This window comes from Somniosus microcephalus, unplaced genomic scaffold (genome assembly GCF_052327205.1).
Source record: "Somniosus microcephalus isolate GS21.2 unplaced genomic scaffold, FLI_Smic_1.0 unresolved_chr7, whole genome shotgun sequence".
Taxonomy (NCBI): domain Eukaryota; kingdom Metazoa; phylum Chordata; class Chondrichthyes; order Squaliformes; family Somniosidae; genus Somniosus; species Somniosus microcephalus.
The window spans coordinates 15277373-15420418 of record NW_028225185.1 but is presented as its reverse complement, the minus strand read 5'-3'; the positions used below and the strand labels follow the sequence as shown (position 1 = coordinate 15420418).

General features: G+C 51.3%; 3 protein-coding genes across 9 annotated transcripts in view; all 3 read left to right on the top strand.

The window, feature by feature from the left end:
- The window catches only part of LOC147086574 (pre-B-cell leukemia transcription factor-interacting protein 1-like), a 45430-nt gene extending 30456 nt beyond the window's left edge, over positions 1-14974 (top strand). For all 4 annotated transcript variants that reach the window (XM_085978711.1, XM_085978709.1, XM_085978712.1 and 1 more), the window contains 4 exons: positions 2450-2550; positions 3736-3861; positions 6308-7887; positions 14576-14974. In XM_085978711.1, the coding sequence (XP_085834837.1) occupies positions 2450-2550; positions 3736-3861; positions 6308-7887; positions 14576-14732 (1964 nt within the window). In that variant the 3' untranslated portion in view covers positions 14733-14974. The remainder of the gene's footprint in view (positions 1-2449; positions 2551-3735; positions 3862-6307; positions 7888-14575) is intronic.
- Positions 14975-52278: 37304 nt separating this feature from the next.
- On the top strand, positions 52279-88564 carry LOC147086573 (aquaporin-3-like). Its single transcript, XM_085978708.1, has 6 exons — positions 52279-52619; positions 71563-71689; positions 76674-76811; positions 80430-80548; positions 82529-82746; positions 88195-88564. The coding sequence occupies exons 1-6, from the start codon at positions 52512-52514 to the stop codon at positions 88436-88438; spliced, it is 954 nt and encodes a 317-aa protein (XP_085834834.1). The 5' UTR covers positions 52279-52511; the 3' UTR covers positions 88439-88564.
- A 14884-nt stretch (positions 88565-103448) lies between these two features.
- LOC147086572 (aquaporin-10-like) lies at positions 103449-137945 on the top strand. 4 transcript variants are annotated; one of them, XM_085978704.1, is made up of 7 exons: positions 103451-103729; positions 104940-105095; positions 115298-115424; positions 125827-125964; positions 128612-128730; positions 132415-132632; positions 137010-137945. In XM_085978704.1, the coding sequence occupies exons 1-7, from the start codon at positions 103721-103723 to the stop codon at positions 137188-137190; spliced, it is 948 nt and encodes a 315-aa protein (XP_085834830.1). In that variant the 5' UTR covers positions 103451-103720; the 3' UTR covers positions 137191-137945. The 4 variants fall into 4 exon arrangements, with proteins under 4 accessions (XP_085834833.1, XP_085834830.1, XP_085834832.1 ...); XM_085978706.1 differs by having other exon boundaries at positions 103714-103789; XM_085978705.1 differs by lacking the exon at positions 103451-103729 and adding an exon at positions 103802-103943.
- The last annotated feature ends 5101 nt before the right edge of the window (positions 137946-143046 follow it).

Here is a 143046-nt window from a genome sequence, read left to right as displayed (position 1 = left end):
CTCTTTCCCGGTCTCTCGCTCGCTCGCTCTTTCCCGGTCTCTCGCTCGCTCGCTCTTTCCCGGTCTCTCGCTCGCTCGCTCTTTCCCGGTCTCTCGCTCGCTCGCTCTTTCCCGGTCTCTCGCTCGCTCGCTCTTTCCCGGTCTCTCGCTCGCTCGCTCTTTCCCGGTCTCTCGCTCGCTCGCTCTTTCCCGGTCTCTCGCTCGCTCGCTCTTTCCCGGTCTCTCGCTCGCTCGCTCTTTCCCAGTCTCTCGCTCGCTCGCTCTTTCCCGGTCTCTCGCTCGCTCGCTCTTTCCCGGTCTCTCGCTCGCTCGCTCTTTCCCGGTCTCTCGCTCGCTCGCTCTTTCCCGGTCTCTCGCTCGCTCGCTCTTTCCCGGTCTCTCGCTCGCTCGCTCTTTCCCGGTCGCTCGCTCGCTCTTTCCCGGTCTCTCGCTCGCTCGCTCTTTCCCGGTCTCTCGCTCGCTCGCTCTTTCCCGGTCTCTCGCTCGCTCGCTCTTTCCCGGTCGCTCGCTCGCTCGCTCTTTCCCGGTCGCTCGCTCGCTCGCTCTTTCCCGGTCGCTCGCTCGCTCTTTCCCGGTCTCTCGCTCGCTCGCTCTTTCCCGGTCTCTCGCTCGCTCGCTCTTTCCCGGTCTCTCGCTCGCTCGCTCTTTCCCGGTCTCTCGCTCGCTCGCTCTTTCCCGGTCTCTCGCTCGCTCGCTCTTTCCCGGTCTCTCGCTCGCTCGCTCTTTCCCGGTCTCTCGCTCGCTCGCTCTTTCCCGGTCTCTCGCTCGCTCGCTCTTTCCCGGTCTCTCGCTCGCTCGCTCTTTCCCGGTCTCTCGCTCGCTCGCTCTTTCCCGGTCTCTCGCTCGCTCGCTCTTTCCCGGTCTCTCGCTCGCTCGCTCTTTCCCGGTCTCTCGCTCGCTCGCTCTTTCCCGGTCTCTCGCTCGCTCGCTCTTTCCCGGTCTCTCGCTCGCTCGCTCTTTCCCGGTCTCTCGCTCGCTCGCTCTTTCCCGGTCTCTCGCTCGCTCGCTCTTTCCCGGTCTCTCGCTCGCTCGCCCTTTCCCGGTCTCTCGCTCGCTCGCCCTTTCCCGGTCTCTCGCTCGCTCGCCCTTTCCCGGTCTCTCGCTCGCTCGCCCTTTCCCGGTCTCTCGCTCGCTCGCCCTTTCCCGGTCTCTCGCTCGCTCGCCCTTTCCCGGTCTCTCGCTCGCTCGCCCTTTCCCGGTCTCTCGCTCGCTCGCCCTTTCCCGGTCTCTCGCTCGCTCGCCCTTTCCCGGTCTCTCGCTCGCTCGCCCTTTCCCCGTCTCTCGCTCGCTCGCCCTTTCCCCGTCTCTCGCTCGCTCGCCCTTTCCCCGTCTCTCGCTCGCTCTTTCCCCGTCTCTCTCTCTCGCTCGCTCGCTCTTTCCCGGTCTCTCGCTCGCCCTTTCCCGGTCTCTCGCTCGCCCTTTCCCCGTCTCTCGCTCGCCCTTTCCCGGCCTCTCGCTCGCCCTTTCCCGGCCTCTCGCTCGCCCTTTCCCGGCCTCTCGCTCGCCCTTTCCCGGCCCCTCGCTCGCCCTTTCCCGGCCCCTCGCTCGCCCTTTCCCGGCCCCTCGCTCGCCCGTTCCCGGCCCCTCGCTCGCCCGTTCCCGGCCCCTCGCTCGCCCGTTCCCGGCCCCTCGCTCGCCCGTTCCCGGCCGCTCGCTCGCCCTTTCCCGGTCGCTCGCGCACCCCCTCCCTACCTCGCCACTGAGTCAGAAGGTCGTGGGTTCAAGTCCCACTCCAGAGACTTGAGCCCATAATCTAGGCCGACACTCCCAGTGCCAGTACTGAGGGAGCGCCGCACTGTCGGAGGGGCAGTACTGAGGGAGCGCCGCACTGTCGGAGGGGCAGTACTGAGGGAGCGCCGCACTGTCGGAGGGGCAGTACTGAGGGAGCGCCGCACTGTCGGAGGGGCAGTACTGAGGGAGCGCCGCACTGTCGGAGGGGCAGTACTGAGGGAGCGCCGCACTGTCGGAGGGGCAGTACTGAGGGAGCGCCGCACTGTCGGAGGGGCGGTACTGAGGGAGCGCCGCACTGTCGGAGGGGCGGTACTGAGGGAGCGCCGCACTGTCGGAGGGGCGGTACTGAGGGAGCGCCGCACTGTCGGAGGGGCAGTACTGAGGGAGCGCCGCACTGTCGGAGGGGCAGTACTGAGGGAGCGCCGCACTGTCGGAAGTGCCGTCTTTCGGACGAGACGTTAAACCGAGGCCCCGTCTGCCCTCTCAGGTGGATGTAAAAGACCCCACGGCCACTATTGGAAGAAGAGCAGGGGGGGAGTTCTCCCTGGTGTCAATATTTATCCCTCAACCAATCTCACTGAACTCCATCACCAGATCATTTGTTTGATTGTGCGGTGTTCATGGTGGAGGTCGGTATTTACCGTTGCCTACGTAGCAGCAGTCACTGCCCTACAAGCAGTGCGTCTTTGTCTAAACGTAGGGCTTCTTTATTGCCTAGAACCTGAAGGTGTGGAGCATCCACCAGAGTCTGAGCGGCTTTACAAGAGAGTGATGGATGGACATCTGCACAGTGACCTGGAGACCCCACTCGGCCACCAGGTGAGTGTGCGCGGGACTACCTGGGCCGTTGTGAATGTATCACACTTGGGCTGAGGGATGGATGGAACCTGCCCAGCCGTAGACCCTGGTCAGGTATTAACCTGTTGGTGTAGAGGGCACTAGGGAGTACTAATCGCCCCTTGAGAAGGTGGTGGTGAGCCGCCTTCTTGAACCGCTGCAGTCCGTGTGGTGAAGGTACTCCCACAGTGCTGTTAGGGAGGGAGTTCCAGGATTTTGACCCAGCGACGATGAAGGAATGGCCCGATATATTTCCAAGTCAGGATGGGGTGTGTGACTTGGAGGGGAACTTGGAGGTGGTGGTGTTCCCGTGCGCCTGCTGCCCTTGTCCTTCTAGGTGGAAGAGGTCGCGGGTTTGGGAGGTGCTGCCGAAGAAGCCTTGGCGAGTTGCTGCAGTGCATCTTGTAGATGGTGCACACTGCAGCCAGTGAATGCGAAGGGGTTTGGGTCCATTGGGATTCTGTACAACGGGAGTGAATGGGAAGGGGTTGGGTCCATTGGGATCCTGTACAATGGGAGTGAATGGAAAGGGGTTTGGTCCATTGGGATACCATACGATGGGAGTGAGAGGGAAGGAGTTTGGTCCATTGGGATATCATACGATGGGAGTGAGAGGGAAGGGGTTTGGTCCATTGGGATATCATACGATGGGAGTGAAAGGGAAGAGGTTTGGTCCATTGGGATTCTGTACGATGGGAGTGAGAGGGAAGGGGTTTGGTCTATTGGAATTCTATACAACGGGAGTGAGAGGGAAGGAGTTTGGTCCATTGGGATATCATACGATGGGAGTGAAAGGGAAGAGGTTTCGTCTATTGGGATTCTGTACAACGGGAGTGAGAGGGAAGGGGTTTGGTCCATTGGGATATCATACGATGAGAGGGAAGGGGTTTGTTCCATTGGGATACCATACGATGGGAGTGAGAGGGAAGGACTTTGGTCCATTGGGATATCATACGATGGGAGTGAAAGGGAAGAGGTTTGGTCCATTGGGATTCTGTACAGTGGGAGTGAGAGGGGGAAGGGGTTTGGTCCAGTGGGAGTGAGAGGTTTGATCTGTTGCAGTTCTGTGCCTGGATCAGCCATACCACCGTCAGTAGTTGATCGGAAAGTTGCGACGAACTCTCCATGTAATGCCACACCTTCTGTGCTTTGTGCCTTCTTGTCCAGGCATGGATTGAACCCTACCCAGACAATGCTGAAGGAGATCCGTCCACCGTGATATCTCTGAGCGCACTGCTCGATAAACTGGCCAACGAGAACCAGCAGATCCGGATGATGCATGTGGAACTGCGGGTAATGTCTTTAGGTTTTGGCAGGGGGGGTTTAACTTTGCAAGGCTCCTCCAGTGACCTCCCTAGTGGTGAGAGCGGTGATGGAAATGGGGCTACAACCTTGTTGCGGCTTGCGAGGCTCAAGAGACCCCCAGTGTAGGTTTTCAAATTCTCACCCTCCTTTTTAAATCCCTCCATGGTCTCTTTTTCCCGCTCCCCCCCAATCTATGTAACCTCCTCCGGCCCTACAACCCTCCGCGATCTCTACGCTCCTCCAATTCTGGCCTCTTGATCTTCCCCAATTACCATCGCCCCACCATTGGCGGCCGTGCCTTCAGCTGTCGAGCGCCTAAACTCTGGAATTCCCTCCCTAAAGGGTTGTGAACCTTTGGAATTCTCTACCCCAGAGGGCTGTGGATGCTGAATCGTTGAGTTTATTCAAGACTGTGTTTGATAGATTTTTGGGATACAAAGAGATTTGGGGATCAGGTGGGAAGGTGGCGTTGAGGTAGAAGGTCAGCCATGATCTTATTGAATGGCGGAGCAGGCTCGAGGGGCCGAATGGCCGACTCCTGCTCCCATTTCTTAATGTTCTTTTGTAAATCTCTCCACCTCTTGCTCCTCCTTTTTAAGATGCTCCTTAAAAACTACCTCTTTGACCAAGCTTTTGGTCACCTGTCCTAATATCTCCTTATGTGGCTCGGTGTCAAATCTTTTGTCTTCTAATATCCCTGCAGCGCCTTGGGACGTTTACTATGTTAAAGGCGCTATATAAGTACAAATTGTTGTTTTAACATAGAAACATAGAAGATAGGAGCGGGAGTAGGCCATTCGGCCCCTCGAGCCTGCTCCGCCATTCAATGAGATCATGGCTGATCATCCAAATTCAGTACCCGGTCCCTGCCTTCTCCCCATATCCCTTGATCCCTTTAGCCTTAAGAAATATATCCAACTCCTTCTTGAATATATTTAATAAATTGGCCTCTACTGCCTTCTGTGGTAGAGAATTCCACAGGTTCACCACTCTCTGGGTGAAGAAATTCCTCCTCATCTCTGTCCTAAATGGCTTACCCCTTATCCTTAGACTGTGACCCTTGGTTCTGGACTCCCCGACCATCGGGAACATCCTTCCTGCATCTACTCTGTCTAGTCCTGTTAGAATTTTATAAGTCTCAATGAGATCCCCTCTCATTCTTCTAAACTCCAGCGAGTACAAGCCCAATCAACCCAATCTCTCCTCATACGTCATTCCTGCCATCCCAGGTATCAGCCTGGTAAATCTTCGCTGAACTCCTTCCATGGCAAGAACATGCTTCCTCAAATAAGGCGACCAAAACTGCACACAATACTCAAGATGTGGTCTCACCAAGGCCCTGTACAACTGCAGCAAGACATCCTTGTTCCTGTACTCAAAGCCTCTTGCTACGAAGGCCAACATACCATTTGCCTTCTTAACCGCCTGCTGCACCTGCATGCTTACCTTCAACGACTGGTGCACAAGGATACCCAGGTCTCGTTGCACTTCCCCTTCGCCCAATCTATTGCCGTTCAGATAATCTGCCTTCCTGTTTTTGCCACCAAAGTGGATAACCTCGCATTTATCCACATTATACTGCATCTGCCATGCTTCTGCCCAATCACCCAACCTGTCCAAATCATACTGAAGTTTCTCGGCATCCTCCTCACAGCACACACGCCCACCCAGCTTTGTGTCGTCTGCAAATTTGGAGATATTACATCTAGTTTTCCGGTCCCTCGATATCCATGGTATAATAGGGAGACCAGAACTGTGCGCAGTACTCCAAGTGTGGTCTAACCAAGGCTCTGCACAAGTTTAACACAACTTCACTATCAATTATTAATTGATAATAAACCATGCAAGACTCGCAATAAAGAAAAGACAGTTTTCTAACCCACTGAACCTTACAGGGATGAGGAGAGGGTGCGGAGGAGATTGACCGGAATGGCCCCAGGGGATGAGGGACTTCAGTTATGTAGAGAGACTGGAGAAGCTGGGGTTCTCCTTAGAGCAGAGAAGGTTAAGGAGAGATAGACCGGAATGGTCCCAGGGGATGAGGGACTTCAGTTACAAGGAGAGACTGGAGAAGCTGGGGTTGTTCTCCTTCGAGCAGAGAAGGTTAAGGGGAGATTTAATCGAGGCGTTCAAAATCATGAGGGGTTTTGATAATGTAAATAAGGAGAAACTGTTTCCAGTGGCAGGAGGGTCGGTAACCAGACACAGATTTAAGATAATCAGCAAAAGAACACGAGGGGGAGATGAGGAAACATTTTTTTCACATGAGGGAGAAAGGATTAGAAGGATATGTTGACGGGGTGAGATGAAGAGGGGCGGGAGGAGGCTGGTGTGGAGCAGAAACACCGGCACGGAGCTGTTGGGCTGAATGGCCTGTTTTGGTGCTGTAAATACCGTGAAATAACGGAACTGCATTGTCTCTCTGAATATTCAGGCTCAGAAGGATGAGTTGGAAGGTCTGTTGAAGGCGGGAGGAGAAAGACTTCCTCCAGAATCCCAGGAGAACCTAAACCAACTAACCCAACAGCTGGCCGAGCACCTCTTGCGCGAAGAAACCACCCTCTCTGCCTTGCAGGAGGAACTGCGGGACCTGCGGCAGAAGATCTCCACCACGGAGGGAGGTAGCGCCAAGCCCACCGGCGCGGCCCTCGGCGGCGCGGAGCCGAGAGCGGAGAGCTTCTTGGCTCAGAAGGAGAACCTGGTTGCCGAGGCCCTAATGCTTCGGCGGGAGCTGGACAAGCAGAGGACCATCACCATTTCCATGAGGCAGGCCCTGCAGAGCTTAATTGAACGCGTGGGCACCTTCGGCGAGGCCGTGGAGGCCCCGAAGATACTGGAGGGGCTGGAGGACATGGAGCGCCAGCTGGCCTTCGAACTCGGCCGCTCCGAAATCTGGGAGAAGGTCTACGGGACGTCCAAGGACGAGAGGAAGAAAAAGAAGGAAGCCAAGCACGGCGCGAAGGATGGGGGCGAAGAAGATCGGCAAGAGTTTGAAGACCACGTCAGCAGCTCGAGAGACGAGACCTCTGACCCTGCATCAAATGCCACAGTGGAGACCAGCGCGAGTGACCTTCCATTAAAGGCCACCGAGCAGGCAGAAGACAAAAGTTGGAGTGACCCGCCGTTGAACGCCACGCAGGAGGCAGGAGACGGAAACGCCCGCGAAAAGTTGGAAACCCTCTCGGCGTCGGTCAAATCCACGTTTGCTCAGTTGAGTGGCGCGGCCAAAGTCCTCTTCCGAGGCGCCCAGCAGGAGCCCGCGAAGGACGAGAAGCGGAAAGGCAAAACCCCCGGCGGGAAGCCCGAGGCGCGGGACGGGCGCAAGGAATGGAAGAAAACGGACGAGCGGAAAGATAAATTGTGGGAGGACAAAAGCTGGGAAGGGTGGAAGGGCAAACCTCACAAAGAATGGAAGGACGGTCCCACCGGGAAGAGAGACCACAAGGACCATCGCCACGACCACCAGAAGAAGCCAGAAGGCCGCAAGTATCCGGAGAAGGACCAGAAGTACAAAGAGCACAAGAGACAGAAAGAGGCCGAGAAGCACGGGAAGAAACCCGGCGAGGAAAAGCAGAATGACGAAGTCAAGCATAGGCACCATGAGCACAACAAGTTTTGGAAAAAAGATCAGGAGCTGAAATACCAGAAGCGTCGCTACAGTGCCCCAGTGGGCTGCACGGACGTTGGTAGTTGTGCTCACAAAGAAGGCATGGACCTCTTCAATGCAGCCCTTGAGCCGGTCAGGGCAGATGAGTTCCATTCACTGCTTAAAGACTACGTTCAGAAGTCCAACCTAGGAAGCGACTGGGGCGGCGAGCTGGAGGCAATGGTCGCCACGTTCTTCAAGGACGGGGTGTTCGTCCACGACCAGATGAGGTTCAGCGACTTTCTCGACGACCTGGATGACTACATAGAGGAGATCGCGGAAAAGCTGTACGGGGACGACGATGCTGTCGAAGACTTTGAAGACTATGCCTTCGAGCGTTTGTTTGGTGAAGTTACTGAAAAAAACAGGTAGGTGAAGATCGACTGGTGTCAATGTGTGAGAAGGAGGCGCCAATGATGGTCCTAGTCTGGTGTCGGCCGTGGATCAGTGGACGGCACTCTCTCTCTCTCCTCTCCCGCCTCCGAGTCAGAAGGTCATGGGTTCAAGTCCCACTCCAGAGACTTGAGCCCATAATCCAGGCCGACACTCCCAGTGCAGTACTGAGGGAGCGCCGCACTGTCGGAGGGGCAGTACTGAGGGAGCACCGCACTGTCAGAGGGGCAGTACTGAGGGAGTGCCGCACTGTCGGAGGGGCGGTACTGAGGGAGCGCCGCACTGTCGGAGGGGCAGTACTGAGGGAGCGCCACACGGTCGGAGGGGCAGTACTGAGGGAGCGCTGCACTGTCGGAGGGGCGGTACTGAGGGAACACCGCACTGTCGGAGGGGCAGTACTGAGGGAGCGCCGCACTGTCAGAGGGGCAGTACTGAGGGAGTGCCGCACTGTCGGAGGGGCGGTACTGAGGGAGCGCCACACGGTCGGAGGGGCAGTACTGAGGGAGCGCTGCACTGTCGGAGGGGCGGTACTGAGGGAGCACCGCACTGTCGGAGGGGCAGTACTGAGGGAGCGCCGCACTGTCGGGGGGGCAGTACTGAGGGAGCGCCGCACTGTCGGAGGGGCAGTACTGAGGGAGCACCGCACTGTCGGAGGGGCAGTACTGAGGGAGCGCCGCACTGTCGGGGGGGCAGTACTGAGGGAGCGCCGCACGGTCGGAGGGGCAGTACTGAGGGAGCGCCGCACTGTCGGCGGGGCAGTACTGAGGGAGCGCCGCACTGTCGGAGGGGCGGTACTGAGGGAGTGCCGCACTGTCGGAGGGGCAGTACTGAAGGAGCGCCGCACTGTCAGAGGTGCTGTCTTTCAGATGAGACGTTAAACCAAATCCCGATCTGCCCTAACAGGTGGATGTAAAAGATCCCACGACACTATTGGAGCAAGAGCTTGCGGGGGGAGTTCTCCCCGGTGTCCTGGGCCCAAACAGATCAGTAGAAACCAGATTATCTGGTCATTTATCTCATTGCTTTTCTACCGCGCCTTTCGTGACCTCAGGACGTCCCAAAGCACTTTACAGCCAATGAAGTACTTTTTTTGAAGTGTGGTCACTGTTGTGATGTTGGAAATGTGGCAGCCAAATTGCGCACAGCAAGCTCCCACAAACAGCAATATGATAATGACCGGATCATCTGTTTTTAGTGATGTTGGTTGAGGGATAAATATTGGCCCCAGGACACCGGGGAGAACTCCCCCTGCTCTTCTTCCAATAGTGGCCGTGGGATCTTTTACGTCCACCCGAGAGGGCAGGCGGGGCCTCGGAAACTAGGTGGCCCCCTCTCCTGCCCCGCCTGCCCTCAACCAACAAGAAGGCACGAATATCCCGGGATGAGTGCACTCGTACGCTTCCTACCAAGTAGTCCGATGGGAGCAGGACAGGTAGATAAGGTGGTTCAGAAGGCATATGGAATACTTGCCTTCATTAGCCGAGGCATAGAATATAAGAGCAGGGAGGTTATGATGGAGCTGTACAAAACGCTAGTTAGGCCACAGCTGGAATACTGTGTGCAGTTCTGGTCGCCACACTATAGGAAGGATGTGATTGCGTTGGAGAGGGTGCAGAGGAGATTCACCAGGATGTTACCTGGGCTGGAGCGCTTCAGCTATGAAGAAAGACTGGACAGGCTGGGGTTGTTTTCCTTAGAGCAGAGAAGGCTGAGGGGGGACCTGATTGAGGTGTACAAAATTATGAGGGGCATAGATAGGGTAGATAGAAAGGAACTTTTCCCCTTAGTAGAGGGGTCAATAACCAGGGGGCATAGTTCCAGGGTAAGGGGGCAGGAGGTTTGGAGGGGATTTGAGGAAAAACTTTTTCACCCAGAGGGTGGTTGGAATCTGGAACTCACTGCCTGAAAGGGTGGTCGAGGCAGGAACCCTCACAACATTCAAGAAGCATTTGGATGAGCACTTGAAACGCCATAGCATACAAGGCTACGGACCAAGTGCTGGAAAATGGGATTAGAATAGACGGGGCTTGATGGCCGGCGCGGACACGATGGGCCGAAGGGCCTCTTTCTGTGCTGTATAACTCTATGACTATGACTTGACCTCCTCCTGCATTTGAGCAGCAGTCGGAATAGTGTAGCGCCAGGATTGAGGGACAATCTGGTTGCCCCAGTCGCCAATGCGCTGACCAGTGCGGTACTGAGCCACAATGCAAGATTATTATTTATTAATTCATTTCTTTTTGTCCCTATATTTGCACTGCAGCAGTGACTGCACTTCAAAAGTACTTCATTCGGTGTAAAAGCCCTCTGGGACATCCTGAAAGGCTCGATAGAAATGCAAGTTCTTAACTTGTGGAAGCAACCTTATTATAACTTCGAGCCGTGAGTGGAAATAGCCAGCACTGTCACTTGTATGGAGATTACGAAGCACTTTATTCACTTGCCAAGCAACAGATCTAGGTCATTTTTTTTTAGTCGCTTATGGGATGTGGGCGTCGCTGGCAAGGTCGACATTTATTGCCCATCCCTAGTTGCCCCTTGAGAAGGTGGTGGTGAGCCGCCTTCTTGAACCGCTGCAGTCCGTGTGGTGAAGGTGCTCCCACAGTGCTGTTAGGGAGGGAGTTTCAGGATTTTGACCCAGCGACGATGAAGGAACGGCCGATATATTTCCAAGTCAGGATGGTGTGTGTGACTCGGAGGGGAACTTGGAGCTGGTGGTGTTCCCACGCGCCTGCTGCCCTTGTCCTTCTAGGTGGAAGAGGTGGCGGGTTTGGGAGGTGCTGCCGAAGAAGCCTTGGCGAGTTGCTGCAGTGCTGCGGCCTGACTTTTGTACAGTTCAAGCATAACCCCCCCTGCTCTTGCATTCTATGCCTTGGCTAATAAAGGCAAGTATCCCATACGCCTTCTTAACCACCTTATCTATCTATCCTGCTACCTTCAGGGATCTGTGGACATGCACTCCAAGGTCCCTCTGATCCCCTGCACTTCTCAGTGTCCGACCATTTAATGTGTATTCCCTTGCCTTGTTAGCCCTCCCCAATGCATTACCTCACACTTCTCCGGATTGAATTCCATTTGCCACTGTTCTGCCCACCTGACCAGTCCATTGATATCTTCCTGCAGTCTGCAGCTTTCTTCCTCACTATCAACCACACGGCCAATTTTTGTATCATCTGCAAACTTCTTAATCATACCTCCCACATTCAAGTCCAAATCATTGATGCATACCACAAAAAGCAAAGGACCCAGTACTGAGCCCTGCGGAACCCCACTGGAAACAGCCTTCCGGTCACAAACGCACCCTTCGACCATATTTAGCCTGAAGTTGCACGCCTTACCGTCCCTCCTCTGGCCGGTATGAATCTTGCCGATGTTTCCACTACTGATGCTCTCTTCGTGGGAGACGCTCACTGGTTCTCCCAGAACCAGATGCCTGATCCCCCCCCACCCGAATGCTTGTATTGGCCCTCCCGTTTAAATGTGTTCTCCTCCCCCCCCGCCCCGTCCGTTGGTGGAAGGAAGGGGTAGAGTGGCATACAGTACGGATGGGCAGGGGCTGCTGGGGAACCAGTCGAGAGTGCCCCGTCCCTTTCTTGGTTCACTTTCTCAAACCGTCGCAACTGGGTCGCGAGACCTTCCTGGTCTCGTCTCGCGCTTTGGGGCTGCCTTCGAGTTCTGCGGCTTGCGTTTTACTTTTCCCCAGGCGAGCCTTCGCGATCTACTTTATTCTCCCCATCGGCTCCTTGGCGCCATTGTGCCCTCAGAGACTGGTGTGCTTTGTCGCCCGCTCTTGTACCGTTAGGCGATCCAGTCCACATCCAAGGTCGTCCCTTCCTCTGTCGTCGAATTACAGTATGCAGACGACGCTTGCGTCTGCGCTCACTCGGAGGTCGAACTCCAAACCATCGTCAGCACCTTCACCGAAGCGTACGAGAGCATGGGCCTTACACTAAACATCCGTAAGACAAAGGTCCTCTACCAACCTGCCCCCGCCACATCGTACTGCCCCCTGATTATCAAAATCCACGACAAGGCCTTGGACAACGTGGACCACTTTCCATACCTCGGGAGCCTACTGTCAACAAGGGCAGACGTCGACGACAAAGTCCAACACCGCCTTCAGTGTGCCAGTGCAGCCTTCGGTCGCCTGAGGAAGAGAGTGTTTGAAGACCAGGACCTCAAACCCAGCACCAAGCTCATGGTCTACAGAGCAGCAGTGATACCCGCCCTGCTGTATGCCTCGGAGTCATGGACCATGTACAGCAGGCACCTCAAAGCACTGGAGAGGTACCACTAACGCTGCCTCTGCAAATCCATTGGCAGGATAGGCACACCAACGTCAGTGTTCTCGCTCAGGCCAACATCCCCAGCATCGAAGCTTTGACCGCGCTCGATCAGCTCCAATGGACGGGTCACATTGTCCGCATGCCCAACACGAGACTCCCAAAACAAGCGCTCTACTTGGAACTCCAACACTGCAAGAGAGCCCCAGGTGGGCAGAGGAAACGCTTCAAGGACACCCTCAAAGCCTCCTTGAAAAAGTGCAACATCCCCACCGACACCTGGGAATCCCTGGCCCAAGTCCGCACAAAGTGGAGGAGAAGCATCCGGGAAGGCGCCCAACACCTCGAGTCTCTTCGCCGGGAGCAAGCGGAAGCCAAGCGCAAGCAGCGGAAGGAGCGCACGTCAACCCAATCACCCCACCCACCCGCCCCTTCAACCACCGTCTGCCCCACCTGTGACAGAGACTGTAGGTCCCGCATTGGACTCATCAGTCACCTGAGAACTCATTTTTAACATGGAAGCAAGTCATCCTCGGTTCCGAGGGACTGCCTAAGAAGAGGTGATCCACAAACTGGCCACCCGCACCCTCGATTTCTGTCATAGGACTAAAGATGCCCAGGATGTGGCTGGCCACTATCATTGGCTCCCTGTGTCGTTGAGGTGCAAAAGGAGTCATAGTTCCCTGGCACTCATTTCCAGTCTACGCTGTCTCCATTGCCACTCTCTAGGGCCACTTTTACAAATTGTACCTGGTGTAAGAAAACTACTAGGCACTTGGTCTAAGCGTTAAACAAAGCTTTAATCAACTGTTTTACAACATGGAGGTCTAGTTGTGTCCTTCACTAGTTCCTGTTAAGAATGTCCTGCGCAAGCTGGGCCCGTGCCCGAGTATTTATACTCTCCCTGGACAGCGCCACCCGCAGGCCGCTCAGTTGACTCATGTCAGTACCAATCCTTTCCAATTGTTTGTGGCGCTGTTGTATCTCTTTTAGGTTGAAGTGGAGTATTTGAAATAAACACTCGACACCAGGGCTGCGTTTGAAGATTCAGGCAGTCTTTATTTGCACCGGCGGGGAGACAACCTGCTATCGGTCTAGCCAGGCTTCTCTCCGCTGATACAAAGTTTCAGGCAGTCTTTTATACAAAATATAGGTGCGTGATTCGCTTCGTGCACGACCCATCTTAACAATCTGATTGGGTTGCGCCCCGCGTGCACATTCACTGATTGGTTGCCCATGCCGCGTTACATTACGGTACCGCCTTTATGACCGGAAAAGCATATGTCCGTTATCACCGCAAGCTGTTGTTGCAACTATGACCTTTGCTTATGCCGGGTGGGGTTTCACCGACGTTGTACTTCTGACTCGTTGTCCTCCTTTCCTGCCTCTCTAGGCCTTTTTACTTCCCACTCATTGTTTTACATTCCTGCCAGAACAGAACTTGCATCCTCTAGGCCTCTTATGGTTCAACGTCCAACTATTTCCAATTGTCTCCAAGTTACACAGCTTGCAGTCGTTAATCATTCCAACACCACTGCAAAAATCAACATGTCATTCTTAGGTTATCTCAAGTGCCAGTTCAGCAACTTAGAAAAAGCTTACTACTGCAAAGGTCTATTGGCTGATTCGATTCCCATTCTTAACCCTTTAATTCTAGTAGAGCTCGAAAGCCTCACTTCAAGATACAGAGTAAAGCTCCCTCTACACTGTCCCCATCAAACACTCCCAGGGCAGGTACAGCACGGGTTAGATACAGAGTAAAGCTCCCTCTACACTGTCCCATCAAACACTCCCAGGGCAGGTACAGCATGGGTTAGATACAGAGTAAAGCTCCCTCTACACTGTCCCATCAAACACTCCCAGGGCAGGTACAGCACGGGTTAGATACAGAGTAAAGCTCCCTCTACACTGTCCCATCAAACACTCCCAGGGCAGGTACAGCACGGGTTAGATACAGAGTAAAGCTCCCTCTACACTGTCCCATCAAACACTCCCAGGGCTGGTACAGCACGGGTTAGATACAGAGTAAAGCTCCCTCTACACTGTCCCATCAAACACTCCCAGGGCAGGTACAGCACGGGTTAGATACAGAGTAAAGCTCCCTCTACACTGTCCCATCAAACACTCCCAGGGCAGGTACAGCACGGGTTAGATACAGAGTAAAGCTGCCTCTACACTGTCCCATCAAACACTCCCAGGCCCTGTGTGGATCACAAGTGTCCCAGGGACTATGTTAAAGTGGATAGTAATGTAAGTGGTGGGGTGGCGTGGGGAGGCGGGGAGGGTGCATGGAGCAGGCAGCGTTCAGCTCACCAGAAGCGAAAGGCTTGCGCACAACGTGAGCTCCGTGGCATTAATCCCCGAAATGTTTCCTTTCCAGAAACGCCAAGAGAGACAAGCACAGGAGCGCGGAACATCATCACAAGGGCCACGAAGGTCACAGGTCGGCGAGGGATGGACGTCAACATCGCCGCAAAGACTGGGACAGCAAATGGCGGCCAACTGAGAGCGAGGACAAGCGACAGATGGCGCCTTAACGTCCAGAATAATTTGGTGCATGATCTCCACGTGTGTGTGTGTGTTTCCCGTTTAATATGTCGGGTGGGAATAGCGTGTGACAGCGATTCTCCAACCTCCCTCTCTTTCTCTCTTTGTCTCTTTGTCTCTGTCTCTCTCTGGCTTTATTCTGTATCTAACCCGTGCTGTACCTGCCCTGGGAGTGTTTGATGGGACAGTGTAGAGGGAGCTTTACTCTGTATCTAACCCGTGCTGTACCTGCCCTGGGAGTGTTTGATGGGACAGTGTAGAGGGAGCTTTACTCTGTATCTAACCCGTGCTGTACCTGCCCTGGGAGTGTTTGATGGGACAGTGTAGAGGGAGCTTTACTCTGTATCTAACCCGTGCTGTACCTGCCCTGGAAGTGTTTGATGGGGACGGTGTAGAGGGAGCTTTACTCTGTATCTAACCCGTGCTGTACCTGCCCTGGGAGTGTTTGATGGGACAGTGTAGAGGGAGCTTCACTCTGTATCTAACCCGTGCTGTCCCTGCCCTGGGTGTGTTTGATGTCACCAAGTGCCTGGCATGGAAAATTATAGAAATCCCTCATTTTATTATGTATAAAATTACCCCAGAAAATGCACTGTATTAATAAGCTGTAACTAGTTGATTGAGATAACTGGTTGGACCTCTTGTAGAATCTGTAGCGATAATCGCTATTTTTGAATACTTGTGGCATTCGGCTTTAACTATGCTAAGTTATTTTTTAAAAATTGCTTCCAATACTTGAAGACTTTTTTGGTTGAAGAATTGAAGTTTAAATACTCAGTGTCCCCAGTGAGTGTGAGGAAACCGGCCGGGGCGATGATGAAGATTCAGTGTTTCGGGAGCGGCGACTTTCTGTCAATCTAAGGTTTTGGTGCAATGTTTCACACCTCACTCTCCCCTCCCCGCTTTCTGTTACTCTCTCTATTTGTCTCCCGTCCCCCCTCCTCCGGGAGAGGGGAATGCCGTGAAGCCCTGTGCTGGGAGTCGGAGAGCGGAATTAGCTGCTGTCGCTGGGAAATTCTCTCCCTCTCTTTGCCAAGTATTGGCTTTCTTTGGCATTGGGGATTCCAGAAACCTTTGGACTCTGAACCAAAAGTTCAACATTCACTAAAAATCTTTTATATCATTTTCTGTCCTCTTTTTTTTCTCCCCTCCCTTCCCGCCCTTCTTCCCTCTCTCCCCTCCTTCCCTCTCTCCCCTCCTTCCCTCTCTCCCCTCCTTCCCTCTCTCCCCTCCCTCCCTCTCTCTCCCCTCTCTTCCTCCCTCTCCCCTCTCTTCCTCCCTCTCCCCTCTCTTCCTCCCTCTTTCCTTCCCTCTCTCCCCTCCTTCCCTCTTCCCTCTTTCCTCTCTCTCTCTCTCTCTCTCTCTCTCTCTCTCTCTCTCTCTCTCTCTCTCGCTCTCTCCCCCCCCTCACTCTCCCTCTCTCCCCTCCCTTCCTCCCTCTCTCCCTCTTTCCCTCTTTCCCTCTTTCCCTCTCTCCCTCTCTCCCTCTCTCCCTCTCTCCCTCTCTCCCTCCTTCCCTCTCGCCCCTCTCTCCCCTCCCTCTTTCTATTTCCACCTCCCCCTCTCTTTCTAGCCTCTGTGTCTCTCTTTCTCCTTCTCGTCCCCTCGCTCTGTCCCTCTCTCTCTTCGCTGCCTGCCCCCCTCCCCCCTCCCATTCCCCTTCTACAACCCACGATGTACAGACGTCCATTATTGAGGCGGGCCGGTGAATTCTCGCTGGCGACAAGTTGCACCTCCGATCTCGAGGCCTCGCCTTGACTCTGTCCCCCTCGCCCCGACTCTCGCACGCTGAAACAACTGAAGGCAGCTCTGGGTGAAATTATAATCCCTGCCTTCTAAATAAATAAAGTTGGGTTTTGAATTGGGAACTGTCTGGCTCTCTGTCATTTTAGCTTGCGTGCATCTGGTGGAGAGTTACATTGAATGGCGGAGCAGGCTCGAAGGGCCGAATGGCCTACTCCTGCTCCTGTTTTTCTATGTTTCTATGAACTTTTCGTTCCTGTCTCTCTACAAATTGTGAAGGAAAGCTCAATTTCTTTATAGGTCTCTAGTCACGCACACTGTCCCAGATGATTCATTATGGCCTGGCAAGTGTTAATGTGAACAAGACGCCCCAGAAATGACAACGTTTTTACAAAACTTCCAGATGCCCACTTGTTTACCATCCTGAGTCCCATTATCCCACTTTCTATCTCAAAGAAGAAAGACTTGCATTTCTCCCGCACCTTTCACAACCTCAGGACGTCCCAAAGCGTTTTAGTCAATGAAGTACTTTTGAAGTGTGGCCACTGTTGTAATGTAGGAAATGTGGAAGCCAAATGAGCAAGCTCCCACAAACAGCAATGTGATAATGACCGGATCATCTGTTTTTAGTGATACAACAACATCCTGTATTTATCTAGCGCCTTTAACATAGTAAAACGTCCCAGGGCCCTTCACAGGAGTATTGTAAGACAAAAAAAATTGACACCGAGCCACATAAGGAGAAATTAGGTCAGGTGACCAAAAGCTTGGTCAAAGAGGTCGGTTTTAAGGAGCGTCTTAAAGGAGGAGAGAGAGGCGGAGAGGTTTAGGGAGGGAATTCCAGAGCTCGGGGCCCAGGCGGCTGAAGGCACGGCCGCCAATGGTGGAGCGATGGAAATCGGGGGATGCGCGAGAGGCCGGAATTGGAGGAGCGCAGAGATCTCGGAGGGTTGTAGGGGCTGGAGGAGGTCACAGAGATAGGGAGGAGGCCATGAAGGCATTTGAAAACAAGGATGAGAATTTTGAAATCGAGGTATGGCCGGTCAGCGAGCACAGGGGGTGATGGGTGAACGGGACTTGGTGCGAGTTAGGACACGGGCAGCCGAGTTTTGGATGACCTTTTGGGTAGAAAGTGGGAGGCCAGCCAGGAGTGCGTTGGAATAGTCAAGTCTAGAGGTAACAAAAGCATGGATGAGGGTTTCAGCAGCGGATGAGCTGAGGCAAGGGCGGAGACGGGCGATGTTACGGAGGTGGAAATAGGCGGTCTTAGTTATGCTGCGGGGAAGCTCATTTCAGGGTCAAATATGACACCAAGGTTGCGAACAGTGGTTCAGCCTCAAACAGATGTTAGGGAGAGGGATGGAGTCAGTAGCTGATCGTGGGATAAATCGTGGTCAGGACACCAGGGAGAACTTACCTGCTCTTCTTCAAAATAGTGGCCGTGGGATCTTTTACATCCACCTGAGAGAGCAGACAGGGTCACTGTTTAACATCTCATCTAAAAGACAGCACCTCCGACAGTGCTACATTCCCTCAGTACTGCCCCTCCGACAATGCAGCGCTCCCTCAGTACCGCCCCTCTGACAGTGCGGCGCTCCCTCAGTACTGCCCCTCCGACAGTGCGGCGCTCCCTCAGTACTGCCCCTCCGACAGTGGGGCGCTCCCTCCGTACTGCCCCTCCGACAGTGCGACACTCCCTCGGTACCACCCCTCCGACAGTGCGGCGCTCCCTCAGTACCGCCCCTCCGACAGTGCGGCGCTCCCTCAGTACCGCCCCTCCGACAGGGCGGCGCTCTCTCAGTACCGCCCCTCCGACAGTGCAGCGCTCCCTCTGTACCGGCTCTCTGACAGTGCGGCGCTCCCTCAGTACCGGCTCTCTGACAGTGCGGCGCTCCCTCAGTACTGCCCCTCCGACAGTGCGGCGCTCCCTCAGTACTGCCCGTCCGACAGTGCGGCGCTCCCTTAGTACTGCCCCTCCGACAGTGCGGCGCTCCCTCAGTACTGCCCCTCCGACAGTGCGGGGCTCCCTCTGTACCGCCCCTCCGACAGTGCGGCGCTCCCTCTGTACCAGCCCTTTGACAGTGCAGCGCTCCCTCTGTACTGCCCCTCCGACAGTGCGGCACTCCCTCAGTACTGCCCCTCCGACAGTGCGGCGCTCCCTCAGTACTGCTCGTCCGACAGTGCGGCGCTCCCTCAGTACTGCCCCTCCGACAGTGCGGCGCTCCCTCAGTACCGCCCGTCCGACAGTGCCGCGCTCCCTCAGTACTGGCACCGGGAGTGTCGGCCTGGATTATGGGCTCAAGTCTCTGGAGTGGGGGCTCGAACCCATGACTTCCTGACTGTGAGGCGAGGGTGCTACCCACTGAGCCATGGCTGACAAGACTGCCTTGGTGATCTTGTTTCACGATGTGGCCACAGAAAGACGTCAAGAGGCATGAATTGCACATCCTGCGTATCAGCAGATGCTGCAAGGTGGCCTGACACCTGTAATGTTATCAGCAAATAGTGATGTTATTTGCCTGTTCAATTATGATGCCTACCAGCATGATTGCATGTATTGATTGCTTGTGCCTGACCAGCAGAGGTCATGTGACCAAGACAAGCAAGGCAGTCCAGTTTAGTTTCAGTTTCATTCTAGATGCATCACTAGCATCGTGTCTCCTGTAAAAGCTGTATAGAAGAGTTGAACAAAGCTTTAGATTAAAAGACATTCTCTTTCATAAATGTCTCCTCATTGAACCCACAAAGAAATCAATACATGGTGTCAGAAGTGGCTGAAAGAGATGAAGAGAAAAACTCTGAAGTTAAATCAGCTCTCCACAGATTAGCAAGCCAAAAGAGAACATCGTTACTTACCATTAGAGAATAGCTAACGAAGTGAAAAATGGAAGGTTTACTCCCACCGGCGACGCTTCAGTTGACAGGTAATGTGGCTGAAAATTGGAGGAGGTTCAAACAACGTGTGGGCTTGTATTTATCAGCAATTGGAGCTGACGAGAAAAGTAATGAAAGGAAATCGTCACTGTTCTTACATGTCGTGGGTGATGAAGCGCTGGAGGTGTATAATAACTTCACATTCGCTGCTAATGGAGACAAAATGAAACTAGATAAAATAATGGAACAGTTTGAGGCCTACTGTATACCTAAACGTAATGTGACGTTTGAGAGGCACAGATTTTTCACGTGTACAGAAAACGGGTGAGACTATTGATCAGTATGTGACTCAACTGAGAAACAGAAGCAAATTGTGTGAATTTGGGGGACTGACAGACTCGCTGATAAAAGACAGACTGGTGTGTGGTATTCCAGATAATGGTCTAAGGGAAAGACTGCTAAGAGAGCAAAATCTAGACCTGGGAAAAGCCATAGCACTGTGTAGGGCTACAGAGACTGTGAAGTTGCAGGCAAAGGAGCTGTTCAGTGACAATAGCTGCAACGTGGATGCAGTGAGAATGAACGGACATAAACCGCTAAACAAAAAGAGCGCCAATGTGAAAAAAGAGGCGTGGCCAGCGAACGAAAATGAAAGGGACAATCGAAAGTCATGTAGTTGATGCGGTACACAGCATCCACCAAGAAAGTGTCCAGCATATGGTAAAACATGCAATAGTTGCAACAAGAACAACCATTATGCCCGTTGCTGTAAGAACCAAGCGCAACGAAGCAAGGTCCATACAGTAGATGAAAGCGAGATAGAGGAGTTCAATGTAGATGTTGTGTCTGAAAGCAAAGAAGAAGAAAGAGACTGGATGTTGACACTAAAAGTGAATGACATACACATTCCATTTAAATTGGGTACTGGAGCACAAGTTAATGTGATATCAGAGACTGATTTTAAGAAAATTAGACCCAGACCAAAGATACATGGAATCAAAGTGAAAGTGACAGGATACTCAGGTACTGAAATACCAGTGAAAGGAAGATGCATTGTCAAAGTAACACACAAGGACAGAGAGCACACGCTAGCATTAATCGTGGTGCCAAAGGATGTGCAAGCCATACTAGGTTTAAAAGCCTGTGAGAGACTGAACCTGGTAAAGAGAGTCCTCGTTGTGGAAAGCGTAAGAGAGACAGTCTATGATGAACTGAATGTTGCGTACACACCGGGTAAGCTGACGTATACAGCAGACACGTTGTCCAGAGCTGTTGACCCAGGAGAGCCCGCAAACACAGTGAAAAGACTGAAGTACAAGGCAAAAGACAGTGGAACTGACTTCTACCAGAGCATGCTTGTATACCGCACAACGCCGCTCGAGTGTGGTATATCACCAGCCCAACTCCTTATGGGATGTCGGCTAAGGTCAAACCTACCCATCCCGGAGAACCTCCTGAAAACAAAAGAGGGGGAGAAAGTGAGGAAGTTCAAAGAACAACAGAAAGAAAAGCAAAAGTACTACTATGACAGAGGAACACAAAACCTACCTGAACTCCACACTGGTGACCAAGTAAGGTTGAAAGACAAAACAAACACATGAACTCAGAAGGGAACTGTCCTGAGTGAAGTTCAACCAAGATCATACACCATTCAGACAGATGAGGGTGCTGTTCTGAGAAGAAATCGTCGAGATCTTCTCATGGGACCAGCCACAGCAGGTCAAGAGACTGATACTGTTGAACAACCTGATCACACAGCTGAGAACCAATCATCTGAGGCAACAACTCAGATTCAAGGACAATCAATCAGAAAATCCTCAAGACACGTGAAGCCTCCTGAGAGACTCATTGAGCAAATTTAAGGACTATTGTTATAGAAGGAAGTAATGTTATCTTATTCTTTCTTCAAGTTCTAGTGTAGTTACATATTTCATGTGAACACACAAAGCAAGGTTAAAAAACCTTGATCATGATAATGATAATGTAAGTTCATTAAGTGTTACAGTTAAAATGCAGATTAATACAAAGAAAACATGTTGTTAGTTAAAAGTAAAATACTTTTGTTTTAAGAAAAGGAGATGTAATGATATCAGCAAATAGTGATGTTATTTGCCTGTTCGATTATGATGCCTACCAGCATGATTGCATGTATTGATTGCTTGTGCCTGACCAGCAGAGGTCATGTGACCGAGACAAGCAAGGCAGTCCAGTTTAGTTTCAGTTTCGTTCTAGATGCATCACAGCATCGTGTCTCCTGTAAAAGCTGTATAAAAGAGTTGAACAGACTTTAGATTAAAACTCATTCTCTTTCATAAATGTCTCGTCATTGAACCCACAAAGAAATCAATACAACACCTTGAAGCATCCTGGGAATGAACAACTTTAACCATGTCATTATTTCTAGTTACAGTACAAATCCACAAGCCAGCCAATCATGCGAGATTAATCCAAATCCTAACCCTACGTATATATGTACGTGCAACTAAGCCATCTTACAATCTTGCCTCCTTGCAGAGTATGTTATGCGCTCCCTTCTCCCAACCCAATTGTCTTTGGCATAAGTATTAGGAGCAGGAGTCGGCCATGCGGCCCCTCGTGCCTGCTCTGCCATTCAATAAGATCATGGCTGCTCATCGACCTCAACTCCACTTTCCAGCCCGATCCCTTGATTCCCTTAATATCCCAAAATCTATCGATCTCAGCCTTGAATATACTCAACGACTGAGCCTCCACAGCCCTCTGGGGCAGAGAATTCCAAAGATTCACTGCCCTCTGAGTGAAGAAATTCCTCCTCATCTCAGTCCTCAATGGCCGACCCCTTATCCTGAGACTGTGACCCCTGGTTCTAGACTCTCCAGCCAGGGGGAAACAACCTCTCAGCATCTACCCTGTCAATCCCACTCAGAATCGTATATGTTTTAATGAGATCACCTCTCATTCTTCTAAACTCCAAGACTACAGGCCCATTCTACTCAATCTCTCGAACAGTCTGACATTCAGATAGCGAAACAAGAGCCAAGAAACGGTGCCAGGCATAAGGAGATAAAGCATGTTATGAAAGACTATTACTTGCGGATCTCCCCAGGTTGGGTCCAACGGGTAAATTCGGTGCTCCCAGTACTGAATTTAGAAATATAGTAAAATAGGAGCAGGAGTTGGCCATTCGGCCCCTCGAGCCCGCTCCGCCGTTCAATATGATCATGGCTGATCCTCTATCTCGATACCATATTCCCGCTCTCTCCCCATTCCCCTTGATGCCTTTTGTGTCTAGGAATCTATCGATCTCCTTCTTAAATATATTCAGTGACTTGGCCTCCACAGCCTTCTGTGGTAGAGAATTCCACAGGTTCACCACCCTCTGAGTGAAGAAATTTCTCCTCATCTCAGTCCTAAATGTCCTACCCCGTATCCTGAGACTGTGACCCCTCGTTCTAGACCCCCCCAGCCAGGGGAAACATCCTCTCTGCATCCAGCCTGTCTAGCCCTGTCAGAATTTTATACGTTTCAATGAGATCCCCTCTCATTCTTCTAAACTCTAGTGAATACAGGCCTAGTCGACCCAATCTCTCCTCATACGACAGTCCTGCCATCCCAGGAATTAGTCTGGTGAACCTTCACTGCACTCCCTCTACGGCAAGTATATCCTTTCTTAGGTAAGGAGACCAAAGCTGCACCTAAATTTTATCGCGCTCTCTCTGAGCAATGCTCCACGGATGCACAGATCCGGGCTGGGAACGCTGAATTTACACCAGGATCGCATCCTACTAGCTCCAGGATCCGGATCCCATTCCAGCCTACAAGAACAGTTTGCATTTATATAGCGCCTTTAACTTGATGAAACATCCCACCTCCCATCCACCCATCAGCCCCTGTGCTCGCTGACAGCCATTGGCCCCCGCTCCTCGAATTTAAAACTCTCACCCCCCCGCGTTCCAATCCCTCCACGGCCATCGCTCCCCACACCACCTCCTTATAGCTCTGTGACCTCCTCCAGCCCTGCAAACCCTCCGAGATCTCTGCGCTCCTCCAATCCCGGCCTCTTGTCCATCCGCCACCCACCGCACCCCCCCCCGCCCCGTAATTCCTTTGCCCCCACCCCACTGGCGGCCATGTTGGATTCCCAGTCGGAAGTGATCCTGAGGGGGCCCACCAGCATCTGGAGTCAATTTGAGAAACCCAAAGTGATCCAGAAAAGTCAAAGCTTGAGGGGCCTTGGATTATTATGACTGAGCTAAGTTACCCTTGAGGTGGCTTATCTTCCCTGGAGGGGGGGGCAGGGCCATAGGCGTGCAGGAGAGGGGGGGTCCCTGGCCAACTGGGGTTGGAGACTTGCAGTGACAGACCCTGGGGGGGCTGGAGCAGTGAGCAGAAGATGCAGCCAATTTGCGCACAGCAATCTCCCACAAACAGCAATCATGACCAGATCCATCTGTTTTAGTGATGTTGATTGAGGGATAGATATTGGCCCCAGGACACCGGGGAGAACTCCCCCTGCTCTTCTTCCAATAGTGGCCGTGGGATCTTTTACATCCACCTGAGATGTGACAGATTAACTGTCGGAGGGGCAGAACTGAGGGAGCGCCGCACTGTCGGAGGGGCAGAACTGAGGGAGCGCCGCACTGTCGGAGGGGCGGTACTGAGGGAGCGCCGCACTGTCAGAGGGGCAGTACTGAGGGAGCGCTGCACTGTCGGAGGGGCAGTACTGAGGGAGCGCCGCACTGTCGGAGTGGCAGTACTGAGGGAGCACCGCACTGTCGGAGGGGCAGTACTGAGGGAGCGCCGCACTGTCGGAGGGGGCAGTACTGAGGGAACGCCGCACTGTCGGAGGGGCAGTACTGAGGGAGCGCCGCACTGTCGGAGGGGCGGTACTGAGGGAGTGCCGCACTGTCGGGGGGGCAGTACTGAGGGAGCGCCGCACTGTCGGAGGGGCAGTACTGAGGGATCCCAAGGCCACCATTGGAAGAAGAGCAGGGGGAGTTCTCCCCGGTGTCCTCGACCCAATATTTATCCCTCAACAAACATCACTAAAACAGATGATCCGGTCATTATCACATTGCTGTTTGTGGGAGCTTGCTGTGCGCAAATTGGCTGCCGCGTTTCCTACATTACAACAGTGACCACACTTCAAAAAAAGTACTTCATTGGCTGTAAAGCGCTTTGGGACGTCCGGAGGTGGTGAATGGCGTGGGAGAAATGGGAGTCTTCACTTACGACGTTGATGGAGTTCTGCCCTCATAATAGTGTAATTAGCAGGCGGCCCTCATTCTAATTAAATTAGCATGTGCCCGCCCCAATAGGGGTGCGGGCATTGTAGGCCAATAGGATCCAACCCCACCAGCAAACGAGGAGCGCGACCCCCCACCGAGCGAGACGCGGGCGGTGAGGACCGGTTGGAAACCAAGCCCGCATCTGTCTTGTATCTCGATTTTCCTCGATCGAACAGGCCCGGACTGGAGAGCGAGTGCTGGTTTACCTCTTCGTTGCTGCTGACTCGGGATATTTGCCAACCTCGCCCTTCTCACCTGGGCGGCCTCCAGGTACGTGCGGGAAAAAAAAGGAATCTGCTTTTTTAATCTGCTGTTCGATCTCACCACCGCAGCCTCGGCCAAATACCATGGGATGAGTGATGGGTAGAAGGGGGCCCTGATGCCTGATTGCCTCAGAGATACTGTAACTGTCACAGTAAAATAATTAGCTCCTCTGACTTGTTTATCTCGATCCAATGGCTTGTTTTTCCCAGACTCTCACTTTAACTCACTCTGTGGGCTCCGAGACACACAATCTGAGGCCCTTTAATAAGCGACTTGACTAGGATTAGGGCCACACCAGGGCAGGTACAGCACGGGTTAGTTACACAGTAAAGCTCCCTCTACACTGTCCCATCAAACACTCCCAGGGCAGGTACAGCACGGGTTAGATACAGAGTAAAGCTCCCTCTACACTGTCCCATCAAACACTCCCAGGGCAGGTACAGCACGGGTTAGATATAGAGTAAAACTCCCTCTACACTGTCCCATCAAACACTCCCAGGGCAGGTACAGCACGGGTTAGATACAGAGTAAAGCTCCCTCTACACTGTCCCATCAAACACTCCCAGGGCAGGTACAGCACGGGTTAGATACAGAGTAAAGCTCCCTCTACACTGTCCCATCAAACACTCCCAGGGCAGGTACAGCACGGGTTAGATACAGAGTAAAGCTCCCACTACACTGTCCCATCAAGCACTCCCAGGGCAGGTACAGCCCTGGTTAGATACAGAGTAAAGCTCCCTCTACACTGTCCCATCAAACACTCCCAGGGCAGGTACAGCACGGGTTAGATACAGAGTAAAGCTCCCTCTACACTGTTCTATCAAACACACCCAGGGCAGGTACAGCACGGGTTAGATAAAGAGTAAAGCTCCCTCTACACTGTCCCATCAAACACTCCCAGGGCAGGTACAGCACAGGGTTAGATACAGAGTAAAGCTCCCTCTACACTGTCCCCATCAAACACTCCCAGGGCAGGTACAGTACGGGTTAGATACAGAGTAAAGCTCCCTCTACACTGTCCCATCAAACACTCCCAGGGCAGGTACAGCACGGGTTAGATACAGAGGAAAGCTCCCTCTACACTGTCCCATCTTACACACCCAGGGCAGGTACAGCACGGGTTAGATACAGAGTAAAGCTCCCACTACACTGTCCCATCAAACACTCCCAGGGCAGGTACAGCACGGGTTAGATACAGAATAAAGCTCCCTCTTCACTGTCCCATCAAACACTCCCAGGGCAGGTACAGCACGGGTTAGATATGTGATGTAGGACAGTCTGCAGCCAATTTGCGCACAGTAAGCTCCCGCAAACAGCAATGTGATAATGACCAGACATTCTGTATTAGTGATGTCGATTGAGGGAGAACTATTGACGCAGGACACCAGGGAGAACTCCCCCTGCTCTTCTTCCAATAGTGGCCGTGGGATCTTTTACGTCCACCTGAGGTGGCAGACGGGGTCTCAGTTTAACATCCCATCTGAAGGACGGTACCTCTGACAGTGCGGTGTTCCCTCAGTACTGCCCCTCTGACAGTGCGTCGCTCCCTCAGTACTGCCCCTCCGACAGTGCGGCGCTCCCTCAGTACCGCCCCTCCGACAGTGCGGCGCTCCCTCAGTACTGCCCCTCCGACAGTGCGGCACTCCCTCAGTACTGCCCCTCCGACAGCGCGGCGCTCCCTCAGTACTGCCCCTCCGACAGTGCGGCGCTCCCTCAGTACTGCCCCTCCGACAGTGCGGCGCTCCCTCAGTACCGCCCCTCTGACAGTGCGGCGCTCCCTCAGTACTGCCCCTCCGACAGTGCGGCACTCCCTCAGTACTGCCCCTCCGACAGTGCGGCGCTCCCTCAGTGCCGCCCCTCCGACAGTGCGGCGCTCCCTCAGTACCGCCCCTCCGACAGTGCGGCGCTCCCTCAGTACCGCCCCTCCGACAGTGCGGCGCTCCCTCAGTACCGCCCCTCCGACAGTGCGGCACTCCATCAGTACCGCCCCTCCGACAGTGCGGCGCTCCCTCAGTACTGCCCCTCCGACAGTGCGGCGCTCCCTCAGTACCGCCCCTCCGACCGTGCGGTGCTCCCTCAGTACTGCCCCAACGACAGTGCGGCGCTCCCTCAATACCGCCCCTCCGACAGTGCGGCGCTCCCTCAGTACCGCCCCTCCGACAGTGCGGCGCTCCCTCAGTACCGCCGCTCCGACAGTGCGGCGCTCCCTCAGTACTGCCCCTCCGACAGTGCGGCGCTCCCTCAGTACCGCCCCTCCGACAGTGCAGTGCTCCCTCAGTACCTGCTATGGGAGTGTCGGCCTGGATTATGGGCTCAAGTCTCTGGAGTGGGGTCTCAAACCCACCACCTTGTGACTGAGAGGCGAGAGAGCAAGTGCCACCCACTGAGCCACGGCTGTGACCTAACACATCAAGATCCCACAATCGGCAATGAGATGAACGGCCAGTTAATGTGTTTTCTTGCCACTGTTGGTTGAGGGAGGATTGTTGGCCAGGAGATCAGGGAGAACTCCCTTGCTCCTCTTCCAATAGCGCCGTGAGATCTTTTGCATCCACCTGAAAAGGCAGACAGTTCGTGGCTTCCTATGAAGGGTATCACCATCACCATAGAAACATATAAACATAGAAGATAGGAGCAGGAGTCGGCCATTCGGCCCCTCGAGCCTGTTCCGGCATTCAATGTGATCGTGGCTGATCATCCAAATTCAGTACCCTGTCCCTGCCTTCTCCCCATATCCCTTGATCCCTTTAGCCTTAAGAAATATATCCAACTCCTTCTTGAATATATTTAATAAATTGGCCTCAACTGCCTTCTGTGGTAGAGAATTCCACAGGTTCACCACTCTCTGGGTGAAGAAATTCCTCATCTCAGTCCTAAATGGCTTACCCCTTATCCTTAGACTGTGACCCCTGGTTCTGGACTCCCCCGCCATCGAGAACATCCTTCCTGCATCTAGTCTGTCTAGTCCTGTTAGAATTTTATAAGTTTCAATGAGATCCCCTCTCATTCTTCTAAACTCCAGCGAATATAAGCCCAATCGACCCAATCTCTCCTCATATGTCATTCCTGCCAGCCCAGGTATCAGTCTGGTGAATCTTCGCTGCACTCCCTCCATGGCAAGAACATCCTTCCTCAGCTAAGGCGACCAAAACTGCACACAATACTCAAGATGTGGTCTCACCAAGTCCCTGTACAACTGCAGCAAGACATCCTTGTTCCTGTACTCGAACCCTCTCGCTACGAAGGCCAACATACCATTTGCCTTCTTAACCGCCTGCTGCACCTGCATGCTTACCATCAGCGACTGGTGCACAAGGACACCCAGGTCTCGTTGCACTTCCCCTTTTCCCAATCTATTGACATTCAGATAATAATCTGCCTTCCTGTTTTTGCATTTTCATCATCATCATCATCATCACCATCATCATCCTACGAACATACGAACAATGATGGACAGGTAAAGACCATCTGGTCCATCCAGCCTGTCCCACAATATGTACACTCTCCACCCCATCCGAAAGCAGGTGATCTCCAGGGAGAAGCAAAAACCCGATAAAAAACCCAGGCCAGTTTGGGGATATAAATCTGGGAAGTTTCTCACCGACCCATCTAGAGGATCAGAACTAGTCCAGGAGATCACTCTGGCCCAGATTGCCCCGCAGTAACCTACCTTCTGTAAGAGGTGATCTCCGCCCCAGCCAGAAACAAATCCAGCTCTCGCTTGAAGGAATTCAGCGAGTCCGCATCCACTCCACGAGGCGGCCGTCTGTTTCTGAGGTCCACTATTCTCTGGAAAAGAACCACCTCCTGACAACAAACCTAGATCTAGCCTTATACGATTTAAAGTTGTGATTTATAGTTTCTAAGGTCTCTCTGGTGTAGCGGGGACTGTTGGTAAACCAGTTAACTGTAGTGTAATTAGTGGGATTGATTGATTTAATTTAAATTCAATTAATTAAAGGGTAAGTCATGGCAGAACAGCCCGGCCACGTGGTATGCTCCTCCTGCGATATGTGGGAACTCAGGGACACTTCCTGTGTCCCTGACAACTACATGTGCAGGAAGTGCATCCAGCTGCAGCTACTGACAGACCACATTGCGGCACTGAAGCTGCGATTGGATGCGTACTGGAGCGTTCACGATGCTCAGGACATCGTGAATAGCACGTTTACGGAGTTGGACACACCGCAGGTAGAGGTTAGACAGGAAGAAAGGGAACGGGTGACCAACAGGCAGAGTACTAGGTGCAGGCAGGTAGTGCAGGGGTCCCCTGTGGCCATCCCCCTCTCCAACAGATACACCACTTTGAGTACTGTCGGGGGGGATGGCTTATCAGAGGAAAGCAGCAGCAGCCAACTTCCTGGCACCAGGGGTGGCTCTGCTGCACAGAATGGGAGGAAAAAGAAGGGTAGAGCTATAGTAATAGGGGATTCAACTGTAAGGGGAATAGATAGGCGTTTCTGCGGCCGCAAGCGAGACTCCAGGATGGTGTGTTGCCTCCCTGGTGCAAGGGTCAAGGATGGCTCCGAGCGGCTGCAGAACATCTTGGAAGGGGAGGGTGAACAGCCAGTTGTCGTGGTGCATATAGGCACCAACGATATAGGTAAAAAGCGGGATGAGGTCCTAAAAGCGGAATATAGGGAGTTAGGAGATAAATTTAAAAACAGGACCTCAAAGGTAGTAATCTTAGGATTGCTACCAGTGCCACATGCTAGTCAGAGTAGAAATAGAAGGATGCTTCAGATGAATACGTGGCTAGAGGAATGGTGCCAGGGGGAGGGATTCAAGTTCCTGGGACATTGGAACCGGTCCTGGGGGAGGTGGGACCAGTTCAAACCGGACGGTTTGCACCTGGGCAGGGCTGGAACTGATGTCCTAGGGGGAGTGTTTGCTCGTGCTGTGGGGGAGGGTTTAAACTAAAATGGCAGGGGGTTGGGAACCTGAGCAGGGAGACAGAGGAAAGGGAAACAAGGATAAAAGCAAAAGATAGGAAGGAGAAAAACAAAAGTGGCAATCAGAGAAATCAACGGTTTAAATCAAACATGGCCACAGTAAATAATAATTCTAATAGGTCTAAGAGCGTTAAAAAAACAAGCCTGAAGGCTTTGTGTCTTAATGTGAGGAGCATTTGTAATAAGGTGGATGAATTGGCTGCGCAAATAGAGGTAAACGAATACGATTTGGTTGGGATTACGGAAATGTGGCTCAAGGATGGCCAAGACTGGGAACTCAACATCCAGGGGTATTCGATATTCAGGAAAGATAGGCAAAAAGGAAAGGGAGGTGGGTTAGCATTACTGGTTAAAGAAGGGATTAACACAATTGTAATGAAGGATATTAGCTCTGATGAGGTGGAATCTGTATGGGTAGAATTGAGAAATACTAAGGGGAAAAAAACGTTAGTGGGGGTGGTATATAGACCTCCAAACAGTAAGGCGGAGGTTGGGGATGGCATTAAAAGGGAAATTAAAGAAGCGTGCAACAATGGCACAGCAGTCATCATGGGTGACTTTAATCTACATATAGATTGGGCCAACCAAATTAGTAACAATACTGTGGAGGAGGAATTCCTGGAGTGTTTACGGGATGGTTTCCTGGACCAATATGTCGAGGAACCAACCAGAGATCAGGCCATTTAGACTGGGTATTATGTAACGAGAAAGGATTAATTAACAATCTTGTTGTACGAGGCCCCTTGGGTCGGAGCGATCATAATATGATCGAATTCTTCATTAAGATGGAGAATGAAGTAGTTGACTCAGAGACTAGGGTCCTCAATTTAAATAAAGGAAACTACGATGGTCTGAGGAGCGAGTTGGGTAGGATTGATTGGGGAATGGCACTCAAAGGGTTGACAGTGGATAGGCAATGGCAAACATTCAAAGACCGAATGGATGAGCTACAGAATTTGTTCATCCCAGTTTGGCATAAAAATAAAACAAAAAAGGTGACTCAACCGTGGCTAACAAGGGAAATTAGGGATAGCATAAGATCCAAGGAGAGGACATATAAATTGGCCAGAAAAAGCAATAATCCTGAGGATTGGGAGCAGTTTAGGATTCAACAAAGGAGGACAAAGGGATTAATTAAGAAAGGGAAAATAGAATATGAGAGTAAGCTTGCAGGGAACATAAAAACTGACTGTAAAAGCTTTTATAGATATGTGAAGAGAAAAAGATTGGTGAAGTCAAGCGTAGGTCCCTTGCAGTCAGAATCAGGGGAATTTATAATGGGGAACAAAGAAATGGCAGACCAACTAAATACATATTTTGGTTCTGTCTTCACAAAGGAGGACACAAATAACCTCCCAGAGATGCCGGGGAACATAGGGTCTGATGAAAGGGTGGAACTGAAAGAAATCAGTATAAAGAAATCAGTATTTGTAGGGAAATGGTGTTAGGAAAATTGATGGGACTGAAGGCCGATAAATCCCCAGGGCCTGATAATCTACATCCCAGGGTACTTAAGGAAGTGGCCCTAGAAATAGTAGATGCATTGCTGGTCATCTTCCAGAACTCGATAGACTCTGGAACAGTACCCATGGATTGGAGGGTAGCTAATGTTACCCCACTATTCAAAAAGGTGGTAGAGAAAAAGCGGGGAATTATAGACCGGTAAGCCTGACATCGGTAGTGGGGAAAATGCTAGAGTCCATTATAAAAGATGTAATAGCAGAGCACTTGGAAAGCAGTGACAGGATCGGACAAAGTCAACATGGATTTACAAAAGGTAAATCATGCTTGACTAATCTACTGGAATTTTTTGAGGATGTAACTGGTAAAATAGATAAGGGAGAACCAGTGGATGTGGTGTATTTGGACTTTCAGAAGGCTTTCGATAAGGTCCCACATAAGAGATTAGCGTGCAAAATTAAGGCACATGGGATTGGGGGCAAGGTATTGACTTGGATAGAGAACTGGTTGGCGGACAGAAAGCAAAGAGTTGGAATAAACGGGTCGTTTTCCAAGTGGCAGGCAGTGACTAGTGGGATACCGCAAGGATCGGTCCTAGGACCCCAGCTGTTCACAATATATATTAATGATCTGGACGAGGGAATTGTATGTAATATCTCCAAATATGCAGATGACACAAAGCTGGGTGGGAGGGTATGCTGTGAGGAGGGTGTCGTGAAACTCCAGTATGATTTGGACAGATTGGGTGATTGGGCAGAAACATGACAAATGCACTATAATGTGGACAAATGTGAGGTTATCCACTTTGGTGGCAAAAACAGGAAGGCAGATTATTATTTGAATGGCAATAGATTGGGAGAAGGGGAAGTGCAAAGAGACCTGGGTGTTCTTGTGCACCAGTCGCTGAAGGTAAGCATGCAGGTAAGCATGCAGGTGCAGCAGGCGGTTAAGAAGGCAAATGGTATGTTGGCCTTCGTAGCAAGAGGGTTCGAGTACAGGAACAAGGATGTCTTGCTACAGTTGTACAGGGCCTTGGTGAGACCGCACCTTGAGTATTGTGTGCAGTTTTGGTCGCCTTACCTGAGGAAGGACGTTCTTGCCATGGAAGGAGCGCAGCGAAGATTCACCAGGCTGATACCTGGGATGGCAGGAATGACGCATGAGGAGAGATTGTGTCGATTGGGCTTATACTCACTGGAGTTTAGAAGATTGAGAGGGGATCTCATCAAAACCTATAAAATTCTGTCAGGCCTGGACAGACTAGATGCAGGAAGGATGTTCCCGATGGCCGGGGAGTCCAGAACCAGGGGTCACAGTCTGAGGATAAGGGGTAAGCCATTTAGGACTGAAATGAGGAGGAATTTCTTCACCCAGAGAGTGGTGAACCTGTGGAATTCTCTGCCACAGAGGGCGGTGGAGGCCAGTTCATTAAATATATTCAAGAAAGAGTTGGATATATTTCTTAAGGCTAAAGGGATCAAGGGATATGGGGAGAAGGCAGGGACAGGGTACTGAATTTGGATGATCAGCCATGATCTCATTGAATGGCGGAGCAGGCTCGAGGGGCCGAATGGCCGACTCCTGCTCCTATCTTCTATGTTTCTATGTTTCTGTGTGACCCCTGGTCCTCCCTAACCTGTTTAATTGAAATAAACTGTCAGCTGGATCGCAATCTATTCCCTTCATTATCTTATAAACCTCAATCAGACCCCCCCGCCCTAAGTCTACACTTCTCTAAGATGTAGAGTCCCAGCTCTGTTAGCCTATCTTGAAAACTAAGATGCTTTAGACTGGGAATTAGTCCAGTGCCTCCTCCTCTGCACCCTCTCCAAAGTCTCAATATCACCCACCATGTGAGGAGACCAAAACTGGACACAGTATTCCAAGTGCGGCCTGACTAAGGTCTTGTACAAAGACAGAACAGTATTGTTTTTAATTCGTTTTTGGGATGTGGGCGTCGCTGGCAAGGCCGGCATTTATTGCCCATCCCTAATTGCCCCTTGAGAAGGTGGTGGTGAGCCGCCTTCTTGAACCGCTGCAGTCCCGTGTGGTGAAGGTGCTCCCACAGTGCTGTTAGGGAGGGAGTTCCAGGATTTTGACCCAGCGATGAAGGAACGGTCGATATATTTCTAAGTCAGGATGGTGTGTGACTCGGAGGGGAACTTGGAGGTGGCGGTGTTCCCATGCGCCTGCTGCCCTTGTCCTTCTAGGTGGAAGAGGTGGCGGGTTTGGGAGGTGCTGCCAAAGAAGCCTTGGCGAGTTGCTGCAGTGCATCTTGTAGATGGCACACACTGCAGCCACGGTGCGCCGGTGGTGGAGGGAGTGAATGTTTAAGGTGGTGGATGGGGTGCCAATCAAGCGGGATGCTTTGTCCTGGAATGTGCCTCATCTTATATTCAATTGTCCTATGGATACACCCCAACACTGGATTTGCTCTAGCTATTGCTACAGGCATTGCTCACGTACCTTTAAGGATGCATGCACTAGAATGCCCAAATCTCTTTCTATCTCTACTTATACAGCACCTTAAACATAGTGAAACGTCCCAGGGCGCTTCACAGGAGCATTATCAAAAGAATTTGACCTCGAGCCACATAAGGAGATATCAGGACAGGTGAACAAAAGCTGGGTCAAAGAGGTCGGTTTTAAGGAGTGTCTTAAAGGAGGAGAGAGAGGCGGAGAGGTTTAGGGAGGGAATTCCAGAGCTCAGGGCCCCAGGCGGCTGAAGGCACGGCCGCCAATGGTGGAGCTGTAGGAATGTCTAGTTCCTATCAAAAGACTGAGGTCCACTCAGGCGATCAAATAAACGAGGCTTAATGAAAACTGACAGAGTTTAACAGGAGAACATCGAATATAGGTCTAGTCAGTTCGGAGGCTCCATGAGGACTGCTTGGGCGGTCCCGTGGCTGACGTCATGACGTCATCACGTTTCTCCCGACGGTGGGGGATCACGTGATGAACGGCGTGACGTCATCGCGTTTACCTGCGCTATTAAAGTGATCGCGCTCTGTACATGTAAACAGTGAAAACAAAGTTACAGACTCAGGCTGCAGCTAACATATTATTAAAGGGAATTATATACAATTGATCGGAGTCCCTTAGTGGCTCCGCCACAGAGCGATGTAAATTGGGGGATGCGCGAGAGGGCAGAATTGGAGGAGCGCAGAGATCTCGGAGGGTTGTAGGGCCGGAGGAGGTTGCAGAGATAGGGAGGAGGGTGCGAGGGCCATGGAGGGATTTGAACACAAGGATGAGAATTTTAAAATCGAGGCGTTGCCGGACCGGGAGCAGGTAGGACAAACCTCGGACAGGGCAGTTCTCCCTCCTCCTGCCTGGATTACACACTCAGGTCCTTGAGAAGGGCTTGAACCCATAACCTCCTGACCCAGAGGTGAGCTCTGTTAACCTCAGGACCTAGGGCAAGGCCTAGTTTCCCTCTTTGTTTCTCATGTTGACATAAACACTTCAGTCTGTTTTTGCCTTTGGGATGATTTCAATTACAAAGAGGTTCAGTTTGGGGCCAGGAGGTCACTCACTATGCACAAGTAGTGTGTCACCAGGTCATTCAGTAATAATCCCTGGGACTGCCGACAGCTGAACTCCAAAGCAGAGATACTGTCAAGTGAAACCCTTCACTTTGGGTGGATTGTAAGCTGTTCAGCTAATTGAGTGTTGTACAGTTGATTAACCCTTTAATCAACCGTCGGAGTCAGAAGGTTGTGGGTTCGTAGTCCCCGCTCCGGAGACTTGGGCACAAAATCCAGGCCGACACTCCCAGTGCCACTGCTGAGGGAGCGCCACACTGTCGGAGGGGCGGTACTGAGGGAGCGCCGCACTGTCGGAGGGGCGGTACTGAGGGAGCGCCGCACTGTCGGAGGGGGGGTACTGAGGGAGCGCCGCACTGTCGGAGGGGGGGTACTGAGGGAGCGCCGCACTGTCGGAGGGGCGGTACTGAGGGAGCGCCACACTGTCGGAGGGGCGGTACTGAGGGAGCGCCGCACTGTCGGAGGGGCGGTACTGAGGGAGCGCCACACTGTCGGAGGGGCGGTACTGAGGGAGCGCCACACTGTCGGAGGGGCGGTACTGAGGGAGCGCCGCACTGTCGGAGGGGGGGTACTGAGGGAGCGCCGCACTGTCGGAGGGGCAAGACTGAGGGAGTGCCGCACTGTCGGAGGGGCAGTACTGAGGGAGCGCCGCACTGTCGGAGGGGCAGTACTGAGGGAGCGCCGCACTGTCGGAGGGGCAGTACTGAGGGAGCGCCGCACTGTCGGAGGGGCAGTACTGAGGGAGCGCCGCACTGTCGGAGGGGCGGTACTGAGGGAGCACCGCACTGTCGGAGGGGCGGTACTGAGGGAGCGCCGCACTGTCGGAGGGGCAGTACTGAGGGAGATTATTTGTAATTTGCTGGTGTGCTGTTTGTGGGATCTTTCTGTTTGCAAATCGGCTGCATTCAGCCGCCTGGGCCCCGAGCTCTGGAATTCCCTCCCTAAACCTCTCCGCCTCTCTCTCCTCCTTTAAGACGCTCCTTAAAACCGACCTCTTTGGCCAAGCTCTTGGTCACCTGTCCTAATATCTCCTGATGTGGCTCGGTGTCAAATTTTATTTCATAATCGCTCCTCTGAAGCACCTTGGGACGTTTTACTGAAAAGAAAAAGAAAGACTCGCATTTCTCGAGCGCCTTTCATGACCACCGGCCGTCCCAATGCGCTTTACAGCCAATGAAGTACTTTTTTTGAAGTGTGGTGACTGTTGTAATGTGGGTACTACATTGAAGGCGCTAAATAAAGACAAGTTGTTGTTGTTATCTTGGGATCTTTTACATCCACCTGAGAGGGCAGACGGGGCATCGGTTTAACGTCTCATCCAAAAGACGGCACCTCCGACAGTGCGGCGCTCCCTCAGCACCGCCCCTCCGACAGTGTGGCGCTCCCTCAGTACTGCCCCTCCGACAGTGCGGCGCTCCCTCAGTACTGCCCCTCCGACAGTGCGGCGCTCCCTCAGTATCGCCCCTCCGACAGTGCGGCGCTCCCTCAGTACCGCCCCTCCGACAGTGCGGCGCTCCCTCAGTACCGCCCCTCCGACAGTGCGGCGCTCCCTCAGTATCGCCCCTCCGACAGTGCGGCGCTCCCTCAGTACCGCCCCTCCGACAGTGCGGCGCTCCCTCAGTACTGCCCCTCCGACAGTGCGGCGCTCCCTCAGTACTGCCCCTCCGACAGTGCGGCGCTCCCTCAGTACCGCCCCTCCGACAGTGTGGCGCTCCCTCAGTACCGCCCCTCCGACATTGCAGCGCACCCTCAGTACTGCCCCTCCGACAGTGCGGCGCTCCCTCAGTATCGCCCCTCCGACAGTGCGGCGCTCCCTCAGTACCGCCCCTCCGACAGTGCGGCGCTCCCTCAGTACCGCCCCTCCGACAGTGCGGCGCTCCCTCAGTATCGCCCCTCCGACAGTGCGGCGCTCCCTCAGTACCGCCCCTCCGACAGTGCGGCGCTCCCTCAGTACTGCCCCTCCGACAGTGCGGCGCTCCCTCAGTACTGCCCCTCCGACAGTGCGGCGCTCCCTCAGTACTGCCCCTCCGACAGTGCGGCGCTCCCTCAGTACTGCCCCTCCGACAGTGCGGCGCTCCCTCAGTACTGCCCCTCCGACAGTGCGGCGCTCCCTCAGTACTGCCCCTCCGACAGTGTGGCGCTCCCTCAGTACTGCCCCTCCGACAGTGCGGCGCTCCCTCAGTACTGCCCCTCCGACAGTGTGGCGCTCCCTCAGTACTGCCCCTCCGACAGTGTGGCGCTCCCTCAGTACTGCCCCTCCGACAGTGTGGCGCTCCCTCAGTACTGCCCCTCCGACAGTGTGGCGCTCCCTCAGTACTGCCCCTCCGACAGTGCGGCGCTCACTCAGTACCGCCCCCTCCGACAGTGCGGCGCTCCCTCAGTACCGCCCCTCCGACATTGCAGCGCACCCTCAGTACTGCCCCTCCGACAGTGCGGCGCTCCCTCATCACCAGGAGGGTCGGCCTGGATTATGGGACTCAAGAGTCTGGAGGCGGGGACTCGAACCCGCGTCCTTTTGACTCGGGTAAGAGTGACAACAACCAACTGAGCCAAGCTGCCAGAGTAAAGCACCACCTCCTGTTGTCAAGGGGCGGAATCTGTGTAAAACTAGTGAGGATTGAATCAACAAGTGGATTAAGGCTGATTAGGCTAAGCCTCCTAATGGGCCTTTACAGTGTTTACAACCACTGCTGATTGACCCTTCGAGCTTTAATCATTTGTTTACTGTGGCTCCTGTATCTGAGGCCCTCCCTCAATAATTAGAGGAGACGCAAAAGTCAGCTAGATCTCAACAGAGGTCAATCTTCAGTTGGTAGCAGCCTCGCCTCTGAGTCAGAAGGTTGTGGGATCAAGTCCCAACTCCAGAGACTTGAGCACGTAAAGCTAAGCCGACACTCCCAGTGCGGTACTGAGGGAGCGCCGCACTGTCGGAGGGGCGGTACTGAGGGAGCGCCGCACTGTCGGAGGGGCGGTACTGAGGGAGCGCCGCACTGTCGGAGGGGCAGTACTGAGGGAGCGCCACACTGTCGGAGGGGCAGTACTGAGGGAGCGCCGCACTGTCGGAGGGGCGGTACTGAGGGAGCGCCGCACTGTCGGAGGGGCAGTACTGAGGGAGCGCCGCACTGTCGGAGGGGCGGTACTGAGGGAGCGCCGCACTGTCGGAGGGGCGGTACTGAGGGACGCCGCACTGTCGGAGGGGCAGTACTGAGGGAGCGCCGCACTGTGGGAGGGGCAGTACTGAGGGAGCGCCGCACTGTATGAGGGGCAGTACTGAGGGAGAGCCGCACTGTCGGAGGAGCAGTGCTGAGGGAGCGCCGCACTGTCGGAGGGCACTATTTCGAAGAAGAGCAGGGGGAGTTCTCCCCGGTGTCCTGGGGCCAATATTTATCCCTCAACCAACATCACTAAAAACAGATGATCTGGTCATTATCACATTGCTGTTTGTGGGAGCTTGCTGTGCGCAAATTGGCTGCCGCGTTTCCCACAATACAACAGTGACCACACTTCAAAAAAGGTACTTCACTGACTGTAAAGCGCTTTGAGACGTCTGGTGGTCGTGAAAGGCGCTATAGAAATGCAATTTGCAGTTGATTGCAGGCGAGACCACATCTTGAGTATTGTGTGCAGCTTTGGTCGCCTTATCTGAGGAAGGATGTTCTTGCCATGGAGGGAGTGCAGCGAAGATTCACCAGGCTGATACCTGGGATGGCAGGAATGACGTATGAGGAGAGATTGGGTCGATTGGGCTTATACTTGCTGGAGTTTAGAAGAATGAGAGGGGATCTCATTGAAACTTATAAAATTCTAACAGGACTAGACAGACTAGATGCAGGAAGGATGTTCCCGATGGTCGGGGAGTCCAGAACCAGGGGTCACAGTTTAAGGATAAGGGGTAAGCCATTTAGGACAGAGATGAGGAGGAATTTCTTCACCCAGAGAGTGGTGAACCTGTGGAATTCTCTATCACAGAGGGCGGTGGAGGCCTATTCATTAAATATATTCAAGAAGGAGTCGGATATATTTCTTAAGGCTAAAGGGATCAAGGGATATGGGGAGAAAGCAGGGACAGGGTACTGAATTTGGATGATCAGCCATGATCTCATTGAATGGCGGAGCAGGCTCGAGGGGCCGAATGGCCTACTCCTGCTCCTATCTTCTATGTTTCTAGGTTTCTATGATTTATTGACTTCAGAACTTAGGCCATGGTTGGGATTAGATCCCGTGACCCTCGCACCCCCCCGCGCCCCCAGGGGTCAATACGTCAGTACTGTGACCACCACGGCCCCTTGGCCCCTTCGTGGTGTGGACCTTCGGAGAGGCCGGCGGACGAAGCCGGTCTCGACAGGCTGCTTATCAGCTCCCACAGGAGCTGCTTGGAGCCGGTTGGAGCGGATTGGGATCCAGTTGCCTCCCGTTGTAGTCGCAGCCGGTTGCGACAGCACGCTACCCAGTTCCTATGTCAGCTGCAACCAGCCTGAGCAGCCTCACGAACCGGCGCCAGTACCAACTGCGAGAGCCTGCATAGCACCACTACCTGTTGGACAGGAACACCCTGTCCCCTGCGATCCCCTGCATGCCTACCTGCCCACTGACCATGTCCAAAGAACACGATGCAATGCAGGTCCCGCATGCTTCAGTCACTGGGTTGCCGGGGGCGATGGAGGGGGGGGGTGGTGGAGGGGGGAGGCCTCATTCTTGCTGAGACAGCATTCAGCTCCTTCCCAACAAAGGGTGGGGGCCCAGGGAGGACACTGGGCGATTGAACCCTCTCCCTGTTCCCTCGGGCCGCGGCTTTTGACGTCCCAGTCGCCAGGCGCTGAGCTCAAAGCCTCACTCTAGGGCCTCCCCAAGCCCTTCAATCTCGGCTGACCGCTCTGGCGCAGGACTGAGGGAGTGCCACACTGTCAGAGGTGCCATCTTCAACCCAAGGCCCTTTCTGCCTGTTCAGTTGACATTCGGAATCCCAAGGCACGATTGGAAGGAGACATAGAAACATAGAAGATAGGAGCAGGAGTAGGCCATTCGGCCCTTCGAGCCTGATCCGCCATTCAATGAGATCATGGCTGATCATCCAAATTCAGTACACTGTCCCTGCCTTCTCCCCATATCCCTTGATCCCTTTAGCCTTAAGAAATATATCTAACTCCTTCTTGAATATATTTAATGAATTGGCCTCAACTGCCTTCTGTGGTAGAGAATTCCACAGGTTCACCACTCTCTGGGTGAAGAAATTCCTCCTCATCTCAGTCCTAAATGGCTTACCCCTTATCCTTAGACTGTGACCCCTGGTTCTGGACTCCCCCGCCATCGGGAACATCCTTCCTGCATCTAGTCTGTCCAGTACTGTTAGAATTTTATAAGTTTCAATAAGACCAGGGAGATGGTCCACTGGCCTGCGGACCAACAATTTGATCAGGTTCTTTACCGGTCCTATTACCATCTCCTCTCGCCTTGAATATCTCTAAATGTCTCTTCACCTCTCACTGACCTTCCCTTTGGTTCTTTCATCCCCTCCCCCATTTCCCAGCCCCCAAACTGGCCTTTTTAATCTGTTTCATTTCCTGCTTTTTTCTCAGTTCTGACGAAGGGTCAAATTTACCTGTGTGCAGTTTTGGTCGCCTTACCTGAGGAAGGATGTTCTTGCCATGGAGGGAGTGCAGCGAAGATTCACCAGACTGATACCTGGGATGGCAGGAATGACATATGAGGAGAGATTGGGTCGATTGGGCTTGTACTCGCTGGAGTTTAGAAGAATGAGAGGGGATCTCATTGAAACTTATAAAATTCTAACAGGACTAGACAGACTAGATGCAGGAAGGATGTTCCCGATGGTCGGGGAGTCCAGAACCAGGGGTCACAGTCTCAGGATAAGGGGTAAGCCATTTAGGACTGAGATGAGGAGGAATTTCTTCACCCAGAGAGTGGTGAACCTGTGGAATTCTCTACCACAGAAGGCAGTGGAGGCCAATTCAGCACGGTGGCATAGTGGTTAGCACTGTTGCCTCACAGCGCTAGGGACCCGGGTTCGAATCCGGCCTCGGGTGACTGTCTGTGTGGAGTTTGCACATTCTCCCCGTGTTTGCGTGGGTTTTCTCCGGGTGCTCCGGTTTCCTCCCACAGTCCAAAGATGTGCGGGTTAGGATGATTGGCTATGATAAATTGACCCTTAGTGTTAGGGGGATTAAATACGTGGGGTTACGGGGATCGGGTGGGATATGTGTCGGTGCATGCTCGATGGGCCGAAATGGCCTCTATCTGCACTGTGGGGTTTCTGTGATTAAATATATTCAAGAAGGAGTTAGATATATTTCTTAAGGCTAAAGGGATCAAGGGATATGGGGAGAAAGCAGGGACAGGGTACTGAATTTGGATGATCAGCCATGATCTCGTTGAATGGCGGAGCAGGCTCGAGGGGCCGAATGGCCGACTCCTGCTCCTATCTTCTATGTTTCTATGTCTCTATGTATCGACCTGAAACGTTAACTCTGATTCTCTCTCCACAGATGCTGCCTGACCTGCTGAGTATTTCCAACATTTTCTGATTTTATTTGGTCATGTTACTTGCTCAACACTTTGATGAACTAATCCGTGTTTACCTGGTTAACATTTTGATGAACAAGTAATCACAGAATCATAGAAATTTACAGCACAGAAGGAGGCCATTCGGCCCATCGTGTCCGCGCCGGCCGACAAAGAGCCATCCAGCCTAATCCCACTTCCCAGCTCTTGGTCCGTAGCCCTGGAGGTTACGGCACTTCAAGTGCATATCCAAGTACTTTTTAAATGTGATGAGGGTTTCTGCCTCGACCACCCTTTCAGGCAGTGAGTTCCAGACCCCCACCACCCTCTGGGTGAAAAAAATTCCCCTCAACTCCCCTCGAATCCTTCTCCCAATTACTTTCAATCTCTGCCCCCCTGGTTATTGACCTCTCTGCTAAGGGAAATCGGTCCTTCCTGTCCACTCTATCCAGGCCCCTCGTAATTTTATACACCTCAATTAAATCTCCCCTCAGCCTCCTCTGTTCCAAAGAAAACAACCCCAGCCTCTCCAATCTTTCCTCATCGCTAAAATTCCCCAGCCCTGGGGGGCAACATCCTGGTAAATCTCCTCTGCACCCTCTCTAGTGCGATCACACCCTTCCTGTAATGTGGTGACCAGAACTGCACGCAGTACTCTAGCTGCGGCCTAACTAATGTTTTATACAATTCAAGCACAACCTCCCTGCTCTTATATTCTGTGCCTCGGCTAATAAAAGATAGTATCGCGTATGCCTTTTTAACCACCTTATCTACCTGTCCTGCTACTTTCAGGGATCTGTGTACATGCACTCCAAGGTCCCTCTGTTCCTCTACACTTCTCAGTGTCCTACCATTTAATGTGTATTTCCTTGCCTTGCTAGCCCTCCCCAAATGCTTTACCTCACACTTCTCCGGATTGAATTCTATTTGCCACTGTTCTGCCCACCTGACCAATTTATTGATATCTTCCTGCAGTCTACAGCTTTCTTCCTCAATATCAACCACACGGCCAACTTTATATATCTGCAAACTTTTTAATCATACTTCCTACATTCAAGTCCAAATCATTGATCTATGCCACAAAAAGCAAAGGACCCAGTACTGAGCCCTGCGGAACCCCGCTGGAAACAGCCTTCCGGTCACAAAAACACCCTTCGACCATTACTCTTTGTTTCCTGCCTCTGAGCCAATTTTGGATCCAACTTGACACTTTGCCTTGCATCACACGGGCTTTTACAGCGTCGCACTGTCGGAGGGGCAGGACTGAGGGAGCGCCGCACTGTCAGAGGGGCAGTACTGAGGGTGCGTCGCACTGTCGGCGGGGCAGTACTGAGGGAGCGCAGCACTGTCGGAGGGGCAGTACTGAGGGAGCGCCGCACTGTCAGAGGGGCAGTACTGAGGGAGCGCCGCACTGTCGGAGGGGCAGTACTGAGGGAGCGCCGCACTGTCAGAGGGGCAGTACTGAGGGAGCGTCGCACTGTCGGAGGGGCGGTACTGAGGGAGCGCCGCACAGTCGGAGGGGCAGTACTGAGGGAGCGCCGCACTGTCGGAGGGGCAGTACTGAGGGAGCGTTGCACTGTCGGAGGGGCAGTACTGAGGGAGCTCTGCACTGTCGGAGGGACAGTACTGAGGGAGCGCCGCACTGTCGGAGGGGCAGTACTGAGGGAGCGCCGCACTGTCGGAGGGGCAGTACTGAGGGAGCTCTGCACTGTCGGAGGGACAGTACTGAGGGAGCACCGCACTGTCGGAAGGGCAGTACTGAGGGAGCGCCGCACTGTCGGAGGGTCAGTACTGAGGGAGCGCCGCACTGTCGGAGGGTCAGTACTGGGGGAGCACCGCACTGTCGGAGGGGCAGTACTGAGGGAGCGCCGCACTGTCGGAGGGTCAGTACTGAGGGAGCGCCGCACTGTCGGAGGGTCAGTACTGAGGGAGCGCCGCACTGTCGGAGTGGCAGTACTGAGGGAGCGCCGCACTGTCGGAGGGGCAGTACTGAGGGAGCACCGCACTGTCGGAGGGGCAGTACTGAGGGAGCACCGCACTGTCGGAGGGGCGGTACTGAGGGAGCGCCGCACTGTCGGAGGGGCAGTACTGAGGGAGCGCCGCACTGTCGGGGGGACAGTCCTGAGGGAGCACTGCACTGTCAGGGGGGCAGTACTGAGGGAGCGCCGCACTGTCGGGGGGACAGTCCTGAGGGAGCACTGCACTGTCGGAGGGGCGGTACTGAGGGAGCGTCGCACTGTCGGAGGGGCAGTACTAAGGGAGCACCGCACTGTCGGAAGGGCAGTACTGAGGGAGCGCCGCACTGTCGAAGGGGCAGCACTGAGGAAGCGCCGTACTGTCAGAGGGGCAGTGCTGAGGGAGTGCCGCACTGTTGGAGGTGCCGTCTTTTGGATGAGACGTTAAACCGAGGCCCCGTCTGCCCTCTCAGGTGGATGTAAAAGATCCCACGGCCACTATTGGAAGAAGAGCAGGGGGAGTTTTCCCTGGGCCAATATTTATCCTTCCAAAAACAGATGATCTGGACATTATCACATTGCTGTTTGTGGGAGCTTGCTGTGCGCAAATTGGCTGCTGCGTTTCCTACATTACGACAGTGACCACACTTCGAAAAGTACTTCATTGGCTGTAAAGCGCTTTGAGACGAAAGGTGCTATATAAATGCAAGTCTTTCTTTTTTTTATATAAGTGATTCATTGTATGGGAGGTGCTTTAAAACTTTTGCGAGACTGGAGATGCTGGGGTTGTTCACCTTAGAGCAGAGAAGGTTAAGGGGAGATTAAATCGAGGCGTTCCAAATTACGAGGGGTTTTGATCGAGTAGATCGGGAGAAACTGTTTCCACTGGCAGGAGGGTCGGTAACCAGAGGACACAGATTGAAGATAATCGGCAAAAGGACCAGAGGGGGAGATGAGGAGAATGTTTTTTACGCAGCGAGTTGTTGTGATCTGGAATGCGCTGCCTGAAAGGGCGGTGGAAGCAGATTCAATAGTGACTTTCAAAAGGGAATTGGAGAAATACTTGAAGGGGAAAAATTCACAGGGCTGGGGGGAAAGAGCAGGGGGGAGTGGGACTAATTGGAGAGCTCGTTCAAAGAGCCGGCACAGGCACGATGGGCCGAATGGCCTCCCTTCTGTGCTGTCAGATTCTACGATAGACGTGATAAGATAATGTGAGTCTTTTCCCACAAAGTTACGTTGCTGGTTTTGGAGGTTTTTATTTGGACTCGTAACCGGCGTGAAAAGCTTCTCGCTTTCTCAAACTGCCCGCGTAGCTCTCAAGGGTCACAGGTGCACGCAAGCCGCCCCTCCATGTCAAGGCCCATCTCCCTGGATCCACCACAGAGGGGGGGGTTAAATAAACGGTGGGGCGGGTGGGGGGACGGCGGGGAGTCACCCAGACCTTGGAATGCTCCTGTTCTCCTTGTGGGGTGTGGGGGCGGGTGGAGTTAGAGAAAGAAAGGCTCCCATTTCTCCAGCGCCTTTCAGCACCTCAGGATGTCCCAAAGCGCTTTACATCCAATGAAGTACTTTTTTTGAAGTGTGGTCACTGTTGTAATGTGGGAAACGCGGCAGCTAATTTGCGCACAGCAAGCTCCCACAAACAGCAATGTGATAATGACCGGATCATCTGTTTTTTAGTGATGTTGGTTGAGGGATAAATATTGGCCCCAGGACACCGGGGAGAACTCCCCCTGCTCTTCTTCCAATAGTGGCCGTGGGATCTTTTACGTCCACCTGAGAGGGCAGACGGGGCCTCGGTTTAACGTCTCATCCGAAAGACGGCACCTCCGACAGTGCAGCGCTCCCTCAGTACTGCCCCTCTAACAGTGCGGCGCTCCCTCAGTACTGCCCCTCCGACAGTGCGGCGCTCCCTCAGTACTGCCTCCGACAGTGCGGCGCTCCCTCAGTACTGCCTCCGACAGTGCAGCGCTCCCTCAGTACTGCCCCTCCCACAGTGCGGCACTCCCTCAATACTGCCTCCGACAGTGCGGTGCTCCCTCAGTACCGCCCCTCCGACAGTGCGGCGCTTCCTCAGTACTGCTTCCGACAGTGCGGCGCTCCCTCAGTACTGCTCCTCCGACAGTGCAGCGCTCCCTCAGTATTGTCCCTCCGATAGTGCGGCGCTCCCTCAGTACTGCCTCCGACAGTGCGGCGCGCCCTCAGTACTGCCCCTCCAACAGTGCAGCACTCCCTCAGTACTACCCCTCCGACAGTGCGGCGCTCCCTCGGTACTGCCCCTCCGACAGTGCGGCGCTCCCTCAGTACTACCCCTCCGACAGTGCGGCGCTCCCTCAGTACTGCCCCTCCGACAGTGCGGCGCTCCCTCAGTACTGCCCCTCCGACAGTGCGGCGCTCCCTCAGTACTGCCCCTCCGACAGTGCGCTGCTCCCTCAGTACTGCCCCTCCGACAGTGCGGCGCTCCCTCAGTACTGCCCCTCCGACAGTGCGGCGCTCCCTCAGTACTGCCCCTCCAACAGTGCGGTGCTCCCTCAGTACTGCCCCTCCGATAGTGCGGAGCTCCCTCAGTACCGCCCCTCCGACAGTGCAGCGCTCCCTCAGTACTGTCCCTCCAACAGTGCGGCGCTCACTCAGAAGCTTCAGGCTTGAGCGACGTGCCTCTCGATTTGTTTTGGGCTGACAATGTGCTCGTTCCTACAGGCATCAAAAGAGCGCCATCGTCAAACACCACAGCATGGCCGCCGGGCCTTTCAAAGGCCCCAGTTGAACCCCTTCGGTGGCCGAGCTCAGCTTCTGATACGAGTTGCCCGAAGGGCTGGGGACCACCCCATGATGGGTCGCTCAGCAGACAACTGCAAGGAGTCCTGCCTCTGCCGTTGACCAGTTCACCTTAGGCGCAACTTGTTTGGAAAGCCAAGGACAATGCAGTAGATGCAAATTCTGCAAGAACAATGTGGTCTCTCAGAACATACAATACGACCTGCACAAAAACACTGGGAGGGGACAACCCCCACACACAACGTCATTACCATCGCTGAATCCCCCACCATCAACATCCTGGGGGTCACCATTGACCAGAAACTTAACTGGACCAGCCACATAAATACTGTGGCAACAAGAGCAGGTCAGAGGCTGGGTATTCTGCGGCGAGTGTCTCACCTCCTGACTCCCCAAAGCCTTTCCACCATCTACAAGGCACAAGTCAGGAGTGTGATGGAATACTCTCCACTTGCCTGGATGAGTGCAGCTCCAACAACACTCAAGAAGCTCGACACCATCCAGGACAAAGCAGCCCGCTTGATCGGCACCCCATCCACTGCCTTAAACATTCACTCCCTCCACCACCGGCGCACCGTGGTTGCAGTGTGTACCATCTACAAGATGCACTGCAGCAACTCGCCAAGGCTTCTTCGGCAGCACCTCCCAAACCCGCGGCCTCTTCCACCTAGAAGGACAAGGGCAGCAGGCGCATGGGAACACCACCACCTCCAAGTTCCCCTCCAAGTCACACACCATCCTGACTTGGAAATATATCGGCCGATCCTTCATCATCGCTGGGTCAAAATCCTGGAACTCCCTCCCTAACAGCACTGTGGGAGCACCTTCACCACACGGACTGCAGCGGTTCAAGAAGGCGGCTCACCACCACCTTCTCAAGGGCAACTAGGGGATGGGCAATAAATGCTGGCCTTGCCAGCGATACCCACATCCCATAAAAACGAATTAAAAAAAACACTGAGAAACTAAAGGGAGACCAGATTACAACATACTTGTCTCCTAACTGTGGTGATACGTGCTGGGAGCTAATGGACATTCTTTGATCCAGGCACCACACTTTAGGAAGGATGACAAGACCTTGGAGAGGGTGCGGAGGAGATTTACCAGAACGGTACAGGGGGGATGAGGGACTTCAGTGACGTGGAGAGACTGGAGAGAAGCTGGGATTGTTCTCCTTAGAGCAGAGAAGGTTAAGGGGAGGTTTAATCGAGGCGTTCAAAATAATGAGGGGTTGTGGCTAGAGAGAGGGAAAGAAAGATTGGATTAAGAGAGAGCGAGAGAGAAAAGACACCGTAAATAAAATAACAAAAAATTAAAATTTTTAATTGATCAAAGTTGTACAGTTTTGGTCTCCTTACCTAAGGAAGGATATATTTGCCATAGAGGGAGTGCAGCGAAGGTTCACCAGACTGGTTCCTGGGGGGATTGTCCTGTGAGGAGCGATTGAGTAGAATGGGCCTATATTTCCTAGAGTTTAGAAGAATGAGAGGTGATGTCATTGAAACATATAAGATTCTGAGGGGTGAGGTAATAAAACTCACTACCCACTTGGTTTGAGTATAAAGCAAGGCTTTAATCAGCTTGTTTCAAAACATGGAGGTTTGTTGTACTTCACTAGTTCCTTGTCTTACAAAATGTCCCTGGGCAAGCTGGGCCGACGCCCGAGTATTTATACTCCTTGGACGGCGCCACCAGCTGGCCGTCCAGTGTTATTTCATGAGTCTTTCTTCATGGCTCATAAGATTCATAACAAGGGGGATTGACAGGGTAGATGCTGTCAGGGCAGCACGGTGGCATAGTGGTTAGCACTGTTGCCTCACAGCGCCAGGGACCCGGGTTCAAATCCGGCCTCGGGTGACTGCCTGTGTGGAGTTTGCACATTCTCCCCGTGTTTGCGTGGGTTTTCTCCGGGTGCTCCAGTTTCCTCCCACAGTCCAAAGATGTGCGGGTTAGGTTGATTGGCCATGATAAAAATTGGCCCTTAGTGTTAGGGGGGATTAAATACGTGGGGTTACGGGGATAGGGCTTGGGTGGGATGGCTGTCGGTGTAGGGACCGGGTGCTAGGGTTTGGATGATCAGCCATGATCTCGTTGAATGGCGGAGCAGGCTCGAAGGGCCGACTGGCCTACTCCTGCTCCTATCTTCTATGTTTCTATGCTGAGAGATTGTTTCCCCTGGCTGGAGAGTCTAGAACCAGGGGTCACAGTCTCAGGATAAGGGGTCGGCCATTGAGGACTGAGCTGAGGAGGAATTTCTTCACTCAGAGGGCGGTGAATCTTTGGAATTCTCTGCCCCAGAGGGCAGTGGATGCTCAGTCATTGAGGATATTCAAGGCTGAGATCGATAGATTTTTGGACTCTAGGGGAATCAAGGGTTAGAGCGGGAAAGTGGAGTTGAGGTAGAAGATCAGCCATGATCTTATTGAATGGCGGAGGAGGCTCGAGGGGCCGTATGGCCGACTCCTGCTCCTATTTCTTATGCTCTTATATTCCTAAATCTCTAACAACTAATTACTGCCTGTCGGAGTGAGAGCCCTCATTTTTAGTTGTTCCCTTTCTGGGCCGGAGAGGTCGAGTGGTGTCGCAGGAACACAAACCTCCTCAGTAAAAGGGTCCTTACGCTGTTAGGTTCCAGCCCTAACTTGCCGCGCCGGGTTTTAACGGACGATCAACTCGCGAACCGCGGCACTTCCGTGAAACTCATGGGGAGGGACGAGGGCAAGCCGCCGTTTGCCACGAGGCTAACGGGCGGAGCGGGCGCGAGCCATCCAACAGCTCGCGCCGTATCTCTCCCTCGCCGCCAATTACCGAACGATTTATGCATTAATGGCGGCGAGCGCCGTCAAACCCGACGAGCAATCGGCTCGAGTCAGGGGTGTGACGTTAACAAGAGGAGGTGTGGCTCTGGGTTGAACCCCCCCCCCCCGAGTTCCCGCATGAAGGGCACCGTCGGAGATAAGGATCCCGAGTTAGTAAAGGCATCCTCCTCGCACGAAAATAATTCATTTAGATTAAGTACAACTAGACCTCCATGTTCTGAAACAAGTTGATTAAAGCCTTGCTTTATGCTCAAACCAAGTGCGTAGTGAGTTTTATTATGTCATATTGTGTATCAGTAAAACTGGTTTATTGAGCATTAAACATCCAGGACAAAGAAGTGATACTTAACAAGGAGATAGTCACAGTCTTGTTCATTTGAGCCTCGGCGTTCCTTCCGAGCGACTGTGGCGCAGTCTCTTTATCCTCTCGCTGTGTTCTGTTGACTGAAGCTTGCTTCTCTGGTTTCTTGCTGTGTTCTGTTGACTGAAGCTTCTTCAACTGTGGTTCGCGCTGCCTTCAGTGTTCAAAATCCGTAACTTTATACACTTTTTTCCCCCTCTTCCTACGTGACTGCAAACAGCTATCTGACACCTGGTACATGTTTTACGACCTTGTTGATCCCACTCGGACTCGCTTTGTGCATATCAAAGGGCCCCTTTATCTTTAGATGTTCTCTTTCCAAAGACCATTTCCCAAGATGTTGTCTGAACAGTCTGTCCATTTTATAGTGGTATCACAGAGGGGCGCTTCTCTTATCTCTCTCTCTTCTCCAACTCTTATCTCTTTTCTGTCACATTACTGAATACCACCTCCCTGATAGTCCCCATAAACTGAGCATTACATTCCATTACTTCAGTAATTGAAAACAGAGCGAGTTTCAGTCAGGTTGGCACAATTTCCCATCCTGCTCTTCTCTCAGCCATTCGCCATTTTATACAGGCTTTTAACATACAATTTCACATATTATAGTTGTACAAAAATGTTTTACTAAATCATACAAATACACCCTATCCTACACATGTTTGTATAAACCTCAATGGATGAAAACCTAACATCGGAACCGGAGGAGGCCACTCAGCCCCTCGAGCCTGTTCCACCATTCAATCAGATCGCGGTTGATCCGTATCTCAACTCCGTCTACCCGCCTTGGTTCCGTAACCCTTAATCCCCTCACCCAACAAAAATCAATCCATCTCAGGCTTGAAAGCTCCAATTGACCCCCAGCCTCAGCAGCTTATTGGGGGGAAGAGTTCCAGATTTCCACCAGCCTTTGTGTGAAGAAGTGCTTCCTGACATCACCCCTGAATGGCCTGGCTCTAATTTTAAGGTGACGCCCCCCCCTTGTTCTGGACTCCCCCCACCAGAGGAAATAGTTTCTCTCTCTCTCTCTCTACCCGATCAACTCATTTAATCATCTTCAACGCCTCGATTAGATCACCCCTTAATCTTCTAAACTCGAGGGAATACAAGCCCAGTCTGTGCAACCATTTGGTAATGGGTGTGGTCACCGGAATAGTATCAGAATAATGTATTTTAAAAAATTAATTCTTGCGATGTGCGTGTGTGAGTGTGTCAGTGTGAGTGTGTCAGTGTGAGTGTGTCAGTGTGAGTGTGTGTGAATGTGTCAGTGTGAGTGTGTCAGTGTGAGTGTGTCAATGTGTGTGTCAGTGTGTCAGTGTGCGTGTGTCAGTGTGAGTGTGTGTAAATGTGTCAGTGTGAGTGTGTCAGTGTGAGTGTGTCAATGTGTGTGTGAGTGTGTCAGTGTGCGTGTGTCAGTGTGCGTGTGTGTAAATGTGCCAGTGTGAGTGTGTCAGTGTGAGTGTGTCAATGTGTGTGTGAGTGTGTCAGTGTGAGTGTGTCAGTGTGAGTGTGTGTAAATGTGTCAGTGAGAGTGTGTCAGTGTGAGTGTGTCAGTGTGTGTCAGCGTGAGTGTGTGAGAGTGCGAATGTGTGAGTGTGAGTGAGTGTGAGTGTGAGTGAGTGTGAGTGTGTGTGAGTGAGTGTGTGTGAGTGAGTGTGTGTGTGCGTGAGTGTGTGTGTGAGTGAGTGTGAGTGAGTGTGAGTGTGAGTGAGTGTGAGTGAGTGTGTGTGTGTGTGTGCGTGAGTGTGTGTGAGTGAGTGTGAGTGAGTGTGAGTGAGTGTGTGAGTGAGTGAGTGTGAGTGTGTGTGAGTGAGTGTGTGTGTGTGAGTGTGAGTGCGAGTGAGTGTGAGTGTGTGTGAGTGAGTGTGTGTGAGTGAGTGCGTGAGTGTGTGAGTGAGTGTGTGTGAGTGAGTGTGAGTGAGTGTGTGAGTGAGTGTGTGTGTGAGTGAGTGTGTGTGAGTGTGTGTGAGTGAGTGTGTGTGAGTGAGTGTGTGTGTGTGCGTGAGTGTGTGAGTGAGTGAGTGTGAGTGTGAGTGAGTGTGAGTGAGTGTGTGTGTGTGTGAGTGTGTGTGAGTGAGTGTGTGTGAGTGAGTGAGTGTGTGTGAGTGAGTGTGTGTGTGTGCGTGAGTGTGTGTGTGAGTGAGTGTGAGTGTGTGAGTGAGTGTGTGCGTGAGTGTGTGTGTGAGTGAGTGTGAGTATGTGTGAGTGAGTGTGTGTGTGTGAGTGCGAGTGAGTGTGTGTGTGAGTGAGTGTGTGTGTGTGCGTGAGTGTGTGTGTGAGTGAGTGTGTGTGTGAGTGAGTGTGTGAGTGTGAGTGAGTGTGTGAGTGAGTGTGAGTGTGTGTGTGAGTGTGTGTGTGAGTGAGTGTGTGAGTGTGAGTGAGTGTGTGAGTGAGTGTGAGTGTGTGTGTGAGTGTGTGTGTGAGTGAGTGTGAGTGTGTGTGCCAGTGTGAGGGTGTGTGTGAGTGAGTGTGTGTGAGTGAGTGTGAGTGAGTGTGAGTGTGTGTGCCAGTGTGAGGGTGTGTGTGAGTGAGTGTGTGTGAGTGAGTGTGAGTGAGTGTGAGTGTGTGTGCCAGTGTGAGGGTGTGTGTTGCGGAATCCCACATCAGATGCCCGTTCAGCTTAAGCCTGAACTCCTGGGATGTGTTACCGGAGTGGGAGGGTGCAGTGAAGGGGGCAGGTGCAGAACAGGCTGTGAATCCAGAGCTTCCTAAATTAAAAAAAAAACAGCCAGTCTACTTGGGAGACCAGCCCCTGACATTGTTCAGCAGGGACCAGGGTCACCGTCTGATAAGATGAAACTCAGCAAAGGGGAACAAAACACAACAGTTAAAAGAACAAAAGTATCCTGTTCTGACAAGGGGGCGGGACGATGAGCCCAGTGCAAGGTTTCATAGGCTTGGGTCGCGGTCTACCCTCATCTCTGGCGCTGCCCTTTGGAGGTGGGCGAGAATTTATAAGCCGAAGGACTGAAACTGACAACAACAGAAGGGAGTGTCAATTTCCAAAATAGTGCAACTGACCAGATCGAGCGCATTTCAGATCAGTGCCTTGCAGGTTAGGGCAGAGACCGAGAGGACCCATTCTTCAGACAACACACTTTGCAAAAAAAAAACCCAAATTAATATTTGGCTTTTAAAATATTATTTTTGCTTCCTCCCGCCCAGTCCCCCAGAAAGTATAATTGAGGAGATAAAATTGCAAAGAGTCTTTGCACAGACCAAGATACCATGAGAAGAGCCGAAACATTCATCAACAAGCTGAAAGGTGTCTTGCAGCTGAAGAACCGCCTCTTCAGGGAATGTCTAGCCGAGTTTCTAGGAGTCTGCATGCTGATTGTAAGTAGTGAGGTGCTTTATTACTGAACTCCTCTCCCTGTTGCGTCAATGTCTATTGTCTGTTATACAGGGTACTGGTGAGGCCACACCTGGAATACTGCGTGCAGTTTTGGTTTCCATATTTAAGAAACGATATACTTGCTCTCGAGGCAGTTCAGAGAAGGTTCACTCGGTTGATTCCGGAGATGAGGGGGTTGACTTATGAGGAAAGGTTGAGTAGGTTGGGCCTCTACTCATTGGAATTCAGAAGAATGAGAGGCGATCTTATCGAAACATGTAAGATTGTGAGGGGGCTTGATCGGGTGGATGCGGGGAGGATGTTTCCACTGATGGGTGAGACTAGAACTAGGGGGCATAATCTAAGAATAAGGGGCTGCCCTTTCAAAACTGAGATGAGGAGAAACTTCTTCACTCAGAGGGTAGTAAATCTATGGAATTTGCTACCCCAGAGAGCTGTGGAAGCTGCGACATTAAATCAATTTAAAACGGAGATAGACAGTTTCCTAGCAGATAAGGGAATTAGGGGTTACGGGGAGCGGGCAGGGAAGTGGACGGGAGTCTAGGTTCGGATCAGCCATGATCCTATTGAATGGCGGAGCAGGCCCGAGGGGCCGTATGGCCTACTCCTGCTCCTACTTCTTATGTTCTTATGTCAACCCCTTCCAACTACCCCCCACCCGACCCCTGCACTTTCCCTCGCTTTCTGCTCCCCACCCTCAGTGAGAACTTGGTAGCACTCTCTCGTCCCTGGGCCAGACTCCAGAGATTCGATAGGTTGGCACTCCCCGGGTGCAGTGCTGAGGTGCAAACGTCTCATTTGAGAGATGGCACCTCCGACAGTGCAGCACTGGGAGTGGGACTCGGGGCTTCATAAAATAGCGGCGTAGAGCACAAAAGCAAGGAAGTGATGATGAACCTGTATAAAACACTGGTTCGGCCTCAACTGGAGTATTGTGTCCAATTCTGGGCACTGTACTTTAGGAAGGATGTGAAGGCCTTAGAGAGGGTGCAGAAAAGATTGACGAGAATGATTCCAGGGATGAGGGACTTCAGTGACGTGGATAGACTGGAGAAGCTGGGGTTGTTCTCCTCGGAGCAGAGAAGGTTGAGAGGAGATTTGATCGAGGTGTTCAAAATCATGAGGGGTCTGGACAGAGTAGATAGAAACTGTTCCCATTGGCGGAAGGGTCGAGAACCAGAGGACACAGATTTAAGGTGATTGGCAGAAGAACCAAAGGCGACGTGAGGAAAAACTTTTTTACTCAGCGAGTGGTTAGGATCTGGAATGCGCTGCCTGAAAGGGTGGTGGAGGCAGATTCAATCGTGGCTTTCAAAAGGGAATTGGATAAGTACCTGAAGGAAGACAATTTGCAGGGCTACGGGGAAAGGGCGGGGGGAGCGGGACTAGCTGAAGCGCTCTTGCAGAGAGCCGGCACGGGCTCGACGGGCCGAATGGTCTTCTTCCGTGCGGTAACCATTCTCTGAACCTACGACCTTCTGTCTCAGAGTGCTGCTGTAAAAATCCATTTCAGATTCCCACCAGCTAACACGGACGAGATGTAATAAGCATTATTCGTTGTAGCTTGGAGTTGATGCTTTTAAAAGGGAAGAAAGGGGCTTGCTTGAGCAAATATTAAAAATGCCGACTCCAACAAGCCTTGTTAGTAAAGTGACAGTCAGTCTGTGAGAAACGCTGAGAGAATTAATGCAATTCCAGAGACTGAAATAAGAGGCAGGGACGGTAAGACGGTTACGAATTACACGTTAGTTGGTTTTTGGAATAATTGCTTTACTATCTTATAACCATTAATATCTTATAATCATCAGTAACAGATCTATAATCGCGTGTCAGGATTAGGAATACTTGCTTTACTATCTTATAACCATTAATATCTTATAATCATCAGTAACAGATCTATAATCGCGTGTCAGGATTAATTGTAGAAGTTTGTAACCATCAACTGCTTGCAAGTACAACCTGAATTATGTAGAACGTGCAACCATTTCTCTTGTGCTTAGAAGTCTGTGAGTGAGCTGTAACCAGACAACCCTGGGGTGAGAAAGAGACTGTCACGTTCGAAAATGTGAGATTACATTTTGGTCGGAAGAATAGGGAGGTCACTTATCGCTTGGAGGGTGCGAGTCTAGGTGGGGTAGAGGAACAAAGGGATCTCCGAGTACAAATACACAAATCACTGAAAGTTGCGACACAGGTTAGCAAGACCATAAAAAAAGCAAACCAAACACTAGGGTTTATTTCTAGAGGGATAGAATTGAAAAGTAGGGAAGTTATGCTAAACCTGTATCGAACCTTGGTTAGACCACACTTGGAGTGATGCGGACAGTTCTGGTTGCCATATTATATAAAGGATATAGAGGCACTGGAGAGGGTGCAGAGAAGATTTACAAGGATGATACCAGAAATGCGAGCGTATACCTATCAGGAAAGGATGAACAGGCTGGGTCTCTTTACTCTTGAAAAAAGAAGGCTGAGGGGTGACCTAATAGAGGTCTTTAAAATGATGAAAGGTTTTGATAGAGTGGATACAGAGAGAGTGTTTCCACTTGTGGGGAAGAGCAAAACTAGAGGCCATCAATATAAGAGAGTCACCAAGAAATCCAATCGAGAATTCAGGAGAAACTCCTTTACCCAGAGAGTGGTGAGAATGTGGAACTCGCTCCCACAGGGAGTGGTTGAGGCGAATAGTATCGATGCATTTAAGGGGAGGTTGGATAAACACATGAGGGAGAAGGGAATAGAGGGTTACGCTGATAGAGTTAGATGAGGAAAGACGGGAGGAGGCTCGAGTGGAGCATAAACGCCGGCACGGACTGGTTGGGCCGAATGGCCTGTTTCTGTGCCGTATATCCGATGTAATCCTATGAATAGACTGCAGTTAGCCTGGGAACCAAGGTTAGGCGCAGTTGCCACTGTGTTGGAATGTTATAATGTCAGTGAATTCTTCTTCTTAGGCAGTCCCTCGGAACCGAGGATGACTTGCTTCCACACTAAAAATGGGTTCTCAGGTGACTGATGAGTCCGATGCGGGACCTACAGTCTCTGTCACAGGTGGTGCAGACGGTGGTTGAAGGGGCGGGTGGGTGGGGTGCTTGGGTTGACGTGCGCTCCTTGCGCTGTTTGCGCTTGGCTTCCCGCTTGCTCCCGGCGAAGAGACTCGAGGTGCTCGGCGCCTTCCCGGATGCTTCTCCTCCACTTTGTGCGGTCTTGGGCCAGGGATTCCCAGGTGTCGGTGGGGATGTTACACTTTTTCAAGGAGGCTTTGAGGGTGTCCTTGAAGCGTTTCCTCTGCTCACCTGGGGCTCTCTTGCCGTGTCGGAGCTCCAAGTAGAGCGCTTGTTTTGGGAGTCTCGTATCGGGCATGCGGACGATGTGACCCGTCCATCGGAGCTGAAAGTAAGGTTGAAGGGATAATTACTAGTCCTAGCCCTTTTCGGGCTACCCCAGATCAGGCGTATTCCCCAGACGTTCAACTTCAACTAAAGTTAGAGATAGCCGAATTCTATAAGACACTTAAATGGGTCTAAAGCTTCAGGCTATCTCTCCCTGAAGGAAAGGAACGACTGAAGATGTTACCATCCTCCAGATAGCACTTTTAATAAGTTTAACTAGACTGTAACTTTCCGGATATTATGAGGATCCGGAATACCCCCCAGAATCTGCAACTCCTTACAAAAGAGTGTACAGAAATTGGGTTCGCGAGTTTATACAGAAATACTCTTTGTGACAATTCTAAAAATATATAACGATAGCAAAATACTGCGGATGTTGGAAATCCGAAATAACAACAGACAATGCTGGAAAAACTCAGCAGGTCAGGCAACATCCGTGGACAGAAATTTGAGTTGACGTTTCGGGTCGAACCCTTCTTCAAAACTGGAAAGAAAAGATGGATCGGAGGCAGGGCTGCGATCGGACAAAAGAATAAAAGAAACAAAAGAAGTAAAAAAGAGACAATGAAAGGTGTTAGAAGCTAGACGAGATGGTAATAGGCTGAGATTGGGTGTAAAGTGTACTGGCAGGGCAAGGGATAGCTGCCAGGTGTGAGAGCAAAACAAAAGGAAAGGGGGGGGGGGGAAAGGAGTGGAAAAATTACAAGAAAAAATGAAATGGGGCTGAGGTTATGATCTGAAATTGTTGAACTCGATATTGAGTCCGGAAGGCTGCAGACTGCCTAATCGGAAGATGAGGTGCTGTTCCTCGAGTTTACGTTGAGCTTCCGTGGAACAATACAAGAGGCCAAGGACAGTGAGGTCCGAGTGGGAATGGAGCGGTGAATTAAAGTGACAGGCGACCGGAAGCTCAGGGTCACCCTTACGGACTGAACGGAGGTGTTCCGCAAAGCGGTCACCCAATCTGCGTTTGGTCTCCCCAATGTAGAGGAGACCACATCGTGAGCAGCGAATACAGTATACTAGATTGCAAGAAGTACAAGTAAATCGCTGTTTCACCTGGAAGGGGTGTTTGGGGCCCTGGACAGTGGGAACGGGGGAGGTATAGGGGCAGGTGTTACATCTCCTCCGCTTGCACGGGAAGGTGCCAGGCGAAGGGGAAGGGCTGTTTGGGGTGATAGAGGAGTGGACTAGGGTGTCTCGGAGGGAGCGGTCCCTGCGGAATGCTGAAAGGGGAGGGGAGGGGAAGATACGTTTGGTGGTGGGATCACTTTGGAGGTAGCGGAAATGCCGGAGGATGATCCGTTGAATGTGGAGGCTGGTGGGGTGAAAGGTGAGGACAAGGGGAACCCTATCGTGGTTCCGGGAGGGAGGGGCAGGGGTGAGGGCAGAAGTGCGGGAGATAGAACTGACACGGTCGAGGGCAGTGTCAATCACAGTAGAGGGGAATCCTCGGTTGTGGAAAAAGGAAGACATGTCTGAAGCACTGGTGTGGAAGGTGGCATCATCGGAGCAGATACGGCGGAGACGGAGAAACTGGGAGAATGGAATAGAGTCCTTACAGGAGGCGGGGTGGGAGGAAGTGTAGTCCAGGTAGCTGTGGGAGTCAGTGGGCTTGTAGTGAATATTGGTCGATAACCTATCCCCAGAGATGGAGACGGAGAAGTCGAGGAAGGGAAGGGAAGAGTCAGAGATGGACCATGTGAAGGTGAGGGAAGGGTGGAAATTGGAGGCAAAGTGAATGAAATTGTCAAGTTCGGGAGGAGAGCAGGAAACGGCACCGATACAGTCATCAATGTATCGGAAAAAGAGGTGAGGGAGGGGACCCGAGTAGGACTGGAACAAAGAGTGTTCCACATAGCCCACGAAAAGGCAGGCATAGCTAGGACCCATGCGGGTACCCATGGCAACACCTTTGATTTGGAGGAAATGAGTGGAGTTAAAGGAGAAGTTGTTCAATGTGAGAACAAGTTCAGCCAGGCGGAGGAGGGTGGTGGTGGATGGGGACTGGTCGGGTCTCTCTTCTCACATTGAACAACTTCTCCTTTGACTCGTCTCATTTCCTCCAAATCAAAGGTGTTGCCATGGGTACCCGCATGGGTCCTAGCTATGCCTGCCTTTTCGTGGGCTATGTGGAACACTCTTTGTTCCAGTCCTACTCGGGTCCCCTCCCTCACCTCTTTTTCCGATACATTGATGACTGTATCAGTGCCGTTTCCTGCTCTCGTCCCGAACTTGACAATTTCATTCACTTTGCCTCCAATTTCCACCCTTCCCTCACCTTCACATGGTCCATCTCTGACTCTTCCCTTCCCTTCCTCGACTTCTCCGTCTCCATCTCTGGGGATAGGTTATCGACCAATATTCACTACAAGCCCACTGACTCCCACAGCTACCTGGGCTACACTTCCTCCCACCCCGCCTCCTGTAAGGACTCTATTCCATTCTCCCAGTTTCTCTGTCTCCGCCGTATCTGCTCCGACGATGCCTCCTTCCACACCAGTGCTTCAGACATGTCTTCCTTTTTCCACAACCGAGGATTCCCCTCTACTGTGATTGACACTGCCCTCGACCGTGTCAGTTCTATCTCCCGCACTTCTGCCCTCACCCCTGCCCCTCCCTCCCGGAACCACAATAGGGTTCCCCTTGTCCTCACCTTTCACCCCACCAGCCTCCACATTCAACGGATCATCCTCCGGCATTTCCGCTACCTCCAAAGTGATCCCACCACCAAACGTATCTTCCCCTCCCCTCCCCTTTCAGCATTCCGCAGGGACCGCTCCCTCCGAGGCACCCTAGTCCACTCCTCTATCACCCCAAACAGCCCTTCCCCTTCGCCTGGCACCTTCCCGTGCAAGCGGAGGAGATGTAACACCTGCCCCTATACCTCCCCCGTTCCCACTGTCCAGGGCCCCAAACACCCCTTCCAGGTGAAACAGCGATTTACTTGTACTTCTCGCAATCTAGTATACTGTATTTGCTGCTCACGATGCGGTCTCCTCTACATTGGGGAGACTGTGATAAAAATGATAACATCCGGGAAGTTATGTCATCACTTCCTGTGAACTATGAACTATGAACTGTGTACATACCTCACTTCCTGTAAATGTCACTTCCTGTTGGACTGGTATAAATACTGGTCTGTTCAGTATTGTAAGAGGCTTCTACCAGAGGCATGGTAAAGACCTCTCTTGTATATAGTGTGTTTATAAGTTACTTAAAGCTTACTTTAAAGTTACTTGATGGTAAGTCTCCTTTTTCTTACATCAATTTAAGTAACTTAGTATTTACACTGACAAATACTAGACCTTCAGACAAACTCGGAAGTTAAGGATCCAGGGAACCACCCATCATGGAGAAAATCCTTAGACCTATTCGTCTGGACTTGGACCCGAATACACCAGCAGCTGGCAGGGTATGGAAGCATTGGTATCGTACTTTTGAGAATTTTCTGGATGAATGTAAAGTGGATGCTCCTGCTAAATTGAAGATACTTGTCAATTATGTGACCCCAAAAGTGTTCGAATATGTTGATGACTGGGATAGTTACGAAGAGGTGATTCGGGCACTTAAGAAACTGTATGCGAAGACCCCAAATGAGGTCTATGCTAGACATCTACTGGCCACAGCCCGACAAGGGCCAGGGGAATCAATTGACGAATTCCTGCAAGAACTTCGCAGGCTCAGCGTAGATTGTAACTTTCAGGCAGCCTCAGCTGAACTGTACCGCCAAGAAATGATTCGTGATGCTTTCATCTGCGGGATTGCCTCTCCATTTATACGCCAGCGTCTACTAGAAAGTAAAACACTTGAGCTACAAAAAGCTTTTGACCTAGCTTGTTCACTGGATTTGGCAAAGAGAAATGCAGACCTCTATCAGCTGCCCAGATCTCGATCTGCTGCTGTAGCTGCAACCAGACAATTCAAGCGGTCTCAGGTGAACCCTATCATGGGGGAATCTAATTCTGATAATTCTGATGAAGAAGAGGAGGACGACCCCACTTTAGCAGCCTCTTGGCAATCTAGGAAGGAATGCTTCTTTTGTGGAGATGCTTTTCACCCTAGGAAAACCTGCCCTGCTCGCAATGCAATCTGCAGTTATTGCGGGAAAAAAGGACACTTTGCTAAAGTTTGCCTATCAAGGGCCTCTACGAGGGCCAATCCAGCTAAGGCCTACCGAACTGCCCCAATTAGGGCCTATCAAGATGCTCCAGCTAGGACCTATCAAGCTTCCTCTCGAGCTCTCTCCCGAAGAAGCACACCGAGAGTTTTAGCCACTCTCTGTGCAACGACACCAATTACAGCTGCTTGCCCACAGAACCTGTCTCAGGCAGCCACAAAAATTTCAATTAAAGGGCATACCTTAGATGCCTTAATTGACTCAGGAAGTACTGATAGTTTCATTAAGGAACAGATTGTTGCGAAATTGAAACTACATGTCTTCCCATCGGACCAGGCAATTGCGATGGCCCAGTCATCACTTAATACCAGAATCTCCGGCTTTTGTGTTGTTGATATGACACTTCATGGTCGTATGTATCCCTCCACCCGACTTTCGGTGCTCAAAGACTTATGTAGTGATCTCCTCTTAGGGCTGGACTTCCAAAAACAGCATAAGAAACTCACCATTGAGTTTGGTGGATCCAAACCCGGACTTACTATTTCTAATATACCATCTAAATTACCATTTTGTGCATTATCAGCAGCTTCACTTAATGAACCCTCATTATTTGCCAGTATTCCGCCTCAATGCCAACCGATAATAACGAAATCGCGGCGCTTTAATCAGGAAGACCAATCTTTTATTGCGGCTGAAATCTCTCGACTTCTAGCAGAGGATATCATTGAACCATGTTCGTCGCCCTGGCGGGCTCAAGTCGTCATTGTCAAGAACCCTCTAAAACCTCACAAACAGCGACTATGCATCGATTATTCGCAAACCATCAATCAATATACCGACTTGGACGCCTACCCATTGCCACGCATTGATGATATGGTTAATAAACTGGCCGAATACAAAGTGTTCTCAACTTACGATTTAAAAAGTGCCTATCATCAGTTACCCTTGAAGGTCTCAGATAAGCAGTACACAGCCTTTGAGGCTAATGGACGGCTGTACCAATTTCGTCGCCTCCCATTCGGGGTTACTAATGGAGTGGCTGTCTTTCAACGGGCAATGGATGGCCTGGTTAAGCAGGAAAACCTAAGGGACACTTTTCCCTATCTTGATAACATTACCATTGCAGGTCACGATCAACAGGAACACGACTCCAACCTCCAAAAATTTCGGGATGCCCTCCATCGCCGTAATTTGACCCTGAATGAATCCAAATCTGTTGAGTCGCAACCGACCATCAACATCCTTGGCTACTGCGTAGGCAATGGTATCATTAAGCCAGACCCAGAAAGACTTCGCCCGCTCCAAGAGCTCCCGTCACCTAAGAATCCGGCTTCTTTACGTCGGGCTCTCGGTCTGTTTGCATACTACGCTAAATGGATTCCTCATTTTTCGGACGAAATCCAACCCTTGCTGCATGCTAGATCATTTCCACTGGGAACAGCGGCTGTTGCAGCCTTTAACCTTCTCAAAAAACAGTTGGAGAAAGCGGCTCTTCACTCCATTGATGAGAATCTCCCTTTCGTGGTTGAATGTGATGCCTCGGAGGTGGCGATCTCGGCTACTCTGAATCAGGAAGGTCGTCCTGTAGCATTTATGTCCAGGACCTTACAAGGTGCCGAGCTACATTATCCTCCGGTTGAGAAAGAAGCCACAGCCATCATAGAGGCAGTACGGAAGTGGAACCATTTTCTAGCTCGCCAGCACTTTACGTTGATCACGGACCAACGATCAGTCGCCTTCATGCTCGATAATCGAAAACGAACCAAAATTAAGAATAATAAAATACAACTTTGGAGGATGGAACTGGCCTCTTTTGGTTATACCATTCTCTATCGGCCTGGCAAGGAGAATGTGGCCCCGGACACCCTCACACGGGCATTCTGCTCCACTATGTCATCCTCCACTCTCATGGATGTCCACAATGGTTTGTGTCATCCTGGCGTTACGCGCATGCTACATTTCGTACGATCACGGAATCTCCCTTTTTCCACTGGAGATGTAAAGAAAATATGCTCAGAATGCCGGCTTTGTGCGGAATTAAAACCTCAGTTCTTCCGCCCCTCAGATGGTATACTCATACATGCAACCCAACCGATGCAACGACTTAGCATCGATTTTAAGGGCCCAGTGCCCTCTTCAACTCGGAACACATATTTGCTCACCATGATCGACGAATATTCACGTTTTCCGTTTGCCTTCCCCTGCTCCAATATGCTGGCGTCCACAGTAATCTGCTGCCTTGAGCAGGTATTTTCTCTCTGTGGCATGCCGGCTTATATTCACTCAGATCGGGGTCCATCCTTTATGTCAAGGGAACTCAAGGACTACCTCTCAGAACGGGGAATTGCTACAAGCAAAACAACACCATACCATCCCATCGGAAATGGGCAGGTAGAGAGGTATAACGGTATCATCTGGAATTCCGTACGTCTCGCTTTAAGATCTCGGGGCCTACCAGACCAGCAATGGGAAACAGTGCTTCCGGATGCATTGCACTCTATACGGTCCCTGCTTTCTACAGCCACAAATACTACACCTCATGAGCGGTTCTTTGGATTCCAGCGTCGCTCATCTCATGGGACATCACTCCCGTCATGGTTAACTACTCCTGGACCTGTATTACTCCGAAGATACGTTCGGACGTCTAAAAATGACCCTCTTGTAGATGAGGTCGAACTAACCGATGCCAACCCCACCTATGCAAACATACGATATTCTGACGGCCGAGAATCTACCGTATCATTACGGGATCTGGCTCCCTGCCCACCAGGACCTAGTGGGACATCGGGTGATGGCATTTCACCAGGAAACTCTTGGGACCTATCGGGTACCCCTCTCCAGGATCCTGATCGGACACCAACTAGCTTGGTGCCGGTAGAACCCCGTGCTCAAGGTTGCGACCCTCCCAGTACCGCGCATGAAAGTACTGATCCGCCACAGACCAGCTCTGCACCTCCCTCTGAACAGAGGCAGTCCGACTTTGAACCTATTGGGGCTCGTACTCGAAGCCATGATCTCCCCGACCCTTCACAGGGCAATCCAGGCCACACAGACTCTGACCAATGGCCAACCGCATGTAAGCGGACCAGCGACCCTCTACGACGGGAATCCAAACGGGTGCGACTCTTCCTTGTTCGGCGGCTGCGGACCAAAAGGTAGACCACAGCCTCCTAATCCTGCAGGAGGGAAGAATGTGATAAAAATGATAACATCCGGGAAGTTATGTCATCACTTCCTGTGAACTATGAACTATGAACTGTGTACATACCTCACTTCCTGTAAATGTCACTTCCTGTTGGACTGGTATAAATACTGGTCTGTTCAGTATTGTAAGAGGCTTCTACCAGAGGCATGGTAAAGACCTCTCTTGTATATAGTGTGTTTATAAGTTACTTAAAGCTTACTTTAAAGTTACTTGATGGTAAGTCTCCTTTTTCTTACATCAGAGACCAAACGCAGATTGGGTGACCGCTTTGCGGAGCACCTCCGTTCAGTCCGTAAGGATGACCCCGAGCTTCCAGTCGCCTGTCATTTTAATTCAACGCTCCATTCCCACTCGGACCTCACCATCCTTGGCCTCTTGTATTGTTCCACGGAAGCTCAATGTAAACTCGAGGAACAGCACCTCATCTTCCGATTAGGCACTCTGCAGCCTTCCGGACTCAATATCGAGTTTAACAATTTCAGATCATAACCTCGGCCCCCATTTCATTTTTTCTTGTAATTTTTCCACTCCTTTCCCCCCCCTCCTTTCCTTTTGTTTTGCTCTCCCACCTGGCAGCTATCCCTTGCCCTGCCAGTACACTTTACACCCAATCTCAGCCTATTACCATCTCGTCTAGCTTCTAACACCTTTCATTGTCTCTTTTTTACTTCTTTTGTTTCTTTTATTCTTTTGTCCGATCGCAGCCCTGCCTCCGATCCATCTTTTCTTTCCAGTTTTGAAGAAGGGTTCGACCCGAAACGTCAACTCAAATTTCTGTCCATGGATGTTGCCTGACCTGCTGAGTTTTTCCAGCATTTTCTGTTGTTATTTCTAAAAATATATAGTTTTATTTAAGAGCCGACATTCAGTTAACAGCTGTTGAGTCAGTCGCAACATTAACAATTCAAAATAATAATAGCTTACATTTCTTATTTCTCAGAGATCCTTATTCTCAAATCTTTACTTCGTTACATTTCTTATTTCTTACTTATCTCTAAATCCAGAACATCCACCAAAATCAAATTATAGTACCGTTTGATCCCCGAGACTCAAAGTTAAAAACTTACAGATGGTGCCTGTAAAGTTGAGAAACGCTTGGCCCGTTCAGCGACTTCTGACTTTCTGTTTGAAAAGGTCTATCTTTTATACCCTTTTTGCAGTGGTTTATTCTTTGAAGTTCTCTGCTGAAGTAAGCTAATTGTCTTATTCATTCTCTCTGTTGAACGTTTTCTATTCTTACTGTCAATTTAGCTGCTGCGTGCATAATTATGTCTCTACCTTTAGGTGTTCCAAAAACTAGCATAAAAACAATATGACAGCAATGGTTTCTGTTTGATGCATTTCTTATCGAAGATTTTCCATTCAATTCTTAATATCACTTTTAGCTGGTTTAACAGACTTCAAGTCTCCTAACTGCTCCAAGTTTAATACAAACACAATGTAATTGCTTGGTGTATCTATTGAAGTCATATCTTCAAAGTGTATCATATTTACTATGTATAAATTAAAGGCACTTTGACTGAGTGTTTACTTGTTTTCTAGCTATCTCAATTGGTTGCATATTTAATCGTGTTTCCTGTCTTCCAAGTTTAACATAAAAACTATTTGACCTGCAGGTGTTTCTTTTACTTGATGTCATCTTTTCAAAGGCACATGCCTCTTTTAATGTTTGTGTTTCTGTTCAACGTGTTGGTTTCCAACACTTCACTTGGGTCTTTTCATTGTGTTTTTCCCAAACTCCAGACCCTCTGGAATCGCCAAACTGCCATTTCAATAGGGCCATTGTTTTAACTAATTCCCATTTCAAAGCTTGTATGTTTACAACTTTGTTAAACAACTGATCTTTATCTCAGAAGCCTGTATTTCTGTTAGCAGCCTGTGTCTCTGAGGCTTTAGATTTTTAAACCCAGTATATCATATATTATCGGCCCAGAAATTCGGGTCCCCACGGGTGAGTACGCATGGGGTACTCACCCGTAAGCCCAATGGAAGTGCCGGTTTCGTGCATGCACTGCGCATGCGTGGGAAACCGGCACTTCTGTTCCCCTGAAAGAAGGGGTTAAGAGGTGGAACGCGTGCGCCGGAGAGGCAGCGCGTGCGCATTGAACTTACGTTTTTTTTGCAGGTTTTCCCAGGAAGGTAAGTCTCCAGAAGTTAGACATGTAAAAAGCAGTCGCAAGGCCTGCTTTTTACAAGGTAAGTGGTGAATTAATTAAAATTAAAACATTTTTTCCACAGGTTTATTATTTTAAAATATTTTAAAGGGCCTTGGTGAGACCACATCTTGAGTATTGTGTGCAGTTTTGATCGCCTTATCTGAGGAAGGATGTTCTTGCCATGGAAGGAGTTCAGCGAAGATTCACCAGACTGATACCTGTGATGGCAGGAATGACGTATGAGGAGAGATTGGGTCGATTGGGCTTGTACTCGCTGGAGTTTAGAAGAATGAGAGGAGATCTCATTGAAGCTTATAAAATTCTCAGAGGACTGGACAGGCTAGATGCAGGAAGGATGTTCCCGATGGTCGGGGAGTCCAGAACCAGGGGTCACAGTCTAAGGATAAGGGGTAGGCCATTTAGGACAGAAATGAGGAGGAATTTCTTCACCCAGAGAGTGGTGAACCTGTGGAATTCTCTACCACAGAAGGCAGTTGAGGCCAATTCATTAAATATATTCAAGAAGGAGTTGGATATATTTCTTAAGGCTAAAGGGATCAAGGGGTATGGGGAGAAAGCAGGGACCGGGTACTGAAATTGGATGATCAGCCATGATCGCATTGAATGGCGGAGCAGGCTCGAGGGGCCGAATGGCCTACTCCTGCTCCTGTCTTCTATGTTTCTATGTTTCTTAAAGAAAGGTAAGTTTATTTTTAGCCCCGTTAGAAAATAAAATTATTTTTTTCAAAAATTTAATTATTGTTTAAAATAGTTATTTCATGTAATTTATAGTTTATTTTAAAAATGTGATTAAAAAAAAAATTATTTGAAGATTTAGTGATGTTTTGGGGCTTACAGTATTTATAGGTTTGACAGCTCTTCCTGTCAAACTTATGAATGAAGCATTCCCTGCTCCCATTGGCTCTCCATGGCCCATGTGATCCCAGGGGACACATCGAACTAACGGCGCCCCTGGGATACACAAGCACGGCGCGCCGGCAGTTGGAGGAGGCCCAGGATCGGAATCCCACGCGGGCCCACAGCTCAACGGCCGGCGCGCTAGGTAAGTGCAGGTCTGGGGGCTTGCACCCGCGGGAAACCCCCGACCCGAATTTCTGGGCCAATAAATATCAGAATTCTGCTCATATTATGGTGTATATTTCTGAAATATGGCTTATTCCTTCACAAGGTGATCAATGAATTATAAAAATAAAGACCAACAGCGGGGCCGTGTCTCAACCTGTGGAGACATATTCCTCTTGATATGAGTTTTGGGGGAGAAATTTGGTGTCGCCCCATTTGGGGCGCCATTACCGGCCGGGCGCAAAGTTTAGCGCCTGGCGCTAATTATCGCCTCCGACTGCAAACTTGGCTTCTATCGCCCCTGGAGCGGATTGGAGCGCTAAATCAGGCGCTACACACCTCTCTTAAGGCGCTAACGCCGAGGAGCGAGGCGCTACCTCAGAGTGCTGGCGAAGCTCATGTGATGTCAGTCAGCAATGGAACACAGACACACTGGCGCCGGCCAGTTCTTAAAGGGGAGGGTCGATCTTGCTCTCCATCCACACCCTGCTCATTGCAGCCTTGAATCTCAGCCTGGAGAGACCTGTACATCAAATCTGCTGGAAAGAACAGTGGAGAGGCCCAGGGAAAGAGCTCAGAGTGCAGCCCCCACAGTCTCTTCTAAATCGATACAAGGAAGGTCAAATCAAAATGAACCTGCAAAGTGCTGCTCAGTCCCCAAAACTCCTTCACACAGCGTTGAATCTCTCCAGAAGTCTCTCTCTCTCTCTCTCAGAATGCGTGGTGCAAAAATGTCGCCGAAAAAAAAGGCAGGAAGCGGTTGCCTTTAAATAGCGCTCCCCCAGTCCCTTCCCGACTGCAAAACGCTCCCCTCAACCTGTCGTTCCTAGCGGCAGGCGGTAAGGCAGGGGGCGCCACTCAATATCCGGTCCGGGGCGTTGCACGCTCAACTGACGTCACGATCTGCTGGCGCAGGAGATTGTGGCGGTAGTGTTTAGCGCTGCCGCAAAATGTCTAGTTAATTTCACGAGCGGCGCAAACATCGCCGTGCCCGGGCGCTAGTGGCTTTGCGCCCCATTAGCGCCCTCTTAAGGCGCTAACGGGAGGCGCAAACCAACCGAATTTTCCCCTCTTGATGTTCAAAAACAGATGACCTGAGGGTGTCATCAGACCAAAAATCCCCATGAGCCAGGGCACTACGGACCGGGCATCTTTCCGATTGGATTTTAGGTTTGGGCGTCGGCCTGTGATTGGTTCAAGAGGACGCCAGAGGTTTTGAACGAGGGTAAAGGGTATAAGAAGGGGGCCTTAACAGCCACGAACTGCAGAAGATTTCAGGAGCCGAAGATTTCAGGAGTAGGAGAGTACAGGACGAATCAAGAAGACGGAGAGAGAGAGAGAGAGACAAGAGGCACAGGAAGAATAAAAAAGAAGCATATTATCTCAATGATGAGAGATTGCAGAGCTCTGAGATGCAGAGGGATCTGGGTGTGCTAGTGCAAGAATCACAAAAGGTTATTATACAGGTACAGCAAGTAATTAGGAAAGCTAATAGAATGTTATCGTTTATTGCGAGGGGAATTGAATACAAAAGTAGGGAGGTTATGCTTCAGTTATACAAGGCATTGGTGAGACCACATCTGGAGTACTGTGTAGGCTTGTATCCGCTGGAGTTTAGAAGAGTAAGAGGTGACTTGATTGAAACATATAAGATCCTGAGGAGTCTGGACAGGGTGGATGTGGAGAGGATGTTTCCTCTTGTGGGAGAATCTAGAACTAGGGGTCACTGTTTAAAAATAAGGGGTCGCCCAGTTAAGACAGAGATGAGGAGAAATTTTTTCTCACAGAGGGTGGTGAGTCTTTGGAACTCTCTCCCTCAGAGGGCGGTGGAAGCAGAGTCTTTGAATATCTTTAAGCCAGAGGTAGATCGATTCTTGATGAGCAAGGGGGGTGAAAGGTTATCGGGGATGACGTAAGAAAACTACTAGGCACTTGGTCTAAGCGTTAAACAAAGCTTTAATCAACTGTTTTACAACATGGAGGTCTAGTTGTGTCCTTCACTAGTTCCTGTTAAAGAATGTCCTGCGCAAGCTGGGCCCGTGCCCGAGTATTTATACTCTCCCTGGACAGCGCCACCCGCAGGCTGCTCAGTATTATTTCATAAGCCTTTCTTTCATGAATGACTGATTCATGTCAGGGGGTAGGCGGGAATGTGGAGTAATCGGATCAGCCGTGATCTTATTGAATGGCGGGAGCAGGCTCGAGGGGCCGAGTGGCCGACTCCTGCTCCTAAATCGTATGTTGGTGTGTATCTCACGGTTGCCGCTTCTACCCAGACTGTAAGTGGTAGTACGAGTCTCAATTGCACTCTGTAAACTCTGCTCGAATACCGTGATGTATTAAGTCTGAAGGAAGCTCGATCGCTGTCCCCAGGACGGGTCAACCTCGAATCATTTGGAACCAGGGTCCCTCCGAGACCTCACGCTGGCCACTGAGCCGCGACAGACACCTTCACAGTCTCAAAGGTACCGGCGGCAGCGGGGAGCGGATAGGATTCCACGGTGTACGCGCGCACACGTCCACGCCCACGCACACACATATGTGCTAATACGCGCATATGCGCACATACACGCACGCACTAGTGTGACCAAAGTTACAGACCCACGAGCAAAGCTTGTGCAATGGCAGCCAAGAAACACAGTCCATTTAGAAATGAGTATTTTACATTCGGCAATTCTGTGCGACGGAAGTGAATGGGTAGGGAATCAGTCCATTGGCGTTCCTTTTTAAAAATTCGTTTATGGGATCTGGGCATCGCTGGCAAGGCCGGCATTTATTGCCCATCCCTAGTTGCCCCTGAAGAAGGTGGTGGTGAGCCGCCTTCTTGAACCGCTGCAGTCCGTGTGGTGAAGGTGCTCCCACAGTGCTGTTAGGGAGGGAGTTCCAGGATTTTGACCCAGCGACGATGAAGGATCGGCCGATATATTTCCAAGTCGGGATGGTGTGTGTGACTTGGAGGGGAACTTGGAGGTGGTGGTGTTCCCGTGCGCCTGCTGCCCTTGTCCTTCTAGGTGGAAGAGGTCGCAGGTTTGGGAGGTGCTGCCGAAGAAGCCTTGGCGAGTTGCTGCAGTGCATCTTGTAGATGGTACACACTGCAGCCACGGTGCGCCGGTGGTGGAGGGAGTGAATGTTTAAGGTGGTGGATGGGGTGCCGATCAAGCGGGCTGCTTTGTCCTGGATGGTGTCGAGCTTCTTGAGTGTTGTTGGAGCTGCACTCATCCAGGCAAGTGGAGAGTATTCCATCACACTCCTGACTTGTGCCTTGTAGATGGTGGAAAGGCTTTGGGGAGTCAGGAGGTGAGACACTCGCCACAGAATACCCAGCCTCTGACCTGCTCTTGTTGCCACAGTATTTATGTGGCTGGTCCAGTTAAGTTTCTGGTCAATGGTGACCCCCAGGATGTTGATGGTGGGGGATTCGGCGATGGTAATGCCATTGAATGTCAAGGGGAGGTGGTTCGACTCTCGCTTGTTGGAGATAGTCATTGCCTGGCACTTCTGTAGTGCAAATGTTACCTGCCACTTATCAGCCCAAGCCTGAACGTCATCCAGGTCTTGTTGCATGCGGGCATGGACTGCTTCATTATCTGAGGAGTTGTGAATGGCGCTAAACACTGTGCAGTCATCAGTGAACATCCCCACTTCTGACCTTATGATGGAGGGAAGGTCATTGATGAAGCAGCTGAAGATGGTTGGGCCCACGACACTGCCCTGAGAAACTCCTGCAGCGATATCCTGGGGCTGTGATGATTGACCTTCAACCACCACAACCATCTTCCTTTGTGCTAGGTATGACTCCAGCCAGTGGAGAGTTTCCCCCCCTGATTCCCATTGACTTCAGTTTTGCTAGGGTTCCTTGATGCCAGACTCGGTCAAATGCTGCCTTGATGTCAAGGGCAGTCACTCTCACCTCACCTCTGGAATTCAGCTCCTTTGTCCATGTTTGGACCAAGGCTGTAATGAGGTCTGGAGCCGAGTGGTCTTGGCGGAACCCAAATTGGGCATCAGTGAACAGGTTATTGTTGAGTAAGTGCCGCTTGATAGCGCTGTCGATAACACCTTTCATCACTTTGCTGATGATTGAGAGTAGACTGATGTGGCGGTAATTGGCCGGGTTGGATTTATCCTGCTTTTTGTGGACAGGACAAACCTGGGCAGTTTTCCACATTGTTGGATAGATGCCAGTGTTATAGCTGTACTGGAACAGCTTGGCTAGAGGTGCGGCTAGTTCTGGAGCACAAGTCTTCAGCACGAGAGCCGGGATGTTGTCGGGGCCCAAAGCCTTTGCTGTATCCAGTGCGCTCAGTCGTTTCTTGATATCACGTGGAGTGGATCGAATTGGCTGAAGACTGGCTTCTGTGATGGTGGGGACCTCAGGAGGAGGCCGATATGGATCATCCACTCGGCCCTTCTGGCTGAAGATGATTGCAAACGCTTCAGCCTTGTCTTTTGCACTCACGTGCTGTGCTCCACCATCATTGAGGATGGGGATATTCATGGAGCCTCCTCCTCCCGTTAGTTGTTTAATGGTCCACCACCATTCACGACTGGATGTGGCAGGACTGCAGAGCTTTGATCTGATCCGTTGATTGTGGGATCGATTAGCCCTGTCTATAGCATGCTGCTTCCGGTTTTTAGCATGCATGTAGTCCTGTGTTGCAGCTTCCCCAGGTTGGCACCTCATTTTTAGGTACGCCTGGTGCTGCTCCTGGCATGCTCTTCTACACTCCTTGTTGAACCAGGGTTGGCCCCCTGGCTTGATGGTAATGGTACAGTGAGGGATATGCCGGGCCATGAGGTTACAGATTGTGGTGGAATACAATTCTGCTGCTGCTGATGGCCCACAGCGCCTCACGGATGCCCAGTTTCGAGCTGCTAGACCTGTTCTGAATCTATCCCATTTAGCACGGTGGTAGTGCCACACAACACAACCTCAACTGTTCTTTTCTTTCCCTCTTCCTCTCCCAGTTGTTCGGATGCGGCGCAGTGGCACAGATGGTGACGAGCCACCGAACTCGTGGGAAATTTCTGTCCGTCAACCTGGGATTCGGCCTGGGTGCGACCTTTGGCACCTACATCGCCGGTGGCATCTCGGGTAAGTCTCGGAGATCGTACAGACTGGAATCTAATCGAGTGGTTCGGGGGGTTTATATATAGAATAACCGATACCCGGGAGTGAGTTACAGGCTGGAATCTAATCGAGGGGTTCGGGGGGTTTATATATAGAATAACCGATACCCGGGAGTGAGTTACAGGCTGGAATCTAATCGAGGGGTTCGGGGGGTTTATATATAGAATAACAGATACCCGGGAAGGAGTTACAGGCTGGAATCTAATCGAGGGGTTCGGGGGGATTATATATACAATAACAGATACCCGGGAGTGAGTTACAGGCTGGAATCTAATCGAGAGGTTCGGGGGGTTTATATATAGAATAACAGATACCCGGGAGTGAGTTACAGGCTGGAATCTAATCGAGGGGTTCGGGGGGATTATATATAGAATAACAGATACCCGGGAGTGAGTTACAGGCTGGAATCTAATCGAGGGGTTCGGGGGGTTTATATATAGAATAACAGATACCCGGGAGTGAGTTACAGGCTGGAATCTAATCGAGGGGTTCGGGGGGATTATATATAGAATAACAGATACCCGGGAGTGAGTTACAGGCTGGAATCTAATCGAGAGGTTCGGGGGGTTTATATATAGAATAACGGATACCCGGGAGTGAGTTACAGTGTGGAATCTAATCGAGGGGTTCGGGGGGGTTTATATATAGAATAACAGATACCCGGGAGTGAGTTACAGGCTGGAATCTAATCGAGAGGTTCGGGGGGTTTATATATAGAATAACGGATACCCGGGAGTGAGTTACAGGCTGGAATCTAATCGAGGGGTTCGGGGGGGTTTATATATAGAATAACGGATACCCGGGAGTGAGTTACAGTGTGGAATCTAATCGAGGGGTTCGGGGGGTTTATATATAGAATAACGGATACCCGGGAGTGAGTTACAGTGTGGAATCTAATCGAGGGGTTCGGGGGGATTATATATAGAATAACAGATACCCGGGAGTGAGTTACAGGCTGGAATCTAATCGAGGGGTTCGGGGGGGTTTATATATAGAATAACAGATACCCGGGAGTGAGTTACAGGCTGGAATCTAATCGAGGTGTTCGGGGTGTTTATATATAGAATAACAGATACCCGGGAGTGAGTTACAGGCTGGAATCTAATCGAGGGGTTCGGGGGGGTTTATATATAAAATAACAGATACCCGGGAGTGAGTTACAGGCTGGAATCTAATCGAGGGGTTCGTGGGGTTTATATATAGAATAACGGATACCCGGGAGTGAGTTACAGGCTGGAATCTAATCGAGGGGTTCGGGGGTGTTTATATATAGAATAACGGATACCCGGGAGTGAGTTACAGGCTGGAATCTAATCGAGGGGTTTGGGGGGTTTATATATAGAATAACAGATACCCGGGAGTGAGTTACTGGCTGGAATCTAATCGAGGGGTTCGGGGGGTTTATATATAGAATAACGGATACCCGGGAGTGAGTTACAGGCTGGAATCTAATCGAGGGGTTCAGGGGGTTTATATATAGAATAACGGATACCCGGGAGTGAGTTACATGCTGGAATCTAATCGTCGGTTTGGGTGGTTTATATATAGAATAACGGATACCCGGGAGTGAGTTACAGGCTGGAATCTAATCGAGGGGTTCGGGGGGTTTATATATAGAATAACGGATACCCGGGAGTGAGTTACATGCTGGAATCTAATCGAGGGGTTCGCGGGGTTTATATATAGAATAACAGATACCCGGGAGTGAGTTACAGGCTGGTATCTAATCGAGGGGTTCGGGTGGTTTATATATAGAATAACGGATACCCGGGAGTGAGTTACAGGCTGGAATCTAATCGAGGGGTTCGGGTGGTTTATATATAGAATAACGGATACCCGGGAGTGAGTTACAGGCTGGAATCTAATCGTGGGGTTCAGGGGGTTTATATATAGAATAACGGACACCCGGGAGTGAGTTACAGGCTGGAATCTAATCGAGGGGTTCGGGGGTTTTATATATAGAATAACGGATACCCGGGAGTGAGTTACATGCTGGAATCTAATCGAGGGGTTCGGGGGGGTTTATATATAGAATAACAGATACCCGGGAGTGAGTTACAGGCTGGAATCTAATCGAGGGGTTCGGGGGGTTTATATATAGAATAACAGATACCCGGGAGTGAGTTACAGGCTGGAATCTAATCGAGGGGTTCGGGGGGTTTATATATAGAATAACGGATACCCGGGAGTGAGTTACAGGCTGGAATCTAATCGAGGGGTTCGGGGGTTTATATATAGAATAACTGATACCCGGGAGTGAGTTACAGGCTGGAATCTAATCGAGGGGGTTCAGGGAGTTTATATATAGAAATAACGGATACCCGGGAGTGAGTTACAGGTTGGAATCTAATCGAGGGGTTCGGGGATTTATATATAGAATAACAGATACCCGGGAGTGAGTTACAGGCTGGAATCTAATCGAGTGGTTCGGGGGGTTTATATATAGAATAACGGATACCCGGGAGTGAGTTACAGGCTGGAATCTAATCGAGGGGTTCGGGGGTTTATATATAGAATAACAGATATCCGGGAGTGAGTTACAGGCTGGAATCTAATCGAGGGGGTCAGGGGGTTTATATATAGAATAACGGATACCCGGGAGTGAGTTACAGGCTAGAATCTAATCGAGGGGTTCGGGGGAGTTTATATATAGAATAACAGATACCCGGGAGCGAGTTACAGGCTGGAATCTAATCGAGGGGTTCGGGGGGTTTATATGTAGAATAACGGATACCCGGGAGTGAGTTACAGGCTGGAATCTAATCGAGGGGTTCGGGGGGTTTATATATAGAATAACAGATACCCGGGAGTGAGTTACAGGCTGGAATCTAATCGAGGGGTTCGGGGGGTTTATATATAGAATAACGGATACCCGGGAGTGAGTTACAGGCTGGAATCTAATCGGGGGGTTCGGAGGGGTTAATATATAGAATAACAGATACCCGGGAGTGAGTTACAGGCTGGAATCTAATCGAGGGGTTCGGGGGGTTTATATATAGAATAACGGATACCCGGGAGTGAGTTACAGGCTGGAATCTAATCGGGGGGTTCGGGGGGTTTATATATAGAATAACGGATACCCGGGAGTGAGTTACAGGCTGGAATCTAATCAAGGGGTTCGGGGGGTTTATATATAGAATAACAGATACCCGGGAGTGAGTTACAGGCTGGAATCTAATCGAGGGGTTCGGGGGGGTTTATATATAGAATAACGGATACCCAGGAGTGAGTTACAGGCTGGAATCTAATCGAGGGGTTCGGGGGGTTTATATATAGAACAACAGATACCCGGGAGTGAGTTACAGGCTGGAATCTAATCAAGGGGTTCGGGGGGGGTTATATATAGAATAACGGATACCCGGGAGTGAGTTACAGGCTGGAATCTAATCGAGGGGTTCGGGGGGTTTATATATAGAATAACAGATACCCGGGAGTGAGTTACAGGCTGGAATCTAATCGAGGGGGTCAGGGGTTTTTTATATAGAATAACGGATACCCGGGAGCGAGTTACAGGCTGGAATCTAATCGAGGGGTTCGGGGGGGTTTATATATAGAATAACAGATACCCGGGAGCGAGTTACAGGCTGGAATCTAATCCAGGGGTTCGGGGGGTTTATATATAGAATAACAGATACCCGGGAGTGAGTTACAGGCTGGGATCTAATCGAGGGTTTCGGGGGGGTTTATATATAGAATAACAGATACCCGGGAGTGAGTTACAGGCTGGAATCTAATCAAGGGGTTCGGGGGGTTTATATGTAGAATAACGGATACCCGGGAGTGAGTTACAGACTGGAATCTAATCGAGGGGTTCGGGGGGTTTATATATAGAATAACGGATACCCGGGAGTAAGTTACAGGCTGGAATCTAATCGAGGGGTTCGGGGGGTTTATATATAGAATAACGGTTACCCGGGAGTGAGTTACAGGCTGGAATCTAATCGGGGGGTTCGGGGGGTTTATATATAGAATAACGGATACCCGGGAGTGAGTTACAGGCTGGAATCTAATCGAGGGGTTCGGGGGTTTATATATAGAATAACGGATACCCAGGAGTGAGTTACAGGCTGGAATCTAATCGAGGGGTTTGGGGGGGGGTTTATATATAGAATAACAGATACGCGGGAGTGAGTTACAGGCTGGAATCTAATCGAGGGGTTCGGGGCGTTTATATATAGAATAACAGATACCCGGGAGTGAGTTATAGGCTGGAATCTAATCGAGGGGTTCAGGGCGTTTATATATAGAATAACAGATACCCGGGAGTGAGTTACAGGCTGGAATCTAATCGAGGGGTTCGGTGGGGTTTATATATAGAATAACAGATACCCGGGAGTGAGTTACAGGCTGGAATCTAATCGAGGGGTTCGGGGGTTTATGTAGAGAGAGAACTGCCCTGCTCTTGTTCCATTTGTACCTTTGGACCTTTAACATCCACCTAACAGATTAATGTCTCATCGAAAAGCTGGCCTTCTTCCAATTTAATCGCCCCCTGTGCTCGTTGACTTACATTGGCTCCCGGTCCATCAACACCTCAATTTAAAATTCTCATCCTCGTGCTCAAATCTCTCCATGGCCTCCTTGCCCCCCTCCCTATCTCTGTAACCTCCTCCAGCCCCACAACCCTCCGCAATCTCGGCGCTCCTCCAATTCTGGCCTCTTGCGCATCCCCCGATTTCCATCGCTCCACCATTGGCGGCCGTGCCTTCAGCCGTCTGGGCCCCGAGCTCTGGAATTCCCTCCCTAAACCTCTCCGCCTCTCCTCCACTCCTTAAAACCGACCTCTTTGACCAAGCTTTTGGTCGCCTGTCCTAATATCTCCTTATGTGGCTCGAGGTCAAATTTTGTCTGATAATCGCTCCTGTGAAGCACCTTGGGACGTTTTACTACGTTAAAGGCGCTCTATAAATGCAGGTTGTTGCCAAGTCATCTTGTGCTTTACTTTCAGGTGCCCATCTGAACCCGGCCGTCTCCTTCAGCTTGTGTTTGTTGGGAAGGTTCCAGTGGAGGAAGCTGCCATTCTACATGTTCTTCCAGACCCTTGGGGGCTTTGTTGGTGCTGCTATAGTCTACGGGGTTCATCACGGTACGGAACACACTTGACTTCATTAGGCCGTAGAGAAGATGTTTCCACTTGTGGGGCGAGACCAGAACTAGGGGCCATCGATATAAGAGAGTCACTAATAAATCCATTTGGGAATTCAGGAGAAACTTCTTTACTCAGAGAGTGGTGAGAATGTGGAACTCTCTACCACAGGGAGTGGTTGAGGCGAAGAGCAGAGATTCATTTAAGGGGAAGCTGGATAAACACATGAGGGAGAAAGGAATAGAGGGATACGGTGATGGGGTGAGATAGAGAGGGGTTGGAGCACACTCGTGTGGAGCATAAACACCGGCACGGAGCAGTGGGGCCGAATGGCCTGTTCCTGTGCTGTAAATTCTTTGTAATACTTTGTAAGGGCTGGCCTCTGATTATTGGGAATACCGCAGAGAATTATTTGCTGCTGCTCCATTTGGCCTTTGCAGGTCAACCCTTAGGGAGGAGGGGGAAAAATAATCAGCCGGGGTTCCCGCTCCTGATTGCAGTCCCGTTGGAGATCGGCGAGGCCCGCTGTGTCCGAATAGCCTGCCGCTCACCATCTGGACTCGCGCATGTAGAATGGCCAGTCAGGCGGGGTCCCAGTGCCTGTGGATTGGTGGTGCTGGTTGGAGAAGGAATGTTGGCCAGCAAGGTTCAGCTCCATCTGGAGGGATGGGTGGTGGCGGCGGGGGCGGAGGGTGGTGCGGGTACGGTGAAATGTGGGGCACAAGTTGTTAGATCAATTGCATAGATTAATCCAAATTATATATATGTTCGGACGCCAGCAAAAATTAACTTGTTGGTTTTATTAATAAGTGACAGAAAGTGCAAGCAGGTTGTACTTCTATATACTTACTAGTAGGATATCTATCGGGTGTGCCTTTAACTCTAACCAATCCAGGCCACCTCTCAGCACGGAATACCAAAGAATTACTGAAAGCTTGCCTGTTTGTACAATCTAGCTGGTCAATGTCGGATGACATTGTCGGGGCAGCACGGTGGCATAGTGGTTAGCACCGTTGCCTCACAGCGCCAGGGACCCGGGTTTGAATCCGGCCTCGGGTGACTGTCTGTGTGGAGTTTGCACATTCTCCCCGTGTTTGCGTGGGTTTTCTCCGGGTGCTCCGGTTTCCTCCCACAGTCCAAAGATGTGCGGGTTAGGTTGATTGGCTATGATAAATTGACCCTTAGTGTTAGGGGGATTGAATACGTGGGGTTACGGGGATAGGGTGGGGTATGTGTTGGTGTAGGGGTTACGGGGATCGGGTGGGATATGTGTCGGTGCAGGCTCGATGGGCCGAAATGGCCTCTATCTGCACTGTGGGGTTTCTGTGATTCTGTTTCTGTGATTTTGTGACTTGCTCTAAACCTATCAATTCTGAGAATATTGTCGTGTGATCTTTATGTGTCATAGGCTACTAGGACTACACCAGTAGAAGGCTAAATCACACCCCACGTGCTCCATACTCACTATAATGTCGGTTTAGCTTATGTAGCGGGTAGCATAAGCGTGCACGGTTGTAACCATCACACCTTGACAGATTGATAACAGTGGAAACATGGACAGGCTGGCTCCAATTCTTACACCAACCCTTTGATGTTTCTTAAATTGGACTAACCTGACACCTCCTGTTTACTTAGCATTCCCCCGCAAAATCCTCTAACAACTTAATCTAAACCACGTGTTAGCCTTTTATAACACAGCCAGAACGCATACTCATAATAGAAAGATACTGATACTGTCTGTGTTGTTAAGGTATTTTTCAAATTCTTTCCAGTTTTAAGAAGGGACTGGCCAGTTGGCAAAAAATGACTTGTCCCATTCCCAAGGATCCTCGCACTCCCATTCCCAAGGATCCTCGCACTCCCATTCCAAGGATTCTCACTCCCATTCCCAAAGATCCTTGCACTTCCATTCCCAATATTCCTCACACTCCCATTCCCAAAGATCCTCACACACCCATTCCCAAGGATCCTCACACTCCCATTCCCAAGGATCCTCTCACTCCCATTCCCAAAGATCCTCACACTCCCATTCCCAAAGATCCTCACATTCCCATTCCCAAGGACCCTCACACTCCCATTCCCAAGGATCCTCACATTCCCATTCCCAAGGATCCTCACACTGCCATTCCCAAGGATCCTCACACTCGCATTCCCAAAGATCCTCACACTCCCATTCCCAAAGATCCTCACATTCCTATTCCCAAAGATCCTCACAATCCCATTCCCAAAGATCCTCACATTCCTGTTCCCAAAGATCCTCACACTCCCATTCCCAAGGATCCTCACATTCCTATTCCCAAAGATCCTCACACTCCCATTCCCAAAGATCCTCAATATCCCATTCCCAAAAGATCCTTGCATTCCCATTCCCAAGGATCCTCACATTCCCATTCCCAAAGATCCTCACACTCCCATTCCCAAAGATCCTCGCTATCCCATTCCCAAAGATTCTCACACTCCCATTACCAAAGAGCCCCACATTCCTATTCCCAAAGATCCTCACTCCCATTCCCAAAGATCCTTGCTATCCCATTCCCAAAGATCCTCACACTCTCATTCCCAAAGATCCTCACACTCCCATTCCCAAAGATCCTCGCTATCCCATTCCCAAGATCCTCACACTCTCATTCCCAAAGATCCTCACTTTCCCATTCCCAAAGATCCTCACATTTCCATTCCCAAAGATCCTCACATTCCTATTCCCAAAGATCCTCACTCTCCCATTCCCAAAGATCCCTGTATTCCTGTTCCCAAAGATCCTCACACTCCCATTCCCAAGGATCCTCACATTCGTATTCCCAAAGATCCTCACACTCCCATTCCCAAGGATCTTCACATTCGTATTTCCAAAGATCCTCACACTCCCATTCCCAAAGATCTTCGATATCCCATTCCCAAGGATCTTCACATTCGTATTCCCAAAGATCCTCACACTCCCATTCCTAAAGATCTTCGATATCCCATTCCCAAAGACCCCCACATTCCTATTCCCAAAGATCCTCACACTCCCATTCCCAAAGATCCTCGCTATCCCATTCCCAAAGATCCTCACACTCTCATTCCCAAAGATCCTCACATTCCCATTCCCGAAGATCCTCACACTCCCATTCCCAAGGATCCTCACATTCATATTCCCAAAGATCCTCGCATTCCCATTCCCAAAGATCCTCACATTCCTATTCCCAAAGATCCTCACACTCCCATTCCCAAAGATCCTCGATATCCCGCTCCTAAAGATCCTCACATTCCCATTCCAAAAGATCCTCACACTCCCATTCCCAAAGAGCCTCACACTCCCATTCCCAAAGAACCTCGATATCCCATTCCCAAAGATCCTCACACTCCCATTCCCAAAGATCCTCACACTCCCATTCCCAAAAATCCTCCCACTCCCACTCCCAAAGATCCTCACCCTCCCATTCCCCAAAATCCTTACATTCCCATTCCCAAAGACTGTTACATTCCCATTCGTAAAAATCCTCGCACACCTGTTTCCAAAGACTCTCGCGCTCCCATCCCCAAGGTTTGTTACATTCCCGTTCCCAAAGACTCTCGATACGATGTTCTATGACCGGAAGTCGATTGCCCTTGACTTTGCTGCTATCTCCGTCCCAACAGATGGTATATACGCGGTTGATAACGGGACTCTGTCTGTCACTGGTCCGCGAGCAACAGCGTTTATTTTTGGCACATATCCCGCACCGTACCTCACGCTTTCCAATGGCTTCATTGACCAGGTACCGTGTTTCTTCCCTTCTTGTTAATTGCTCTCGATGTTCCCAAAGGGGAGTTGACAAATGGGATGGGACCCCCCCTCCGAAAGCAATTGGAACGCAGAATTAGTCAACTCCCGATAACGGTGGAGGGGGATCCCCACAGTTGGGTAATTGCACTGTCTGATATATTACTGAGCTATAGGGATCAGGAAGAGCTGTAGATTCGGTCTCTAGCCTATTGATCTGAGCTGAGCTAACAATAGAAGTACTACAATTGGGCTCCATTCCCTTGGGATGGGGAGATGATCAATCGGTAAGGGTTCCACCTCCTAGTTTCTATCCAGTGACTGTGGTCGGGAGGGTGAGGACCTGGCCACGATGCCACTCCTGGTCCAATAGCCAGCTGACGCTTTACGAGCTCACTCATGAAAAATGGCCCCTTGGAACAGTGCAAGAAAGACTCGCATTTCTAGAGCGCCTTTCTCGACCTCAGGACATCCCAAAGTGCTTCACAGACAATGAAGTACTTTTTTGAAGTGTAGTCACTGTTGCAATGTAGGAAACACGGCAGCCAATTTACGCACAGCAAGCTCCCACAAACAGCAACGTGATAATGACCGGATCATCTGTTTTTAGTGATGTTGGTTGAGGGATAAATATTGGCCCCAGGACACCGGGGAGAACTCCCCCCTGCTATTCTTCCAATAGTGGCCGCGGGATCTTTTACGTCCACCTGAGAGGGCAGACGGGGCCTCGGTTTAACGTCTCACCCGAAAGACGGCACCTCTTACAGTGCGGCACTTCCTCAGTACCGCCCCTCCGACAGTGCGGCGCTCCCTCAGTACCGCCCCTCCAACAGTGCGGTACTCCCTCAGTACCGCCCCTCTGAGAGTGCGGTGCTCCCTCAGTATTGCCCTTCCGACAGTGCGACGCTCCCTCAGTACTGCCCCTCCGACAGTGTGGCACTCCCTCGGTACTGCCCCTCCGACAGTGCGGCGCTCCCTCAGTACCGCCCCTCCAACAGTGCGGTACTCCCTCAGTACCGCCCCTCTGAGAGTGCGGTGCTCCCTCAGTATTGCCCTTCCGACAGTGCGGCGCTCCCTCAGTACTGCCCCTCCGACAGTGTGGCACTCCCTCGGTACTGCCCCTCCGACAGTGCGGCGCTCCCTCAGTACTGCCCCTCCGACAGTGCAGCGCTCCCTCAGTACTGCCCCACCGACAGTGCGGCACTCCCTCAGTATTGCAACTCCGACAGTGCGGCGCGCCCTCAGTACTGCCCCTCCAACAGTGCTGCACTCCCTCAGTACTGCCCCTCCGACAATGCGGCGCTCCCTCATTACTGCCCCTTCGACAGTGCGGCGCTCCCTCAGTACTGAGCCTCCGACAGTGCAGCGCTCCCTCAGTACAGCCCCGCCAACAGTATGGTGCTCCCTCAGTACTGGCATGCTGACAGTGCGGCGCTCCCTCAGTACTGACCCACCGGCAGTGCGGCGCTCTCTCAGTACCGCCCCTCCAACAGTGCCGCGCTCCCTCAGTACTGCCCCTCCGACAGTGCGGCGCTCCCTCAGTACTGACCCTCCAGCAGTGCGGCGCTCCCTCAGTACCACCCCTCCGACAGTGCGGTGCTCCCTCTGTACTGCCCCTCCGACAGTGCCGTGCTCCCTCAGTACTGCCCCTCCAACAGTGCCGCGCTCCCTCAGCACCAGCACTGGGAGCATCGGCCTGGATTATGTGATCAAGTCTCTGGAGTGGGGGCTCGAACCCATGAGCTTGCGACCCAGAGGCAAGGGTGCTGCCCACCGAGCCACGGCTAACAAAAACCTACTGCGGCATGAGTCCGTGCCTTCGGGAGAGGCGGGAGAACATTGTTGGTGGGTGGGGAACGAGGGGGAGGGAGGCGGGGAAAGAGATCACCAGAACTTCTCGATTGTCGGTGTCTCTCGATGCGGGAGGGTGGAAAACAGGGACACCATTGACACCTGGCCATATTCCGCTCCACAGTTGATCGGCACTGCCACTCTACTCCTCTGTATCCTGGCGGTGGTAGACTCCCAGAACCACGGAGCCCCGAAGACCTTGCAACCCATCTTCATCGGTCTGTCGGTCGTTGGCATCGGGATGTCCATGGGCTCCAACTCGGGCTACGCCATCAACCCCGCCCGTGACTTCGGCCCCCGCTTGCTAACCCTTGCGGCTGGATGGGGCACAGAGGTCTTTACGTAAGTACGAATGAACCCTTCTTGCGGCCGAAATGAGCCCATGCTTGTGGCTTTGTTTCTTTTGCTGGGCGATTACCTCCTCGACGTAAGAAAACTACTGGGCACTTGGTCTAAGCGTAAAACAAAGCTTTAATCAACTGTTTTACAACATGGAGGTCTAGTTGTGTCCTTCACTAGTTCCTGTTAAAGAATGTCCTGCGCAAGCTGGGCCCGTGCCCGAGTATTTATACTCTCCCTGGACAGCGCCACCCACAGGCCACTCAGTATTTTTTCATAAGTCTTTCTTTCATGAATGACTGATTAATGTCACTCCTCATTCGACTTAAGGATGCAAGGAATAGGCGCAGGAGGAGGCCACCCAGCCCCTCGAGCCTGCTCCGCCATTCAATAAGGTCATGGCCGATCTTCTACCTCAACTCCACTTTCCTGCACTCTCTCCATATCCATTAATTCCCTTAGTATCCAAAAATCTATCGATCTCAGCCTTGAATATACTCAACGACTGAGCCTCCACATCCCTCTGGGGTAGAGAATTCCAAAGATTCACCGCCCTCTGAGTGAAGAAATTCCTCCTCATCTCAGTCCTTAAATGGCCGACCCCTTATCCTGAGACTGTGACCCCTGGTTCACAGAAATCACAGAAACCCCACAGTGCAGATAGAGGCCATTTCAGCCCATCGAGCCTGCACCGACACATATCCCACCCGATCCCCATAACCCCTACACCAACACATATCCCACCCTATCCCCGTAACCCCACGTATTTAATCCCCCTAACACTAAGGGTCAATTTATCATAGCCAATCAACCTAACCCGCACATCTTTAGACTGTGGGAGGAAACCGGAGCACCCGGAGGAAACCCACGCAAACACGGGGAGAATGTGCAAACTCCACACAGACAGTCACCCGAGGCCGGATTCGAACCTGGGTCCCTGGCGCTGTGAGGCAACAGTGCTAACCACTATGCCACCGTGCTAGACTCTCCAGCCAGGGGGAAACAGCCTCTCAGCATCTACCCTGTCAAGCTCTCTAAGAATTTTATACGTTTCATTCTTCTAAACTCCAGAGTATCGGCCCAATCTACTAACTCTCTCTTCATAGGACAGCCCTCTCATCCCAGGAATCAATCTAGTGAACCTTCGCTGCACTCCCTCTAAGGCAAGTACATCCTTCCTTAGGTAAGGAGACCAAAACTGTGCACAGTACTCCAGGTGTGGTCTCACCAAAGCCCTGTACAATTGTAGCAAGACTTCCTTACTCTAATACTCCAACCCCTTTGCAATAAAGGCCAACATACCATTTGCTTTACCTAATTGCTTGCCGTACCTGCATGCTAACTGATATAAATCTTATCATTCATGAAGAAATGATTCATGAAATAACACTGAGCGGCCAGCTGGTGGCGCCGTCCAAGGAAAGTATAAATACTCGGGCGTGGGCCCAGCTTGCTCAGGACGTTTCTGTAACCAGGAACTAGGGATGTAACTAGAATCTCATGGTTGTGAAACAGTTGATTAAAGCCTTGTTTTATACTCAACCAAGGGCTTAGTGAGTTTCCCCACGTCACTAACTCTCTGCGGTCCGTGTACAAGGACACCCAGGTCCCTCTGAACACCAACATTTCCCAATCTCTCACCTTTTTAAAAAATATTCTGCTTTTCCATTCTTCATATCAAAGTGGATAAATTCACATTTCTCCACGTTACACTCCATCTGCCACCTTCTTACCCACTCACTTAACCAGTCTATATAAATATGCAGCCTCTTTGCCTACTGCTCACAGCTTACTTTCCCACCTAGCTTTGTATCGTCAGCAAATTTCGATAATGTGGGAAAATGTGAGGTAGGAAGAATAAAAAACAAATTATTATTTAACTGAGGAGAGACTACGGAATGCTGCGGTACAGAGGGATCTGGGTGTCCTCGTACATGAAACACAAAAAGTTAGCATGCGGGTACAGCGAGTAATTGGGAAGGCAAATGGAATGTTGGCCTTTATTGCAAAGGGGGCTGGAGTCTAAAAGTAGGGAAGTCCTGCTACAACTGTACAGGGCGTTGGTGAGACCACACCTGGAGTACTGCGTACAGTGTTGGTCTCCTTATTTAAGGAGGGATATACTTGCATTGGAGGCAGTTCAGAGAAGGTTCACGAGGTTGATTCCTGGGATGAAGGGGTTGTCTTATGAGGAAAGGTTGAGCAGGTTGGGCCGATACTCATTGGAGTTTAGAAGAATGAGAGGGGATCTTATTGAAACATATAAGATTCTGAGGGGGATTGACAGGGTAGATGCTGAGAGGATGTTTCCCCTCGTGGGGGAATCTAGAACCAGGGGTCATAGTCTCAGGATAAAGGGTCGGCCATTTAAGACGGAGATGAGGAGGAATTTCTTCTCTCAGAGGGTCGTGAATCTGTGGAATTCTCTGCCCCAGAGAGCTGTGGAGGCGGAGTCACTGAATATATTCAAGGTGGAGATTGACAGACATTTGAACTACAGGGGAGTGAAGGGGTATGGGGAGAGAGCGGGAAAGTGGAGTTGAGGACAAGATTGGATCAGCCATGATCTTATTGAATGGCGGAGCAGGCTCGAGGGGCTGATTGGCCGACTGGCCGACTCCTGCTCCTATTTCTTATGTTCTTATGTTTTTATGGTCCCATCATCTAAGTCATTGATATAGATTGTAAATAGCTGAGGCCCCAGCACTGATCCTTGCAGCATTCTCTAGTCTCCCTACGGGACCCTGGGCTTTATAAACAGGGCCACAGAGTACGAAAGTAAGGAAGTTATAAATCCCTGGTTAGGCCTCAGCTAGAGTATTGTATTTAATTCCGGCCACCACACTTCAGGAAGGACGTCGAGGGCGCGGAGGAGATTTACGGGAATGGTTCCAGGGGATGAGGGACTTCAGCTACGTGGAGAGACTGGAGAAGCTGGGGTTGTTGTCCTTAGAGCAGAGAAGGTTAAGGGGAGATTTAATCGAGGCGTTCAAAATCACGAGGGGTTTTGATCGAGTAAATAAGGAGAAACTGTTTCCAGTGGCAGGAGGGTCAGTAACCAGAGGACACAGATTGAAGATAATCGGCAAAAGAACCAGAGGGGGGAGATGAGGAGAATGTTTTTTACGCAGCGAGTTGTTGTGATCTGGAACGCGCTGCCTGAAAGGGCGGTGGAAGCAGATTCAATAGTGACTTTCAAAAGGGTCAGTGGTCGCGTTCCTGCCTCGGAGTCACAAGGTGAAGGGTTCAAGCCGCACTCCAGACTGTCCTGGTAGTGGAGGCTAGAATATGGTCAGTAAAAGCTGGGTGGACGTCCACAGGACTCGTGTCTGGGTGGAGTGACTGCTGGTTCTGGGATAGTGCTCCCGCCTCTTGGTCAGAATGGTTGGGTTCACCCCAGCGAGCGGAGAGCCAAGCTCCAGCTCTGAATGCTGGATTGACCTTGACCAGAGGTACTTGTGTCTGATAGTTCACAGAATCATAGAATGGTTACAGCACGGAAGAAGACCATTCGGCCCGTCGAGCCCGTGCCGGCTCTCTGCAAGAGCACTTCAGCTAATCCCGCTCCCCCGCCCTTTCCCCGTAGCCCTGCAAATTCTTTTCCTTCAGGTACTTCTCCAATTCCCTTTTGAAAGCCACGATTGAATCTGCCTCCGCCACCCTTTCAGGCAGCGCATTCCAGATCCTAACCACTCGCTGCGTAAACAAGTTTTTCCTCGTGTCACCTTTGGTTCTTCTGCCAATCACTTTAAATCTGTGTCCTCTGGTTCTCGACGCTTCCGCCAATGGGAACAGTTTCTCACAATCTACTCTGTCCAGTCCCCTCATGATTTTGAACACCTCGATCAAATCTCCCCTCAACCTTCTCTGCTCCAAGGAGAACAACCCCAGCTTCTCCAGTCTATCCACGTCACTGAAGTCCCTCATCCCTGGAATCATTCTCGTAAATTTCTTTTGCACCCTCTCTGAGGCCTTCACATCCTTCCTAAAGTGCGGTGCCCAGAATTGGACACAATACTCCAGTTGAGGCCGAACCAGTGTTTTATACAAGTTCATCATAACTTCACAGAATCACAGAAACCCCACAGTGCAGATAGAGGCCATTTCGGCCCATCGAGCCTGCACCGACACATATCCCACCCGATCCCTGTAACCCCTACACCAACACATATCCCACCCTATCCCCGTAACCCCACGTATTTAATCCCCCTAACACTAAGGGTCAATTTATCATAGCCAATCATCCTAACCCGCACATCTTTGGACTGTGGGAGGAAACCGGAGCACCCGGAGAAAACTTCCTTGCTTTTGTACTCTGTACCTCTACTTATGAAGCCCAGGATCCCGTATGCTTTTTTAACCGCTTTCTCAACCTGCCCTGCCACCTTCAACGATCTGTGCACACATACCCCCAGGTCTCTCTGTTCATGCACTCCCTTTAGGATTGTAGTTATACAATACAAGAGCAGGGGGGTTATGCTTGAACTGTATAAAACACTAGTTAGGCCTCAGTTAGAGTACTGCGTGCAGTTCTGGTCACCACATCACAGGAGAGATGTGATTGCACTAGAGAGGGTACAGAGGAGATTTACCAGGATGTTACCCCCCAGGACTGGGGTATTTTAGCAATAAGGAAAGTTTGGAGAAGCTGGGGTTGTTTTCTTTGGAACAGAGGAGGCTGAGGGGAGATTTAATTGAGGTGTATAAAATTATGAGGGGCCTGGATAGAGTGGATAGGAAGGACCGATTTCCCTTAGCAGAGAGGTCAATAACCAGGGGGGCAGAGATTTGAAGTAATTGGGAGAAGGATTAGAGGGGAGATGAGGAGAACTTTTTCCACCCAGAGGGTGGTGGGGGTCTGGAACTCACTGCCTGAAAGGGTGGGAGAGGCAGAAACCCTCCTCACATTTAAAAAGTACTTGGATATGCACTTGAGGTGCCGTAACCCACAGGGCTACGGACCAAGAGCTGGGAAAGTGGGATTAGGCTGGACAGCACAGACACGATGGGCCGAATGGCCTCCTTCTGTGCTGTGAATTTCTATGATTCTGTGATAGATGCATGTGGCCTCCATTTTCCCCTCTTCCCTCCCGCCCCCTCCATGGTAAAGGGAAGGTGGGGCTCTCTCGCCATGGGGCGCGGCCCACCACGGAGAAGGTCCTCCAAAGATCAAAAACGTGTGGGGAAGCAAGGGGGAGAGACCCACCTCAGCTCCTGTTCTCTAGCATGTGCTCAAGAATCTCCTGTGCGAGACTTGTGTTAGGATCTGCCCTGGGGGTGGGGCAGGTAGAACACGATGGATGGGGCAACCTGGTCTAGCAGGAGTCAACTGCAAGGTCACGCCTTCAAATCGCAATCGTACCTTGGCCAACAAAGGAGGTTGGGGGGGTGGTGGTGGGCAAGCATGGACAATAATGGAGCTTCTACCCTTCTCTGTTCCCGCTCCCGCAGGGCTGGAGGTGGGTGGTGGTGGATCCCCATCGTGGCGCCGATGGTTGGCGCCGTCCTAGGCTCCCTCACCTACGAGCTCCTCGTCGAGTTTCATCACCTGGCAGCCGAGGACAACCTCGACGAGAAGGAACTGAAAGAGCAAAGGCCGAAGAAGAAGGGCAGCCAGCCGGCGAGCCGCAAGTCCAGCGAGGCGTGCCAGCGCGAGGCGGAGTGCGGGGTCGACCAGTACGCCTTAGCGATGTGACAAAACCCGGGCTTGACTTTGCTTTTCGAGATTTGCATCAAATCCTTTATCCGTGCACTATTTGAAGCAATTAACACACAATGAATGGGGTCTGAATGTACCTCCTAGATAACCCGGTCTGGGTTCCTTAAGCCAGGTTCTTGGCTCTGGGGGAGCACCGCGTACATACGCCACCTTCTTCCGCCTCCGTAACATCGCGCCTCTCCGCCCCGCCTCCACCCGTCTGCTGCTGAAACCTTCATCCATTGCCTTCGTTACCTCCAGGCTCCGACTATTCCAACGCTCTTCCTCTCCTTCCACACTCATCCCAAGCTCTGCCGGCTCCGTGTCCTAGCTCGCACCGAGTCCCGTTCACCCATCACCCCCCCCTGTGCTCGCTGACCTACATTAGCTCCCGGTCCCGAGGAGTCCAGAACCAGGGGTCACAGTCTCAGGATAAGGGGTAAGCCTTTTAGGACAGAGATGAGGAGGAATTTCTTCACTCAGAGAGTGGTGAACCTGTGGAATTCTCTACCACAGAGGGCCGTTGAGGCCAATTCATTAAATATATTCAAGGAGTTAGATATATTTCTTAAGGCTAAAGGGATCAAGGGATATGGGGAGAAAGCAGGGACAGGGTAATGAATTTGGATGATCAGCCATGATCGCATTGAATGGCGGAGCAGGCTCGAGGGGCCGAATGGCCTACTCCTGCTCCTACCTTCTATGTTTCTATAAGAACATAAGAACATAAGAAGTAGGAGCAGGAGTAGGCCATACGGCCCCTCGGGCCTGCTCCGCCATTGGATCATGGCTGATCTGAATCTAGACTCACGTCCACTTCCCTGCCCTCTCCCCGTAACCCCTAATTCCCTTATCTGCTAGGAAAATGTCTATCTCCATTTTAAATTTATTTAATGTCGCAGCTTCCACAGCTCTCTGGGGTAGCAAATTCCATAGATTTACTACCCTCTGAGTGAAGAAGTTTCTCCTCATCTCAGTTTTGAAAGGGCAGCCCCTTATTCTAAGATTATGCCCCCTAGTTCTAGTCTCACCCATCAGTGGAAACAATATCACCGCATCCACCCGATCAAGCCCCCTCACAATCTTATATGTTTCGATAAGATCGCTTCTCATTCTTCTGAACTCCAATGAGTAGAGGCCCAACCTACTCAACCTTTCCTTATATGTCAACCCCCTCATCTCTGGAATGAACCGTTGAACCTTCTCTGAACCGCCTCAAGAGCAAGTATATCTTTTCTTAAATATGGAAACCAAAACTGCACGCAGTATTCCAGGTGTGGCCTCACCAATACCCTGTACAACTGCAGCAAGACTTCCCTGTTTTTATACTCCATCCCCCTTGCAATAAAAGCCAAGATTCCATTGGCCTTCCTGATCACCTGCTGCACCTTCATACTAACCTTCTGTGTTTCATGCACCAGGACCCCCAGATCCCTTTGTATTGTAGCACTTTGCAGTTTCTCTCCATTTAGATAATAACTTGCTCTTTGATTTTTTCTGCCAAAGTGCATAACCTCACACTTTCCAACATTATATTGCATCTGCCAAATCTCTGCCCACTCACTTAGCCTGTCTATGTCCTTTTGCAGGTTTTTTATGTCCTCCTCACTCACTGCTTTCCCTCCCATCTTTATATCATCGGCAAACTTGGATATGTTGCACTCGGTCCCCTCGTCCAAATCGTTAATATAGATTGTAAAGAGTTGGGGTCCCAGCACTGACCCCTGCAGAACACCACTAGTTACTGATTGCCAGCCCGAGAACGAACCATTTATCCCAACTCTTTGTTTTCTGTTAGATAGCCAATCTTCCACCCATGCCAGTATATTACCCCCAATCCCGTGATTTTTTATCTTGATCAGTAATCTTTTGTGTGGAATCTTGTCAAATACCTTTTGGAAGTCCAAATACACTACATCCACTGGTTCCCCTTTATCCACCCTGTATGTTACATCCTCAAAGAATTCGAGCAAATTTGTCAAACATGACTTCCCCTTCGTAAAACCATGCTGACTCTGTCCTATTAAATTATATTTATCCAAATGCTCTGTTACTGTTTCCTTAATAATGTTTCTATGGTCCGGCAATGCCTCGATTTTAAAATTTTCATCCTCGTGTACAAATCTCCTCCATGGCCCTCGCCCCCCCCACCCCCCTTCCTATCTCTGTAACCTCCTCCAGCCCCACGACCCTCCCAGATCTCTGCGCTCCTCCAATTCCGGCCTCTTGAGCATCTCCCGATTTCCATCGCTCCACCATTGGCGGCCGTGCCTTCAGCCGCCTGGGCCCTGAGCTCTGGAATTCCCTTCCTAAACCTCTCCGCCTCTCTTTCCTCCTTTAAGACGCTCCTTAAAACCTAACTGTTGTGGTTGAGAAGGACTCGGCAGAGACTCCGGTACGGTACAACGATCGCTTTATTAAAGTGCATACAGGGAGCGAGATCCTTCTTCCCATCAAAGTCGAGAGGACTCTCTAATTTTACAACAAACAACTGCCACTTTTATGCTTGAAAACCGCAAAAACCAACGTGTTGTTTTGCACGTATGCAATTACTTAGAAAAAACCGCAGACATCGCTTTGACTGTGGTTTCTGCTTGTCACAGTCACTTGTCTGTCACCTGGGCTGTATGAACTACCCACAGCCTCAGTTCAGAGAGGTTGGGCGGGATTTTCATTGGGCCGTGGAGGTGGGATTGGAGGCGTGTGGGGGGTTAAAATCCCAAAATTGGGGGGCACGAACCCATCCCACCCCCAACCCGCCTCCATGCCAGTTTCAAAGGAGGCGGATACCCGACCCGCACTGGGACCCGCCTCCCCGAGGCAGGAAGGGGATTAGTGCCAATTAACTGCCTTTTAGCCTAATCCCTATTTTCATTGGTGAAATGTGGGATTCCCGACGGCTCCAAACCACGCCAAGTTAGCGAGGCGGGCCGTCGGGATGAAGGGCTTGGAGGATTCGAGATGTCCGGTGTTCAGGTGAGTGATGGGTGCATGAGCGCAGAGGTAAGTGCGTTTGGTGTGTGTAAAGTGTTTAAAGAAGTTTTACTTACATTTACTTACCTTTACAGCCTTCCTCCCTTCAGGTCTCGGGAGTCCCTCATCTCACCGGCACAGAAAGCAGAATGGCCGCGAGCTGTCAAAAGTTGCAGCATTCAGCTTTCTGTTCCAGGGAGATCTCTAAATCATCCTGAGAGGAAGGAATTAACTTAGAGTACAGATTGTCAGTGTTTGACAGCTTCAAACAGCTGTGAAACGCTGATATTTCATCTGTCAAAAGCTCTTGACAGATGAAATGTCAATCTGTGACATCACCTGTTGCCGGGTGACCCTTAATTGACATAAGAACATAAGAAGTAGGAGCAGGAGTAGGCCATACGGCCCCTCGGGCCTGCTCCGCCATTCAACAGGATCATGGCTGATCCGAACCTAGACTCACGTCCACTTCCCTGCCCGCTCCCCGTAACCCCTAATTCCCTTATCTGCTAGGAAACTGTCTATCTCCGTTTTAAATTTATTTAATGTCGCAGCTTCCACAGCTCTCTGGGGTAGCAAATTCCATAGATTTACTACCCTCTGAGTGAAGAAGTTTCTCCTCACCTCAGTTTTGAAACGGCAGCCCCTTATTCTAAGATTATGCCCCCTAGTTCTAGTCTCACCCATCAGTGGAAACATCCTCACCGCATCCACCCGATCAAGCCCCCTCACAATCTTATATGTTTCGATAAGATCGCCTCTCATTCTTCTGAACTCCAATGAGTAGAGGCCCAACCTACTCAACCTTTCCTCATACGTCAACCCCCTCATCTCCGGAATCAACCGAGTGAACCTTCTCTGAACCGCCTCGAGAGCAAGTATATCTTTTCTTAAATATGGAAACCAAAACTGCACGCAGTATTCCAGGTGTGGCCTCACCAATACCCTATATAACTGCAGCAAGACTTCCCTGTTTTTATACTCCATACTACTGGGCAGGCTCAACAAGGTCAATCAAGTCAAAATTGCGTGGGTTGGCCACAACTCGATGGAGGCGGGACTACAACCCCGAAAGTTGTAGTCTCGCCTCCTAACCGCCTCCTCAATGAAAATCCAGCCCGCTGTCTCCATGGTTATCTGGGTCACAATGTTCCATTCAGGCCAAGCTTCCCAATGCTCTCTGCGTTTAATTACGTTGGCCTGTGATACCCTAACACTAACTCTTTGACCAAGGTTTGGTCACCTGTCCTGATATCTCCTTATGTGGCTCGGTGTCGAATTTTGTTTGATAATCGCTCCTGTGAAGCGCCTTGGGACGTTTTACTGCGTTAAAGGCGCTATATAAATGCAAGTAGTTGTTGTTGGGGCTTTGAGCCTGAGAATTGGCCGGGGACAGGGAGCCAGTGTAGATCAGTGGGCGAGTGGACATGGTGTGGACAGGATCAGTACAGCAGAGTCTCGCAGATGTTGCTGGAGGATGGGAGGCCAGCAAGGACTTGTTGAGAAATAACAACAGAAAACGCTGGAAAAACTCAGCAGGCCAGGCAACATCCATGGAGAGAGAAACAGAGTCAATGTTTCAGGTCGAAGACCCTTCGTCAGGACTGAGAAAAAAAGCAGGAAATGAAACAGATTAAAAAGCAAGTTTGGGGGCCGGGAAATAGAAACATAGAAACATAGAAGATAGGAGCAGGAGTCGGCCATTCGGCCCCTCGAGCCTGCTCCGCCATTCAATGAGATCATGGCTGATCATCCAAATTCAGTACCCTGTCCCTGCCTTCTCCCCATATCCCTTTAGCCTTAAGAAATATATCCAACTCCTTCTTGAATATATTTAATGAATTGGCCTCAACTGTCTTCTGTGGTAGAGAATTCCACAGGTTCACCACTCTCTGGGTGAAGAAATTCCTCCTCATTTCTGTCCTAAATGGCTTACCCCTTATCCTTAGACTGTGACTCCTGGTTCTGGACTCCCCCGCCATCGGGAACATCCTTCCTGCATCTAGTCTGTCCAGTCCTGTTAGAATTTTATAAGTTTCAATGAGATCCCCTCTCATTCTTCTAAACTCCAGCGAGTACAAGCCCAATCGACCCAATCTCTCCTCATACGTCATTCCTGCCATCCCAGGTATCAGTCTGGTGAATCTTCGCTGCACTCCCTCCATGGCAAGAACATCCTTCCTCAGATAAGGCGACCAAAACTGCACACAATACTCAAGGTGGGGGAGGGGGTGAAAGAACTAAAAGGGAAGGTCTGTGAGAGGTGAAGAGACATTAAGAGATAGTCAAGGTGAGACGAGATGGTAATAGGACCGGTAAAGAATCAAAGGACGGCTCTAGAAGTGTGAAATGCGCTGGCAGAGTGAGAGACAGTTGCCATGTGGGAGAGAGAAATAAAGGGAAAAGGCACAAACCAGAAGTGTGGATAAAAAGTATATAAAGATATGATGGGGGCCGAGGTTATGGTCTGAAATTGTTGAACTCGATATTGAGCCTGCGACTTGTTGAGTCAGGAAGTGTCGAAAGTGCTTAGAAGGGTTTGTGTGATGGAGGAGCTGAGGTAGGAGTGGAGGGGGGGCAATGTTGCAGAGGTGGTCCTTTGTGATAGGGAAGATCTGGGCTCTGAAGCTCAACTCAAGATTGCAAGGTTGAGAACAGTCTGGTTCGGCCCGAGGAATGTCTGGAGAGGAGGCGGGAATCAGTGGGAAGAGAGTCGAGTGTGTTGAGGGGGTGGGGCGTGGGTAGGGAGGAGAAGACCATGGCTTTTTTTTTATTCGTTCATGGGATGTTGGCGTCACTGGCAAGGCCGGCATTTATTGCCCATCCCTAATTGCCCCTTGAGAAGGTGGTGGTGAGCCGCCTTCTTGAACCGCTGCAGTCCCGTGTGGCGAAGGTGCTCCCACAGTGCTGTTAGGGAGGGAGTTCCAGGATTTTGACCCAGCGTCGATGAAGGAACGGCTGATATATTTCCAAGTCGGGATGGTGTGTGTGACTTGGAGGGGAACTTGGAGGTGGCGGTGTTCCCATGCGCCTGCTGCCCTGGTCCTTCTAGGTGGAAGAGGTGGCGGGTTTGGGAGGTGTTGCCGAAGAAGCCTTGGCGAGTTGCTGCAGCGCATCTTGTAGATGGTACACACTGCAGCCACGGTGCACCGGTGGTGGAGGGAGTGAATGTTTAAGGTGGTGGATGGGGTGCCGATCAAGCGGGCTGCTTTGTCCTGGATGGTGTCGAGCTTCCTGAGTGTTGTTGATGTTCCTCACCCAGAGCTGAATGCCATCAAGCATGGAGCACGGAGGTAGTGGAGGGGGTCGATGGGAGGTGGTGGAGAGTTAGACCTGGGTGTCATGGGACTACAGGCAGGATCTGACCCCCTGACCGCGGATGATGTTGCCAAGGCCCAATATCTAGATGAGGAATCGGAGGAGGCCTGGGGTCAGTTTGGGGTGGTGGGAAATCTGGAGCTAAAGGGGGCAGGAAGAGAAGCCATTGCTGGAGATGATCTAGTTGGGTAGGCAGGAATGGAACCATGCGAGGCTCGTCCCACAGAGCTGGACAATGGAGAAGGGGCATTGGTCCCTGGAGAAATTTGGGTTAACGAGCTTGAAAATGATCATTAAGGTATCGCTGAGTTTATAATTATGACCTCTGCTGGATCAATCGTTAGTCAACCTCCTTCCTTCTATAGTTCACAACGACTTGCTTTGAGTGAGCAGGAGACACTTGATAGTGGAAGATAAGGAATACGCTTTATTCATGTACAGTATAGACGATCAATCTATACCGTACTATGGAGTAGTTTCTGGTCTCTCCATCTTTCAAGCTCTCCAACTAATTCTGGAAAACCAAGGGCCGATACTCTCTGGAGTTTAGAAGAATGAGAGGTGATCTCATTGAAACATATAAGATTCTGAGGGGGATTGACAGGGTAGATGCTGAGAGGCTGTTTCCCCCTGGCTGGAGAGTCTAGAACCAGGGGTCACAACTCAGGATAAGGACTCGGCCATTGAGGACTGAGATGAGGAGGAATTTCTTCACTCAGAGGGCGGTGAATCTTTGGAATTCTCTGCCCCAGAGGGCTGTAGAGGCTCAGTCATTGAGTATATTCAAGGCTGAGATCGAGAGATTTTTGGACTCTAGTGGAATCGAGGGATATGGAGATCGGGCGGGAAAGTGGAGTTGAGGTCGAAGATCAGCCACGATCTTATTGAATGGCGGAGCAGGCTCGAGGAACCTCCTGCTCCTATTTATTATGTTCTTTTATACACCTCAGTTTGCCTACTTCAAAGGTAAATTTCACAAAAAAAAACGACCTCACGATTTATCGGTTCTCGAATCCTTTTAAGGACAGCCTATTTACACAAAGATGTTTACTTCAAAGATACATTCCACAAACAAGACTTCCTGATCTAAATGTTCTTGAGTGCTTTGAAGACCAGATTTATTGACCGCTTATTTGCCTAAACATCTACTCTACACTATGGTTAATTGTTCCCTCTGCCCGTGTTTATAACGCTGGTCAAAAAAGTTATCCTTTAATCACTCATGGTCAAAGTCAACCCGATCTCTGAGTTCCTCGCTGGCGCGCGCGCTATTTTCCTGTTAATCTCAGAAAGCCTCTTGTTCTGTGACCAGTTGTAGTTCTACAAGTCACTTTGATTATTAGCCCTTAACTCTAGGCCAATATCTAGATGAGGAATAGGAGGGGGCCTGGGGTCGGCTTGGGCTGGTGGGCAATCTGGAGCTGAAGAGAGGGCGGGAAGAGAAGCCATGGCAGGAGATGATCTAGTTGGATCGGCAGGAATGGAACCACGTGAGGGCAATGGAGAAGGGGCATTGGTCCCTGCAGAAATTGGGGTTAATGTCTAGGCCCAGAAATTCGGGTCGGGGGTTTCCCGCGGGTGCAAGCCCCCGACCTGCACTTACCTAGCGCGCCGGCCGTTGAGCTGTGGGGCCCGCGTGGGATTCCGATCCTGGGCCTCCTTCAGCTGCCGGCGCGCAGTGCTTGCGTATCCCAGGGGCGCAGTTAGTTCGAAGCGTCCCCTGGGATCACGTGGGCCATGGGGAGCCAATCGGAGCAGGGAATGCCCATTCATAAGTCTGACAGGAAGTGCTGTCAAGACTTATAAATACTACGGGCCCCAAAATAGCACTAAATCTTCAAACACATTTTTTTTTAAATCACATTTTTTAAATAAACTATAAATTACATGAAATAACTATTTTAAACAATAATTTACATTTTTGAAAAAAAGAATTTTATTTTCTAACGGGGCTAAAAATAAACTTACCTTGCTTTAAAGTATTTAAAAGTAATAAACCTGTGGAAAAAATGTTTAAATTTTAATTAATTCACCACTTACCTTGTAAAAAGCAGGCTTACGCCTGCTTTTTACATTTCTAAATTCTGCAGGCTTACGTTCCCAGGAAAACCTGTAAAAAAGACCGAAGTTCAATGCGCACGCGCAGCCTCCCCCGTGCACACGTTCGACCTCTGAACCACTTTGTTCAGAGGAACGGAAGTGCCGGTTTCCCGCGCATGCGCAGTGCGTGCAAGAGACCGGCACTTCCAATGGGCCTACGGGTGAGTACCCCGTGCGTACTCACCCGTGGAGACCCGAATTTCTGGGCCAATATTTATCCCTCAATCAGCATCACTAAAACAGATGATCTGGTCATTATCGCATTGCTGTTTGTGGGAGCTTGCTGTGCGCAAATTGGCTGCCGCGTTTCCTACATTACAACAGTGACTACACTTCCAAAAGTACTTAATTGGCTGTAAAGCGCTTTGGGACGTCCGGTGGTCGTGAAAGGCGCTGTAGAAATGCAAGTCTTATTTTTAACATGTCCACCATGTCCTCTCCACCCCAAATAAATTCCAGTCAGTTTTGGGAGATTTGCCCATGACTCCTGAAAGTTATCAGGTGCGAAGCTTGAATCCTACAGTGGGGCAAGTTCCAACTAACGTGTGGACTCGAGACACTCTTGTTACCTCTTGCATCTCTTCAGACCTACTTAAAGCCAAGGATGGTTCTCTCACTGGGCAGTGGTCTCTGCTGGTCAAGTGGCGCCATCAATGCCATTGAGATCCACCTCAGTCGCCCAACCAAGCGAAGCCTCTGCCTCAATCGACCGACGTTCCTCTCAAAGGGATTTATCTGATCTCGCATCCCAGTGCCTGTTGGGTTGGGTGGGAGCCCCCTCGTGTACTCGCAAGCTGCTCCGATGCTCTCCGGAAGAAGTTTGGGATCGAGAGGGGGTGGGAGGGGGGGGCGGTGGAGATACGGAACAGATTGGAGTGCATCAACGCCTCCATGATGAGATGTTGGCTCAATCCAACTGTTCTGGACGTTGCTGGTCCCGCGATACACCCACTCGCTCCAAAAAAAAACTACAAACCGCTTGTCCTTACGAAAGAGGCTTGAGTATAGAGTCCTTGGGGAGTCGTATAATGGACTGAGAGTCGCTGAATTAGCGACCGATAACAGCAGACTTTCTGCTAGCAGACAATCCTTTGGAGAGCGTTCGATGTGGGCGCCTCGGATGCCTAGATTTTTGTGCTTGTATAATATGTAGTCTGTATTATTAACCTTTCTGCTTTCAACCGACATTGTGTATTGTGACTCACAATAAAAATTATGGGCAATGTTTAATGGAAAATTGCATTTGTGTGATGACTTTGTGCGAGGCGACGATTAGAGGGTTGAGTTGAGGGGAACCTTCTTCACCCAGAGGGTGGTTGGAATCTGGAACTCACTGCCTGAAAGGGTGGTAGAGGCAGGAACGCTCATCGCATTTAAAAAGCACTTGGATATGCGCTCGAAGTGCCGTAACCTCCGGGGCTACGGACCAAGAGCTGGGAAGTGGGATTAAGCTGGTCAGCACAGATGTGATGGGCTGAATGGCCCCCTTCTGTGTCATAAACGTCTATGACTCTGTGAGAGCTACTCTTTTTTCACCTGTGCAGAAAGACTTGGTTTAAGTCGGCAGAAATCTGGCAGATGGAGTATAATGTGGGAAAACGCGAGGTTATCCACTTTGGTAGGAAAAAGAAAAAAGCAAATTATTATTTAAATGGGGAGAGATTACAAAATGCTGAGGTACAGAGGGATCTGGGGGTCCTTGTACATGAATCACAAAAAGTTAGCATGCAGGTACAGCAAGTACAGGAAACTCTTTTTTATCCAGCACCGACGGGACCCGGCGTGGTGCCGGTTTATCAAAAAGTCCGGATTACAGAGAGTTATAGTTAAAAGGTACACAGCAACAAATCCAGGCTTCCCTGTTGCTTAGCAACAGCTGCAGGAACCCCGGCCACAGACCAAGCGTCCCTGTTGCTTAGCAACAAGTGCAGAAACCCCCGATTGCACAGCCACAGATCCAGGAACGGCCACTAATATAAAAGAAAAACTCCCGAATTTTGCCGGTTAACCGAGATTCCCGGTTGTTTGGGTGCCGGTAAATCGAGAGTTTCCTGTAATTAGGAAGGCAAATGGAATGTTGGCCTTTATTGCAAAGGGGAATGGAGTCTAAAAGTTGGGAAGTCCTGCAACCACTGTACAGGGCGCTGGTGAGACCACACCTGGAGTGCTGCGTACAGTTTTGGTCTCCTTATTTAAGGAAGGATATACTTGCATTGGAGGCAGTTCAGAGAAGGTTCACGAGGTTGATTCCGGAGATGAAGGGGTTGACTTATGAAGAAAGGTTGAGCGGGTTGGGCCGATACTCATTGGAGTTTAGAAGAATGAGAGGGGATCTTATTGAAACATAAGATTCTGAAGGGGCTGGACAGCGTAGATGCTGAGGGGATGTTTCCCCTAGTGGGGGAATCTAGAACTAGGGGCCACAGTTTCAGAATAAGGGGGCGCCCATTTAAAATGGAGATGAGGAGGAATTTCTTCTCGGAGGGCCGTGACTCTTTGGAATTCTCTTCCCCAGAGAGCCGTGGAGGCGGAGTCAGTGAATATATTCAAGGTGGAGATTGACAGATTTTTGAACGATAAGGGAGTCGAGGGGTACGGGGAGCGGGCAAGGAAGTGAAGTTGAGGCCAAGATCAGATCAGCCATGATCTTATTGAATGGCGGAGCAGGCTCGAGGGGCCGAATGGCCGACTCCTGCTCCTACGCCTCACGTTCTTATGAGACCGCCGTGTCGTGGCTGTGCCACTGGACGAGTAATCCCGGCAGAACGTGCGTTCAGAACCCCTCACGGCAGTTTGAGAATTTTAATTCAGTTTAGAAATTGCCAGGGAATAAAAGTGCTGGTCTCAGTAAAAGTGGCCATGAGGCTGCTGGATCATCATAAAAACCCAACTGGTTCACTCGTGTCCCTTTAGGGAAGGAAGCCTGCCGTCCTTATCCGGTCTGGGCCTATATGTGACTCCATTCCCACACCAATCGTGGTTGACTGTTACCTGCTCTCTGAAGTGGGCCCTCAGTTGCTTCGAGCCACGACAAAGGGTACCACACGGTTCAAGAAAGCGGCCCACCACCACCTTCTCAAGGAAACTAGGGACGGGCAATAAATGCCGGCCTTGCCAGCGACGTCCACATCCCAAGAATGAGTTTGTTTTAAAAAAAGGACACTTCTTAACCTTGACTCTGAATCCTAACCCCGAAACATTAACCCTCACCGATTTTCAGCAGCACAATGTGGCTCTTCCATGTTGCCTCTGGGGTGGGGTGGGTGGAATGACTGTGAAAGCTGCCGATATGTTGGAAAAAACCTAAGGCCGTGGCTCAGTGGGCAGCACTGTCTCTCGCCTCCGAGTCAGAAGGTGGTGGCTTTGAGTCCCCGCTCCAGAGACTTGAGCACAGAATCCAGGCCGACGCTGTCGGAGGGGCAGTACTGAGGGAGCGCCGCACTGTCGGAGGGGCAGTACTGAGGGAGCGCCGCACTGTCGGAGGGGCGGTGCCGAGGGAGCGCCGCACTGTCGGAGGGGCGGTGCCGAGGGAGCGCCGCACTGTCGGAGGGGCGGTGCCGAGGGAGCGCCGCACTGTCGGAGGGGCGGTGCCGAGGGAGCGCCGCACTGTCAGAGGGGCAGTACTGAGGGAGCGCCGCACTGTCGGAGGGGCGGTACTGAGGGAGCGCCGCACTGTCGGAGGGGCGGTACTGAGGGAGTGCCGCACTGTCAGAGGGGCGGTACCAAGGGAGCGCCGCACTGTCAGAGGGGCAGTACCAAGGGACCGCCGCACTGTCGGAGGGGCGGTGCCGAGCGAGCGCCGCACTGTCGGAGGGGCGGTGCCGAGGGAGCGCCGCACTGTCGGAGGGGCGGTACTGAGGGAGTGCCGCACTGTCGGAGGGGCAGTACTGAGGGAGTGCCGCACTGTCGGAGGGGCAGTACTGAGGGAGCGCCGCACTGTCGGAGGGGCGGTACTGAGGGAGCGCCGCACTGTCGGAGGGGCGGTACTGAGGGAGCGCCGCACTGTCGGAGGGGCGGTACTGAGGGAGCGCCACACTGTCAGAGGGGCAGTACTGAGGGAGCGCCGCACTGTCGGAGGGGCAGTGCTGAGGGAGCGCCGCACTGTCGGAGGGGCGGTACTGAGGGAGCGCCGCACTGTCGGAGGGGCAGTACTGAGGGAGCGCCGCACTGTCGGAGGGGCGGTACTGAGGGAGCGCCGCACTGTCGGAGGGGCAGTACTGAGGGAGCGCCGCACTGTCAGAGGGGCAGTACTGAGGGAGCGTCGCACGGTTGGAGGGGCGGTACTGAGGGAGCGCCGCACTGTCGGAGGGGCAGTACTGAGGGAGCGTCGCACTGTCGGAGGGGCAGTACTGCGGGAGCGCCGCACTGTCGGAGGGGCAGTGCTGAGGGAGCGCCGCGCTGTCGGAGGGGCGGTACTGAGGGAGCACAGCACTGTTGGAGGGGCAGTGCTGAGGGTGCACTGCACTGTTGGAGGGGCAGTGCTGAGGAAGCGCCGCACTGTCGGACAGGCAGTACTGAGGGAGCGCCGCACTGTCGGAGGGGCAGTACTGAGGGAGTGCTGCACTGTCGGAGGGGCAGTACTGAGGGAGCGCCGCATTGTCGGAGGGGTGGTGCTGAGGGAGCGGCGCACTGTCAGAGGGGCAGTACTGAGGGAGCGCCGCACTGTCGGAGGGGCAGTACTGAGGGAGTGCTGCACTGTCGGAGGGGCGGTACTGAGGGAGTGCTGCACTGTCCGAGGGGCCATCTTTCGGATAGATATTTCTTTCACCAAGGCTTCTTCGGCAGCACCTCCCAAATCCACGACCTCTACCACCTGGAAGGACAAGGGCAGCAGGCGCATGGGAACACCACCGCCTCCAAGTTCCTCCTCCGAGTCACACACCCCATCCTGACTTGGAAATATATCGACCATTCCTTCATCGTCGCTGGGTCAAAATCCTGGAACTCCCTCCCTAACAGCACTGTGGGAGCACCTTCACCACATGGACTGCAGCGGTTCAAGAAGGCGGCTCACCACCACCTTCTCAAGGGGCGATTAGGGGACGGGCAATAAATGCCGGCCTTACCAGCGACGCCCACATCCTGAGGAGGAATAAAACAAGGTGAGGCACCGTCTGTTCTCTCAGGTGGACGTGAAAGGAGTAGAAGGATATGCTGATGGGGTGAGATGAAGAGGGGTGGGAGGAGGCTGGTGTGGAGCATGAACACCGGCACGGAGCAGATGGGCCGAATGGCCTGTTTCTGTGCTGTACATTCGATGTAATTCTATGTAAAAGTGAAAGCAGTTGGATTATATTGTGTGAGGTACTGATCATAGAAGAGCTGGGCTTGTTCTCCTTAGAGCAGAGAAGGTTAAGGGGAGATTTAATAGAGGCGTTCAAAATCATGAGATGTTTTGACAGAGTAAATAATGAGTAACTGTTTCCAGTGGCAGGAGGGTCGGTAAACATAGAAACATAGAAGATAGGAGCAGGAGGAGGCCATTCGGCCCCTCGAGCCTGCTCCGCCATTCAATGAGATCATGGCTGATCATCCAAATTCAGTACCCTGTCCCTGCCTTCTCCCCATATCCCTTGATCCCTTTAGCCTTAAGAAATATATCCAACTCCTTCTTGAATATATTTAATGAATTGGCCTCCACTGCCTTGTGTGGTAGAGAATTTCACAGGTTCACCACTCTCTGGGTGAAGAAATTCCTCCTCATCTCAGTCCTAAATGGCTTACCCCTTATCCTTAGACTGTGACCCCTGGTTCTGGACTCCCCGACCATCGGGAACATCCTTCCTGCATCTAGCCTGTCAGGATTTTATAAGTTTCAATGAGACCCCCTCTCATTCTTCTAAACTCCAGCGAGTATAAGCCTAATCGACCCAGATTTAAGATAATTGGCAAAAGGACCAGAGGGGGAGATGAGGAGAATGTTTTTTACGCAGCGAGTTGTTGTGATCTGGAACGCGCTGCCTGAAAGGGCGGCGGAAGCAGATTCAATAGTGACTTTCAAAAGGGAATTGGAGAAATACTTGAAGGGGAAAAATTCACAGGGCTGTGGGGAAAGAGCAGGGGGGAGTGGGACTAATTGGAGAGCTCGTTCAAAGAGCCGGCACAGGCACGATGGGCCGAATGGCCTCCCTTCTGTGCTGTGCCGTTCTATAATCCGTCTTAGATGATGATCTCCGACCTCGGCTCCGCTTTCCCGCCCTACCCCTTGGATTCCCTCAGTGTCCAAAAATCTCTGGCGCTCGGCCTTGAACTTACTCAACGGCTGAGCACGCAGAGCCCGGTGAGTTGGAGGGTTCCAAAGGTTAGCCATGCCGTCAAAGGATTCAAGGGTCACTTTTGTGAAAGAGAAATGGAGCCGGAAGATAGTTGACAGTTAACTGCTGCGTGGAACACTAGAATTCAACCCCTTGTTCAAAATGAGTCAAGGGCTCCCAACGTTCCACAGGTTCCACCGTGGAATGTGTCAACCGGGGACAGCCAATCAGCGAGGCGCCCGCACGGGAGCGACGGCTGCCATTGGTCAGGGGGGCTGCTGGCGATTGGGTCCCGCAGCCAATCGGGGAAGAGCGCGGATCTCTTTTCGAAATAAACCCCCACCTTTGCAACCCCTGCCTCCTCCGCCCGCACCCCCCGCCCCCCCACCCACTCCACACTCCACTCCACCCACACGCCACCCCGCTCCCCACAAACCGTTGACCTTCCGCTCTCCCCCGCCCGATCTCAGGTCCTGACATCGAGGATCTTGATCCTGGGAGGCAGGAGAAGTGTGGGGGAGAAACAAGGGGCGGATAGGCAAGAGTTAAAGGTCGGCTAAGGCAGGAATTGGCTTCCGGCCAAATCAGTTTAAGGATCCAAGGGTGGCACGATTGTGACAACTTAAAGCGATCGATGGCGCAGGTAAGAAGAGATTAACTCTAAACGGACGGTTTCGCTCTGCTTGCGGCATACAAATACTTGGTGAGAGGCTATACTCAGCCAGCGGGCAGTGTCAGTCAACTTAAGGCTGTGTATGTGAGAAATTGGGAATGAGAAAAGCTGGATTGATTGACATCAGACAGCGCTGGGAACTGTGTCTTTTATTGACAAGTGGATCGCACTTTGATGCCTCCAGGTAAGGCGCAGGTCTCGCTAGGAGCCCGTGGCGGGGAGCCCACCTCATTGGCAGGTGGTGGAGAGGTGTTTTCTGATTGGCTCCCGAATGCCCATTGGCGGAACTGAGGCCTTACCGCCCTGGTTCGAGCCCAACTGGCAGCTGAGGGGGTTAGGAATGGGCCACGTGGCCCTGGGCGAGGCAGAGGAGCGGCAAGCTGAGGCCCGGGGTCCTGCTCCTAATCTCCGTCCAGTGGGAGAGGGGGTTGTGGGACTGTGGCGCTCCAACCGACCTGTCGACTCTCGTCAACTTGGGCTGAGGCAGGAAGGTTAAGAGGAGCGACCTGTTCCTTGGGCGGCTTTAACGTCGAACGGTGTTTCCCAAGGCTGGTGGCGGAGGCACGGGTGTGAAAAACGAAGCTCCGAGCCAAGGGATTAGGAGGGGCAAAGAGAAGCTTGCACACTTTAAAGGAGGAGATGGAGGCGGAGTGGTTCAGGGAGGGAATGCCAGCGTGTGGGGCTTTGGGTGGCTGAAGGCACGGCCACCAAAGGTGGGGGAGGGGGCGAAGGGAAAGGGGGGGACGCACAAGAGGCCAGAGTTGGAGGGGCGCCGAGATCGCCAGGAGGGTTGTAAGGCTGGAGGAGGTTATAGAGACTGGGAGGCGGGCAAGGCTATGGAAGGATTTGATAGACAAGGGTGAGAATTTTCTACTGGAGGTGACGGGGTCACGGGGATGACAGGGGGGCGGGCGGAGTTGGCGCCGGATAGCGTACGGGCAGTGGAGTTTCGGGCGAGCAGACCGGGACGCTGTGGCGAGGGCGATGGGACTCGGAACCATGCCCCAGACCGAAGTGATCGCTGTCAGGGCCAGAGGTGGGTGGGCGAGGTGGGAGGAGACTAAACCAATTGCCAAGGCTTATCAGTGCGGGCGTGCGTAGCTCTCTTTATTGACTCTGTTATCTCCGAATGTTTACTGGCGCCCTTCCCTCTGACACTGCCAATCTCTTGTGGCTGAAGGCCCGCGTGGGCGTAGAAGATCAACCCAGCAGCCAAGCCAAGCGGGTGATGGGCAAAGCTAACAGCGGCATTAAGAAGTTTCGACAAAAGATCCGCATTAAGAACCACCTGGTGCGAGAATGTATGGCAGAGTTCATAGGCGTCTACATGCTGATTGTAAGTACCTGATCAAAGCCGACCCAGGCCCTATCCAGCTACCACGTATCTCCCTACATTTCGTTCCCACTTTCTGAGCTCACTTTCGGGTAGTGATGCGCTCACTCACTAAGCACCGAGTGTCGAACATTCCCAGGGCAGGTACAGCACGGGTTAGGTGCATAAAAAAGCTCCTTCTACACTGTCCCATCAAACACTCCCAGGGCAGGTACAGCACGGGTTAGATACAGAGTAAAGCTCCCTCTACACTGTCCCATCAAACACTCCCAGGGCAGGTACAGCACGGGTTAGATACAGAGTAAAGCTCCCTCTACACTGTCCCATCAAACACTCGCAGGGCAGGTACAGCACGGGTTAGATACAGAGTAAAGCTCCCTCTACACTGTCCCATCAAACACTCCCAGGGCAGGTACAGCACGGGTTAGATACAGAGTAAAGCTCCCTCTACACTGTCCCATCAAACACTCCCAGGGCAGGTACAGCACGGGTTAGATACAGAGTGAAGCTCCCTCTACACTGTCCCATCAAACACTCCCAGGGCAGGTACAGCACGGGTTAGATACAGAGTAAAGCTCCCTCTACACTGTCCCATCAAACTCTCCCAGGGCAGGTACAGCACGGGTTAAATACAGAGTAAAGCTCTCTCTACACTGTCCCATCAAACACTCCCAGGGCAGGTACAGCACGGGTTAGATACAGAGTAAAGCTCCCTCTACACTGTCCCATCAAACACTCCCAGGGCAGGTACAGCACAGGTTAGATACAGAGTAAAGCTCCCTCTACACTGTCCCATCAAACACTCCCAGGGCAGGTACAGCACGGGTTAGATACAGAGTAAAGCTCCCTCTACACTGTCCCATCAAACACTCCCAGGGCAGGTACAGCACGGGTTAGATACAGAGTAAAGCTCCCTCTACACTGTCCCATCAACACTCCCAGGGCAGATACAGCACGGGTTAGGTACAGAGTAAAGCTCCCTCTACACTGTCCCATCAAACACTCCCAGGGCAGGTACAGCACGGGTTAGATACAGAGTAAAGCTCCCTCTACACTGTCCCCATCAAACACTCCCAGGGCAGGTACAGCACGGGTTAGATACAGAGTAAAGCTCCCTCTACACTGTCCCATCAAACACTCCCAGGGCAGGTACAGCACGGTTAGATACAGAGTAAAGCTTCCTCTACACTGTCCCATCAAACACTCCCAGGGCAGGTACAGCACGGGTTAGATACAGAGTAAAGCTCCCTCTACACTGTCCCATCAAACACTCCCAGGGCAGGTACAGCACGGGTTAGATACAGAGTAAAGCTCCCTCTACACTGTCCCATCAAACACTCCCAGGGCAGGTATAGCACGGGTAAGATACAGAGTAAAGCTCCCTCTACACTGTCCCATCAAACACTCCCAGGGCAGGTACAGCACGGGGTTAGATACAGAGTAAAGCTCCCTCTACACTGTCCCATCAAACACTCCCAGGGCAGGTACAGCACAGGTTAGATACAGAGTAAAGCTCCCTCTACACTGTCCCCATCAATCACTCCCAGGGCAGGTACAGCACAGGTTAGATACAGAGTAAAGCTCCCTCTACACTGTCCCATCAAACACTCCCAGGGCAGGTACAGCACGGGTTAGATACAGAGTAAAGCTCCTTCTACACTGTCACATCAAACACTCCCAGGGCAGGTACAGCATGGGTTAGATACAGAGTAAAGCTCCCTCTACACTGCCCCATCAAACACTCCCAGGGCAGGTACAGCACGGGTTAGATATAGAGTAAAGCTCCCTCTACACTGTCCCATCAAACACTCCCAGGGCAGGTACAGCACGGGTTAGATACAGAGCAAAGCTTCCTCTACACTGCCCCATCAAACACTCCCAGGGCAGGTACAGCACGGGTTAGATACAGAGTAAAGCTCCCTCTACACTGTCCCATCAAACACTCCCAGGGCAGGTACAGCACAGGGTTAGATACAGAGCAAAGCTCCCTCTACACTGTCCCATCAAACACTCCCAGGGCAGGTACAGCACGGGTTAGATACAGAGTAAAGCTCCCTCTACACTGACCCCATCAAACACTCCCAGGACAGGTACAGCACGGGTTAGATACAGAGTGAAGCTCCCTCTACACTGTCCCGTCAAACACTCCCAGGGCAGATACAGCACGGGTTAGATACAGAGTAAAGCTCCCTCTACACTGTCCCATCAAACACTCCCAGGGCAGGTACAGCACGGGTTAGATACAGAGTAAAGCTCCCACTACACAGTCCCCATCAAACATTCCCAGGGCAGATACAGCACGGGTTAGATACAGAGTAAAGCTCCCTCTACACTGTCCCATCAAACACTCCCAGGGCAGATACAGCACGGGTTAGATACAGAGTAAAGCTCCCTCTACACTGTCCCATCAACCACTCCCAGGGCAGGTACAGCACGGGTTAGATACAGAGTAAAGCTCCCTCTACACTGCCCCATCAAACACTCCCAGGGCAGGTACAGCATGGGTTAGATACAGAGTAAATCTCCCTCTACACTGTCCCCATCAAACACTCCCAGGGCAGGTACAGCACGGGTTAGATACAGAGTAAAGCTCCCTCTACACTGTCCCATCAAACACTCCCAGGGCAGGTATAGCACGGTTAGATACAGAATAAAGCTCCCTCTACACTGTCCCATCAAACACTCCCAGGGCAGGTACAGCACGGGTTAGATACAGAGTAAAGCTCCCTCTACACTGTCCCATCAAACGTTCCCAGGGCAGGTACAGCATGGGGTTAGATACAGAGTAAAGCTCCCTCTACACTGCCCCATCAAACACTCCCAGGGCAGCTCCAGCACGGGTTAGATACAGAGTAAAGCTCCCTCTACACTGCCCCATCAAACACTCCCAGGGCAGGTACAGCACGGGTTAGATATAGAGTAAAGCTCCCTCTACACTGTCCCATCAAACACTCCCAGGGCAGGTACAGCACGGGTTAGATACAGAGCAAAGCTTCCTCTACACTGCCCCATCAAACACTCCCAGGGCAGGTACAGCACGGGTTAGATACAGAGTAAAGCTCCCTCTACACTGTCCCATCAAACACTCCCAGGGCAGGTTCAGCACAGGGTTAGATACAGCGTAAAGCTCCCTCTACACTGTCCCATCAAACACTCCCAGGGCAGGTACAGCACGGGTTAGATACAGAGTAAAGCTCCCTCTACACTGTCCCATCAAACACTCCCAGGGCAGGTACAGCACGGGTTAGATACAGAGTAAAGCTGCCTCTACACTGTCCCATCAAACACTCCCAGGGCAGGTACAGCACGGGTTAGATACAGAGTAAAGCTCCCTCTACACTGTCCCATCAAACACTCCCAGGGCAGGTACAGCACGGGTTAGATACAGAGTAAAGCTCCCACTACACGGTCCCCATCAAACACTCCCAGGGCAGATACAGCACGGGTTGGATACAGAGTAAAGCTCCCTCTACACTGTCCCATCAAACACTCCCAGGGCAGATACAGCGCGGGTTAGATACAGAGTAAAGCTCCCTCTACACTGTCCCATCAACCACTCCCAGGGCAGGCACAGCACGGGTTAGATAGAGAGTAAAGCTCCCTCTACACTGCCCCATCAAACACTCCCAGGGCAGGTACAGCATGGGTTAGATACAGAGTAAAGCTCCCTCTGCACTGTCCCCATCAAACACTCCCAGGGCAGGTACAGCACGGGTTAGATACAGAGTAAAGCTCCCTCTACACTGTCCCATCAAACACTCCCAGGGCAGGTATAGCACGGTTAGATACAGAATAAAGCTCCCTCTACACTGTCCCATCAAACACTCCCAGGGCAGGTACAGCACGGGTTAGATACAGAGTAAAGCTCCCTCTACACTGTCCCATCAAACATTCCCAGGGCAGGTACAGCATGGGGTTAGATACAGAGTAAAGCTCCCTCTACACTGCCCCATCAAACACTCCCAGGGCAGCTCCAGCACGGGTTAGATACAGAGTAAAGCTCCCTCTACACTGTCCCATCAAACACTCCCAGGGCAGATACAGCACAGGTTAGATACAAAGTAAAGCTCCCTCTACACTGCCCCATCAAACACTCCCAGGGCAGGTACAGCACGGTTTAGGTATAGAGTAAAGCTCCCTCTATGCTGTCGCATCAAACACTCCCAGGGGAGGTACAGCACGGGTTAGATACAGAGTAAAGCTCCCTCTACACTGTCCCATCAAACACTCCCAGGGCAGGTACAGCACGGGTTAGATACAGAGTAAATCTCCCTCTACACTGTCCCCATCAAACACTCCCAGGGCAGGTACAGCACGGGTTAGATACAGAGTAAAGCTCCCTCTACACTGTCCCATCAAACACTCCCAGGGCAGGTATAGCACGGTTAGATACAGAATAAAGCTCCCTCTACACTGTCCCATCAAACACTCCCAGGGCAGGTACAGCACGGGTTAGATACAGAGTAAAGCTCCCTCTACACTGTCCCATCAAACGTTCCCAGGGCAGGTACAGCATGGGGTTAGATACAGAGTAAAGCTCCCTCTACACTGCCCCATCAAACACTCCCAGGGCAGGTACAGCACAGGTTAGATACAGAGTAAAGCTCCCTCTACACTGTCCCATCAAACACTCCCAGGGCAGGTACAGCACGGGTTAGATACAGAGTAAAGCTCCCTCTACACTGTCCCATCAAACACTCCCAGGGCAGGTACAGCACGGGTTAGATACAGAGTAAAGCTCCCTCTACACTGTCCCATCAACACTCCCAGGGCAGATACAGCACGGGTTAGGTACAGAGTAAAGCTCCCTCTACACTGTCCCATCAAACACTCCCAGGGCAGGTACAGCACGGGTTAGATACAGAGTAAAGCTCCCTCTACACTGTCCCCATCAAACACTCCCAGGGCAGGTACAGCACGGGTTAGATACAGAGTAAAGCTCCCTCTACACTGTCCCATCAAACACTCCCAGGGCAGGTACAGCACGGTTAGATACAGAGTAAAGCTTCCTCTACACTGTCCCATCAAACACTCCCAGGGCAGGTACAGCACGGGTTAGATACAGAGTAAAGCTCCCTCTACACTGTCCCATCAAACACTCCCAGGGCAGGTACAGCACGGGTTAGATACAGAGTAAAGCTCCCTCTACACTGTCCCATCAAACACTCCCAGGGCAGGTATAGCACGGGTAAGATACAGAGTAAAGCTCCCTCTACACTGTCCCATCAAACACTCCCAGGGCAGGTACAGCACGGGGTTAGATACAGAGTAAAGCTCCCTCTACACTGTCCCATCAAACACTCCCAGGGCAGGTACAGCACAGGTTAGATACAGAGTAAAGCTCCCTCTACACTGTCCCCATCAATCACTCCCAGGGCAGGTACAGCACAGGTTAGATACAGAGTAAAGCTCCCTCTACACTGTCCCATCAAACACTCCCAGGGCAGGTACAGCACGGGTTAGATACAGAGTAAAGCTCCTTCTACACTGTCACATCAAACACTCCCAGGGCAGGTACAGCATGGGTTAGATACAGAGTAAAGCTCCCTCTACACTGCCCCATCAAACACTCCCAGGGCAGGTACAGCACGGGTTAGATATAGAGTAAAGCTCCCTCTACACTGTCCCATCAAACACTCCCAGGGCAGGTACAGCACGGGTTAGATACAGAGCAAAGCTTCCTCTACACTGCCCCATCAAACACTCCCAGGGCAGGTACAGCACGGGTTAGATACAGAGTAAAGCTCCCTCTACACTGTCCCATCAAACACTCCCAGGGCAGGTACAGCACAGGGTTAGATACAGAGCAAAGCTCCCTCTACACTGTCCCATCAAACACTCCCAGGGCAGGTACAGCACGGGTTAGATACAGAGTAAAGCTCCCTCTACACTGACCCCATCAAACACTCCCAGGACAGGTACAGCACGGGTTAGATACAGAGTGAAGCTCCCTCTACACTGTCCCGTCAAACACTCCCAGGGCAGATACAGCACGGGTTAGATACAGAGTAAAGCTCCCTCTACACTGTCCCATCAAACACTCCCAGGGCAGGTACAGCACGGGTTAGATACAGAGTAAAGCTCCCACTACACAGTCCCCATCAAACATTCCCAGGGCAGATACAGCACGGGTTAGATACAGAGTAAAGCTCCCTCTACACTGTCCCATCAAACACTCCCAGGGCAGATACAGCACGGGTTAGATACAGAGTAAAGCTCCCTCTACACTGTCCCATCAACCACTCCCAGGGCAGGTACAGCACGGGTTAGATACAGAGTAAAGCTCCCTCTACACTGCCCCATCAAACACTCCCAGGGCAGGTACAGCATGGGTTAGATACAGAGTAAATCTCCCTCTACACTGTCCCCATCAAACACTCCCAGGGCAGGTACAGCACGGGTTAGATACAGAGTAAAGCTCCCTCTACACTGTCCCATCAAACACTCCCAGGGCAGGTATAGCACGGTTAGATACAGAATAAAGCTCCCTCTACACTGTCCCATCAAACACTCCCAGGGCAGGTACAGCACGGGTTAGATACAGAGTAAAGCTCCCTCTACACTGTCCCATCAAACGTTCCCAGGGCAGGTACAGCATGGGGTTAGATACAGAGTAAAGCTCCCTCTACACTGCCCCATCAAACACTCCCAGGGCAGCTCCAGCACGGGTTAGATACAGAGTAAAGCTCCCTCTACACTGCCCCATCAAACACTCCCAGGGCAGGTACAGCACGGGTTAGATATAGAGTAAAGCTCCCTCTACACTGTCCCATCAAACACTCCCAGGGCAGGTACAGCACGGGTTAGATACAGAGCAAAGCTTCCTCTACACTGCCCCATCAAACACTCCCAGGGCAGGTACAGCACGGGTTAGATACAGAGTAAAGCTCCCTCTACACTGTCCCATCAAACACTCCCAGGGCAGGTTCAGCACAGGGTTAGATACAGCGTAAAGCTCCCTCTACACTGTCCCATCAAACACTCCCAGGGCAGGTACAGCACGGGTTAGATACAGAGTAAAGCTCCCTCTACACTGTCCCATCAAACACTCCCAGGGCAGGTACAGCACGGGTTAGATACAGAGTAAAGCTGCCTCTACACTGTCCCATCAAACACTCCCAGGGCAGGTACAGCACGGGTTAGATACAGAGTAAAGCTCCCTCTACACTGTCCCATCAAACACTCCCAGGGCAGGTACAGCACGGGTTAGATACAGAGTAAAGCTCCCACTACACGGTCCCCATCAAACACTCCCAGGGCAGATACAGCACGGGTTGGATACAGAGTAAAGCTCCCTCTACACTGTCCCATCAAACACTCCCAGGGCAGATACAGCGCGGGTTAGATACAGAGTAAAGCTCCCTCTACACTGTCCCATCAACCACTCCCAGGGCAGGCACAGCACGGGTTAGATAGAGAGTAAAGCTCCCTCTACACTGCCCCATCAAACACTCCCAGGGCAGGTACAGCATGGGTTAGATACAGAGTAAAGCTCCCTCTGCACTGTCCCCATCAAACACTCCCAGGGCAGGTACAGCACGGGTTAGATACAGAGTAAAGCTCCCTCTACACTGTCCCATCAAACACTCCCAGGGCAGGTATAGCACGGTTAGATACAGAATAAAGCTCCCTCTACACTGTCCCATCAAACACTCCCAGGGCAGGTACAGCACGGGTTAGATACAGAGTAAAGCTCCCTCTACACTGTCCCATCAAACATTCCCAGGGCAGGTACAGCATGGGGTTAGATACAGAGTAAAGCTCCCTCTACACTGCCCCATCAAACACTCCCAGGGCAGCTCCAGCACGGGTTAGATACAGAGTAAAGCTCCCTCTACACTGTCCCATCAAACACTCCCAGGGCAGATACAGCACAGGTTAGATACAAAGTAAAGCTCCCTCTACACTGCCCCATCAAACACTCCCAGGGCAGGTACAGCACGGTTTAGGTATAGAGTAAAGCTCCCTCTATGCTGTCGCATCAAACACTCCCAGGGGAGGTACAGCACGGGTTAGATACAGAGTAAAGCTCCCTCTACACTGTCCCATCAAACACTCCCAGGGCAGGTACAGCACGGGTTAGATACAGAGTAAATCTCCCTCTACACTGTCCCCATCAAACACTCCCAGGGCAGGTACAGCACGGGTTAGATACAGAGTAAAGCTCCCTCTACACTGTCCCATCAAACACTCCCAGGGCAGGTATAGCACGGTTAGATACAGAATAAAGCTCCCTCTACACTGTCCCATCAAACACTCCCAGGGCAGGTACAGCACGGGTTAGATACAGAGTAAAGCTCCCTCTACACTGTCCCATCAAACGTTCCCAGGGCAGGTACAGCATGGGGTTAGATACAGAGTAAAGCTCCCTCTACACTGCCCCATCAAACACTCCCAGGGCAGCTCCAGCACGGGTTAGATACAGAGTAAAGCTCCCTCTACACTGCCCCATCAAACACTCCCAGGGCAGGTACAGCACGGGTTAGATATAGAGTAAAGCTCCCTCTACACTGTCCCATCAAACACTCCCAGGGCAGGTACAGCACGGGTTAGATACAGAGCAAAGCTTCCTCTACACTGCCCCATCAAACACTCCCAGGGCAGGTACAGCACGGGTTAGATACAGAGTAAAGCTCCCTCTACACTGTCCCATCAAACACTCCCAGGGCAGGTTCAGCACAGGGTTAGATACAGCGTAAAGCTCCCTCTACACTGTCCCATCAAACACTCCCAGGGCAGGTACAGCACGGGTTAGATACAGAGTAAAGCTCCCTCTACACTGTCCCATCAAACACTCCCAGGGCAGGTACAGCACGGGTTAGATACAGAGTAAAGCTCCCTCTACACTGTCCCATCAAACACTCCCAGGGCAGGTACAGCACGGGTTAGATACAGAGTAAAGCTGCCTCTACACTGTCCCATCAAACACTCCCAGGGCAGGTACAGCACGGGTTAGATACAGAGTAAAGCTCCCTCTACACTGTCCCATCAAACACTCCCAGGGCAGGTACAGCACGGGTTAGATACAGAGTAAAGCTCCCACTACACGGTCCCCATCAAACACTCCCAGGGCAGATACAGCACGGGTTGGATACAGAGTAAAGCTCCCTCTACACTGTCCCATCAAACACTCCCAGGGCAGATACAGCGCGGGTTAGATACAGAGTAAAGCTCCCTCTACACTGTCCCATCAACCACTCCCAGGGCAGGCACAGCACGGGTTAGATAGAGAGTAAAGCTCCCTCTACACTGCCCCATCAAACACTCCCAGGGCAGGTACAGCATGGGTTAGATACAGAGTAAAGCTCCCTCTGCACTGTCCCCATCAAACACTCCCAGGGCAGGTACAGCACGGGTTAGATACAGAGTAAAGCTCCCTCTACACTGTCCCATCAAACACTCCCAGGGCAGGTATAGCACGGTTAGATACAGAATAAAGCTCCCTCTACACTGTCCCATCAAACACTCCCAGGGCAGGTACAGCACGGGTTAGATACAGAGTAAAGCTCCCTCTACACTGTCCCATCAAACATTCCCAGGGCAGGTACAGCATGGGGTTAGATACAGAGTAAAGCTCCCTCTACACTGCCCCATCAAACACTCCCAGGGCAGCTCCAGCACGGGTTAGATACAGAGTAAAGCTCCCTCTACACTGTCCCATCAAACACTCCCAGGGCAGATACAGCACAGGTTAGATACAAAGTAAAGCTCCCTCTACACTGCCCCATCAAACACTCCCAGGGCAGGTACAGCACGGTTTAGGTATAGAGTAAAGCTCCCTCTATGCTGTCGCATCAAACACTCCCAGGGGAGGTACAGCACGGGTTAGATACAGAGTAAAGCTCCCTCTACACTGTCCCATCAAACACTCCCAGGGCAGGTACAGCACGGGTTAGATACAGAGTAAAGCTCTCTCTACACTGTCCCATCAAACACTCCCAGGGCAGGTACAACACGGGGTTAGATACAGAGTAAAGCTCCCTCTACACTGTCCCATCAAACACTCTCATTGTCCATCAGTGCGTGTTTCGAGATTTGCCGACGTGATAAGTTGCCACGTGAATGCTGGAGTTAATGTTAATGGACTCTACAAATTCGTTCCAAATTTGAGGAACGATTCCCGGCTCTCCTCCCGTTCCTTCCTCTCACCTCGAGTCACTTGTTTGCCCTCAAACTGTTTATTATTCACAATCTCCTTCCTCTAGTTGATGGGGACTTCGGCAGTGGCACAGGTGGTAACAAACTTCGATCGCAAGGGAACGTACTTGTCTATCAACTTGGGCTATGCCATCGGCGTCCTGTTTGGCATTTACACATCTGTCGGGATATCAGGTACACTGTAACACCATCACTTTACCACGTCCAAAGCATTATCATTGGGTAGCCGGGAGTGAGTTAGAGGCTGGAATCTAATCGAGGGGTTCGGGGGTGTTTATATATAGAATAACGGATACCCGGGAGTGAGTTACAGGCTGGAATCTAATCGAGGGGTTCGGGTGGTTTATATATAGAATAACGGATACCCGGGAGTGAGTTACAGGCTGGAATCTAATCGAGGGGTTCGGGGGGTTTATATATAGAATAACAGATACCCGGGAGTGAGTTACAGGCTGGAATCTAATCGAGGGGTTCGGGGGGTTTATATATAGAATAACGGATACCCGGGAGTGAGTTACAGGCTGGAATCTAATCGAGGGGTTCGGGGGGTTTATATATAGAATAACAGAATCCCGGGAGTGAGTTACAGGCTGGAATCTAATCGAGGGGTTCTGGGGGTTTATATATAGAATAACAGATACCCGGGAGTGAGTTACAGGCTGGAATCTAATCGGGGGGATCGGGGGGTTTATATACAGAATAACGGATACCCGGGAGTGAGTTACAGGCTGGAATCTAATCGAGGGGTTCGGGGGGTTTATATATAGAATAACAGATACCCGGGAGTGAGTTACAGGCTGGAATCTAATCGGGGGGTTCGGGGGTTTATATATAGAATAACAGATACCCGGGAGTGAGTTACAGGCTGGAATCTAATCGAGGGGTTCGGGGATTTTATATATAGAATAACGGATACCCGGGAGTGAGTTACAGGCTGGAATCTAATCGAGGGGTTCGGGGGGTTTATATATAGAATAACAGATACCCGGGAGTGAGTTACAGGCAGGAATCTAATCGAGGGGTTCGGGGGTTTATATATAGAATAACTGATACCCGGGAGTGAGTTACAGGCTGGAATCTAATCGAGGGGTTCGGGGGGTTTATATATAGAATAACAGATACCCGGGAGTGAGTTACAGGCTGGAATCCAATCGAGGGTTTCAGGGGGTTTATATATAGAATAACAGATACCCTGGAGTGAGTTACAGGCTGGTATCTAATCGTGGGCTTCGGGGGGTTTATATATAGAATAACGGATACCCGGGAGTGAGTTACAGGCTGGAATATAATCGAGGGGTTCGGGGGAGTTTATATATAGAATAACAGATACCCAGGAGTGAGTTACAGGCTGGAATCTAATCGAGGGGTTCGGGGGGTTTATATATAGAATAGCGGATACCCGGGAGTGAGTTACAGGCTGGAATCTAATCGAGGGGTTCGGGTGGATTTATGTATAGAATAAAGTATACCCAGGAGTGAGTTACAGACTGAAATCTAATCGAGGGGTTCGGTGGGGTTTATATATAGAATAACGGACACCCGGGAGCGAGTTACAGGCTGGAATCTAATCGAGGGGTTCGGGGGGTTTATATATAGAATAACAGATACCCGGGAGTGAGTTACAGGCTGGAATCTAATCGAGGGGTTCGGGGGGTTTATATATAGAATAACAGATACCCGGGAGTGAGTTACAGGCTGGAATCTAATCGAGGGGTTTGGGGGGTTTATATATAGAATAACAGATACCTGGGAGTGGGTTACAGGCTGGAATCTAATTGGGGGGTTCGGGGGGTTTATATATAGAATAACAGATACCCGGGAGTGAGTTACAGGCTGGAATCTAATCGAGGGGTTTGGGGGGTTTATATATAGAATAACAGATACCTGGGAGTGGGTTACAGGCTGGAATCTAATCGAGGGGTTCGGGGGTGTTTATATATAGAATAACGGATACCCGGGAGTGAGTTACAGGCTGGAATCTAATCGAGGGGTTCGGGTGGTTTATATATAGAATAACGGATACCCGGGAGTGAGTTACAGGCTGGAATCTAATCGAGGGGTTCGGGGGGTTTATATATAGAATAACAGATACCCGGGAGTGAGTTACAGGCTGGAATCTAATCGAGGGGTTCGGGGGGTTTATATATAGAATAACGGATACCCGGGAGTGAGTTACAGGCTGGAATCTAATCGAGGGGTTCGGGGGGTTTATATATAGAATAACAGAATCCCGGGAGTGAGTTACAGGCTGGAATCTAATCGAGGGGTTCTGGGGGTTTATATATAGAATAACAGATACCCGGGAGTGAGTTACAGGCTGGAATCTAATCGGGGGGATCGGGGGGTTTATATATAGAATAACGGATACCCGGGAGTGAGTTACAGGCTGGAATCTAATCGAGGGGTTCGGGGGGTTTATATATAGAATAACAGATACCCGGGAGTGAGTTACAGGCTGGAATCTAATCGGGGGGTTCGGGGGTTTATATATAGAATAACAGATACCCGGGAGTGAGTTACAGGCTGGAATCTAATCGAGGGGTTCGGGGGTTTTATATATAGAATAACGGATACCCGGGAGTGAGTTACAGCCTGGAATATAATCAAGGGATTCGGGGGAGTTTATATATAGAATAACAGATACCCGGGAGTGAGTTACAGGCTGGAATCTAATCGGGGGGTTCGGGGGTTTATATATAGAATAACAGATACCCGGGAGTGAGTTACAGGCTGGAATCTAATCGAGGGGTTCGGGGGTTTTATATATAGAATAACGGATACCCGGGAGTGAGTTACAGGCTGGAATCTAATCGAGGGGTTCGGGGGGTTTATATATAGAATAACAGATACCCGGGAGTGAGTTACAGGCTGGAATCTAATCGAGGGGTTCGGGGGTTTTATATATAGAATAACGGATACCCGGGAGTGAGTTACAGCCTGGAATATAATCAAGGGGTTCGGGGGAGTTTATATATAGAATAACAGATACCCGGGAGTGAGTTACAGGCAGGAATCTAATCGAGGGGTTCGGGGGTTTATATATAGAATAACTGATACCCGGGAGTGAGTTACAGGCTGGAATCTAATCGAGGGGTTCGGGGGGTTTATATATAGAATAACAGATACCCGGGAGTGAGTTACAGGCTGGAATCCAATCGAGGGGTTCAGGGGGTTTATATATAGAATAACAGATACCCGGGAGTGAGTTACAGGCTGGTATCTAATCGTGGGCTTCGGGGGGTTTATATATAGAATAACGGATACCCGGGAGTGAGTTACAGGCTGGAATATAATCGAGGGGTTCGGGGGAGTTTATATATAGAATAACAGATACCCAGGAGTGAGTTACAGGCTGGAATCTAATCGAGGGGTTCGGGGGGTTTAGATATAGAATAGCGGATACCCGGGAGTGAGTTACAGGCTGGAATCTAATCGAGGGGTTCGGGTGGATTTATGTATAGAATAAAGTATACCCAGGAGTGAGTTACAGACTGAAATCTAATCGAGGGGTTCGGTGGGGTTTATATATAGAATAACGGACACCCGGGAGTGAGTTACAGGCTGGAATCTAATCGAGGGGTTCGGGGGGTTTATATATAGAATAACAGATACCCGGGAGTGAGTTACAGGCTGGAATCTAATCGAGGGGTTCGGGGGGTTTATATATAGAATAACAGATACCCGGGAGTGAGTTACAGGCTGGAATCTAATCGAGGGGTTTGGGGGGTTTATATATAGAATAACGGATACCCGGGAGTGAGTTACAGGCTGGAATCTAATCGAGGGGTTCGGGGGGTTTATATATAGAATAACAGATACCCGGGAGTGAGTTACAGGCTGGAATCTAATCGAGGGGTTTGGGGGGTTTTCTATAGAATAACAGATACCTGGGAGTGGGTTACAGGCTGGAATCTAATTGGGGGGTTCGGGGGGGTTTATATATAGAATAACAGATACCCGGGAGTGAGTCACAGGCTGGAATCTAATAAAAGAATGAATGCAATGTTTGTGTAATGATTTACTCCTGTTCATAGATGTGTGTTGTTAGTGATGTAGTGATGTATCGTGTCCTCGCTATTGTCAATATTTACATCCCTTTGCTCACTCCCAATTGTGTGTCGGTGTTTACAACAGTTTCTATCTGATTGTGCATCTCAGAGTGTCACAGCGGGAATTGTGGTCGGAGGGGAGGTGTGGGTGAAGAATTTCGGGCCTTCCACGTGCAGTTCTATGCCATACTGTCCAGGCAGGTGCCAGCTTTCAACCCTTTATATCGAGAGGACTGGAATACAAGGGGGTAGAAGTTATGCTGCAGCTGTACAAAGCCCTGGTTAGACCACACCTGGAGCACTGGGAGCAGTTCTGGGCACCACACCTTAGGAAGGATAGATTGGCCTTGGAGGGAGGGCAGCGTAGGTTTATCAGAATGATACCCGGACTCCAAGGGTTAAGTTACGAGGAGAGATTACACAAACTAGGGTTGTATTCCCTGGAATTTAGAAGGTTAAGGGCTGATCTGATCAAAGTTTTCAAGATATTGATCGTGTAGAGAGAGAGAAACTATTTCCGTTGGTTGGGGAGTCGAGGACTAGGGGGCAGAGTCTAAAAATTAGAGCCAGACCTTTCAGGAGTGAAGTTAGGAAACACTTCTACACACAAAGGGTGGGAGAAGTTTGGAACTCTCTTCCGCAAACTACAATTGATGCTAGATCAATTGTTAATCTTAAATCGGAGATTGATAGCTTTTTGTTAACCAAAGGTATTAAGGGATGTGGGCCAAAGGCAGGTAGATGGAGTTAGGTCGCAGATCAGCCGTGATCTCATTGAATGGCGGAGCAGGCTCGAGGGGTTGAATGGCCTCCTCCTGTTCCTGTGCTCCTGGCCTGTGCAGAGTTAGCTGGTCTCAGGTGAGGCTCAAGAAGAGGGAAGTTAAGTCAGCCAAGGATCCAGGACTGACCTGTGTGCCTTGGGGAATGCCTGGATTGGTCCTCACGGGCAACTGGCTGACTGAAAGCTCACTGGCAAGCCTGGCACGAGGCAAGGCACTTGGGTGAGGCGCTGGTGGACACTGTAACCCTGCCTTACGAGAGCGCGAAGATGAAATAATGGCATCCGCGCTCGCTGACCTACACTGGCTCCCGGTCCAACGGCACCTCAATTTTTAAATTCTCATCCTTGTGTTCAAATCCCTCCGTGGACTTGCCCCCTCCCGATCTCTGTAACCTCCTCCAGCCCCCGAGATCTCTGCGCTCCTCCAATTCTGGCCTCTTGCGCATCCCCCGATTTCCATCGCTCCACCATTGGTGGCCGTGTCTTCAGCCGCCCGGGCCCCGAGCTCTGGAATTCCCTCCCTAAACCTCTCCGCCTCTCTTGGTTAAGCAGCGCCTCGATTTCAAAATTCTCCTCCTTGTTTTCAAATCCCTCCATGGCCTCGCCCCCCTTCCCTATCTCTGTAACCTCCTACAGCCCCACAACCTCCCGAGATATCTGCGCTCCTCTAATTCTGGCCTCTTGAGCATCCCTGATTATAAATCGCTCAACCTTTGGTGGCCGTGCCTTCAGCCGCCTGGGCCCGAGCTCTGGAATTCCCTCCCTAAACCTCTCCGCCTCTCTCTCCTCCTTTAAGACGCTCCTTAAAACCGACCTCACTGACCAAGCTTTTGGTCACCTGTCCTAATATCTCCTTATGTGGCTCGGTGTCAAATTCTTTTTTTGCCTTATAACACTCCTGTGCAGCGCCTTAGGATGTTGTACTCCATTAAAGGCACTGTATAAATACAAGTTTTTGTTGTTGTTGTTAACAGCACAGGAGGAGGCCGTTCGGCCCATCGTGCCTGTGCCGGCTCTTTGAAAGAGCTCTCCAATTAGTCCCACTGCCCCCTGCTCTTTCCCCATAGCTCTGTAAGTTTTTCCCCTTCAAGTATTTCTCCAATTCCCTTTTGAAAGTCACTATTGAATCTGCTTCCACCGCCCTTTCAGGCAGCGCATTCCAGATCACAACAACTCGCTGCGTAAAAAACATTCTCCTCATCTCCCCCTCTGGTTCTTTTGTGAATTATCTTTAATCTGTGTCCTCTGGTTACCGACCCTCCTGCCACTGGAAACAGTTTCTTCCAATGCACTGTATCAAAGCCCCTCAAAGTTTTGAACACCTCTATCAAATCTCCCCTTAACCTTCACTGCTCTAAGGAGAACAGTCCCAACTTCTCTAGCCTCCACATAACTGACGTCCCTCATCCCCCGTTACCGTTCTTGTAAGTCTCCTCCGCACCCTCTCCAAGGCCTTGACACCCTGCCTAGAGGCAGTTCAGAGAAGGTTCTTATGAGGAAAGGTTGAGCAGGTTGGGCCTACACTCATTGGAGTTTAGAAGGATGAGAGGTGATCTTATTGAAACATATAAGGTTCTGAGGGGGATTGACAGGGTAGATGCTGAGAGGATGTTTCCCCTCGTGGGGGTATCTAGATCTCGGGGGCATAATTTCAGAATAAAGGGTCGCCCATTTAAGACGGAGATGAGGAGGAATTTCTTCTCTCAGAGGGTCGTGAATCTGAGGAATTCTCTACCCCAGCGAGCTGTGGAGGCGGAGTCACTGAATATATTTAAGGTGGATGATGCGCCTCAATGACTTCAAGACTCAAAGTTAACTGAATAAAACAAGGCTTTTATTAGCAAAGAAAAGATGCCTGTGTCTTCACCTAGCTTCACCTAGCATGCTGCTGTTCTGCTGCAAGACAAGCCTGGGCTTGTCTTAAGTAGGGCCAGGTATGGGTGGAGCCGACACACAATGGGGGCGGTGCACTATACACAATACAAGGTAAAACACCGGAGCAGGCAATACAATATATGTAGTTAACTACAGAGTCTGATGAATGACATATTTCATCACAGTGGAGATAGACAGATTTTTGAACTATGGGGGAGTCAAGGGTTATGGGGAGCGCGCACGAAAGTGGAGTTGATGCCAAGATCAGATCAGCCGTGATCTTATTGAATGGCTCGAGGGGCCGAATGGCCGACTCCTGTTCCTATTTCTTATGTTCTATAAAGTGCGGTGCCCAGAATTGGACACAGTACTCCAGCTGGGTGTCTAACCAGTGTTTTCCAAAGGGTTAGCATAATTTCCTTGCTTTTCTACACTATGCCTCTATTTATAAAGCCAGGGGTCCTGTATGTCTTTTAAACAGCCTTACCATTTGTCCTACCAACATCAAAGATTTGTATGTGTGAAGCCCCGGGTCTCCCTGTCCTTGCACCCCCTTTAACATGGTACTGTGGCAGAGCCACTGAGGGACTCTGAACAACTGTACATAATTCCCTTTAACGATGTGTTAGCTACAGACTAAATCTGTACCATTGTATATACTGTTTGCATGTACAGTGCGCGGTCCCTTTAAGAGCGCGGGCAAACGCAATGACGTCATGCCGCTAATCACGTGATCACCCAAACGCGGGAAAAACGTGATGACGTCATGACACCATCCACGGGACCGCCCTGGCAGTCCTCGTGGAGCCTCCAACCTGTTAAGACCTGTATTCATAGTTCTCTTGCATCAATCTGTTTAAACTCGTTAGTTTGACATTAAAAACCTTTTTGATTGATTGCCTGCGTCGAAATCAATCTCTAGATAGGAATTTGACCATTCCTACAGTACCATTCTTCAGATACTAGCTTTCTTCCAGTATCTCATAGAAACATAGAAGATAGGAGCAGGAGTAGGCCATTCGGCCCCTCGAGCCTGCTCCGCCATTCGATGAGATCATGGCTGATCATTCAAGTTCAGTACCCGGTACCTGCTTTCTCCCCATATCCCTTGATCCCTTTATCCTTAAGAAATATATCTGAATAGACAGTTCTTGATTGTCTGAGCTATTATTCCCGTGGAGGTCACCAGATTGGTTGTTCCTTGCATATAAAAGATTAAGGGCTGATCTAATCGAGGTGTTGAAGATGATTAAAGGAGTTGATCGGGTAGAGAGAGAGAGAAACTATTTCCTCTGGTGGGGGGAGTCCAGAACAAGGGGGGGGCGCCACCTTAATATTAGAGCCAGGCCGTTCAGGGGTGATGTCGGGAAGCACTTCTTCACACAAAGGGTGGTGGAAATCTGGAACTCCCTCCCCCGCTAAAAAGCTGTCGAGGCTGGGGATCAATTGAAAATTTCAAAACTGAGATGGATCGATTTTTTGATCCAGCTCGAGGAACAGCACCTCATCTTTCGATTGGGCACTTTACAGCCCTCTGGACTCAACATAGAGTTCAACAATTTCAGATCATAACCTCGGCCCCTATCATATAGAAATATAGAAACATAGAAGATAGGAGCAGGAGTAGGCCATTCGGCCCCTCGAGCCTGCTCCGCCATTCAATGAGATCATTCAATTCAATTCAATTCAATTTTATTTGTCATATATGCAGCAGACGTATGCACTGCACAATGAAATGTTGATTTTTACGAGTCCTCCCTACATTGGAATAAATATGGCATAGCAGTGATAAAAATACTAATAGATCATGGCTGATCATCCAAATTCAGTACCCTGTCCCTGCTTTCTCCCCATATCCCTTGATTCCTTTAGCCTTAAGAAATATATCCAACTCCTTCTTGAATATATTTAATGAATTGGCCTCAACTGCCTTCTATGGTAGAGAATTCCACAGGTTCACCACTCTCTGGGTGAAGAAATTCCTCCTCATCTCAGTCCTAAATGGCTTACCCCTTATCCTTAAACTGTGACCCCTGGTTCTGGACTCCCCCGCCATCGGGAACATCCTTCCTGCATCTAGTCTGTCTAGTCCTGTTAGAATTTTATAAGTTTCAATGAAATCCCCTCTCATTCTTCTAAACTCCAGTGAGTATAAGCCCAATCGACCCAATCTCTCCTCATACGTCATTCCTGCCATCCCAGGTATCAGTCATATTTATATTTTTTATCCACACTTTTTGCTTGTGCTTTTTTCTTTCTCTCTCCCACATGGCAGCTGTCTTTCACTCTGCCAGCGCAATTCACACCTCATCTCGAGCCATCCTTTGTTTCTTAACCTGTCCCATTACCATCTCCTCTCGCCTTGAATATCTCCTAATGTCTCTTTACTTCTCCTGCCTTCCATCCTATCACAGACCTTCCCTTTTGTTCTTTCATCCCCTCCCCCCTTTCCCAGCTCTGACACTTGCTTAAAAATCTGGTCCATTTCCTGCTTTTTTCTCAGTTCTGACGAAGGGTTTCGACCTGAAACGTTAACTCTGTTTCTCTCTCCACGGATGTTGCCTGGCCCGCTGAGTGTCTCCATTAATTTCTGTTTTTATTTCAGATTTCCAGCATCTGCAGTATTTTGCTATTGGATCGATTTTTGTTGGGCGAGGGGATTAAGGGTTACAGAAGCAAGGCGGGTCAATGGAGTTGGGTCGCAGATCAGCCGTGATCTGATTGAATGGCGGGACAGGCTCGAGGGGCTGAATGGCCTCCTCTTATAAATGATCTAGACGCGGGAACTAGATGTAATATCTCCAAGTTTGCAGACGACACAAAGCTGAGTGGGCGTGTGTGCTGTGAGGAGGATGCCGAGAAACTCCAGTATGATTTGGACAGGTTGGGTGATTGGGCAGAAACATGGCAGATGCAGTATAATGTGGACAAATGCGAGATTATCCACTTTGCTGGCAAAAACAGGAAGGCAGATTATTATCTGAACAGCAATAGATTGGGAGAAGGGGAAGTGCAAAGAGACCTGGGTGTTCTTGTGCACCAGTCACTGAAGGTAAGCATGCAGGTGCAGCAGGCGGTTAAGAAGGCAAATGGTATGTTGGCCTTCGTAGCAAGAGGGTTCGAGTACAGGAACAAGGATGTCTTGCTGCAGTTGTACAGGGCCTTCGTGAGACCACACCTTGAGTATTGTGTGCAGTTTTGGTCGCCTTATCTGAGGAAGGATGTCCTTGCCATGGAAGGAGTGCAGCGAAGATTCACCAGACTGATACCTGGGATGGCAGGAATGACATATGAGGAGAGATTGGGTCGATTGGGCTTATACTCGCTGGAGTTTAGAAGAATGAGAGGGGATCTCATTGAAACTTATAAAATTCTAACAGGACTAGGCAGACTAGATGCAGGAAGGATGTTCCCAATGGCGGGGAGTCCAGAACCAGGGGTCACAGTCTAAGGATAAGGGGTAAGCCATTTAGGACAGAGATGAGGAGGAATTTCTTCACCCAGAGAGTGGTGAACCTGTGGAACTCTCTGCCACACAAGGCAGTGGAGGCCAATTCATTAAATATATTCCAGAAGGAGTTAGATATATTTCTTAAGGCTAAAGGGATCAAGGGATATGGGGAGAAGGCAGGGACAGGGCACTGAATTTGGATGATCAGCCATGATCTCATTGAATGGCGGAGCAGGCTCGAGGGGCCAAATGGCCTACTCCTGCTCCCATCTTCTATGTATCTATGTTCCTTCCTATGTCCCAATGGACTGCCCATGAGCCTGGGCTATTGGATCGGTGGTTGGGAGTGGAAACTCCGGCAGATTGACGTCCCGCGTGCCCAAACCGTCGGCCCTAACTCACCCTGTGTGTTCCTTTCAGGCGCTCACTTGAACCCTGCCGTGTCCTTGAGTCTGTGCGTGCTGGGCAGGTTCCCGTGGAGGAAGTTGCCGTTCTACACCGTGTCAGAGTGCCTAGGGGCCTTCTGTGCTTCCGCCACCACCTACTGCGTTTACTACGGTACGTGGCACAGCGGGAAAGGAAGGGGTCCGGGTAGGGGAGGCCGCGCTGGGTCAGGGGGTTTGCCAGTCACCTCCGGGATTGGCCTGGAGCCTCCAGGAATCAAAGAGTAATCTCCCGGACACTACTGCGAGCCCCGCCCAGTCGAATGTTGGTACTCTTGTCTGTCTTGGTGGGGGGGGGGCACCAGGGAGGGAGGTGCTGTCGGCTTGACATTGGTGAGTTGCGAATGTGCATCCTGTAAGATCGTGGGGCAAAAATCAGAGAATTAGCTGCAGCGCCACCACTGGCGGGAGGGTGTAATTACAACGTGACATGTTTACATTGCATTTCATAGCAGGCGGGGTCAGTGTCAGCCGTGGCAATCTCGCCTCTGAGTCAGAAAGTTCAAGTCCCACTCCAGAGGCTTGAGCACAACAATCTAGGCTGACTGAGGTAGCGCCGCACTGTGGGAGGAGCGGTACTGAGGGAGCGCCGCACTGTCAGAGGGGCAGTACTGAGGGAGCGCCGCACTGTCGGAGGGGCAGTACTGAGGGAGCGCTGCACTGTCGGAGGGGCGGTACTGAGGGAGTGCCGCACTGTCGGAGGGTCGGTCCTGAGGGAGCGCCGCACTGTCGGAGGGGCTGTACTGAGGAAGTGCCGCACTGTTGGAGGGGCAGTACTAAGGGAGCGCCGCACTGTGGGAGTGGCAGTACTGAGGGAGCGCCGCACTGTCGGAGGTGCCGTCTTTCAGATGAGACGTTAAACCGAGGCCCCGCCTGCTCTCTCGGGTGGATGTAAAAGATCCCACGGCCACTATTGGAAGAAGAGCAGGGGGGAGCTCTCCCCTGTGTCCTGGGACCAATATTTATCCCTCAATCAACATCACTAAAAAACCAGATGATCTGGTCATTATCACATTGCTGTTTGTGGGAGCTTGCTGTGCGCAAATTGCCTGCCGCGTTTCCCACATTACAACAGTGACCACACTTCAAAAAAAGTGTTTCATTGGCTGTAAAGCGCTTTGGGATGTCCTGATACGGTGAAAGCCGCTGTAGAAACGTGAGTCTTTCTTACATCGACAGTTTCCATTGTAGATGTGACCATTGAAATTATAATGGGAAAAGGGTGACAGGATGTGCTTGCATATATATGATTTTTTAATATATTAATAGCCGTCGGACATTATAAAGTTGACACACTGACAGCGGTAGACGGTTTTATGAAAAAGGTTTTTGAAAACATTGTCAAGGCAATTGGCATCTTAAGTGACAGCGTTAGACTGAAGGAAAACAGGTCCAAGGTGGTGTCACAGACCTTCTGTTGGAGGGATCGTGGCTGGCGCACTGTACCAAGCTTTGGCCAACAAACCTACAAGGAGGCCCTGCTGAGGGTTGAAGGACAACTTGAGAATTGTGGCTGGCCTTGGCATCAAGGAGAGACCGAGGGAGCTGGCCTTATGGCGAGTGGACGGGCAATCCAATAGGACGTGAGCTCAAGTCCCAGCGTGGGCAACCTGAGGATCTGAATTCAGTTGACACCCGAGCAGACGGATTAGGAGCAGGAGTTGGCCACTCGGCCCCTCGAGCCTGCTCCACCATTTAATGAGATCATGGCTGATCATCCAAATTCAGTACCCTGTCCCTGCTTTCTCCCCATATCCCTTGATCCCTTTAGCCTTAAGAAATATATCCAACTCCTTCTTGAATATATTTAATGAATTGGCCTCCACTGCCTTCTGTGGTAGAGAATTCCACAGGTTCACCACTCTCTGGGTGCTCCCTCAGTACTGCCCCTCCGACAGTGCGGCGCTCCCTCAGTACTGCCCCTCCGACAGTGTGGCGCTCCCTCAGTACTGCCCCTCCGACAGTGCAGCGATCCCTCAGTGCTGCCCCTCCGACAGTGCAGTGCTCCCTCAGTACTGCCCCTCTGACTGTGCGGCGCTCCCTCAGTACTGCCCCTCCGATAGTGCAGTGCTCCCTCAGTACCGCCCCTCCGACAGTGCGGCGCTCCCTCAGTGCTGCCCCTCCGACAGTGCGGCGCTCCCTCAGTACCGCCCCTCCGATAGTGCGGCGCTCCCTCAGTACTGCCCCTCCGACAGTGCGGCACTCCCTCAGTACTGCCCCTCCGACAGTGCGGCGCTCCCTCAGTACCACCCCTCCGACAGTGCAGCGCTCCCCCAGTACTGCCCCCCCGACAATGCAGCGCTCCCTCAGTACCGCCCCTCCGATAGTGCGGTGCTCCCTCAGTATCGCCCCTCCGACAGTGCGGCACTCCCTCAGTACTGCCCCTCCGACAGTGCGGCGCTCCCTCAGTGCCGCCCCTCCGACAGTGCGGCGCTCCCTCAGTACTGCCCCTCCGACAGTGCGGCACTCCCTCAGTACTGCCCCTCCGACAGTGCGGCGCTCCCTTAGTACCGCCCCTCCGACAGTGCAGCGCTCCCTCAGTACTGCCCCCCCGACAATGCAGCGCTCCCTCAGTACTGCCCCTCCGACAGTGCGGCACTCCCTCAGTACTGCCCCTCCGATAGTGCAGTGCACCCTGGGATCGTCGGCCTGGGTTATGGGCTCAAATCCCGACCTTCCGGCTCCAAGGCGAGAGAGAGCGAGCGCTACCCACTTGAGCCATGGCTGCCGCCTCATTAATTATGTCACTCCTCTTTAATTAGATGCGATACACCAGTTTAGCGATGGGAATCTGACGGTCAGTGGCCCGAGAGGGACGGCGGGGATCTTTGCTACGTACCCTGTAGAAAACCTCAGTATGCGTAATGGGTTCCTCACCGAGGTAAGCTTGATTTTTTTTATCTCTAGTCTGACGTCCTGAGACGTGATCTAAGAATGTAGGAGCATTAGGACCAGAGGAGGCCATTCAGCCTCTCGTACCTGCTCCGCCATCCCTGCCCTGGAGGAAAGGGTTCCTCTCGATCTACGCTTTTCACTTTTTAAGCACCTCGATCAGATCACCCCTCAATCTTCTAAACTCGAGGGAATACAAGCCCAGTCTGCGCAACCTGTCCTTGTAATTGAACCCTTTCTAGCCCCCGGGCATCATTCTGGTCAATCTGTGTTGCACCCCCTCCGAGGCCACGATATCATTCCTGAGGTGCGGGGCCCAGAACTGAACGCAGCCAAGACCAAAAACCTGTCCTCACCTGACCTCCACTGCTTCCATTAGGGGGCTTGACTTGACAGCGATCAGGAGCAGGAGCCCTGGCTGAGCTTTCTACCTCCGGCCTAGGAGTGTGTCGGCTAATAGCAGCCTCCTCCAGCACGAACCCCAACCCCCAACACCGCTTCTTCACATTGCCCGGTTTTGGTTCCTTGGATTGATACAAGAACCCTCTGTTATAAATCTCATCATTCATCAAGAAACGACTCATGAAATAACACTGGACGGCCAGCTGGTGGCGCCGTCCAAGGAGTATAAATACTCGGGCGTGGGCCCAGCTTGATCAGGGACATTTTGTAAAGACAAGGAACTAGTGAAGCACAACTAGACCTCCATGTTCTGAAACAAGTTGATTAAAGCCTTGCTTTATGTTCAAACCAAGTGCGTAGTGAGTTTTGTAACGTCAACCTCCGTCCATCAGCACCACTGATTTTCTTTGATCGAACAATTTGGATCCAATTCCTTACATCAACAATTGACCCCCCCACCCACCCCCGAGCCTTTTGGGAGAGAGAGTTCCAGGTTCCCACCACCCTTTGTGTGAAGAACTGCTTCCTGACATCACCCCTGAACGGCCTGGCTCTAATTTTAAGGTGACGCCTCCCCCTTGTTCTGGACTCCCCCCACCAGAGGAAATAGTTTCTCTCTCTCTCGACCCGATCAACTCCTTTAATCATCTTCAACACCTCGATCAGATCACCCCTTAATCTTCTAAACGCGAGGGAATACAAGCCCAGTCTGTGCAACCTGTCCTCGGAATTTAACCCTTTTAGCCCCCCGGGTATCATTCTGGTGAATCTGCGCTGCACCCCCTCCGAGGACAAGATCTCCTTCCTGAGGGACGGAGCCCAGAACTGAACCCAGTTACAGCAGATGGGGTCTGACCAGAGCTCGGTACAACTGAAGCATCACTGCCTCTCCCCTTTGTATTCCAGGGATTTGATGGGGTCGAGAGAGGGAAACTATTTCCTCTGGTGGGGGGAGTCCAGAACAAGGGGGGGGGCGTCACCTTAAAATTAGAGCCAGGCCGTTCAGGGGTGATGTCAGGAAGCACTTCTTCACACAAAGGCTGGTGGAGATCTGGAACTCTCTCCCCCAAAAAGCTGTTGAGGCTGGGGGTCAATTGGAGCTTTCAAGATTGAGATCGCTAGCTTGTTGTTGGGTAAAGAGATCGCGGGATATGGAGCAAAGGCGGGTCGATGGAGTTAAGATACAGATCAGCCATGATCTGATTGAATGGCGGAACAGGCTCGAGGGGCTGAATGGCCTCCTCCTGTCCTTATGTTAATCCCCACAACCCCCCCGCCCCATCATGTCAGCCGTGGCTCAGTGGGTGGCGCCCTTGCCTCTGAGTCAGAACGTCGTGGGTTCGAGTCCTGCTCCAGAGACTTGAGCACAAAATCCAGGCCGACACTCCCAGTGCCAGTACAGAGGGAGTGCTGTACTGTTGGAGGTGCCGTCTTTCGGATGAGACATTAAAACGAGACGTCTGCTCTCTCAGGCAGATGTAAAAGATCCCGCGGCCACTATTGGAAGAAGAGCAGGGGGGGGAGTTCTCCCCGGTGTCCTGGGGCCAATATTTATCCCTCAATCAACATCACTAAAAACAGATGATCCGGTCATTATCACATTGTTGTTTGTGGGAGCTTGCTGTGCACAAATTGGCTGCCGCGTTTCCTACATTACAACAGTGATTACACTTCAAAATTACTTCAAGTGGGTTGGGAGTAAAATACGGCATCACCTACTGGCCAGAACCTGTAACTACATCGTTACTGTCCACTGTTTACATACAGTCTCTCCACATAACTGAAGAAGGCGGGTGTAATTACGGTGTGACATTTACATAGCAATTTATAATGGAAAAAGTTGTAAGATTTTAATATATATATAGATAGATCAATTAAGAGTATCAAGAGTTGCAAACATAGGACACCACACTTTAGGAAGGATGTCAAGGCCTTGGAGAGGGTGTGGAGGAGATTGACCAGAATGGTACCAGGGATGAGGGACTTCAGTTATGTGGCGAGACTGGAGAAGCTTGGATTGTTCTCCTTAGAGCAGAGAAGGTTAAGGGGGGATTTAATCGAAGCGTTCAAAATCATGAGGGGTTCTGATCAAGTAGATCGGGAGAAACTGTTTCCAGTGGCAGGAGGGTCGGTAACCAGAGGACACAGATTGAAGATAATCGGCAAAAGAACCAGAGGGGGAGATGAGGAGAATGTTTTTTACGCAGCGAGTTGTTGTGATCTGGAATGCGCTGCCTGAAAGGGCGGTGGAAGCAGATTCAATAGTGACTTTCAAAAGGGGAATTGGAGAAATACTAGAAGGGGAAAAATGTGCAGGGCTGTGGGGAAAGCGCAGGGGGGAGTGGGACTAATTGGAGAGCTCTTTCGAAGAGCTGGCACAGGCACGATGGGCCGAATGGCCTCCTCCTGTGCTGTATCACTGTATGATTCTATGGTACACTCTCGATTTGCACACTGATACCAGGTTTGGGGGTAGCTGGCAGATCGCAGATGCTTCAAGCCAACTTTGACACCACGTCACCTGCAATCTGCTTGGCATCCAACACCAATCTGTCGGCTCTTGTTGGCCCCTAGAGGATTGGCGCCAGTTCACGAGTTCCCTATCTCGGCTGAGAATGGGTCTGAAGTACCGAAGGAGGCAGGAGGTAAACAGCAACATATCTGATCGTAGCCCAAGCATCTCTACCCCTCCCAGACCATCACCGCAGGAGCCCTTTCCTCATGTGCGTGCGGCCCCTTGGTGATGCCACCCACAGATATGGGGTCAACTTCCACCTGTACGCTGGTGTCACGCACCTCTCTCAAACACCTCCACGGCCTCTGGCAACGCCCCGATTTAAAATTGTCGTCCTTGTTTCCAAAATCTCTCCATGGTCTCGCCCCTCCCTAACTCTGTAACCTCCTCCAGCCCTACGACCGCCCCCCGCCGCCTCCGCGATCCCTGCGCTCCTCCAATTCTGGCCTCTTGCTATTCTCTTACTCCCGTCACCCCACCATTGGCGGCCGTGCCTTCCGCCGCCTAGGCCTTAAGCTCCAACATTCCCCTCGCTAAACCACTCCGCCTCTTTACCTCCCACCTCCTTTAACATCCCCCTTAAAGCCTGCCACTTTGACAAAGCTTTCCTCATATCTCCTGCTTTGGTTCGCTGCCCATGTATTTCCTTGTCTGATTATGCTCCTATGAAGCGCCTCGGGACGCTCTTCTACGTTAACGGTGCGGTATAAAACCCGAACGCCTGTTAATTTAACGGTATCTTGCGTCTCTCCACAGCTAATAGGCACTGCTGTTTTGCTGATCTGTATTCTGTGCATTGGGGACGAGAAAAACGCAGGGGCTCCAGCTTTCCTGCGGCCCCCCCTGGTCGCCGTCGCGGTGCTTGCCATTGGTATGGGGTTGGGCGCCAACACCGGCTACGCCATTAACCCGGCAAGAGACTTCGGACCCCGACTCTTCACCTTCGTTGCTGGCTGGGGCACTGAGGTATTCACGTAAGTACACATGGCAGAGAATTACATAGCATTTACATAGAATTACATAGCATTTACATAGAATTACATCAAATTTACATAGAATTACATAGCATTTACATAGAATTACATATCATTTACATAGAATTACATAGCATTTACATTGAATTACATATCATTTACATAGAATTACATAGCATTTATGAAGAATTACATCGAATTTACATAGAACCACAGAGAATTTACATAGAATTACATAGAATTTACATAGAACCCCATACAATTTACATAGAACAACATAGAATTACATTGAATTTACATAGAAATCCATAGAACTTACATAGAGCCACAGAGAATTTACATATAATCACATAGAATTTACATATGCTTTACATATAATTCCATCGAATTTACATATAATTATATCAAATTTACATATACTTTACATATAATTGCATAGCATTTACATAGAATTACATAGAACCACAGAGAATTTACATAAAAGTACATCATATTTACATAGAACTATATATAATTACATATAATTACATGGAATTTTCATAGCAATACAGAGAATTTATATAGAAATACATAGCATTTACATAGAAATACATAGCACCAGAGAGAATTTACATTTAATCACCTAGAATTTACATATAATTATATATACTTTACAAAGAATTACTTCGAATTTACATAGAATTATATCAAATTTACATAGAATTACATAGAATTTATATATAATCACATAGACTTTACATCAAATTTTCATAGACTTTATCTAGAATTTAGACATAGAATTTTCATAGATTCACAAAGAATTTACATAGAATTATATCGAGTGTACAGCACAGACACAGGCCATTCGGCCCATCTGCTCCGTGCCAGTGTTTATGCTCCACACCAGCCTCCTCCCACCCCTCTTCATCTCACCCCATCACCGTATCCTTCGATTCCTTTCCTCCTCATGTGTTTATCCAGCCTCCCCTTAAATGCATCTGTGCTATTCACCTCAAGGGATACGGAGCTAAGGTAGGCAAATGGAATTGGGATGCAGATCAGTATGAATGGGACAGCAGGCCCGAGGGGCCGAATGGCCTCCTCCTGTTCCTGTGCCCTCTCCACCGAAGGTCCGTCTTCGGCAGACAGTAGTAGGTGATGTGACGGAGAGCGGCACCTGGGGGCTTCTTTCCTGCTTTCCACAGCGCTCGTTAACAAGAGAACCACCGTTGTTAACCTAACGCTTCTCAACGCTATAACTTATTCATGGTGATCTAATTCTGTCACCGCCAGGTTTCGTCGGTTTACGGTCCTGCCCTCCCTCCCCCCCTCTCGCTTCCTCCCATCCCCTCCCTTCCTTCCCTCCCCTCCCTCTCCCCTTCTTCTCTCACTCTCTTTTGCCTTTTCTTGTTGTTTCTCTAGTTGTGGGAGCAAGTTCCACATTCTCACCACTCTCTGGGTAAAGAAGTTTCTCCTGAATTCCCCATTGGATTTATTAGCGACTCTCTTATATTGACGACCTCTAGTTCTGGTCTCCCCCACAAGTGGGAACATCTTCTCTGCGTCTACCCTATCGAAACACCATCATAAACCTTAAAGACCTCCATCCTTCTCAGCCCTCCCAATCACACACCCCTGCTCATGGTCCTTTTGCGCGCGGCTCCGAGCCGGGACTTTCGCGACGTAGAGTCGTGGGCTGGATTTTACCAGCCCCGAGGAGGCGGGCTTGGAGGCGGGACTGCTGGGAAAACGGGCAAAATTGGGAGCGGCTCCCGACCCCGCTCCCAACCTGCCTCCGAACCAGCTTCCCAGGAGGCGGTTCCCCGACTCGCGCAGAGAACCCGTCTCCTAGCGGCAGGAAGGGGATTAGAGCCAACTAACTGCCTGTTAACAGGCAGTCAACAGGCAGTTCAGAGGCTGTTCCCCATTTTCCGCCTGCTAGATGCGGGATTTCCGACGGCGGGAAACCCCGCCAGGGTCAGCGAGGCGAGCTGTGGGTCTGCTGCAGTGTAAGTGTGCAAATGACAGCTGCAGAGGTAGTGTGATAGGTGATGTAAGAAAACTACTGGGCACTTGGTCTCAGCGTTAAACAAAGTTTTAATCAACTGTTTTACAACATGGAGGTCTAGTTGTGTCCTTCACTAGTTCCTGTTAAAGAATGTCCTGAGCAAGCTGGGCCCGTGCCCGAGTATTTATACTCTCCCTGGACAGCGCCACCAGCAGGCCGCCCAGTATTACTTCATAAGTCTTTTCCACATGAATAGCAAGATTCATGTCAATAGGTGCAATGGCGCACAGGTAAATATGGCAGGTGAGAGAATGTAGTGAGAAATATTTTTATTCTGTTTCTATGTATCTGCAGGTGGCAAGATTTGATGTTTCTGTGAAGCCTCATCTGATTGGGAGAATTGACAGATGGCTTCTGCAATCTCACATGCAGGGGCCATCTGTTTTCTCCTAAGGAAAGAGTCATTGGTGAGCCTGGGTGCAAGGGCTCACCTTTGGACAGTGATTGTCAGCGTTTGACAGCACCTCAATGCTGTGAAACACTATCAAAAAATTATGGGGCCTGTCACTTTAACAAAACCGGCAGATGGAGCGTCATGCACTGACGTCATCTGACACCAGCTTTCCCTTAATTGGCCGGCAAGCCCGCAGGGCGGGGCTTAACAAGGCTAATCAGGGGAAAATCCCTCTGAATGGTCAGGCGAGGACGGAGGCGGGACATTGACACGACAAGCAGCAGTCCCACCTCCAACTCGCCCTCATTCACAAAATCCAGCCCTGAGTGTCTCCGCTTCCACCACTTCCGTCGGCAGCGAGTTCCAGGTCCTCACCACTCGCTGCGTAAAAAAGATTTTCCTCACATCCCCCCTGTATCTCTTGCCCAAAACCTTAAAACTGTGTCCCTAGTCCTTGTACCATCAACTAGTGGGAACAGCCTTTCCCCGTCTAGCCTGTCCAAACCCGTCATAATCTTGTACACCTCGATCAAATCACCCCTCAACCTCCTTTGCGCCAATGAAAACAAATCCAGCTTCTCCAACCTGTCCTTGTAGCTAAGATCCCCCATCCCCGGAACCATTCTGGTAAATCTCCTCTGCACCCTCTCAAGGGCCTTCACATCCTTTCTAAAGTGTGGTGACCAGAACTGGACACAATATTCCAGTTGTGGCCTAACCAGCGCTTTATAAAGGTTCGGCATAACTTCTCTACTTTTGTACTCAATACCTCTATTTATGAAGCCCAAGATCCCATATGCTTTGCTAACCACTCTCTCAATATGTCCCGCCACCTTCAGGGACCTATGCACGTTAACTCCCAGGTCCCCCTGTCCCTGCACTCTCTTTAAAACTGTGCCATTAAGTGTATGGCATGAATCTTGCCATTCATGTGGCAATGACTTATGAAATAATACTGGGCGGCCTGTGGGTGGCGCTGTCCAGGGAGAGTATAAATACTCGAGCACGGGCCCAGCTTACTCAGGACATTCTTTAACAGGAACTAGTGAAGGTCACAACTAGACCTCCATGTTGTAAAACAGTTGATTAAAGCTTTGTTTAACGCTTAGACCGAGTGCCTAGTAGCTCTCTTACGTCAGTGTATATTGCCTCTCCATGGGGGAAAAATTCAGTTGTTTGCGCCTCCCGTTAGAGCCTTACGAGGGCGCCAATTGGGGCGCAAAGCAACTAGCGCCCGGGCGCGGCGATGTTTGCGCCGCTCGCGAAATTAACTAGACATTTTGCAGCAGCGCTAAACACTACCACCACCATCTCCTGCGCCGGCAGATTGTTACGTCATTCGAGTGCGCAATGCCCCGGACCGGATATTGAGTGGCGCCCCCTGCCTTACCGCCTGCCGCTAGCAATGACAGGTTGAGGGGAGCGTTTTGCAGTCGGGAAGGGACTGGGGGGGCGCTATTTAAAGGCGACCGCTTCCTGCCTTTTTTTGTCGGTGACATTTTTGCACCACGCATTCTGAGAGAGAGAGAGAGAGAGACTTCTGGAGAGATTCAACGCTGTGTGAAGGAGTTTTGGGGACTGAGCAGCACTTTGCAGGTTGATTTTGATTTGCCCTTCCTCGCTTCGCCAGCGCTCTGAGGTAGCGCCTCGCTCCTCGGCCTTTGCGCCTTAAGACAGGTGTGAAGCGCCAGATTTAGCGCTCCAATCACCTCCAGGGGCGATAAAAGCCAAGTTTGCTGTCGGAGACGATAATTAGCGCCAGGCGCTAAACTTTGCGCACGGCCGATAATGGTGCCCCAAACGGGGCGACGCTGAATTTTCCCCCCCCCATTCCTTCCGCCAAAATGCATCACCTCGCACTTCTCTGTATTAAATTCCATTGGCGCGGGGAACGCGTCGATTGAGCAGAGCGTTTCTGATTGTCTCCTTCCCACAGGGCCGGGCAAGGATGGTGGTGGGTCCCAATCGTAGCGCCGATGCTCGGAGCTCTGATCGGCAGCATGATATACGAACTCCTCGTCGAGCTACACCACGACGATCCCAAGCCACTCAAAGACGAGGCCGAGCCGGCCGCGGAGGCCGCGGAGGCCGAGGAGACAGCGGAGAATCCTGTGTAGGCCCGAATGGAGCGGACTCGCTCTATCTTTGCACGATTTCTACCAAGCAATTTTTTTCTTTAACGGTGGGCGATTGCAAAGACGACCCTCGCCTCGGCGACCGGGGCCTACGGAGCGGGAGCGAACAGAGGCCTGGAAATTGCCGTCGCCGTGGATACTCGACGCGCGACCTCTCCCCACCCCACCGCCATTTTAACGGAAGATATCACTTGGTGGAACTGCGATTCCTCACCCGCCAATCCCTCCCTTCTCCTCCCACCCCCGCTGCCCCAACCCACAAACTCCAGCCAGAGACCTGGACTGTCACTGGAAGTTTCCCGTGGCCTTGTTCTGGGAGATGGAACAGCGTTGGGGGGTGAGGGGGGTGGGTGGGTGTGCGGTGTTTTTCTCAGTCCCCGGACCAAGGCCGTTGAGGCAGAGGGAGGGGGTGGGGGAGGTTGGGGAGGGCCGCCCTCCCCCCGCGTTGTGAGCTCCTGCATCCTTGGCCTCAAGTAGGCCCCGGGGGCGGTTTGGAGGCCGGGACAACCGGGTGAGAGGAGGTGTCCCGGCCTCCTGATGGTCGGAGCTTGGTCCCGGCTGAGGTTGGGGAAAAGTTGAGGGGGGGTTCCGGAATTCTCAAAATCTCAGACGTTGCTCTTTTGTAAAAAAAAATTAACTTATTTACGTGTTCCCTGGACGCCCAGGAAAGTGTTTTCCCTCCACGTTGCATCTAAATAAGGAGCTGCGATGGAATTCATTAAAACTGTTTGAATGAGGATGCCCGTGTCCGTTTCCTGGCTCAACTCTGCTTCTACAGGCAAAGAAAGGACGAACTCTCATTTTCTCCAGCACCTTTCACAACCTCAGGACGTCCCAAAGCGCTTCACAGCCAATGAACCACTTTATTAAAGTGCGGACACTGTTGCACACAGCAAACTCCCACAAACAGCACTGTGATAATGACCAGATCATCTGTTTTTAGTGATGTTGGTTGAGGGATAAATATTGGGCCCAGGACACCGGGGAGAACTCCCCCTGCTCTTCTTCCAATAGTGGCCGTGGGATCTTTTACATCCAACCGCGATGGCAGACGGGGCCTCGGTTTAACGTCTCATCCGAAACACGGCACCTCCGACAGTGCGGCACTCCCTCAGTACTACCCCTCCGACAGTGCGGCGCTCCCTCAGTACCGCCCCTCCGACAGTGCGGCGCTCCCTCAGTAATGCCCCTCCGACAGTGTGGCGCTCCCTCAGTACTGCCCCTCCGACAGTGCGGCGCTCCCTCAGTACTACCCCTCCGACAGTGCGGCGCTCCCTCAGTACTGCCCCTCCGACAGTGCGGCGCTCCCTCAGTACTGCCCCTCCGACAGTCTGGCGCTCCCTTAATACTGCCCCTCCGAGAGTGCGGCGTTCCCTCAGCACTGCCCCTCCGACAGTGCGGCGCTCCCTCGGTACTGCCTCACCGACAGTGCAGCGCTCCCTCAGTACTGCCCCTCCCACAGTGCGGCGCTCCCTCAGTACTGCCCCTCCGACAGTGCGGCACTCCCTAAGTACTGCCCCTCCGACAGTGCGGCATTCCCTCAGTACTGTCCCTCCGACAGTGCGGCGCTCCCTCAGTACTGCCCCTCCGACAGTGCGGCGCTCCCTCAAAACGGCCCCTCCAACAGTGCAGCACTCCCTCAGTACTACCCCTCCGACAGTGCGGCGCACCCTCAGTACTGCCCCTTCAGTCAGTGCAGCGCTCCCTCAGTACTGCCCCTCCGACAGTGCGGCGCTCCCTCAGTACTGCCCCTCCGACAGTGCGGCGCTCCCTCAGTACTGCCCCTCCGACAGTGCGGCGCTCCCTCAGTACCGCCCCTCCTACAGTGCTGTGCTCCCTCAGTGCTGACACCGGGAGTGTGGGCATGGATTTTTGTGCTGAAGAGTGGGACTCGAACGCACGACCTTCTGACTCCGAGGCGAGCGTGCTGCCCACTGAGCCATGGCTGACAACACCCTCTCTTCGAACTTGGTTCTCGGAGGGGGTCAAGAAAGAACATCGTTGCAGGTTTTCAAAGATCCAAGCCTCCGCGAACCATGAAACAAATCCGGTTTCTGGAAGAGAAGTGCAAAGGGGGAAATTACTGAGCAGTCCTCTCTACATCTGCAAACAGAGGGCAGGTGAAACGTTCTAGGTCAAGCTGGAACAGATATCACCCTATGTCTTGCCTGAGGGCCTCCTCCAATGATACTGGGATGAATGTGCAAGTTCCACCTTCCTTCCTTCCTCCCTCCCTCCCTCCCTGCCTCCCTCCCTTCCTCCCTCCCTCCCTCCCTTCCTTCCTCCTCCCTCACTCACTTCCTCCGTCCTCCCTGCCTCCCTCCCTTCCTTCCTCCTCCCTCCCTCTCTCCCTCCCTCCCTCCCACCTAGAAGGACAAGGGCAGCAGGCGCACGGGAACACCGCCACTTCCAAGTTCCTCCTCCAAGTCACACACACCATCCTGACTTGGAAATATATCGGCCGTTCCTTCATCGTCGCTGGGTCAAAATCCTGGAACTCCCTCCCTAACAGCGCTGTGGGAGCACCTTCACCACACGGGACTGCAGCGGTTCAAGAAGGCGGCTCACCACCACCTTCTCGAGGGCGATTAGGGATGGGCAATAAATGCCGGCCTTGCCAGCAACGCCCACATCCCATAAACATTTCTCATGTCCATCTCTCAGGGCAACCCATCCATAGACTTACTACTTTGAAGTGCAGTCGGTGTTGTTGTAGAACATAAGAATTAGGAGCAGGAGGAGGCCATTCGGCCCCTCGAGCCTGCTCCGCCATTCAATAAGATCATGGCTGACCTTCGACCTCAACTCCACTTTCCCGCCCGATCTCCATATCCCTTGATTCCCCTAGAGTCCAAAAATCTATCGATCTCTGCCTTGAATATACTCAATGACTGAGCCTCCGCAGCCCTCAGGGATAGAGAATTCACAAGATTCACCACCCTCTGAGTGAAGAAATTCCTCCTCATCTCAGTCTAAAATGGCCGACCCCTTATCCTGAGACATAGTCATACTCACAGAATCATACCTTTCAGCCAATGTCCCAGACTCCTCCATCACCATCCCTGGGTATGTCCTGTCCCATCGGCAGGACAGACCCACCAGGGGTGGTGGCACAGTGGTATACAGTCGGGAGGGAGTAGCCCTGGGAGTCCTCAACATTGACTCTGGACCCCATGAAGTCTCATGGTTTCAGGTCAAGCACGGGCAAGGAAACCTCCTGCTGGTTACCACCTACCGCACTCCCTCAGCTGATGAATCAGTACTCCTCCATGTTGAACACCACTTGGAAGAAGCACTGAGAGTAGCAAGGACACAGAATGTACTCTGGGTGGGGGACTTCAATGCCCATCACCAAGAGTGGCTCGGTAGCACCACTACTGACCGAGCTGGCCGAGTCCTGAAGGAGACCTGGGTGTCCTTGTGCACCAGTTGCTGAAGGTAAGCACGCAGGTGCAGCAGGCGGTTAAGAAGGCAAATGGTATGTTGGCCTTCGTAGTGAGAGGGTTTGAGTACAGGAACAAGGATGTCTTGCTGCAGTTGTACAGGGCCTTGGTGGGACCACATCTTGAGTATTGTGTGCAGTTTTGGTCGCCTTATCTGAGGAAGGATGTTCTTGCCATGGAAGGAGTTCAGCGAAGATTCACCAGACTGATACCTGGGATGGCAGGAATGACGTATGAGGAGAGATTGGGTCGATTGGGCTTATACTCGCTGGAGTTTAGAAGAATGAGAGGGGATCTCATTGAAACTTATAAAATTCTGACAGGACTGGACAGACTAGATGCACGAAGGATGTTCCCGATGGTCGGGGAGTCCAGAACCAGGGGTCACAGTCTAAGGATAAGGGGTAAGCCATTTAGGACAGAGATGAGGAGGAATTTCTTCACCCAGAGAGTGGTGAACCTGTGGAATTCTCTACCACACAAGGCAGTTGAGGCCAATTCATTCAATATATTCAAGAAGGAGTTGGATATATTTCTTAAGGCTAAAGGGATCAAGGGGTATGGGGAGAAAGCAGGGACAGGGTACTGAATTTGGATGATCAGCCATGATCGCATTGAATGGCGGAGCAGGCTCGAGGGGCCAAATGGCCTACTCCTGCTCCTATCTTCTATGTTTCTATGTTTCTATGACATAGCTGCCAGTCTGGGCCTGCGAGAGGTGGTGAGAGAACCAACACGAGGGAAAAACCTACTTGACCTCATCCTCACCAATCTACCTGTCGCAGATGCATCTGTCCAAGACAGCATTGGCAGCAGTCACCACTGCACAGTCCTTGTGGAGACAGAGTCCCGTCTTCACACTGTAAGACTTCGGATCACAGGTCACACACAGATTACCCAAAGGGTCTTAGGAGTCAGAGGTCACTTTATTAAGGAGCGGCAGTTTAGGTTAAGTACAGCATGCAATAGCAGACGTACGACCCGTACCTGATGAGAGCGGTTTGCCGGCTCCGGTACGGACGGACGGGTGGACGGACGGATGTTGAGGCAGAACGGTGGTCTCGGATCCCTGCAGCCTGCACCGGTGGTCTCTTCCTCTTTGGTCATCTCCTGAGGCTGGCGGAGGTGTGAGGCCGAAGCCAGCATGGATCTACCTCAAAGGAAACTCTCCCTCTCTCTCCCTCCCCGGGGAAACTCTCCCTCCCCGGGGAAACTCTCCCTCTCTCCCTCCCCGGGGAAACTCTCCCTCTCTCTCTCTCCCCGGGGAAACTCTCCCCCTCTCTCTCTCCCCGGGGAAACTCTCCCTCTCTCTCTCTCCGGGAAACTCTCCCTCTCTCCCTCTCTCCCCGGGGAAACTCTCCCTCTCTCTCTCCCCGGGGAAACTCTCCCTCTCTCTCTCCCCGGGGAAACTCTCCCTCACTCTCTCTCCCCGGGGAAACTCTCCCTCTCTCTCTCTCCCCGGGGAAACTCTCCCTCTCTCTCCCTCCCCGGGGAAACTCTCCCTCTCTCTCTCTCCCCGGGGAAACTCTCCCTCTCTCTCTCTCCCCGGAAACTCTCCCCGGGGAAACTCTCCCTCTCTCTCCCTCCCCGGGGAAACTCTCCCTGTCTCTCTCTCCCCGGGGAGACTCTCCCTCTCTCTCTCCCCGGGGAAACTCTCCCTCTCTCCCTCCCCAGGGGAAACTCTCCTCTCTCTCTCTCCCTGGGGAAACTCTCCCTCTCTCTCTCTCCCCGGGGAAACTCTCCCTCTCTCTCTCCCTGGGGAAACTCTCCCTCTCTCTCTCCCCGGGAAACTCTCCCTCTCTCTCTCCCCGGGGAAACTCTCCCTCTCTCTCTTCCTGGGGAAACTCTCCCTCTCTCCCTCCCCGGGGAAACTCTCCCTCTCTCCCTCTCCCTCTCTCCCTCCCCAGGGAAACTCTCCCTCTCTCCCTCCCCGGGGAAACTCTCCCTCTCTCTCTCCCCCGGGGAAACTCTCCCTCTCTCTCTCTCCCCGGGGAAACTCTCCCTCTCTCTCTCCCTGGGGAAACTCTCCCCCTCTCTCTCTCCCCCGGGGAAACTCTCCCTCTCTCTCTCTCCCCGGGGAAACTCTCCCTCTCTCCCTCCCCAGGGAAACTCTCCCTCTCTCCCTCCCCGGGGAAACTCTCCCTCTCTCTCTCCCCGGGGAAACTCTCCCTCTCTCTCTCTCCCCGGGGAAACTCTCCCTCTCTCTCTCCCTGGGGAAACTCTCCCCCTCTCTCTCTCCCCGGGGAAACTCTCCCCCTCTCTCTCTCCCCGGGGGAAACTCTCCCTCTCTCTCTCTCCCCGGGGAAACTCTCCCTCTCTCTCTCCGCGGGGAAACTCTCCCTCTCTCTCTCTCCCCGGGGAAACTCTCCCTCTCTCTCTCTCCGGGGAAACTCTC

Excerpts from the sequence above, each read along its gene's own strand:
- LOC147086572 (XM_085978704.1), top strand. Across the intron at positions 105,096-115,297 it reads TAGGCGTCTACATGCTGATT|TTGATGGGGACTTCGGCAGT; the intron begins GTAAGTACCTGA and ends TCCTTCCTCTAG. Across the intron at positions 125,965-128,611 it reads CACCTACTGCGTTTACTACG|ATGCGATACACCAGTTTAGC; the intron begins GTACGTGGCACA and ends CTCTTTAATTAG.
- LOC147086573 (XM_085978708.1), top strand. The coding sequence starts at position 52,512 with ATGAGAAGAGCCGAAACATTCATCAACAAGCTGAAAGGTGTCTTGCAG. Across the intron at positions 52,620-71,562 it reads TAGGAGTCTGCATGCTGATT|TTGTTCGGATGCGGCGCAGT; the intron begins GTAAGTAGTGAG and ends TTCCTCTCCCAG. Across the intron at positions 76,812-80,429 it reads AGTCTACGGGGTTCATCACG|ATGGTATATACGCGGTTGAT; the intron begins GTACGGAACACA and ends CCGTCCCAACAG.